The sequence below is a fragment of the Mytilus galloprovincialis genome, chromosome 10 (genome assembly GCF_965363235.1).
Source record: "Mytilus galloprovincialis chromosome 10, xbMytGall1.hap1.1, whole genome shotgun sequence".
In the NCBI taxonomy this organism is placed as follows: domain Eukaryota; kingdom Metazoa; phylum Mollusca; class Bivalvia; order Mytilida; family Mytilidae; genus Mytilus; species Mytilus galloprovincialis.
Window position 1 is genome coordinate 22,171,800 of NC_134847.1, and position 121,896 is coordinate 22,293,695.

Genomic DNA, 121,896 nt, shown 5'->3' on the forward strand with positions numbered 1-121,896 from the left:
GACAATATTCAGAAAATAAGTTTACTTTTTTTAATACAAACATGCATAAGTAAGATGGACGAGGAGGTGTATATGTATATTATAACCGATCAAACCATTCTGACAATGTGGTGAATCGGGACAAATTCAAACTCTTTATTCCATTCATAAAAAAAATAACAATCCAAGCATTTAAAAAAGGTGCGAAAACAGGTCTAATATATAAAAGATGAAGTTAAAGTCTATGATAACTATTCTTTCACTTGCGGTAAATTTGATTGCCAACTTGCATTTTTTTTGTGGCAGAAATATTCTTTAAATTTAGTCAGTTTTTTCCCTTATCAATTATTACATAGGCCCCTACCCTGTCATTGAAACTATTTTACTAATTCATACTCTTTATTTTTTTTTCAGATGCTGTAGGGAAAGCGTACAGAAGAAGAAAATTGAAAGTTGAGTATAGTTTACTTTACATAGGCCCCTACCCTGTCATTTAAACAATTTTACTAATTCATACTCTTTATTTTTCTTTCAGATGCTGTAGGGAAAGTGTACAGAAGAAGAAAATTGAAAGTTAAGTATAGTTTACTTTACATAGGCCCCTACCCTGTCATTTAAACAATTTTAGTAATTCATACTCTTTATTTTTCTTTCAGATGCTGTAGGGAAAGCGTACAGAAGAAGAAAATTGAAAGTTGAGTATAGTTTACTTTACATAGGCCCCTACCCTGTCATTTCAACAATTTTACTAATTCATACTCTTTATTTTTCTTTCAGATGCGGTAGGGAAAGTGTACAGAAGAAGAAAATTGAAAGTTGAGTATAGTTTACTTTACATAGGCCCCTACCCTGTCATTTAAACAATTTTACTAATTCATACTCTTTATTTTTCTTTCAGATGCTGTAGAGAAAGCGTACAGAAGAAGAAAATTGAAAGTTGAGTATAGTTTACTTTACATAGGCCCCTACCCTGTCATTTCAACAATTTTACTAATTCATACTCTTTATTTTTCTTTCAGATGCTGTAGGGAAAGCGTACAGAAGAAGAAAATTGAAAGTTGAGTATAGTTTACTTTACATAGGCCCCTACCCTGTCATTTAAACAATTTTACTAAATAGTTTACTTTACATAGGCCCCTACCCTGTCATTTAAACAATTTTACTAATTCATACTCTTTATTTTTCTTTCAGATGCTGTAGAGAAAGCGTACAGAAGAAGAAAATTGAAAGTTGAGTATAGTTTACTTTACATAGGCCCCTACCCTGTCATTTAAACAATTTTACTAATTCATACTCTTTATTTTTCTTTCAGATGCTGTAGAGAAAGCGTACAGAAGAAGAAAATTGAAAGTTGAGTATAGTTTACTTTACATAGGCCCCTACCCTGTCATTTAAACAATTTTACTAATTCATACTCTTTATTTTTTTTTCAGATGCTGTAGAGAAAGCGTACAGAAGAAGAAAATTGAAAGTTGAGTATAGTTTACTTTACATAGGCCCCTACCCTGTCATTTAAACAATTTTACTAATTCATACTCTTTATTTGTCTTTCAGATGCTGTAGGGAAAGCGTACAGAAGAAGAAAATTGAAAGTTGAGTATAGTTTACTTTACATAGGCCCCTACCCTGTCATTTAAACAATTTTACTAATTCATACTCTTTATTTTTCTTTCAGATGATGTAGGGAAAGCGTACAGAAGAAGAAAATTGAAAGTTGAGTATAGTTTACTTTACATAGGCCCCTACCCTGTCATTTAAACAATTTTACTAATTCATACTCTTTATTTTTCTTTCAGATGCTGTAGAGAAAGCGTACAGAAGAAGAAAATTGAAAGTTGAGTATAGTTTACTTTACATAGGCCCCTACCCTGTCATTTAAACAATTTTACTAATTCATACTCTTTATTTTTCTTTCAGATGCTGTAGAGAAAGCGTACAGAAGAAGAAAATTGAAAGTTGAGTATAGTTTACTTTACATAGGCCCCTACCCTGTCATTTAAACAATTTTACTAATTCATACTCTTTATTTTTTTTTCAGATGCTGTAGAGAAAGCGTACAGAAGAAGAAAATTGAAAGTTGAGTATAGTTTACTTTACATAGGCCCCTACCCTGTCATTTAAACAATTTTACTAATTCATACTCTTTATTTGTCTTTCAGATGCTGTAGGGAAAGCGTACAGAAGAAGAAAATTGAAAGTTGAGTATAGTTTACTTTACATAGGCCCCTACCCTGTCATTTAAACAATTTTACTAATTCATACTCTTTATTTTTCTTTCAGATGATGTAGGGAAAGCGTACAGAAGAAGAAAATTGAAAGTTGAGTATAGTTTACTTTACATAGGCCCCTACCCTGTCATTTCAACAATTTTACTAATTCATACTCTTTATTTTTTTTTCAGATGCTGTAGAGAAAGCGTACAGAAGAAGAAAATTGAAAGTTGAGTATAGTTTACTTTACATAGGCCCCTACCCTGTCATTTAAACAATTTTACTAATTCATACTCTTTATTTTTCTTTCAGATGCTGTAGAGAAAGCGTACAGAAGAAGAAAATTGAAAGTTGAGTATAGTTTACTTTACATAGGCCCCTACCCTGTCATTTAAACAATTTTACTAATTCATACTCTTTATTTTTCTTTCAGATGCTGTAGAGAAAGCGTACAGAAGAAGAAAATTGAAAGTTGAGTATAGTTTACTTTACATAGGCCCCCTACCCTGTCATTTAAACAATTTTACTAATTCATACTCTTTATTTTTCTTTCAGATGCTATGGGGAAAGCGTACAGAAGAAGAAAATTGAAAGTTGAGTATAGTTTACTTTACATAGCCCCCTACCCTGTCATTTAAACAATTTTACTAATTCATACTCTTTATTTTTCTTTCAGATGCTGTAGGGAAAGCGTACAGAAGAAGAAAATTGAAAGTTGAGTATAGTTTACTTTACATAGGCCCCTACCCTGTCATTTAAACAATTTTACTAATTCATACTCTTTATTTTTCTTTCAGACATTATTATATAATTTAGGGTCTGACATTCATGATTTAATTACTGTATTTTGTTAAATTTTGCTGAATCAATTATTAATAAAAGTAACTTAATTGGACAAAGAATTAATTTTACAATTTAGTTTGATATATAAAGAAGTTGTAGTTAAAGAAATGTCTCCCCATACTTATTTTTATTCATTCCCTAGGCTATATCTCTTTAACTTACCTGGTTCAATTACATGTACAGCAAAAAGGTGAACTTTTGCCATCATTTTGTATACATTATAGAAGTAAGATGTGTTACATTGTACATAATTGCCAGTGACTCAACTGTCCACCAGAGCTCACATGAATTGGAAGTAGACAATTATAGCTACACAACTATAAAACCTTCAACAATGAGAAAAACTTATATCCAACATGAAAAATACCAAACAATTCAAATAAAGACACCAAAGACATAATTAATAATAAAACAATTTATGAAGAAAATATGACAGATATAAACGAACAACCACTGAACTACAGGCTCTTTATTATCAGTATCTGTTCGTCATATTAATATCTGTAATATTATATCTGTTAACATTTCATTAAAATATCCTTTAACTCACACCCCTATTCAAATTGAAACCAAACTTCATAACAATATTTACTAAACTGTTAATTTATCATTGCATCATGTAATACCTTTTATATTAATTCTTGCAGGACATGCAACTTTTATTGGAAAGGAGACAGGAAGTGTGCTGTCATTTGATTTAAGAAGCAAGACATGTAAGATTTGTGAGTTCCATCAAAACAGAAAAGAGACAGTTCTGGAGCATCAGTGTCATTTGAATTGGCATGGGTCTAGTAAATCCATGGAGGCAGATATGACCGTGTCAATGGTCCACAGACTAAAAGATGATGAATGTGAAATTAATGGTATGTTTCATATTAAAAAAAAAGAATCTGAGTTCCTCAAAATGCATTGAAAATATCATATAAAGGGAAATAATTCTTATTTCAAATATACTCTCAAATTTGAAAGGTGATCATTTTGTGATTTTTACAGGAAACTTGGATTTTATTCTTACACTTTTATGACATATACCAATGTCATGTACAAGTCCAGTTTATATTTATTTAAGTTGCTTTATTTACATTAGCTACATGTAATTAAATAGGACAGAATATAACAGCTATCACTATTTTCCAAATAAAGAAATATGCTTGCCGTTGTATATCTTGACCGCTCTTGTGTTGTCTTTTTTGTAGGTTTATAATTATTATTCAATCTTCTTTTCAGTCATATTTATAGATTATCATTGATTATCTCAACGAGATTGATTTTCTCGCTTGAGCTGGTACAGTTGAGATGACCAATGATAATCTGTTTATCGCTATTTTACCTATGACGACATTGTCAATTTCAATGTCAATTTAGTTACCAACGCCACGTGACCTCCTTAGATTCTAGTGATAATTTTTCCATCTCAAGCAAGAAGCATGATATGAAAATTATCACAAAAAAAGATCAAAGTAAAAATGTACAAAATAGCGATAAATGCTGATAATGATGCAGCAACATCTGAGCCAGACTTGAAGTTGAGTATGGAAACCTTCAGAAAAAAGATGACCAGAACCATGTGAAGAAGGGGTTATCAAAAAGCCTGTATAATATTCCAAAGAGGTATTTTTACAAATTAATTTTAGTGTTACAAGTATGTCTATGACAAGGATTAATCCCATTCTTTACTAAATCAAATCATACTTATAGATCTTATTATATTGATCTGTGAAGATTACTAACTCTAAAAAAACATAACAATAAAATTTCAATTTGTGTTGTTCAAAGACATATAAGGGTCTTTGTGTTGATTGAATTCACAAACATTACATGTACATGGAAAATTGAAAGAACTATTAGTAGATATATAACCTTTGCTATTGTATGATTTAGTAGACTGTGATTTGTTGAGTGGTCAGTGTTATTTAATTTCTTACATATGTTCATGTATTTACATTTTTAAGGGTGAAATTTTAGTAGCCATTTGTCAATTTTCTTCTTTTGGTTTTGATTATTGTTCTTTATTATTTTTAAAACTAAATTTCGATCTTGCATGTATATTCTGCTTTATTAAAATTTTCAAATTTTGTACAGGTTAAAACCAATTTTAAGCAATATTTTGTACATGTTATAACATGTATGAGGTACTTTTGTACATGTTATAACATGTATGAGGTACTTTTGTACATGTTATAACTTATATTTTAGCAATGTACAGGTTATAACATGTACAATATTTTTGTACATGTTATAACCTGTACAAAATTGCAACTTGTACACGACATATATACATGTATGAGTAATCTTCATGGCTTAAATTATGGAACAACCAAATAGTTTTTAGTGATACTATATAAAGTTTAGAACAAAAAGGTATACATTGAAAAAATAGAAACTAGGACCCGTTTTTTTTTTAAATTGAAAGGCAGATATATTGAGGTGTTTTATGTATGGGATGTGACAATGAAGATGATACTAAGATTGGAATGCAAAGAATTGTACCACATATTTTTGGATCACATGAAAATTGTAAAGATGCTGACTGGTGTAGCTATCATCAAATTCTGGAAAAATTTATGAAGATCTTCTCTATTGGTATTGACAACATATTATTTTCTGTATTGTCTTATTTCTCAAAGAAATAACAGATATAAGAAGATGTGGTATGAGTGCCAATGACACTACTCTTCCATCCAAGTCACAATTTGTAAAAAGGACCCAATTATACATATATCAATTCTAAAATCCTAAAAATTAATTCTTTAATACAATGTATGCAGAATCTAACCATGTATTAAGTTTTTGGATTTATGGCAGGGTTTTTAAATTGGTCAATATTGAGATCCAACGGGTCAAAAATTAAACTTTAATTGATTTCAACAAAATAGAAATATCTGGGGTTCTTTTATATGCTGAATATAACCATGTATTTAGATTTTTGATTTTAGGTCAGACCTCTGTGGTCGTATCAAGCCGCACCCTCTTTTTTTTCTAAGAACTCCCCTTTTTTTTCTTAACACCTCCTGCCCCTTTTTTTTAAATTTCTTGATTGACCCATTTACATAATTATTGAGCATATATACTAACACTAAAGTTTCAGGCTAAGTATTTTGTGCAAATTAAAATTTGATATGTAAACTTTATTTTCATTTTATTCATTTCCATATTTCAGGTATAAAAGTTTACCAAATGGTAAACCTCTCAAGTCTGAAGGATTAAAGGTTGAATTGAATAATTTAGTGCAAAGAAATGATTGGTAGGAGTAAATCTTTAAATGATCTTGGATCTACACAGTCAAATGACAGCTTTAACCAGCTTGTATCTGTAAAAGCACCTAAATCAATGTAATTTGTATGTGGTATTTGCATGTCAGTCCATATTCTTAAGCAACAATTAATATAAGTATAAAAAAACATGTTGTAGGTTTACCTATAAGATAACTCTATACAAGAGACCAAATGACACAGAAATTAACAGCTATTGGTCACAGTAAGGTCTTTAACAATAAGCAATTCTCATATGACATAGTTAGCTAGTAAAGGCCCCAATTCACAAATTTAGGTAAAGATATAAGAAGATGTGGTAATAGTGCAAATGAGACTTTCGTCCAAGTCACAATTTGTAAAAAGAAACCAATTATACATATGTCAAAGTACAACATTCAACACAATTTAAACAAGAAATATAAAGGCAAAAGTAATGTAAAAAATAAATAAATGAAAAACAAATATATAACATTGTAATTACTGACAGCTAGTTCAAAGCCAATAACAAAACAAAACCAAAAAACGCATGCATGTTAAACTTAATTTCCTTGTCAGGCAGGTTGCAGTTTATTAGTTTTCAATGAAGGGAGTTAATACTACCATAGTTAAACTTTATATAAAAATATAATTTTTTTGCAAAGGGTCTTCATATTTGGTGAGTTGGTATATTACTGATACCTGCACCTTATTCAAATAAGGGAAGAGGGAAATATATTTTAATGTACTTTAATATTTCTTCATACTTTTTTTCAGACATTATAATGGTGGATCATGCTCACTTCAGAATAGGCTATCTACAGCTGTGCTTGAGAAAAATGAAGGATATGGCTACTTATCCAAGGTAACTATGAAAATGTTTACATCTTCTATTTGAACAAGGATGACATAGTGTTTGAATACAATTTCTTCATTTTATTTCCTTTTTTATTTTCTTCTTTTTATTACCCATATTTCTGAAACTTCCAAATTTGGCTGATATTAGCATGTAAAAGATTCCAAATCTTTGTAATGTATGGTTCAAATCCTTTGAAACTTTTATAAGATGTTTAGCTTGGCCTAGTTTATCAATGGGATAAAAAGAAGAAAAATAAAACAACAGTTTTTTTTTGTGCATAGTGTTGGGTACCCCCTTAAATAGAGCCATATACTTTCTTTTAAAGTATTTTACTAATTCATACTCTTTATTTTTCTTTTAGATGTAGGCGTCCACATGAAGATATAGGATACAGAAGCATGAAGATAGTTAAGTATAGATGTTTTTTCATTGACCTGTACACATGATCTACCAGTATATAATATTTGATAGTTAAGTATACATGTTTTTTCATTGACCTGTACACCATCTTCCAGTATATAATATATAATTAATTCATACTTTTAGTTCAGCGGAAACAGTAGCACATTTAAAGAAGGGAGTGACAGTAAATCAATTCTCTCATGAAAAAGATAGCTATGAAAGAGTACAGAAACTTACCTAATAGTAGTGTCCAATGGCTTATATGAGTAATAATAATTACATACATATTCAGGACAAGTACATGTATTAATAAACCTGCATGTTCTTGACTCTACTAAGTCTACTTGTAAACTAAACTGAAAGTCAATCTTCCAACGGGTTTATCATGTGCTCATGGTGCAGCTCTTTATTATAATATGCATCTTATTAGAAACCTTCTCATTAGCCTTTAATATTTCAGATTGTTTCTTTTACAGTTTCTACGGTACTATAAATTTTTTGCAAGTTTACATTTAGTCAATGGGAGATAACTCTGGTCACATGATTTTTATTCTTATTTTTGTGGGATAAACAGTAAATTGATTGATTCTTCCAGACTAAGAAGTAATCTTTATTTCAATTGAATTGATAAATTTGATATAGCTAGATATTCTAATATGACGTGCTCCTTTCGCTTTGTAAACAACACTGTGATAAAATTCTCTATATATCTATACTTAGCGCAGACTCCGAGATGTACATAATGATGGCTGTTACAATATAATTCCCACGTAAATCCACATGTATAGAAACCTATTTGCAAACCCTTTGTTGATTTTATTGTTTTAAAAATTGCAATTAAAAAAAGACAAAATTACTGTTATTCTTATTGGGATACATAATAAAAAGAAGTAATGCACAAGAGCTAAGAGAAACCAACAAAATAAAAATAAAATAAAATTCTGCAAAAGTCTATTAATGTTTTTGGGGTATTTAAAATATGGGAGGTATACATCATCTGCAAATATTTTAATTGCACCACAAAAACTCATTTACTTAAACTTTTTGGATTTTTCTTAATCATATATATATACTTTAATTATTATTCTGCTTGGTTCTTGAAATATATAATAGATATACTTGTAAACTGTAAGACTGGTGTTTGAAAATATTTTTGGAACACAATATTGCTATATGTATTTATCCTATATTTTTCTTTAAGATTTATATAAAATATATCAGCCATACAATAAAATTATGAAATAAGTTTAATTTTACAAGCTTTGATATATGGGAGATAACTCAATTTATGTGATAATTGTTGGTTGACCAAAGTTTTGAAATGTTGTGTTTTCATGTTAAATGATTTACTTATTTCTAGAATACATTAAAATCATATTAAAAAATTATAGCAATTTGCATCTTATATACCTGCATGGGATTCACGTGTGCATGTTTGCAGTTTCTGTACAGGTTAATTACTTGATCACTGAAGTAAGTTGCTTTTGCTTTAGTTAAATTTACACATTGGTATATTTCTTTCAGATTACAATTGAGGATGAAGATATCTTTTATAGAAGGCCATCTGATATAATCAAATTGCAGCTATCAAAAGATAAAATTGCCAAACAAATTTAAAGGTATATATATGTCTGTCAGTGTCATACCCTCAGGGTTTCCGCTGGCGGTCGCCATTTTCGCAATTTGCGAAAAAATAATAATTGTGGCGATAAAAAATCGTCATTTGCGAAAGAATTTGGCGAAAGAAATATATAGAACGATTTATTTTCCTCCATCTTGTTTATTTACTTTTTTCGAGTTTCTCGGACTTTACCTGATCAGACAATACTCGGAATTCACCTTGACCTCATTAAGGTTTGGACAGAAAATCAATAATCAGTTGATTGCATTTTATAGCTATCGACAACAAAGGACTATATTAACAAAGGTGTTGATTGAATTGTTTGACAAAATGATATGGTTAAATGGCTTCTGCTAAATGTCACATACAGAATTTATTTACCACTTTGAGACGCACGTGTTTGAAGCAAACTTTTGACGTCTCCTCCGCTTTTAAAGATAGTTTAGAAAAGAAAGCTGTTGTTGTGACGAAAAATGTCCAAAAGCAAGAAAATTCTCGGATTTAAAACTTTAATTATCCTTTGACTTAAATATCGGTAATTAAATAGGAAGAAGTTTTTAAAGTCGTTTGAGTGACACACGTGTTTCAAGCCTAGTTTTACGTGTCAACTTTTTCATTTACGATGGCTAAGAAAAGAAAACTGTCGTTATGAAGAAATCTATCCAAAAGGTTGGCTCGAATGAGAGTAGCCCTTCAATGTATTGACTTCACATGAAACGAGGGATCAATTTCATGTGATAAAAGCTTTTGTTTAGACAAAAATGTAAATTTTAAACGAAAAATACAGTTATGTTATTTGGCGAAAAAAATAATAAAGTGGCGAAAAATATATTGTTCTGGCGAAAGAGGTGGCGAAAAAAATAATTGACCCAGGGGAAACCCTGCATACCCTCCATATGTCTTGCAAGGACAACTCCTCTTGATCCAATGGGCTGATGAGTTTAATATTTACACAATGGAAGCACACAACCTGAGCACATGCATGAAGGAAAATAAAGATGGTCCAAAATATTTGAAGGGAGATAATTGAACTATTCTTCTAAGTTTACAGTGACCTTTAGTTGTTAATGTCTGTGTTTCGTCTTTTGTGGATAGTTGTCTCATTGGCAATCATACCACATCTTCTTTTTTTATATAATATTGCAATATGTGTCAACACTGGTCTTGTTAATGCAACTCCTCATAAATGGCATGATTGGTATTAATGAAACACTACTTATAATGTTGCAATAAGCAATTGAGAATGTGCATAATGGAAAATAATTGTGGTGTAAAATATTTCAAGGGAGATAATTAAACTAACTAAATCTACATCGCAATATGTTGCAACAGGTCTTAATGTAAGATCATGCAACTCTCTTAAATGGCTTGAATGAAATTGATTAAACTTTTTTTAGTTGCAGTACACATGCATGGAATATATTATTAACTGTTTAAGCCCCTTTATAACGTGCAAAAGCAATGCGTTTGTGTTCTCTGAGAAATTCTTTTAATTTTGTTTACCGTGTAGCAGTGATCTCCCCCCCTTCCCCCTCCCCCCATAATTTTTTAAAATAATCTCTTTTGCTTTATTATTTCTGATACAGGTATCCAAAAGAATTGAATTTCATATCATACCAGAACACAGGGATACAGTGGAGAAAAGACATGTCACCGTAGCTATTTATTAGAGTACAGTTATATACTAGTACTACACTATATGTTGTGTGTACTATATATTTACTACGTTCATTCATACATTCATTCATTCATTCATTCATTCATTCATTCATTGACGGACAGTTAGAAAAAGACTTTATTCTATATACTACTCTGCATGAAGTTATTATGCATGCAACCCCGCCACTTTTTCTAGCACTATATATACGGTGAACTCGTACTAATGCGAGTTTCACACACTTTAGCACGCACGCTACATAAGGGACACCTAACTTTTCCCCTACTTTCAGGTAAGCACATTTTCTTTTAGGCCTTATCATGCATGTACTTATATCCAATTCATAGTTCAATTTATAAGGAAACATCAAGTTAACATTTGAAATAAATGTTTATTATTATTATGTACTTTCAGTGTGAAATAAATGGTTTGCTACATGTTATTTAGTCACAATATTCAACGCCCTATTTAGAAAGACCAAGTGGCCATTTACCCTGTGACAGACATGAAGTCTCTTATGGACCAGAAGTCAAAAGAACAAAGATTATATGTTGGTGACTCTGTGCACAATGGAGTCAATGGTAAAAGTGGGAAAGTTAAGGAATTCTTTTTAAAACTTGGTTTCTTTTTTTTATACATTACTTTTATTCTCAAAAGTTTTATTTTGCATTTCCTCAGTAATGGCAAGAGTGTGGAGGGATTGAAAAAAAAACATAATACAAATATAAATAATGTGAAGCAAATAATATAAGATTCATGATATTGCTCATTATATTCCAGTATTAGTTCCTATATACATGAGTGTAAATTTCAAAATCTATAGAATATTTAGGTATTTTTGGCATCAAATAAAAGCTGAAGGACTGGTGATCATTGTAGATTACTTTTGGACTTATAATTTTGAATATTAAAAAATCTGCAGTAAATTTAATAAAGAGGGTACATTTTGTCTGTTTGTCAGATCTGAAGTACCTGTTTTGGTATATCTGAAGTTCTGGGAACCAGTTCTCTCTTATATAGCATTAAAGGTATGTTGATTTGTTCAGTAGAATTTAAGACACCATAAAGTGTTGCTTTGATATGCAATGATTGACACTTTATTTGAACTTACAATGAAAGAGGTGTGCCTGCTTGAAATGGAGGTATTTAACATAGAGAGCAAAGGGAACACAAATTATTGGTGCACTTCCTTCTAACCAAAACTTACCTTCAGAGATTTTGAGTTTTTATTCAAACATATTGTCTGATCTTTACAAAAACTGATACTAGTAATTTTTATGATTTGCGGGTTAATATGCATTTTGGTGAGCTCACCTTAAATTAACACAAAGGCTTTTAAATAATCTGGTTCTTTCTAAGAGTCTTTAGTTAATGTGTTTATTTATTTTCCAGGTATATGAAGGAAATGATCATGCTAGAATTAAAAATCTGATCCAATTATCAACTGAGAAACGTATGGATCTGTAGATGTCACAGTGAATGTATTTGTTGATGATACTAGTGCAAATAGGTACCATTTTATCAAAATTTGTTTTTAACTGAACAGCGACTTGAAAATCTGTTACATTGAAGGCTTTTTAAAAAATCTTCATAAGTTTTTTTGTTTTTTTTTTAATTGATGATTAATCAAGTGTATCATGTTATCTTAAGGGGGTAGTAATGCCTTTTAACGTCAGGCGTCAAACAGTCATTTACGGTACCGTTAGTGTCAAATTGGTTAAAATTTTACTGTGACTTGTCAAAATATTTTATCATGATTCGTCAGAGATCTCAGATAATTATTGTTACCATCATTTTGGAAAATAAATAACTTGATTATGCAAAAACAGACGATGTTTTTATCATCTATTGAAGAAAGTGTACATTTTATTGTCATACTCCAAAAGTTACAGTTAAAATCATTTGGCTATAATTTTTACAGTTAATTATCATGAAAGTACCCCCATTACTACCCTCTTTTAAGATGGATAAATGGATTGTTTATGAACATCCAGTGGCAAACTGTTGTCTGATTCATATTCAGGACCAGAATAATGAAGGTGAAATGTATCCATCTCAACAAACAATAAAAGATTTCTCTACAAATCCACATGTTTATACATTTCATTTGGCCTTTAATCTAATTCCTGAATCTGAGCATACTTATTCATTCGATTAGTCTTAATGTTTTATAAATACAAATGTATAGGCATGCTTGGATTTGATTTTTGGAACAAATTAGTTTAAATATGACAGTTTGCTACATCACTTTGAAAATAACGCAAATTCAGTTTTTCAACACTTTTTGTAACCAAGCTTAAAGATATTGATTTGATACCAGGTATATAGTTGGCAAATTACAGATCAAATTAAAATTTTGTTTTGGTACAAGAAATAGTCAACCACTGTAATTATATCCCACGCAACGAGTTGCGGAGGGTATAATGTTTTTGACCCGTCCGTCTGTCCGTCCGTCAGTCCTGTTTCTTGTCATCACAACTCCACTCAAACCACACAACAGAATTTCACGAAACCTTTTCAGATAATAAGGACATACTATGTAGTTGTGCATATCGACGGGAAATTGCGATTCAATTTTTTTTCTAGGAGTTACGCCCCTTTGAACTTATTTACTTTAATGTACTACTGCAACAGTTTGTCATCGCAACTCCTCTCAAACCACACAACAGAATTTCACGAAACCTTTTCAGATAATAAGGACATACTATGTAGTTGTGCATATCAATGGGAAATTGCGATTCAATTTTTTTTCTAGAAGTTACGCCCCTTTGAACTTATTTACTTTAATGTACTACTGCAACAGTTTGTCATCGCAACTCCTCTCAAACCACACAACAGAATTTCACGAAACCTTTTCAGATAATAAGGACATACTATGTAGTTGTGCATATCGACGGGAAATTGTGATTCAATTTTTTTTCTAGGAGTTACGCCCCTTTGAACTTATTTACTTTAATGTACTACTGCAACAGTTTGTCATCGCAACTCCTCTCAAACCACACAACAGAATTTCATGAAATTTTGTAGATAATAAGGACATACTATTTAGATGTGCATATTGGCAGGAAATTAATTTTTCTTATACAATTTTTTTTCTTACACTTATTTAATTTCTCCAATGACAATGTGGGGACGTGGGGTATGTGAGCGTGCTCACTAAGGTTCTTTAATTAAGGGACTATATTTGCTTTGCAATACTTCAGAATTCTGGGTCCTATCCAGAGTATCCACACTGGTATCTGTCTACTCTTGTTCAGACTGTACTTTAACTTTACGTGACAAAATCTGTACCATTAAAGGTTTTCTCCTATCAAGTTTGGACTTCTTTTTTTCAGATCAACTAAATGAAATCCAATAAATGTGTATGTGGACCTTGCAAATAGATGGTATTCCTGCTTAATAAAAAATGGCAAAAGATTCTCATCATTTTCTTGGTGTTACGTCAGAAGATGCTAAATCTCTAGCAACAACAGTTGTAGAAGACTTGAACACACTTTAACAGTAAGTTATCTAATTATGTTTTTAAACATTTATATAAATGGACAGATTCTCCAACTCAGTACATCTATTATTTACAGATCTCCACATAATGTGTCCCATCTCTGATAACAGTTAAGTTTTCTGGTCATGCTGGTCTCCATCCATCTGTTAGTATATTTGTTTATTCCTACATCTGTCCTGTACATGTACCAGGTTAAAGTTTTTGTGTATGGGAATTTATGATGAAGTTGTAACATACACTTTAAACTTATCTCATGTTCGTGAGGATGTGATCATTCTAAATTATCTGTCAGTTGTTATTATATTATGAATTTTTAAAATGTGGGAGTAAAACATCTTTTTATGCTACATGTATAGCTTTAAATAAAAATGTGAGAAAAAAATTCAAGCTATTCTATAAAATTCCACATAGTATAAACAATTTTTAATAAAGTTCAGAGTTCAGATTTTTATGCCCCACCTACAATAGTAGAGGGGCATTATGTTTTCTGGTCTGTGTGTCCGTTCATCCGTCTGTCTGTTTGTTCGTTCGTTCGTCCATCTGTTTGTTCGTCCGTCTGTCCCGCTTCAGGATAAAGTTTTTGGTCCAGGTAGTTTTTGATGAAGTTGAAGTCCAATCATCTTGAAACTTAGTACACATGTTCCTTATGATATGATATTTTTAATTTTACGGCAAAATTAGACTTTTGACCTCATTTTCACGGTCCACTGAACATAGAAAATGAAAGTGTGAGTTTCAGGTTAAATTTTTTGGTCAAGGTAGTTTTTGATGATGTTGAAGTCCAATCAACTTGAAACTTAGAACACATGTTCCCTATGGTATGATCTTTCTAAATTTAATGGCAAATTAGATTTTTACCAAATTTCAAGGTCCATTGAACATGGAAAATTATGGTGCGAGTGGGGCATCCGTGTTCTTTGGACACATTCTTGTTTCTTTATATTTTAATAGTGAAGGGAAAGTGAAATATGATTCCTATTTGAAAACAGATGTTATTGTGACTTCACAGCTGGATATAGGGTTGATGGACAATACAATGGCAGCAGAGTTTTGTCACAGTATGTGTGCTGCAGCTAAGGAGTTTGTTGATTAGTGCTTGAGTTATCTCCCATGAAAATGACGTCACAGACGTAAGTAAACAAAATGGTAGCTTTCACATTACACTGGAAGCCCACTGAGAGACAAGAAAATAAGGCATTGGACATGAAGAGAGTGCCAGCAGCTGATGATATCTCTTATAAAGTAACGGTCCTTTTCAGGGCCATCAATATTTTACAAAAAGATTCTACCTTTGTTGTACATTAAAGAAATTCTAGAACACAAATGTATTTTCAAAAGTCAGCTTGTCTTTGTTATTTAAAAAGTTTAAAGAATATAGAGAGTGTTCAAAAGGCCTCTCCACTGTTAGTTTGGTATAATTACACAATTGTGGCCCCTTAGAATCGATGAATATCCAAAATTGTCAACCCTTAAAGTTATTTCACTTCGGGCTGCACCCTCATTGAAATAACTTTCTCGTGTTGACAATTTTGGATATTCACCATAATTGTATAGTGTTGTTCATCTGTTCGTTCATAGTTACATGTACATCCCAAAGATGGTTTTCATTCTCTAAATTTAGATTTCCTCGACCAAATGTAACTTATACACTATATATATGCTTATATAACCTAAAAAAAATCAGACCAAGTTTGAATTTTATTGGTGTCACTTTAACTGTTCTAGAACTACAACTTGCATTTTAAAAATAATAAAAATTGTTGAATTTCTTATTTATATTTTGTAACTTTAGTTTGCCTCAACCTAAATTAAGGTATTAAAAAAATTTATAAATTGATCTGTTAAAATTATATTGTGTTTCATATCAAACATTTTATAGAGGTGAGACTCTTACAAATAATTTGTTGTTGTTGTTGTTGTTGTTTGTCATTTCTAAATTAATTGTTTCAAATTTGAGTATAGAGGTAATTTTTTTTTAGCAAAGAAGAAACAATAGCTGATGAGCTAAATAAAGCAGAGTTGTGGGATCCTCATAGGTAATTAAACATGTACAGGGTAAATCTGAAAATAACGTATGAAAGAATTGTTACTAAACAGTACAAAATATATATTTCAGTGGTGAAATGTCTATAGCAGAGCAAGTATACAAGTACCCATTAAATCATTAGTTTATTCAGCAAAGCAAGCATTGATGAAATTAATTTAATGCTAGAAATTCTTCAAATACAATATTGTTACCTCCATTCTAATGAATCTTAAAGAAAACAATGTAAAATCATATCTTTAAAATCTGTAATATGTGTTTGTGCTTGCATGCTAATTTTTGACCATTTATTACAGGGGCAAATCCAGCCATTTTAAAAAGGGGGTAGTGGTTCCAATTACATGTCCTTATTTAAATGCATTGATTGTCCAAAAAAAGGGGGTTCCAACCCTCCCTCTGGATCCGCACCTGGATTGTGAACATATGGCATGAAAATTTGTGACATTATCCAATCAAAATAAATGCCAACAATAATTGTGCATTATAATAATTATTATATTGTATATGTATTATACAGAAGTGTATTAATTTTGAACCAAAATAACAATGAAAAATAAAATATAAAACATTTATTTGGAATAAAATGCCATAACTTTGTGAAATAATTAATTATTTCTGAATTTGTTTTTATTTGAAAGTGATCTACCACCAGATTTACTGCACTGCCGATATTTGGGTGATATTTGGATATTACTTTCCTCCATGCTCAGTTGCTCCACAGATTTACAGAAGGTATTAAACATACTTGTAATAATTTATTATTTGATTTAAATACTGTAAATTCAGAAATTATTGCGTGCATTTATTATTGCGATTTTGTCATTTTACACTTGAATGCAATTTTAATTTTTACGATTTTGAGAAAAGTCATGCTTAATTCAGTTAAAATATTACAAAATGCGAGTTTTAATTATTGCGTTTACAACTCAGTCGCATTATTCGCAATAATAAAAACCTCGCAATAATTTCTGAATTTACAGTACTTGACTTTTTATGTCCCAACAATTGTAGCTTTTGATTCTGATTTTGATTTTAAGTTGGGGGTGGGGGTGGAGCTAGGTTTTGAGGAAATTTAAAAAAAAGCAGAACAAGAGATTTAAGTTTTAAAAGAGAAAGATTTCAACTAAAAAGAAAGCAGGTCAAAATATAATAGTTCACCCCCTATAAATCAAATGATAGCTTTTTATAGTAAAAGACAGTCTGTCTACCAGGATATGAGACTTTAATGAATTTTAGACATATTTTAGATTTATATTTATAGTATTTTGTAAAAGACATGTGTATTAAAGAAAATTGAAGCCCTTAATAAATATGTTTTATTGTCTTGTTTCTCTTATTTAGACTAAGTAACATCAACTAAGTTCATAATGCCGAATTTCATTTTTCATGTACCATTTTTGACTTAAAAGAAACAGTAATATGTTCTTGATTATGATTTTTTTATTTGGAAAAAAAATCTCCCTACTTTTATAATGATAAATAGTGTTAAAAGTCATAGAAAGTCTTTTAGTGTTAATTACACCTGATGTAAAAATCTTGGATTTTGATTGGTTGATAGCCAGTGTATTTTTCACCAATTTACTGTTATCAAATGAATATTGTTCTTTTTTTTTAATGCCGCCGGGGTATTTGACAAAAGGATATGCTTTTTTAACCTCTCTCCCATGGTATTTGCCCAAAAATACTCTATCCCACTGGACGCTTGTAACTTCACGATCATCAATGTGTTTTAGTACATTAACATTCGGTGTAATTTAACAGATATATCATGTTCTTGAGGGGTATTTGTGAAAAATACCAGTCTTGAGAGTGAATTTCTCTTGCCTTACGGCTGGCGAAAATACCACTCTCTGGACTGGTATTTTTCACAAATACCCCTCCTTAACATGATATATCTGTTCAACATTTATTTAGAATTTCATAGAATATTTCTACATTATCTTGTTTTAATAATTTGCATGTCATAACAGGAAAACATACAACTAGCCCTCAACAGTGCTGAGTGGAATGGTTTTCATCACAAATGTAGAAGTTCTTTTATCCGCTACCATAGATCTAGTCAAGGGAAGGATTTTAAAGCTTTTGTAAGTAAATCTTTTTTTTAAAATCAGAAATTATTTATAATCAAAATACTTTATTGATTGATTGATTGTCTGTGTTTTACACCCCTTTTAAGGGCCACTTTTAGACTATATTTTGGTGGATAGCTTTTGTCTGTGTTTTACACCCCTTTTAACGGCCACTTTTGGACTATATTCTGGTGGATAGCTTTGTTTGAGGAAGCCAGAGTGCCTGAAAAAAAACGCCAACCTCTGAGATGTGACAATTCTAGTCAATTCAAATTAGAATCAAGTGCACCAGCACATAAAGGTTTTCAACTCATGTGTTGAGTGGCTTGTGATTACAGTAGTAGAACAACTTATACCACTTGGCCACCAAGGTCCCTCAAATAGTGTTGTCAAAATTACATTAATGTTTATTAAAGGTGGTAACTAACACAACAGGGAGATAACTCTGTAAAATCATCTTAACATTTTAATCAGCTTGTATTATTAAAGAAATATTACGCATCTCAATGGTCAAAATTAGTGTTTGTCAAACTGCTACATATCCTATGAAAACATTTTTCGAGAAAGGGATTGAAAAAAGTTTTGAGATTTAAATATTTTTATCGATAGGTCAAAGTAAATATTTTGTCTAAATTTTATGAGAATTGAGCGAGCCAAATTAATTTTAGTCAAGATCTTCAGTACCACCTTAAAACAAGTGTTTCTTGACTGTATGGAACTTTACAATTTAAAGTTTTCTAATTTACTATTTTGAAGTATTAAGTTTTACAATTTTTTCAAATAACTTTTTATATTAACAACAAAAAGCCTTCTAAGTTCTTATTATAGAACACAAATATTGTTTTAAAATCATTTACAAAAGTGATACAGCCCGTAACAGAGAAGTGATCGAATTCACGTTTCTTTACCGTCAGAATAAGTTACGTTATCGACAAACTTATATCAGAAGTGACATAATTTAATTTTCTTCATCAACAAAATATTTCCAACGTGTAAATTTTCATTGTTTAAGTCGAATATTTGAAATTTAAACCTTTATAAGATGTGATGTACGGCATTTCATTTTATCATTTGCAATGATCCATATTTGACAGAGAAGAAATATTCATAATTCTCAGAAAGTTTTCGTAAATATTGTTAGATACCACTAATCTTCCAACAATCAGGACAACAGAGACAAACAGGGAAACAAATATGAAAATGAAAAGATATGACTTAAGTGTTAACATGTTCAGGGAGACGGCACTCAACTTACAAAAAAAATAATTGATGTTTTAAGGAACTGTAGAGGTCTCCACAGGTTTTCAACAAGGGTAGAATTCAAAACCTTGAATATGAAAGCCTCGAAATCCATGATACTTTTTCTGTGCGGTAATTTTATCTACAAAATCCAATCATGTTCACGACATATAATACATGTATGAAATACATAATACATGTATGAAATACATGTATATTCATACATGTATAAAATTGAGAATGGAAATGGGGAATGTGTCAAAGAGACAACAACCCGACCAAATAAAAAAACAACAGCAGAAGGTCACCAACAGGTCTTCAATGTAGCGAGAAATTCCCGCACCCGGAGGCGTCCTTCAGCTGGCCCCTAAACAAATATATACTAGTTCAGTGATAATGAACGCCATACTAATCTCCAAATTGTACACAAGAAACTAAAATTAAAATAATACAAGACTAACAAAGGCCAGAGGCTCCTGACTTGGGACAGGCGCAAAAATGCGGCGGGGTTAAACATGTTTGTGAGATCTACTAGACTACTAGCAGTTAACTGACATGCCAGCTCCAGACTTCAATTAAACTGATATTCATATTTGGGAATTTATTTTTGTTTTCGAACAGAATTATAAGGTTATGTATAAGTGCCTCCGTTTACTGCACAATTGTAAATTGTCTTCCTCAAGACCAGCAAAAATAAATGGCACATGTTTACTCTGATACAAACATTTTAAGAACCAGCTTTGTGTAACCTAAAGACAAATTTGACTGTATATAAAGAAGTTACTATGTTTACCCTGATTTGAAATTATTTTTTTGGACTTTTTTCAGTAATTGAGAACCTATGTTGTTTATGGGTAATAGGTGAAATGTTGCATGATCCCTCAAAATGACAGCAAGCGGAGTTTTCCGGACGATTTTCATGTGTACACTGCTAAAAACTGTCAGGTCCTAGCCATGGTATATTTTGGAGAAATGTTTTTTTACTGACTTTTACTAAAAAAAGTATTCTCTGTGTGGGCCATTGAAAGAAATAGTTTTGCTTGTTATTTTGTCATATTAAAAAAAAATCTCAACAAAATTTTCCCGTTTAAACTACTAGAAAAAAGTTTGGCATGTGAAACGGACGAAGACATATTCTAACAGAAGTACAAATACCAGGCCTCCCTTTTATGTATACATATGAGAAAACATTTCAAAGTTATTGATTGAATTCAAATCCATCACACATACGGTACACATTGAAGTCCGAAAAAATAAAGGACTTCATTCCTATCAAATACCTTTTTAATTGTTTACCAGTATATATCTTTTTGTTTTGGGTAAAATTGTAAAGGAAATAATACTTTTAAGACGTCCTTCCATAAATCTTTTTTTTTCTGTTCTAACTTTGAAGAAATGACTACTTTTTCGCCCAATCGAAAGGGTGCATGGACATATTTTGGTTCATATTATTAGAATAATTTTCAATGTTACCGGTATTAAACTTGACTAACGACACATGAAAGTTTGTCAGCATTGTCAATCTTTTTAACGTTAAAGTACCAATAGTTCGGTCACTACTCTATTAAGTTTGTCGATAACGTAGCTTATTTTGACGGTAAAGAAACATCAATTCGATCACTTCTCTGTTACGGGCTGTATGTAGCCTGTTCTTATGATGAGTTACTCTAATTTCACTTAACATAAACAATTAAAAAATGTGATAGATAAATTAAAGCAGTACAATCTCAGGTTTAAGTTTAAGGTCAAGGACTTTGAATGGTAGTGGGTCATCAGTGTACTGTGGACATATTTTCTTGTTTTTTTTTTGCAATTTATAATCATGATATGCTTTGTTTGTCAGATTCAGCTTGCTCCATTTTTAGTGATAAGGGGCTGGAAATGAGCCGGAAGTAGTTCAACTTTTGTGTATGCTAGCAGACGGCCCAGAGGTAATAAAAATACTTTTTTCCAAAAAAAAATATCATTTAAAATCATTTTGTAACAGACTTATAAATTTTTTTGATAAAAGCTGTTTACATATCATTATACACCTTTTATCAAGTTTTTTTTTTACATATCATTATACTCTTCCTGAATATGCATGCACTGGACTTTAAGCAAACAACAATCAATCATAGCATTATACAGAACCTATAACTTAACTTAATTGGTAATTATGGCCCACCTACGATAGTAGAGGGGCATTATGTTTTCTGGTCTGTGCGTCCTTCCGTCTGTGCGTCTTTCCGTCTGTGCCCTTCATTCTGTTCGTCCGTCCGTCCCATTTCAGGTAAAAGTTTTTGGTCAAGGTAGTTTATGAAGAAGCTAAAGTCTAATCAACTTGAAACTTAGTACACATGTTCCTTATGATATGATCTTTCTTATTTTAAAACAAAATTAATCTTTTGACCCCATTTTCATGGTCCACTGAACATAGAAATTAAAAGTGTAAGTTTCAGGTTAAAGTTTTTGGTCAAGGTAGTTTTCAATGAAGTTAAAGTCCAATCAACTTGAAACTTAGTACACATGTTCCCTTTTGGTTGATCTTTTTACTTTTAAGGCCAAATTAGATTTTTATGCCCCATTTATGGGCATTATGTTTTCTGGTCTGTGCGTCCGTTCGTTCGTTCGTCCGTCCGTCTGTTCGTTCGTCAGTCTGTCCCGCTTCAGGTTAAAGTTTTTGGTCGAGGTAGTTTTTGATGAAGTTGAAGTCTAATCAACTTGAAACTTAGTACATATGTTCTGTATGATATGATCTTTCTAATTTTAATTCCAAATTAGAGATTTAACCCCATTTTCACGGTCCACTGAACATAGAAAATGATAGTGCGGATGGGGCATCCGTGTACTGGGGACACATTCTTGTTTTTCCCAATTTCACGGTCCATTGAACATGGAAAATGATAATGCGAGTGGGGCATCTGTGTACTTTGGTCACATTCTTGTTTTGTGATATGATTTAAGGTAGATTAATGGTTTACCGCCATCTTAGATTGTACACAATTGGGGTAGATCTTTGCAAAAATTGCAAATTTGAAAACATATTGGGATTTCTTAAAGCATATCATAAAATCAATCTTCATATATTCTATTTCAAAATGATATCTTATAAATTTCTGTTATGCACAAAAATGTGTTTTTTCATGAACAATCTAAGCAAATCTGGGCAATTTTGTACGACTGGTTGCTTGAAAAATAGCACTTTGATCCATTCTTTTTATTATATTTTTGGATAAAAACATAAAAAAATCTTTATTTTGGCAAAGTATTATAAAAAATTATCTCAGGAAATATATATACCTCTGATCTACCTTAATTGATACCTAGAATTGACACTGTTCTCTTAGATTAAAAATGTAAGAAAAGTAACTTCTAAATATTGCTTGACAGATCTAGAGTTAAGTGCATTCAATAATCTTGACCAATCATTTGTTACTTAAGGATGCATATATATATATATACTTAGGTGGGGTTTTGGAATAAGTGTCAAATGTTTGGACTCCTTGGTGTTTTTCCATATGATACAAGGTAAAATATTTTGCCCCATAACACCTATTTATCTTTTAACATAAGACTTAATAGCTCATTAAAGGTCATTTGACAAAATTTAAGCAGATTCTTGATTTTCTTTCTTTTGATATGAGACCCAAATAATACCAATCCAAATATAAGGTAAAAGTCTGAGTCAGCCTTTTCCCGCCATATTTTATAAATCAAATATCTTGAAAAGGAGCTCCATGACCTATCAATATCTTTAGCTTATTTTGATCCTTAACTAATAATCTTCCAGCTTAAAGTATCAATATGAATTTCTTGATTTATTTAATTTTACCTTAGATCACCTAAGTACAATCTTTAAATAAGCATTTATATGATGTCATTTTTCTGACAAAATTATTCTGATATTTAATTTCAGGCTCCAATTATATGTAAGAGGAAGGAGTTATATATTGTGAAAAATCCTGGAATGTTCAACTTTATTTGGAAACTATTGGATGAGAACGGACATAATTTACACTAGAAGCCAGTATCATCTTGTCTTGCAATTGGAAACTATATGTTAACTGCTGGAACTTGAGAACAACATTAAAAGCCAAAATCAACAATACTTGGAACTACATCATCATGTATAATTAAACTACATGTACTGCCAGAATCTATGTGAGAACCAATCTACACATGGTGTCTACATGTATATCCAATGTGTTGTCAGAATCCATAAAGCCAAAGATCAATTATAATTTGGAACTGTATGCTTTAGTGCTGTCAAAATCCATAAAAAAAACTCAAGATCACAAAAGGACCTACTTGACCTACCTGTCCCAATGATGAATACAGATTATTGATTCTTGTAAAAAAAAAGTGAAGAAGAATATTGATATAAAAATAAGGAAAAATAAGGATTGCACATGAACATGATGTATACATGTCTACAATTACTAGTTGACCCTAACCTTGAAGTAATTGCAACAGAAGATTTTGAAGTTTTAATCTTTAGCATTATATCCCAAATATTCACAGAAAAAAAGTCCCATAAAATCTTACTTCGGGAAGACTTAAAAAATCGCCATTTAAAATTCCTAGCCTCACCGGACACAATTACGAACGATTTTTGAACTGTGATTAATATTTTTTTTATGTAGACTACTTTTCTTGAATTTTTTATACCATAGAATTTAAGATGTATGAAGGCTTTGCATTTTGCATCATATCCCACATAAATTTTTATGCATGTTGGGATACTTTAGTAAGATTTGCGTGACCTCGTTTTACGGGTCAAGAGAGCCACATATGGACGCAATTCAGAACAGCATTATATTGATATATCTTGCAGAAGAAATCAATGACAACAGTCTATATTGATAAAGCATACATTAATCTTTATCTCAAACACATTTTCATAGGAAAATAAAAAGCACAAGTTTGTTTTTTACTTCAATTACTTCAGCAGTGGTTGCAGACGAAATGTCGGTCTGTGTGAAGGAAAGATTTCTGATTTTTTTTTGTTTTTGTGTAAGTTCCTCCTTTAAAGGAGCACTAAATTCAAGTTTATCCATTTCGGTGGTGTACTTATCATTCATCTATGATTTTTTTTTATATTGGTCAACATTTCTTTCGGAGTTCTCTGGACTTTTCAATAAAATTAACATATTTTCTTTTGGCCATAAATAGGTTCACAAGAGTCTAAAAAACGTCAATTGAGGGGTTATTTGGGCATGATAAAAGGCATCACGCATATGAACAGAATCAGGAGATATTTTTCTTTCTATATATTAACAAAAGAAGGCAATATGCACTTACCTTTATGTATTTTTTTTATATAACTTCCAGGTCAGATTGCCGTTCTTATAATATTTTCAGAATGATTTTGTCATCGTCATCAACATTCACCAAGTGCACATAAATTGCATTATCATGAAAACGGGATTTTTAATAGGGTTTTTATTTATAAAAACATTTATTGATAAATATAAACAAATATGATCTTAGAGGGCAAACATTGGAAATCGTTCGTAATTGTGTCCAGTCGTAATTGCGTCCTGTGGGGCTATGGAGATTTGCATTGAAAAGGGAGATAACTCTGCAAAAATGGCAGAAATATCAATAAAAACTGATACAAAATAATAACTTTACCTCTGAATGTATTGATTCTTGATATCTAAGCCGTCTTTAGAGTATAATAAACAACTCTAAAGGTGTTTTCATATGTTTATTCAAGCTAAAATTTAGATTTCGTAATTCATTCGTTGACCATTTATTGGATTTTTCAAGATATCAAGGTAATAAAAGAAAGAATCTCAAATTTAATAAAAAAAAAATGAATAAGCATGTATTCTTCTTTTTGTGGTTTAAGATTTCTTTAAAAAAGTAAGAAGCTGAAAAATATAATATACAGATTCAAACATTACCAAATTTTCAAATTATTTTTTCAAAATGGTTACATAGCTACAAATTTGCAATTTTTTTAATGAAAAATGCACAAAAAAATAAAAATACCCATAACACTTCTGTTTTGTACATTTCATGAGCAGAAGATTATATAATTTAGTAAACTACAAACTAACCCCATCAAAGTATCATAATTTACATAAATTTTAAGAAAATCAACCAAAAAAAGATTATCTCCCCTCCCAATGTTAATTTCCATAGGAAATTAAAAATTCCGAATTTGAGTTTTTCTCAAGTTAGATTTCATGGGACTTTTTTCTGTGTATATTAAGGGCTTAATGCTATAGATAAGAACTAAAACATTGTCTGTTGCAATTAGTTTAGGGTTAAATCTTAGTTTGACTGGACTAATATTGAAATTAACTACATAATGTATACATGTCAACAATTAATAGTGTATTGAAATTAACAATATTAATAAATGTCTTATAAATGTGATCTTATAGACATATGAGGAATAAAAATAAGAAATGTTTCAAAAAACGAATTTTAATTGAGATGTTTTAGTTTAATTGTTTTGCTGCCTGTAGTGAAGTTTTCTGCAGATATGATTCATGATATGCAAACTGCAATATATGCAGTTGTCTTTAATACAGAAGGTAGATAATGAGATTTGTACATTTTGGAAATCACAATACCAAATGACAGTTCTGGTATATGCACATGCCTTTGTATCATCTTTTACCTCTGACATAAATGACCATTATTTACATCATTTGGCATTTGTTATCCATCTATATGCTATTCAGTTTCTATTTCAAAAGTTATATTTTCTGGATATAAGGAGAAATACAATATAGTTTTGTTCAATGAGACAGCAACCAAACAAAACAAACAAAAGAATTATATAAGATAAGATAAGATAATTTTATGTACATGTATTGTCTGGAAAAACTTGTCTTACTAACGAATAACCTTTTACCTATGGTAAATTCTTAAATTATTGAGTACATTTATTATTGCAATTTTCATGAATCAACTAAATTTTTAGTTTAATTATTGGGATAATAAAAAAATTCTGCATTAAGATGTTTATTAATTCAGTTATCAAAATGTGAGTTCTTATAATTGCACCCTGTTGCATTATTTACATTTATTAAAACATCATAATAATTTCTAAATTTACAGTATCATAATCATGATTATGATCCAGAGATTACTTATCATGAAATCAGATAAATATTGTTTTGTAAAATTAGATATGCACTGAAATTGCTACAGATTGCAACAAAGATCTCAACCTTTTTTTCAAATTTATAGATAAGTGATCAAGGTTAAAGTTACCTGATTATGGTTGTTTAACTTTAATTAGCAATAGGTCATTTGTCAATGTCAAGTTTTAAAAGATTTTTAAATACTAGAAGTACATGTACATGTAGTAGATAAACTATATGTATGCAATGATTTACAAATTTAAAGAGTTCAAGTCTGTCTGGCAGTTGTCATTGACCTCATTTGCATGGTCCATTGTTCAATAGTAAGTCCTCTTTTTATATGCTACAATGTGTATTCAACATGTCGAACTATATTTGGTGTATGGAATGATTATTAAATGTATAAATTGAAATATTAAATAAGAAAATGTGACATGATTGGGACCAAATTACACAGAAATAACTTTAGGTCACCATACGACCTTCAACAATGATTAAAACCTATTCTGCATAGTTGGATATAAAAGGCCTTGAAATGACAAATGAACAATTTAAAACAATTCAAGTAAAAAAACTAATGCCATGATTTATGTACAAAATAATGAATGAAAAACAAATATGCCTGTCTTGTAGGGTTTATCTGAACTTAACCTCATTTTCATGGTTCTATCTTTTTCTTGAATACTAAATATGTTTAAAAATATTTGGTTGATGGGATGATTATAACAGAGTCGGATTTAGGGTGAGGGCTCATTGGTTGGTTATACATGTATATGGAATAGCTTGAGCCGGCCTCTCTTTGGCAGTCCGTGACAACCCTCCTTTAAGAATATTTCTGTTTCCGCCAGTGTACTTTAGGCTGGCTCCGATTGATTTATCTGACTTTGGCCTCATTTTCATGATCATTTATAATAATGTTTTTTTTCTGATATTTAATGGTTTTTGTCGAGCCTGCAACTTTTGTTGCAGAAAGCTTGACATAGGGATAGTGATCCGGCTGCGGCAGCGTTAGCTAACTTCTTAAAAGCTTTATATTTTAGAAGGTAAAAGACTTGGATGCTTCATACTTTGTATATATATGCCTCATGTTACGAACTTTCTATCAGTCACATGTCCAATGTCCTTGACCTCATTTTCATGGTTCAGTGAATACTTGACAAAAAAGTTAAGATTTTTTGTAATGTTAAATTCTCTCTTATTATAAGTAATTGGATAACTATATTTGGTATGTGCATACCTTGCAAGGTCTTCATGCCCGTCAGAGAGTTTTCACTTGACCTCAACCTCATTTCCTGGATCAGTGAACAAGGTTAAGTTTTGGTGGTCAAGTCCATATCTCAGATACAATAAGCAATAGGTCTAGTATATTCGGTGTATGGAAGGACGGTAAGGTGTACATGTCCAACTGGCAGGTGTCATCTGATCTTGACCTCATTTTCATGGTTCAGTGGTTATAGTTAAGTTTTTGTGTTTTGGTCTATCTGTTTTTCTTATACTATATGCAATAGGTCTACTATATTTGGTGTATGGAATGATTGTGAGGTGTACATGTCTAGCTGACAGGTGTCATCTGACCTTGACCTCATTTTCATGTTTCAGTGGTCAAAGTTAAATTTTTGAGTTTTGGTCTATTTTTCTAATACTTTATGCATTGGTCAACTATATTTGGTGTATGGAAATATTTTATTATCTATGGCCGTATTCACACCAAACGCCGTGTAGAGTAAACATGTTTACAATTAGTTTAGTGTAGTGTACACTGGTTTCACATTACATTTGTTCACATCTATACACCTTGTTTAGCTACCTGTACATAAGATTTGTTCCCACTTGTAAACTATATGTCATTTAAGGAGATAGACCTAGGTTAAGGGAAATAACTCTTAAAATCATCAGTACGTTTGTGTCAACCATTTTCAAAAATATATTCTAAGCTTCTAGGTTACATAGATTATTTTCAATCTGTTTCAGGTAAATGCTTAAAATACATTGATGAACTTGGCTTTTACAAACGCTTAAATGATTTAAAGAGTTATCTCCCTGAACCAAGGCCTACCCCCTTAAGGGCATACGATACAGTTACAGGGAAGGTAATGACGTTGCTAACATAAAATGTTATTTTCGCGACGTCAAACTATGACATATCAGGAAAAGATGCATTTTTCGACTGATTTTTATCATTCAAACTGATTTAATTTGAAAACGAGTGCATGGACCCCTATTTTTTAAAACAGCAATTTGTTTCATTTTGCAAGGAGATTATGTGACCCAAATTTTATAAAACTGTAAATAGCGCAATTTTTTAAATTTTGATAAACATGCTGCAAAAAATGACGTTTTTTCCTCTATTCATGAACATTTGATAAATATAGAGTTATTTCGGAATAAAAATTACATAATTTTCAATGATACTTATAAAATGCAGAAATTACCGATTATTTAACAAAAAACAATTTGTGTTTATCTTTTAAAGCAAAAAAGTTACGTCGTTCTTTCGAAAAAGAAAATACGGACACAAATCTGAATTTTGAGCAAATATACAAAATTTCGACCTCATTTTACTCAAAAAGTAGCACATAAAGGTATATTTTTTATGACATATTTGATTTAATCAGGTAAAAAATAGCCTATATGCAAATTTTCATCAACTTGTAAATACAGGTTCAAAACTGTATCGTATGCCCTTAAATGTTCATTACGTAGAACTGAATTCAAAATTTTTGGATAACTTTTCTAGCGGTAAGGGAATAACCATTTGACTTCAAAAGGAAGGTGGAGGTGGGAATATTCAGATCTCTAATTTGATAAAAAAAAAAATTGGTCATACAGATGATTAAAAAAATATTCTGAATCAAGAGTTTCCCCCATACATTATATTGTTAAATATTGAAAAAAAAGTATTTGATCACCAGCATCGAAAAAAAAGGAATAAAAACGTACACGCGAAAAAAAAATCTGACTCAGATAAAAAAAAAAATAACCCTCCCCCTTTTTTTAAGTTAAGTGGTTGCTACTTTATGAAAGCCATTTTTATAATTTGCAGTAGTTTGAATATACTAGAGATGTCTCGATTACGCATTAGAAAACGTTAGCTACAGCAGCGTGCTTACAGCCGAAAAAAAGGATTGAGATATTAGGGATAACTACATTTTTATCTTTTCTGTTTGTTTCAAATGGTATTTCTTCTCCAATGAGTATTTGGTAAAGGAATAGGGTAACGTTTTTTTTAATTTATTTTAAGTGTTATTTAACGGATCTGAGATACTAGACAAACCTATCATTTACCTCACACTTTTTTTAGTCATGATTCTGGAAGACCTTTTCAAATGAATTAGGCAGCAACTATTTACTATATTTTTTGGGGCGGGGGGGGGGGGGGGGGTAGGGGGCGTCGGCTATTGATTTTTTTCAGGACAAATTTTGGTGACAAGTCGAAATCAATTTTAGCATTATATATAGTGGCAGCTGAGGGTGAAACAAACAAATTTTTTTCAGGGCCAAAAACTGGAAACATATTTTGTTTCCAAAACAAAATCCATAGCTCACCACCTCCACCCCCTTGCCTTTATTTTTTATACTCAACTATAATAGGAACGCAATTGTGTTTAGTTTACGTGTGAGTTACACTAACACAACACCGAATTTAGGTCAATGTGAACACGGCCTATATGTCTGTTACACAGGTTTGATTTGACCTTGACCTCATTTTCACGGTCCATTGCTAAGCGTTAAGTGTTTGTGTTTTGGTCTGTTTTTCTTAATTTGTAAGCAATAAGTCAACTATATTTGTTGTATTGAAGACTTGTTAGCTGTACATGTCTGCCTGGCATGGTTCATCTGACCTTGACCTCATTTTCATGGTTCATTGATCAATGTTTCTTTTCTTTGGTTAATGTTGTCAATGAGTTTATGTGACAGTTGTAATAAAGCTTTATATTTAGGTCTATCAACATAATATCAATGATTAGTAAAGAATGCAAGACATTTCAGCGTGTGCACTCTTGTTTTCTGGTCTTTGTAGTAAAACTTAAACCTTTAGGAATATCAACATTTAATCAATCATGAATGGTGAAGCAGGCGAGATATTTCAGCTTGTGCACTCTTGTTAACACAAAATATGTGGTGAAAGCTGTGACTGCCATACATGCAGATGTATCTAGGAATATGTTGTAACAACTTTATAAAAGTGGGATCTAGACTATCCTGATACTGGAACAAGTCCTGATAGTTGACACTGTTTGCTTGTATTAGCATTATATTTTTTTAAGAAAACTTATTTCAATATTTTTTTTCACTGCTATCGCTGTTGATAAATTACAACTGTGTTCATGTCCCTCAAACGAAACTTTACACCATGAAATTAATATTTTCAATTTGTCTTTGGCAAACTCTATCAAAGTAAATTTCCTCTACAAAGTTTAGAAAGATGTAATGACTATAGAAAAATAGGAAGATCGTTCATAGTATCATTCTTTATGAGGCAACTCTCACTCCAGAGACCAATTTACCTAGAAGATAACAACTATTATAATAGGTCACTGTACGGACTTCAACAATGACCAAAAAAACCATACCGCGTAGTCAGCTATGATAAAGGGACCAGCAATTGCGTTCTTTTGTATATATTGCACATATTAAAAAACTAATTTGTACACTCTGAAGGTTCACTGGCAAATATTTCAAGCATAATACGGATGAAAATGCAAGTACACGTCCACTTCAATGTTTGCCCATTTGATGAGTTCAGACTTTTTCAATTGCAACTGTTTTTTGTAGTTCGTTCTTATGTTGTACTGTTATACATCTGTCCCAGTTTTAGGGGGGGGGGTCTCGTTATCCTATCCTTGTTTACGACATTCCTGCATGTAGTTTATAATAGAAAACCAAAGAATGTGAGATATCCATTCATTACACGACATCAGTACATGCATAGCAAACACACAAACAGAAAAGGAACATAACTTTTTTTGCTGTTCTACATCTCAAAGTATTAGTGAGTCCTTCCATATGGAATAAAAATCACACAAGTTTTGCTTGCCATGATAGGTAACTATAGTGGATTAGGAAATGGTTATCCGTCTGAAGCACCAAAGTTTAACCCAGGTTATTGTTCTGGTATTTGTTTCCCAATCCTGTGTAGTGTTTGTGAACTGTACTTGTCATTTTTCTTCCGGTATAAATGGTACCTTTCATCGACATGGTTTATGATTGACAGTTTTAGCTCACCAGGTCCAATGGACCAACTTGTCTTTTTCTGTCATTAACTTTAAAAAAAATCATCTCCTCTGAAACTATCGGACCAACTTTAACTAAAAGAGGGGCGAGAGATACCAAATGTTTCTACTTAGAAATGGAAAGTCAGTCACAATTGGAAAGCTGAAACTCATCTCTTTTGTCGTTAAGTTTTGTTTCCACCGACCCTCATTGTCAATTTATAGATGTAAGTCAAGATATAAGGCCGACTTCACTGTATCTGTTGTATCCTTTATCTCTAGTTCGCGATCGATGGGATAGATGCGTTCAAAATAGTCACCAAATTTGAATCTTTTAGTGAGTGAACATCATCTATTTATCGAAAAGTAAAGTTAAAGGATATTGCTAACTTCATATCTTTCTTCCTAAGAAGTTCCTGTATGAAGTCAGTTTCATGATAATTAAAAACAAGTCGGCAAGAAGAGGGGCACAATTGGTTCCCATGGATATGCCGACTGTCTGTTGAAAAACACGTCCTCCAAACGTATCAGGTTTGTTGTCAATCAAGAAATCAATATCAGTAAACTTGGCTGCATTCATAATTAGGGTATCTAGATTAAAAGTGAGTCCGACGACCTGGCCTGTCAACAAACATTGCAGCCATGGTGAAAAATAGAACATTTCTATTATTTTGAAAACCGTTATGAATAAAGAAAATCTGACATGAGCATAAATCAATATTGGGCTCATCCAATTGTCTATACATACGTCAAAATTGTCAGACGACTTCTAATAGGAGTTACTATCCTTTATTAAATGAACAAAACATATTTTTTTCTCTCCATTTTTGTCTATTAAATTGACAACTATGATATATAGATACATAGATGCAGAGAAACATTGAATTGAAAATATGATCAGCAAACAAGATCTCTTCTGACAAGTCACAGTTTGCTGATAAAGGTAATAGGCTGTCACTCTTTATATGAGAGATTACCTAGCCCCTGAAATGAGGATTGTTTACCGTCTTTTGTGGCTTGAGCAAAAACTAAAGAACTTCAAGATAGAATGAAACTGAACTGACTAAATAATAAGTAATACAAGATAAACAAAACAGAGATTTTTGTTGACGAATTATGTTCTTGTTTACAATGCTAGAACGTGTCCTTTGTTGAATATGCACATAGACCAAGGTGATCAACACATGCTCTTCATATCCCCTACTTAATATTCTTGTAAGTAAACTATCAAACATGAAAATGAAAAATAATCGTTTTTACTTGTACTTAAAATTGAGAATGGAAATTGGGAATGTATTAATTACTTCTCGGAAAACTCCAGACCCACAAATGATAAAAGCATTTAGATATAACATAATACATGTGACTGAATCATTCAATGCCAATTTGACATTGTAAGCATTTAGCTGTAAATAAAAATATATTTTTGTATAACATAGATGAGACAACAATCTAACAATGAAGGAATGAAAAATTATTGATGTAGAATATGTCAGTATTTAACGCGTTAAAGTTGCATTTAACGCGTTAAGTTGCATTTAACGCGATAAAGTTGCATTCAACGCGTTAAAGTTGCATTCAACGCGTTAAAGTTGCATTCAGCACGTAAAAGTTGTTTTTTACGCGTTAAAGTTGCTTTTAACGCGTTTAAGTTGCTTTTAACGCGTAAAAGTTGCATTTAACGCGTTAAAGTTGCATTCAACGCGTTAAAGTTGCATTCAACGCGTTAAAGTTGCATTCAACGCGTTAAAGTTGCATTCAGCGCGTAAAAGTTGTTTTTTACGCGTTAAAGTTGCTTTTAACGCGTTAAAGTTGCTTTTAACGCGTTTAAGTTGCTTTTAACGCGTAAAAGTTGCATTTAACGCGTAAAAGTTGCATTTAACGCGTTAAAGTTGCATTCAACGCGTTAAAGTTGCTTTCAACGCGTTAAAGTTGCATTCAACGCGTTAAAGTTGCATTCAGCGCGTTAAAGTTGTTTTTTACGCGTTAAAGTTGCTTTTAACGCGTAAAAGTTGCATTTAACGCGTTAAAGTTGCATTCAACGCGTTAAAGTTGCTTTCAACGCGTTAAAGTTGCTTTTAATGCGTTAAAGTTGCTTTTAACGCGTTAAAGAAGCTTTTACGTAATGTTCTGCTAATCTCAACATTATCGCGTTAATTGACGAAGATATGACACATCCGGCCATTTCATTTATTAGGTTTCGAGTAAAACCTGACGTCTTAAAACTTAGTTAAGGCGAAAGTAGAAAGTTTTTCTGTCATTTTTTGTAGTGAATTGCCTAACGTGTTTAATTATCAATTAACGCGTTAAAAATAATTTTAACGCGTTTAAACTACATTTATCGCGTTAAATGTGATTTTATCGCGTTAAATGTTAACGCGTTACTTTATCGGGTTTTTTGACATGAACGGCCTTTCATACTAGTACCTCTGGAAAAGATCCACATTTTGTACGTCTTTTAGAAAGCGGAAAGGGCACTTGCAATGTGAAAATTTCAAACTTTTAAGCATATGCTCACATGTATTGGCGGCCTCTGAATGTGGAAGAAAGCTGCAAAAACTTATAAAATATCTTCGAAAAACTCAGTCTGCACCTAATCTTCAAGAGTTATCAAAGGTCAATATGCCAAAACACCCACAAAGAAAACCGAATCAAAAACCCAGGTCAAATAAAAGAAAACCTACTAGAGACTTTGGTTCAAAGCATATCACAGTGACACATGCATCCATGAAAGACTTGGGTAATGATTACGATGGATATTACTTAAAATACTTGATTGGTACACAAATTTGTTCATGTTATGGTTGTGGGCAGCCAATTGGATTGCCGCCGAATATTCCACCGCCACCGTATGACATTGTCAGTGGCGGATCCAGAGGGGGGGTTCCGGGGGTCCGCACCCCCCCTTTATTTTGGCCGATCAATGCATTTGAATCGGGACATATGTTTGCACCCCCCTGCACCCCCCCTTTGCCCTGGGCTAGCACCCCCCCTTTCGAAAATTCCTGCATCCGCCACTGATTGTTATTTGCCAAAAGGAGTACAGAACCTTTAACATAGACGGACAGCTAAAACTCACACTGCAGCCACAAAATGTACATTACCACTGCATAATCCAGTGTATATATAAAAAAAAACCATGATGTCTTCATCAAAAAAGTGCGATCTCCAAAGTCAGTCACACCAAACCTTACAGCGTTACATCGTTCGTATCTCGACGCAAACTTCATCATGGATTACAGCTTTTTAGTTCGTTATTCTATGACTTCAGGAATGTTATGTTTTTTTTTTGTTCAGTAAAGCATCGGAGTCTTTAATACGTTATTATTTTGTATTGTATTCCCGTCTTGCCTGATATCATATATGGTGATCCAGGCATAGAGCACTGCTCTTCCGGCATTAATAACACCAAAGTAAATATGTATTGTAATTCGGTGATAAATGCATTTTATATACAGTTTCTATGTCTAGTTACCATGTTTCATATTATCTGTGGGTATCCATACTTGATTGTCTCGTCGGGTTTATTTTACGTTTTCTTTTCATTATACAAGAACAGTTAACAGGAAAAATCGCCAATGTAGAGAAAAAACACAGATATACCACTGAGCAAACAAACACATATATCAGTATATTATCGAGACAGACTGACTTGGTACAGACACCAAATGTGGTGCACATAAAGTCATGTACGGTGACCTGTAGTGGCTAATTTCTGATCCATTTGATTCTTATTTGGTCTATTTTAATCTGGAGAGTTGTCTCATTGACAATCATACCAATTTACAATACCATTGAATTAATTCTTCAAACACAAAAATGAACATGACAGACATATGAGACTATATCCTACCACCAATTGAAAGCTAGTTAAAAGCTGTACAAAAACATTTAAACAAACAGAAATAACCCGATCAACAAATATAATACTTAAGAACACGGCAGTAGATATTTGTGTGTTGTTAGGTTGCTGTCTATTTGAAGTTTATCCCACATCATTTTAATCATTTAATTGTTGCTTAGAAAATCCGAAAAATCAAACGGGCTTTAAAACATAGACTTAATATCTCCTTTATTTATTTATTTCATTCATTTATTATTTCATTTTAAGCTAACCTAGCCAAGGGCCAAGTGAGCTTTTCTCATCACTTGGCGTCCGTCGTCCGTCGTCTTTAACTTTTACAAAAATCTTCTCCTCTGAAACTACTGGGCCAAATTTAACCTAACTTGGCCACGATAATCAATAGGGTATCTAGTTTTAAAAATGTGTCCAATAACCCGGCCACCCAACCAACAATTTTCATAAATTGTGTAAATTTTTACAAAATATTTTAGCTACTGGGCCAAGTTCATTATAGATAGAGATAATTGTAAGCAGCAAGAATGTTCAGTAAAGTAAGATGTACAAACACATCACAATCACCAAAACACAATTTGGTCATGAATCCATATGTGTCCTTCGTTTATGATATGCACATAGACCAAGGTGAACAATACAGGCTCTTTTAGAGCCTCTATTATTTTCTCAAACTTGTTCCTTGTCCAAAAAACATTTCTTTCCGTTTCCGTTTCCGTTCCGTATTCCGTTTCCGCCGTTTAGCAACACCCATTTGATGTCATACATTTCACCTTTTGAGTACTATGAATTGTTATATAATAAAGTCAAACTGTAGTCTGGATATATAAAATTGATAGAGTCTGAAGCGAGATGATGTATCAAATACTCTTGCTTTATACGTTTTCAAGACAAAATATTCAACTCAAACACACCCTAACATAAAAAGGTGCACTCGATTTTCTCTTTGTCACATAATGGAAGGGCAGACATGAAAATTACTTCATTCAACTAATAATAACCATGGAATTTTGTTTGTCTGAGGCAAAGTGGCACGTACAGACATTTTTATCTGTAGATATTCCTGGAATTTTATGTTCAGAGTGAATAATAAATGGACTGATCCTGCTCAAAATCTTATTTCCACCTCCAATTGTTGGTGAGCACATGACTTAGACCAGCGGAAGGGGTACTTGAACTTGTAAATAATTGAATAAATTTATAAACAAATAAGAATTATTACCTGTGTTAACCTGTTAAAAATAAATGCGCGCAAATTTAATCAAAAGCTGCGCGCAAACGTAATGCATCGACATAGATTATCCGCTAAATTTTGATATTCATATTGGTAAGATATGCAGGAAGGCATCTCAGCAGGTAAATATTTTGAAACGTTTGTGAGCTTATCTGAACAAACTCAGTAAGCTTACTATTTTCCATACATTTATTTTGTCAAATTTCAATTTCTGCCCTTTGGCATGGCATTTTTGTAAATTTAAAAAAAATAAGGTTTGTGTACGAAGACCATTCAAGCTCATATCATCCGTTGCTTGAAAGGCTAAGATGCCTTCACTGCACATTAAAAGACAAAGATCAACGTCAATTGAAACTTCAAATATATTGCATAAATAAGCACCGTCTGTTTACATGATTTATTAAAAGTAAAACATGGTAAATATTTTTTCAGATATAGAAATACACTGCGGGATATACCACATGTAAAAACTACACAGTTGGGTAAGAAAGTTTTAAATTTGCAGCTGCTAATCTATGGAACTGCCTACCTGACCATTTCATGACGGAAAACAGTTGTTTTCTCAATTTTAGAGCCTTATAGTCTTGGAATGGTTCAAAATGTTGTTGTTCTGCATGTAGATAAGCTTTTTCATATTTTAGAATTTGCTCTAACATGTTATTATACCTTAAAATTTTGCATGTGTGCTATATTTTATTTGTGCTTAAATTTTAGTTGTGCTTCAGCTTTGGCTTGTTTAGATATGTATTGTAGCAGTTCTTTGCATGTATTTCAATAAGCCTGTGCTGTTATATCTTGTCTGCATGTTGTGTGTTTTAATGTTGTGTTTATGTATTTTATATTCGGTAAAAGCTCCTAAGAGATTATGTTTGTATTGATATATGTGAACCGAATCAAAATAAAACTTTCGTATTAGTATTCTACCGGAGATAGAGAAGATTATTTAATTTTGAACCATTGAAATACAAGTTTACTCGTCGTACTAGCCTGTTATCAGAGAAATTGGTGTGGTGAAACATATTAGAAATATTTCCTGGGTGATAATGAACTCCAACGAAAACTGTTTGGCATTTCAAAGCATGAGGGTATTATTATGGAGTATACACCTACATGAAGTAAGTTGGCAGGTCAAAAGAATGCATGAAAATGTCAGCATGTTGAATATTCGGACGATCAGACAAAACAACACAAAAAAAGCAATTACCGACGGGTAAAAATATAGACGGACTGATGGACATGTACAGAAGGCACAGTATGGTAGAAATATAGACCGGCTGGTAGGGAAGACATGTAGACAGATTGATGGACACATACACAGATAGGTGGACATGTTGTCAGACTGTTGCAAATGAACATCTAGATAGACTGTTGAACACGGAGAAGAACTGATTGACATGTAGACAGAATAGTAGACACAAAGACGGACTGGTGAATATGCAGCCAGCCTATTGAACATGAAGAAAGACTCAGTCTAATGGATACATAGGCCGTTGAAAATGTAGACGAACAAGTGGACATAGACAGACTGGTAACCATGTAGACAGACTTGTGGACACATAGCCAGACTGTGGAGAATATAGACAAATTAGGATGAAATTAGAAAGACTGTTGAAAATAAAGACAAACAAGTGGACATATAGACATACTGTAGAACAATTGTGTAATTCAAATGTAAATTAACAATAAATATTTGTCAGCATAAAAATCTAATTCTTACTCTGTTGGATTTAATTTCCATACTTATATGAATATAATGAAATCTAGCATATGGGGGAAAGATTGGCATGAGGGAAAAGTGAGTATATAAATTATTATTGCCAAGTTTCTGCGGGAGAACTGTATTGACCCAAAATTTCCCCCGGGGAAAAACTGACATTGGGGAAGAATGGCTATATAACACCGGCGTCAATGAGACAGCCAGCTAGTGACAGAAATAACCAAAAAGACATGCCCTTTGTTTGACTGTAACCAGATATACATGTGAGATTCACTCACGGGTGAAAGGAAGAGTGACCCTTCACAATCTGTCTTACATTTTTTTCTCTCTTTTAAAATAAAACTGTAAAAAAACAACAAAAAAACTTTCGAATGTAGAATTCATAAGATAAAAATATTCCCTGTGGAACACCCCCCCCCTTTTTTTGTGCTCTCCAATTTCAACTCTCAAATAAGGATTTCGAATCTAATTAAGATTAAAACCTTGCTTTCTAACCGATCTATTCATGTACCGGACCGGGACCTTACTTTATTTAAGAAAAAAAATCTACAGTGCTGTTATACACATGCATGTTGTTTGCTTTGAGTTCCCGCCCTAAAAGAAAGATGTAGCCCAGCTAACTCCAAGATACTATATTCCTGCATCATGTGATTTTTGCCATTTGATTTTTACATTAGAATGAATTCCGAATTTTGGTAAGTGTAACTATATATATATATATATACAATTCAAAACACCGAAACTACAACACAAAGTCCGAAGGCACATAAAAGGAAAAAAGGTTGTTTTTTTTTGTTTTTTTTTTTGGCAAATGGTGCCAGGGTAATCTTCCCTGTGTTCGTAACATACACGAAGAAGATGTGATATGAGTGTCATTAATACAACTCATCTATCTAAGTCACAATTTGTAGAAGTAAACCAGTATACGGTAGGTCAAAATACATTCTTCAACACGGAGCATAGATGAAATATTTGCCACTGCCCCTTGACCGTCTGTTCTATAAATTCTAGCTCTGAGTTTTCTATCTGTTACATGCAAATTAATCCTCGCTAAAACTTCCGGTGGACCTCCTACTAGTCACGATATTTTAGTGTCTTTTTTTTGTGTAAATTGCTTGAAGATTTTGTGGTAGGTTTGTTTGTTATTCTGTATAATTTAGTTTTCTGAATGCTATATACATGATATATAAAAACAATATTATTAGAATGTATTTTATTACATAATATTGTGTAGATAAAGTTGATAGATAAGTTGCAGATCTTTATTTGTTTGTGACAAATGAAAGAGAAATATTTTGAACTATTTATAATATTTGATTATAATTGAAAATAGATATACAGTGGGTAACATAATATTTAATTATTTTAAGTGGCTAAATCATATAATATATGCTTAATACTGTTTGGGCTTCCAGATTTGCAAATCCTTTAGATAATATTCTTTTTTTTATTGCTGATTCTAGCAATGTACTTAGATTATCGGACCATAATAGGTAAATGTCAAACTTCAAATTTTTCAGTTCTTTGACCACATGTGCCACAAACCTATGCTGCATCAAATTTTTGTATGTGTATTCAATCACAATCCAAATTCAGAGGTGTTTTAATCTTAAATGATGTGTCCGTATTTTCTCAGCTGTTCAGGGTTCGACCTCTGCAGGGAAATCTGGTTTGTTGTCTCTCGGACAGCCTTTGTTTGTACATAGATTAGACCGGTGGTTTACATGTTAATTGTTTTACACTAATTACTTTTGGGCCATTCATTGCTTACTGTTCGGTGTGCGGCTAAGCTCCTTGTTGAAGAATGTACTTTGACCTATAATACTGCGGTTTATTTTCAAAGTACAAATTGTGACTTGGTTAGATGAGTTGTCTAATTGGCACTCATATCACATCTTCTTATATCTATTCTGAAAATGCTTTGAGAATATCTGAAGAAAAGATAGGGTCATTTTTCGGCCAGGCTAGAATATAGAATAGCAAAATTTCATGTAGATCCCCTCAATAAATGCATTAATTCAGAGTTAATACCCCTTAAACTGCCAATGTAAAAACATTAAAAATCAAGCAAAAGTAAATGCCGCATTGAGTTATCTGTATTCCTCGTTATTTTTTGCTATTTTGATCGACTTTACTTTACAATCCAAGATGACGAAAGACATTGTTGCAATCTTATTGAAATCTCGTTCTTGAATTATTCCTAAAACACGCGACACGAATTTCTTAGACAAATAGTTTTTCAATCAACCAAAGCAAAGAAGTTGAATATATATGCTTTTTTATTTATCTAAACAGACAGAAAAATTCCAAATTTACAAATTTGGCAGCTTTGGAAAATTGACACGAAAAAGTAACAAAGTTTTTATGTTTGTTAAATCTATTGAACACTGTGTCTAAACCACACCGGCAAAATTTGCTCGGACTCGATGGTATCTAACATCCGGCACAATGACGGAACACCAATAGACAAAGGAAAGGTAGGTTTCTCCTTATTTTTTTATGTTTTTTATGATATCGAAGAATATATATACATATACAACTATTTTCTATTGTGAGATGCAATATTTTCTACAACCGTTCTATATTAACGGAGAAATAAGTCAAAATGCATGTCAAAATGACGAATTGAGTGAACCTTGCCTCGAAATTGTTTAATTTCTCGTTAAATTGTTCACATTGTACGGAAAGAAAGGTACGGGAAGATAGATATTGACACGGAGATTGCAAATTTAGTTATTATGAGCATCTCCATAATTGTATTTCTGTGTATGGAACGAAAGAAAAGGGTCATGTCAAATTAAAATAAACCGGTTTCGTCAATGTTGTTACTACACAATCACCCGGTTTCGTCTATATATATCACCCGTTTTTTTTTGGTTTTTTTTAACAAACAATTTATGAAAAGAAACTTTGGCACAGATCTGAACATTGTCTTTCGAGAATTTAAATATATATTTATTGTAAAGTAAACTTGGCGTGTTAAAATCTATTTTAAACGGGCACTTTTGGACATAGTTAATTATGATAATACACATTTTCCTAATGAAAGGCGTATCCCTTATTTCACTTAACTTCAAACTAATTTTAAATGGAATATAAATACTGAATAGCAAACACTGGTATCTAATTATTTTGTAACATTATTATATTTTCTTTGTTTATAATAGTAGTATGTAAAGATGAAAAATAAAAGGATGTGTTTTGATTGTGCCATAATTTTAATTTTCTATACTATATTGTATACACTTAGTTTACAATATTTACTATCAATTATTAATACATTTATGCATTCAATCATTGACGAACAGTCCCAAACCGACTATAGTCTATACTGTTCTGCACAAATTAATCATGCATGCAGTCCTGCCAGATTTTCTGGTATATACTATATATACTGTGTTACTTGCGCATTTAAACGAGTTTTCACACTTAAGCATCCATAACATACAAATGTAGCAGTGAGATTTGTAACTTTCTCCCCGTTTCTGGTAGGCACATTTATTTTCATAGGCATGTTTTTTCACATTATTTTTACAGTTCAAATTCAATTGAAACTTCAAGATAACTTTCGAAAACAATATCTGACAGTTTTGTATTTTCAATGTGAATAAAAGTTGGTTTGCAAAACATGACCGTCATTTATATCTAGGTCTTATTAAGAAAAAGTGACGGTAACCACTTATCCCATAAACATTGACAATGAGACAACATTCTTTTAGACACAAAAATTATGTTGAATTAATCAAGTTTAGGTCAGCGTATGCCTTAAACAATGAGAAAAACACACAAACTGCATGAAAGCAAGCTATAACAGGGCCCTAAATTATAAATGTAAAACAATTCAAACAAGAAAACTACCTGCCTATTTTATGTTCAAAACGCATATGGTATAAAGCAACCAAAGACAACCATGGAATTACAAGCGTGTGATTCGGGAATGGAGTGAGTCAAAGTGTTGTCGCTGACACAAACAGTACAACAAAAGTACAAATAATAAAAAATGATGAAAAAACCTTAACTCGTCCGATGACCAACGTCAGTGTACGATCATCATAACACACCGGCGACAGTACAGACTCGTTTTTTTTTTAGTAATGTTAACAAAATAATTATTATTGAGTTTTGTCGATGACCTGAGACTATTTTACTAATTTGTACATAGCAGTATAGTTACAATAAGGGATAAAAATGCATGGTAGTTGTAATCCTACATTCATTTTCTATGTCGATTATGCATGCATATATACAGTTGTCTTATTATCAACGTTTATCCTTAAGAAGATTTATTTTTAACGATTGTAGAAAAGATTACATACATAGAATGATTAGATTACTTATAAAGGTGTCCATCCTTTTGTGCGAGAAAATCACATATCAATTGTGTGTTTCGATTTTTAAGACCGTAAACTTTAATTTCAAGTTTAAACATGTTCAACATATTTTCCCATATGTCATATAGAAAACGCATATTTAGAGAGCTATAATCTCAATATGCTGTTAAAAAAATTCGGAATGCAAAGTAAATTAAAATATTTGTGTTCTATAAGAGTAGGAATTCAAGTGTTTGCTTATGATTTATTTGAATCTGAGACTCATATAAATAATAAGCCGTTGTCCGGTGAACGAACTTGTTTTTCAACGACCCACAAAACTCCTTTTGAACGCTGAAGTTAAATAATCAATTATAATGTAATGCGATTATGATTTTTTTTATTTGACCAAACCGGGTTATGCATTTTGAAATCTATGACGAAACCGGGTTGTATACATTGACGAAACCGGCCAGTTCCATTTTGACATGACCCATTTCTTTCGTTCCATACACAGAGATACAATTATGGAGATGCTCATAATAACTAAATTTGCAATCTCCGTGTCAATATCTATCTTCCCGTAACTTTCTTTCCGTACAATGTGAACAATTTAACGAGAAATTAAACAATTTCGAGGCAAGGTTCACTCAATTCGTCATTTTGACATGCATTTTGACTTATTTCTCCGTTAATATAGAACGGTTGTAGAAAATATTGCATCTCACAATAGAAAATAGTTGTATATGTATATATATTCTTCGATATCATAAAAAAAATAAAAAAATAAGGAGAAACCTACCTTTCTTTTGTCTATTGGTGTTCCGTCATTGTGCCGGATGTTAGATACCATCGAGTCCGAGCAAATTTTGCCGGTGTGGTTTAGACACAGTGTTGAAACGGTCTACTTCATCTTATCTGAGTATGAAAAAATGGATCAATTGTAGAACTGTGATTTATTTCGTGATGAAAGCCTAGCTAATCATTGGTAAAAATTGATGAAAAATAGGCTAAAATTTAATGATTATCAAAATTGGGTACTTTTAAATGGCCGCAGCAAAAAATAAGAAAGAAGTGCACCACCATGTATTTTTTCTATACCGATTATTATTTTTTAAGTTGTGGGGATAAACCCAAAAATAAAGATTTGTAAAAGGGCTATACAAATCCTTGCCCCCCCCCTCTTCTTCCTCCCCCCAAAAAGAAAGTTTAATTCTAAAATAATTGGCTCTTCAATTTCAAACTGTCAAAATAGAAGCAATTTGGGTACCCTCACGTTACGTCTCGTTTCATATATTGTTTTTTTTTCCTGAGGAACCTCCACTCCTAAAAGATGCAATACCAATTTCATTTTTTGATTTTCAGTGTCGGGTCGGTTTTGGTGTACATTATTATAGCACTAGCAATATAAAAGGGGAAGTAATATTGTTGTCTATTCGTAAATATGGCAGACTGGGAAGAGGTTAAACGTCTTGCAGCCGATTTTCAGAGGGCCCAGTTAAGTGTAGCGAAACAAAGGTACAAGCTTTACTATAAATTCAATCAAACGTTCAATAAAAATTCAAATTATGACTGTGTCATGAAAAAAAATCACCAAAACAAACGAAAAAAACACCGACGTATGTTGCTTGCCACGTACAGCCTACGGTAGCACACCACAGTTAGAAAATAAAATTAAAAATGAGACAAAATGTTTTATCATATCTTATTCCTGGATTTCTAATACATAAACCTAACTGTTTGTGTTGTACATGTGCATATGCTTGTAATCAGTATCTTCCATAGAGACATTGATTTTCAAAAGTTAAAAGGGTGAAAAATAATTCCTTTTATGTGTATCCATGGCAACATTCTGCATTTATTTACCATAAAATATTGCAAAAAGGGGGGTGAACATGTCACATATCCCCCCAAAATTTGGATCAAACTAGAATTTCAATGCCTTTGAGTGATACCTTTTTAGAAACTGTTGTCATACATCTTCCTAATGATCAAATAAAAAATGAGTGTTCGCCTCATTTTTTCGTAAAATCTAATCACAAAGTTTGTGCGATAAAAAGTTGGAAAAAAACATTACAATATATGCCGGACCAATGTATGGTACGGACATGCAAATACGGACTGTCATACAGAAAACAGCCTATATTACATACATTACATAATCTTGATGTTCATATAAACCCCATATGAAGGCTATTTTGACACTCAACTATCCAAAAATGAATTTTATTGCACACTAGGTCTCATATTTGAAAAATCCACAGGGGCCAAAATGTGAAACTGCACACCTAACTGTGGAGTGCTACCTACTACGACGTCAGTACAATCAGATGATTTATTTACCATAAATTTATTGTTTCAATAGTAAATTTACTTTCTTGTCCCTATCTCTTCTTCTTGTCACTAATATTTCAAACCATAATGATGTTTACCAATTTTTGTATGCAAAAACTATCATGACTATAAGTTATACCAATTTACAATGTATATCTACATAATGATCTGAAAAAGATGTTAACATAAATCATTTTTAGTATGACAATATTTACCAATAGTTCAGCAAAGCTGGAATTGTAAGTATTGCCATTGAATAATGAATTTTACACATTTATCATTTTTTGGATTTTTAATAGGCAAAAACTTAACTAAACTTGTAGAAAGAAACTGAAGAAGAAAAATAAACTGATTAAGCTAAAGGTATTCAGACATTTACATGTGTTTAAATGTAGATTTGATATGCATATCAAATGTGTATTAATAAATAAAATCTTTTTGTTTAGACTTTCAGAAAGGAATGTAATTGAACTGGTCTCAAAACTTGTGAATTTAAAGCTGATAGATGTTATCTACACATTAGATGGGAAAGAATATTTAACTCATCAGGAGTTGTATAAAGAAATAACAGATGAGTTACTTGTAAACGGGGGTAAGTTTTTCCAGTGTCCAGTTTTGATTCATCTGGCTCTTGTATAAACATGTTAATTCTGCATACTCCATAGTATTAGTTGATAAATGGTAAGAAACATGGCCTATTAATAGGAGAGAATTAGATACAGCAGACCTGTTATGTTATCTCTGTTACATGATGTTGATAAATGGTAAGGAAACATGACTTAGACAGGAGAGAATTAGTTACAATACACCTGTGATGTTATCCAGCTACATGTTGATAAATGGTAAGGAAACCTGACTTAGACAGGAGAGAATTAGTTACAATACACCTGTGATGTTATCTCTGTTACATGTTGATAAATGGTAAGGAAACCTGACTTAGACAGGAGAGAATTAGTTACAATACACCTGTGATGTTATCTCTGTTACATGTTGATAAATGGTAAGGAAACATGACTTAGACAGGAGAGAATTAGTTACAATACACCTGTGATGTTATCCAGCTACATGTTGATAAATGGTAAGGAAACCTGACTTAGACAGGAGAGAATTAGTTACAATACACCTGTGATGTTATCCAGCTACATGTTGATAAATTGTAAGGAAACATGACTTAGACAGGAGAGAATTAGTTACAATACACCTGTGGTGTTATCCAGCTACATGTTGATAAATGGTAAGGAAACCTGACTTAGACAGGAGAGAATTAGTTACAATACACCTGTGATGTTATCCAGCTACATGTTGATAAATGGTAAGGAAACATGACTTAGACAGGAGAGAATTAGTTACAATACACCTGTGATGTTATCCAGCTACATGTTGATAAATGGTAAGGAAACATGACTTAGACAGGAGAGAATTAGTTACAATACACCTGTGATGTTATCTCTGTTACATGTTGATAAATGGTAAGGAAACCTGACTTAGACAGGAGAGAATTAGTTACAATACACCTGTGATGTTATCCAGCTACATGTTGATAAATGGTAAGGAAACCTGACTTAGACAGGAGAGAATTAGTTACAATACACCTGTGATGTTATCCAGCTACATGTTGATAAATGGTAAGGAAACATGACTTATACAGGAGAGAATTAGTTACAGTACACCTGTGATGTTATCCAGCTACATGTTGATAAATGGTAAGGAAACATGACTTAGACAGGAGAGAATTAGTTACAGTACACCTGTGATGTTATCCAGCTACATGTTGATAAATGGTAAGGAAACATGACTTATACAGGAGAGAATTAGTTACAATACACCTGTGATGTTATCCAGCTACATGTTGATAAATGGTAAGGAAACCTGACTTAGACAGGAGAGAATTAGTTACAATACACCTGTGATGTTATCCAGCTACATGTTGATAAATGGTAAGGAAACATGACTTAGACAGGAGAGAATTAGTTACAATACACCTGTGATGTTATCTCTGTTACATGTTGATAAATGGTAAGGAAACCTGACTTAGACAGGAGAGAATTAGTTACAATACACCTGTGATGTTATCCAGCTACATGTTGATAAATGGTAAGGAAACATGACTTAGACAGGAGAGAATTAGTTACAATACACCTGTGATGTTATCTCTGTTACATGTTGATAAATGGTAAGGAAACCTGACTTAGACAGGAGAGAATTAGTTACAATACACCTGTGATGTTATCCAGCTACATGTTGATAAATGGTAAGGAAACCTGACTTAGACAGGAGAGAATTAGTTACAATACACCTGTGATGTTATCCAGCTACATGTTGATAAATGGTAAGGAAACATGACTTAGACAGGAGAGAATTAGTTACAATACACCTGTGATGTTATCTCTGTTACATGTTGATAAATGGTAAGGAAACATGACTTAGACAGGAGAGAATTAGTTACAATACACCTGTGATGTTATCTCTGTTACATGTTGATAAATGGTAAGGAAACCTGACTTAGACAGGAGAGAATTAGTTACAATACACCTGTGATGTTATCTCTGTTACATGTTGATAAATGGTAAGGAAACATGACTTAGACAGGAGAGAATTAGTTACAATACACCTGTGATGTTATCTCTGTTACATAATCATATTTAATTAAACTGTATCAGTGTTATCTAGTCCTGACTCATGTTAACTCATTCAACAATTATGTTAACAACAAATATGTAAACAACAAATATTGCCATTAAAAAAGAAAGTTGTATTAGATATTGTGCATAAATCATGTATAATAACATTTTTGTTGAGCCTTCAACTTTTGTTAAAAAAGCGAGACATAGTGATCCTTCATTCTGGAGGCGACAGTGGGGGAGACAAATATTCACTCTGTGGTTAAAGTTAAAAGTTAAAATCTTAAACTGTCCTGGATTTCTTCCAAACTTGGACAGAAGCTTGTGTATGATCTTAAGATAGTATCCAGAAATAAATTTGAATAATCAAAATTCTGTATTTTATTTATAAACAGACTTAGTTATTCTACCAGGAAACATAACATTCACTCTGTGGTTTAAAATTTAAAAATTTGAATAACTTTCTTAAACTATTCAGGATTTCTACCAATCTTGGACAGAAGCTTGTTTATAATCCTACGCTAGAAGAAAATTTTATTAGAATTTTGTAGCTGTCTATCAGTATTTTACTTATAAATGGACTTTTCTTCCAGTTAACATTACATACAGTCTGCAGTTAAATTTTTTAAACATTTATTAAATTCATAAACTATCCTGAATTTTTACCAAACTTGGACAGAAGCTTCTTACAATCAAAAGATAGTATTGAGAGGAATATTTTTATTATTTATTTCCTCATTTTTGTCGAGCCTATGATTAACAGCAAAAGTAGATGAGACACTGATTTCCGTGGAACCCTCACAAATTTTAATGACATACATCCACCTTTGAGATTTTAAAACTGAGGAGATTTCTTATACAGACATAATAATAATACCTCTTAAAAATGAGGGATGGATACACATTTTTTTATGCACATCTGTCTGAAAAATTTTGCATCTTTTTGTATTTGTTTTTAGGTAGGATAAACCTGGTGGATTTACAGCAGCTATTAAATGTTGATTTCAGTCATATAGAAAGTAAAGCATCAGAGATAATAAAACATGAAAAGAACAGAAGTTTAGTGCTTGGACAGTTAATTGATATGTACGTATATATATATTACTCCATTACATTAGTCAAGCTGAAAGTAAATATATAAAATAAGAAGATGTAGTATGATAGCCTATGAGACAACTCTCGACAAGAGACCAAAATGACACAGAAATGAACAACTATAGGTCACCGTACAACCTTCAACAATGAGCAAAGCCCTTACCGAATAGTCAGCTATTTAAGGCCCCAAAATGACACTGTTAAACAATTCAAACAAGAAATCTAACAGCCTTATTTATGTAGTCTGTTAATGTTGTCTTGCTTGCAACAAATGTTGCAGAATGTTAGACGTAGAGATGCTTATCTGTAACCAACAGCAATAGCACAGTGCAATACCAGTAAAGCTTCATATTTCAGAAGGTAGAAGGTAATCCTTAACTTCACAGGTTTTCATCTGACAATTGTCTTTTAGATTTGGTACAAGTAGAACCATTATAGGAATTTATCTGACCTTGACATCTGTCTCAGTCAATTTTTATCAAAGTTTATTTTATTTATGGATGTCTTGGTCATTGATAATGAGGGAAAGATCCATATAATTATAATGTAAACAAACAAGATCATAATTTGGAGAAGCAAAAATGTACAATGTCTAACTGAAATCAACGCTATAATTAATCTCCAACCAATTCAGTACTGTTGATTCATTTATTTCTGTGGGTACCAATTTTCGTTCATTGAGGTTAATTTGCATTTTCGAGTATAATTAATCTGTGATTTTGGCAAAGTCTGTATATGTCTTTCATCATCTTGGATTGTAAAAATTGAATTCTGTAATAAAAGCTTACTGTAAGCAACCATGTAGAATGCATAACTATATATAAAAATAAGAAGGGGTGGTATAAATGCCAATGAAACAGCTCTCCATTAGAGTCCAAATGACATTAACAACTGTAAGTCACCGGACAGCTTCAACAATGAGCAAAACCCATACATCATAGACTGCTATTAAAGGCCCCAAAATGACAAATGTAAGACAATTCTTACAAGAAAACTAAAGGCCTAATATATGTAAAAAATGATCCTGCCTGTTCAACAAAACTTCATAATCCCCTCTGAAACGTGAGGACTACCTTGTGTGACAATATATGGTTTATGTACATAACATATTTGAAGTCACAAATCTGAGATATGCAATTTCATTAAAAGGTGAGCAGCGTGATATTGACCATGTTGGCAGTGGGACAGCCAATAATACTTTTTTTTTTCCTTTGGCATATATACATTGTTAAAATAGAAAAAAACACTTAAAACTGATGTTATATTATCTTTCAATTAGGTTCTTTTTTTTTTTTAGATCCTATCTTGACAAAATAGCTGAAGAAGTAAATGACAAACTTCAAGACCAAGGTCATGTGACCATACCAGAACTTACCAAGCTATACGATCTTCCTGCTGACTTTCTGTCTGAGGTATGACAAGAATGTTAGGATACCTTTGATTTAAGGCCTTCAAAACTAAATTTGTTAAGGGTTGCATGGTCATTTATAAGATACCTTTCTTTGATCTAAGGTGGTACCCAACACCCTGACAATATTGAATTGCCTAGTTTAATTTTCAAAAAATTTTGACAAAATGTTTACTTTGACCATTTGACAAAAATGTAAAAATAAATTTCAAAAAATTTGAACCTACCACTTTATCAGAAAAATTTCATTGGTTATATAGCAGTTTGACAAACACTAATTTTGATCATTGAGAAACTTAATATTTCCATAACAATACAATGTGATTAAAACGTTTAGCTGATTTTTACAGAGTTATCTCCCTGTAGTGTTAGGTATCACCTAAAGGCCCTCAAAACTGTAAATCTGTTAAGAGTTGCATGGTCATTTAGCAATAGATTTGTTAATCTTTTATTCCTCTTCTTTCCTATGTCATCAACTCCCCAACCTGGATGTGGCCAAATTAGCTATACAACATTAATACATGTACTACTAAATGTACTTCCCAGTACTTCTCATGTCTATATATACTGTAAATTTAGAAATTATTGTTTGCATTTAGTATTGCTATTTATGAAGAATGGACAATAAAGTCGGATTTATTATTGCGATTTAAGAAAATTCTACACACAGATGCAAATATTTGAATTAAGAATGCAAGTTCTTATAACTGCGATAATGTCAATCAATCTTTTTTGCAATAGGTCAAACAATTTTTACTGTACAAGTTGTTAAGTCAGGTTGGTAAAATACATTCACACAAATGGACTCATGCATCCAACCTTCTTCTTTTCTAACATTGATGCCTCCCAGCCAAATATAGGGGACAAGGGCATTAAGTTTAACCCTTGACTGACCAGCCTTCAATCTTTCTGTCTTCATGTCCTTTAGTCTTTTCTTCTTCCTGTCCTACTGTCTTTTCATCTTTCTATCCTTCCGTCATTCATTCTTTTCATCTCCATCCTTCAGTTTTTCAGTCTTTTCATCTTTCTGTCCTTCCGTCATTCATTCTTTTCATCTCTGTCCTTCAGTTCTTTAATCTTTTCATCTTTCTGTGCTTCTGTCATTCATTCTTTTCATCTCCATCCTTCAGTTCTTCAGTCTTCAGCTTTCTATCTTTCCCATTTTTGTTGCAAAGCTTTCTTTAAGTTAAAAGGATTTACTCAATTAAATAATTCAAATTGTAAAAATTGCTAATTTATTTTTAGCATATACACCATCGTGTTGGGAAGATTATTCATGGACATGTAGATGCCTATGACAGGGATGTTATATTTACTGAATCATTCATTACACGCATGAAGGCACAAATCAGAGGAACATTCAGTGCCATAACCAGGTAAATACTATTCAGAAATTATCGCAATATTTTTATTAATGCAAAAAATGTGTCAGTGTTATAATCGCAATAATTTAAACTGGCATTTTGAAAGTTTTTATATGAATCACACAGGGTTTTGCTTAGTATCGTAAATATTTAAATCACATTTTGGTCTTAAATGACAAAATTGTAATAATGAATGCATGCAATAATTTCTGCATTTACAGTAGTGCAGGATTTTAATAAAATAGCTTAAAAAAAATGAATTGAAAAAAAGGTCTATGGGATTAACAAATAGTTGTGTTTCTATTATAATCTAAATTAATCAATTATTATAAGATTTCCATCAAATAATTACTGTGGAGTTTATTTTTTGTTCTTAGATACCAATTTTCATGGATATTTGATTTTGTGTTTTTTTCATGATCTGTATACAATCCTATAGAAAATGTGTACCTGTTGAGTATTTGAATTAGTGGTTCAACATTACAATGAATTCCATGAAAATTGGTATTCTATCAATAACAAAAAGGGATGTCCAGTATTGATCAGAAGTACAGAGTATTGAATTCCAAAACAAACATCACTTATGGGTTTCCTGTATATTGCTGTCTTCTTTATATTAAATGTCTCTTCTGAAGAACCTTTTTTGGGAAAATTAAAAAAAAAGCCATTGTGATATTCTCTATATGATATCATTGCTGGTGAGGAAACAGTGCTTTATAACAAATAGATTGTTTTACTTTCAGACCAACAGTTATACAAAGTATAATGTCCAGACATAGTTTTCAGGAAAGATTATTTTATTGTAAGTATGATATCTATATAACACAGTGTGTTTGATTAGAACTGACCGAAACCATTTTAGTTGCCCCAATGAGGTGACAGATTCAAGGGATTTGAAAACAAAATACCACATACAACAAAATCTTGCAACAATAACTATATACAATTGGGAATTTTAGAGCTAAAAATTGAGAGAAAAAAATGTACATTTCTCTTTTGGACAGAGGCCAAAATTCAGACCCAAATATGAGGGTTGGAAATCCCTGGTATTTGAATTAAGTTACATGAATTCATTTGGTCATGGTGACAGAGACTTACGATTTAAGCTATTGAATAATTCCAGTGCAAATATTTCTGGTAATTTCATTAAACTATTTCTTTTACTTTGTGAACAGTAACACAAGGAACAGATTTAGGGAAGGGAGTAGAAGTGATCCAACAAAACAGCTCTTGCATCAAAATGTGCTTCTATTTAATTGATGTTTGTTTTCACAAGCTTTAGTATGCCTGGTTAAATGCAAAGTGACAGTGGTCATACATTAAAAAGTGTTGGTTATATCCGAGTTAAAACTATAGATGCTAGAACTATGACTATATTGCAGGTAGTTGACATTCTATACTTCAATTCCTATCATATTATTATGTACTATTATTATGTACCAGATGTACTTAAACTTTGAACAACTGTCTTTTTATAAACTTGCATATACATTTTGGTCATTAAGATTAATGCCTGGAAATATTTTCATTTCATTAAGCTTATATCCTAGGATTTAAGAATATTGTCTAATATCATTATTGCTAAAATTTAAGCTTAAAGCCTGCTCTTGTTATAATTGTTATATACATGTATGTATGTTAAAAACAATCTGAATTGATGATTTGTCAGCCTTTATTTCTCACCTACTTTGATCAATTCCTTTCTTTAGCATGTTTTGAGAATAACGTGGCAAATCTTCAGATTGTTCATTGTACATATTTAGGTCATAATTCAGTATGTATATTTTATAGCATTATTAGAAGATCTAGTAAATAAAGGTCGACTTGCAGGATCAATCTCTGGAGGGAGACAAGAGAAAGCTTTGTATATACCAAATATCTACACTAAATCTCAAAACGAGTGGGTAGATTCCTTCTATAAACAGAATGGATATTTAGGTAAGTATCAAACATGACTAAGGTACAGATCGACTACAGTGTTATTAATTCATGATAGTATGCTTGACCTCATATGAACATGATGAAATAAAACAAGACTTGAGATAAACTTTAATAGAATAACACTCCAATCAAACAAGATAACCAAAAATAGACACTTAAAGGTCATCATACATGTACAGTTCAAATGGATGAGCAAATATCAACATGGTATGTCTAGCTTTGAATCAGCCTAAAGTTAGAGAAATTCTAATAACAATGAAAGTTGCCACATGTCAATGATAACTAATTAGCTTACTCTTACTTTTTTCTCCTTATCAGAACATTTGGTACGTTAGAAATCTGCCTAAACTAAGAATGTTGTTCTGGAATTTATTGAAAACCAGATCTGATGAAAATAGTCTGACCATCTGACATAGCTATCAAGTCACCCTTTGTCAGATTGGATCTTATAAGCCTGATAAAATTGGCTTTTATACGCCCTTTTACGGGACTTATTATGGTATACCGGTGTCCGTCTGTCAGTCTGCCATCTGTCCGTCCATTCCCGATATGTCAGACATTAACTCAAAAACACTTTAACAAATTTGAATAAAACTTTGGTGAATTGTTTATATCTATTGACATGAGCTTCCTTTTGAATTTTATAAATTTTAGATTTTATGTTTCCTAGTTGGGGTTTTATTCATTAAAAAAGGTGGATTTTCCAGTTTTTGGATAATTACTCAAAACCCCTTTAACCAATTTGCAAGAAACTTTGATGAAATGTTAATATCTATTGACATGAGCTCCCTTATGATTTTTAACATTAAAAAGGGGGTGATCTTTCAGTCCACTGGTCCAGCCGGCCAGTACACAAAAAAGCTTAAATTCGAACCCTAGTTTATGGAATAACTAAAAGGTGAACATGTCTGTTTCCAGGTATCATTTTACTTTGACCTCATTGTCATGGTTCATTGGTCAATGTTAAATTTTTGCGTTTTGGTTTGTTTTTCAATTACCATAAGCACCGTGTAGAACGCCACATGCGGGGTGTCGGCTATGTTTGACATGGGGTGGCAATTTTGAAGCGACGAAAAAGTAACAAGGTAAGTTCAAGCATCAAAATTTCTTATTTTTAGAAATTTCAGTACCATATAATGTATTGCACGGAAGGAACCGCAACATAATCTATTTCCTGAAAGCAGAAGTCGTCGTCTTCAGTGCTCAGTTTTCTCAAACACCTCGCCCTAGTTTTCGGTGTTGCAGATTTTGAGCCTTTATATGCAAATTTCGGTATAAAAAACTACTTTACACAGCTACCCTCCGTATCATTTATATAGAATGGTATTCCTCTCATTGACCTATACCAAATACCAGTTTCTTAGTTAAAATTAATTGGTTTTTAAACTGTTATTCATCAAAATATAAAGTATCGCTCGGGGTGTCAGATTTTGCGTCGCAAGGGGTAGAGGATTGTCATAAAAAAAAATACATATTTGCATGTAAATTAGTCTTCATTTGATACATTTGATTTCAAACACATCTACTTTACCATGAAAAAACAAGGATTTTTCATTTTTGCCTGTTTTTGGTCTTATAAAATATATGCTTTTGATTTCATTCACATCTACTTTACCAAGACAAATAAGGGTTTTTTTCATTTTGCCTGTTTTTGGTCTTATAAAACATGTGCTTTTGATTTCATTCATAGTAAAAACTGGCTCAAAATATTTAGTTTTCAAACTGGTAAACGATTTCTTTTCCTTTTCAGTCACTTTATATATATCATGGTAAAAAAAAAGTTAAGGCTATGGCTCAATAAACTAAAACATGGTGGAAAATCACAAAATGCATTTATGCATTTACATAATGTCTTAACAATAATTAATCTATTTGGGCGTCGATCAGTTTGTGAAAATAAGCTGATACAGTTACTAAATAAAAATTATATAAAATCATTTACGATCTCGAATATACATTTGCATTTACGAAATTGAAAACAATATCATGGAAAGATTAAAGATTTATATGTTCATAGCATTTAATTAAGTGTATTCCTATTCAACTCAATTTAAATCATTAATGATTTGATAATTAATCGGGTACACCCTTCTTCATTCATACGTGTAATTTTCATATTCTTACGTCCATTTGTCAATATTTTTGTATTTCAAAGGTATAATATAAAACAAACAACATTACACTTCTATTCATATCCAATTATTTTTCTACTTTGAGGCTTTTTTTGCTATGTTTATGATGATTTATAATCAATAAAAATGCACATTACTTAAAAGACTAAAATATGGACCAAATGACATACCTTAAGTTTGTAATTTGTCATCATAACAGTGTAGGTGTGTTTGAATTAAAAAATATCAGATAGAGATCGATTTATAAGAAAATTTATTCTTTTTTATGACAAGCCTCTACCCCTTGCGACACAAAATCTGACACCCCGAGCGCCACTTTATATTTTGATGAATAACAGTTTTAAAACCAATTGATTTTAACTAAGAAACTGGTATTTGGTATAAGTCAATGAGAGGAATACAATTCTATATAAATGATACGGAGGGTAGCAGTGTAAAGTGGTTTTTTATATCGAAATTTGCATATAAAGGCTCAAAATCTGCAACACGGAAAACTAGGGCGAGGTGTTTGAGAAAACTGAGCACTGAAGACGACGACTTCTACTTTCAGGAAATAGATTATGTTGCGGTTCCTTCCGTGCAATACATTATATGGTACTGAGAGATCTAAAAATAAGAAATTTTGATGCTTGAACTTACCTTGTTACTTTTTCGTCGCTTCAAAATTGCCACCCCATGTCAAACATAGCCGACACCCCGCATGTGGCGTTCTACACGGTGATAAGCAACAGGCCTAGGTCAACTATATTTCGTGTATTAAATAATTGTAAGATGTTTATGTCTGGCTGACAGGAGTTATCCAACCTTGACCTCATTGTTATGAATCTTTAGAAATGTTAAGATTATCTAATACTTATAATGAAACCTTTAACTTTTTGACTTGCCATATAAAATCAATAGTTTATTATTCAGGTTTATTTAAATTGCTAAGACAAAACTCTGTGTCAACAGTTTTTTTTTATGTGAAAAATAAACTGTAAATGTTAAATTGCAATCAGCCAGGAATTTTAAGAATATAAAATTAATTATTCTTTCAGAATATGACTCCTTGATCCGACTTGGAATAGCAGATCCAAAGTCTTATATAAAAAGAAGATTCAAAGATGAAGCAATGACATATCTTGGAACATGTTGTATTGGAGCTGCTATTAAAGATCAGGTTGAGGCTAGTGTAGAGGAAGCTGATACTAATGATACATGGATTGATATAATGGTTTGTATTTATAATTGGATATAGGAAGATGTGGTATGAGTACCAATGAGACAACTCTCCATCCAAGTCACAATTTATAAAAGTAAACCATTATAGGTCAAGGTACAGTTTTCAACACGGAGCCTAGGCTCACACCAAAAAGCAAGCTATAAAGGGCCCCAAAAATTACTAGTGTAAAATCATTCAAACAGGAAAACCAATGGTCTAATCTATATAAAAACGAGAAACAAGAAACACACTTATGAATCACATCAACAAACAAATGTTAATGTCTATAAGTGTAGTTAGAAATGTAGAAATCAATACATACACAAGATACCATTCCCCTCCCCGTCATACATGTACAAGTGTTCTGATGCCATTCCCCTCCTCGTCATACAACAAAATAGTGTTTACAATTATTAAACTCTCTCTAAGCTATCTCTGAATAAATGTGTAGTCTGAATTTCATAGTACATGTATTAACTTTAGATGACAACCTACATAAGGGGAAATAATAGGAGTTAAAATACCGGCTCAGATTCCTTTATAAATCTGATTATTTATGTATATATATTTCCAACTGAAAAGTTCAATTGTTTACTGCTGTATGTTTTATGTCCAGTATTTTATCAAGGATTTTAAGATATTCTCATTTAAAAATAATCTACGATATGTCAGTTTTTTAAATCACAAAGTTATGGTATACTTGTAAGTTCTTTACCAATTTGTTTCCATTTGTAATGAACTGTACAAGAACTACAATTTTTGACAGTTATTGTTAGAATTTCAAATTTTATGTATGTATTGACTTACTGTGGATTCATTTATTTTCATGGATATCAATTTTCATGGTTGAAGGAAAGCTTGCATGTTCATGGATATTTAATTTTGTGCTTTTTGCTGAAGTCTTCATACAATATAAAAAAAGAAGATGTGGTATGATTGCCAATGAGATAACTCTTCACAAGAGACCAAGACAACACAGAATTAGCAACTCTAGGTCACCATACAGCCTTCAATAATGAGCAAAGCCCACACTGCATAGTCAGCTATAAAAGGCCCCAAAATGACAATGTAAAACAATTCAAATGAGAAAACTAACAGCCTATTTTATGTAAAAATTGAACCAAAAAAAACCCAAATATGCCACAAATAAACAAACGACAACCACTAAATTACAGCTCCTGACTTGGGACAGACACATACATACAGAATGTGACGGGTTAAGCCTTTAGAAAATTTGTCATTCATTGAACATTTAATTTCGTGGCTCACCTATACCCACGAAATCCATGAAAATTGGTATCCAACGAAAATAATGAATCCACAGTATACATTTTGTATTTTTCAAATTTGTAATCTCAGAATTTTTAATGATAGACTTTTTTGATTGTAACCTTAACTGCCTTCCATATTTAGTATGTTTAATGATAGACTTTTTTGATTGTAGCCTGTACTGCCTTCCATATTTAGTATGGAAGATGTTAAACAGATTTTAACTGAATGTTCAAAGAAGTATCCACACACTGCAGTATGCTGTGATACAATAGTAACCAGTGATAAATTTATACAGAAGTGGAATGAACCATTTAAAGATTTGGTTATCAAAAAGGCTGAAATGGTAAGAATTGAAAATGAACTAACGTCTTTTGGTTTTATAAAAAACACTCATGGATAGTAAGCAACCTCTTTTTTTCCCTTGAAATTTGAGAAAAACGTTTCCTCTTGCGCGTAACATGTAAGGTCTTTCTTGAACAATCCCAGCTTGAAACTTGGTAAAATGAGAAATCTTTTTCAGACACAATTTGAACTCCAGTCCTGATTTAAAACAGGATAACGAAAATATTGTTTGAGAATAAATAATTTAGCATTAACAATGTTTGATTGTTTATTGTTTCCATGGATATGGTTGATATAAAAAAACAGGAAGTGTTAATTGGAGAAGTTGTTTAAATACAAATCTTAGTCTATCAATCTTGTATGGAATACATCACGCACCTACACAATAAATACACTAATTGTATTATCATGATAAATTGGTGCTGAAATAAATATTAATCTCTGCTAATGTAATTTGTTGTTTGATGGCATCATTTAATCTTGTGCAAATGCGGCGTAAAGCAACCAACATTCAATCAATCATTTAATCTTTATTGAATATCAACTAGTTGTTGTCTTAACAAATCAATTGACAGATTAATTTTGTTCCCTAATCAAATTGGTACAGTTTACACACTAGCATTGACATATCTGCAATTATAAGTTGCATGATTTTTTTAAAAATGTTTCAAAGTAAAAAGGTGCTAAAAATCATCACTTTATTTGACTTTACAACATTAAAAGTCACATGACATGCCTAATACTACTAAAGTTAAAAAAAAAAAAGACAATTGCTATCAGCTAACAGGCATGTCTTAATAAATTTTTATACATTTACCTTCTGTATTCCTCGTTATAGCACATATACATTTAGTAAGTAATAAACTGTGAAACTCCTTACACAACAGTAGAATCAGAAATTATCACGATGTTTTTGTTATTGCAAAAAATGCTACAGAGTTAAAATCACAATAATTTGTACTCACATTTTGGTCTTAAATGACAAAATCGCAATAAGAAATGCACACAAAAATTTCTGAATTTACAGTATATTAGCCAATGACAACCATTCATCTCTTATTTGGACATGATTGTTTATCAATTTACTGTGAAAGTACTTTTATTCGTGGGGTACCTATTTTCGTGGTTTTCTTGGAATTGCTTTATCCACGAATTTAAGTGTTCAACGAAATAAAACAACCGTTGTCCAAATAAAGACATGAAAAGATCCCATTGTAGGTTGGACTTCTGATATGTTCTACAGTATATATTAAATAATCGCCAAATCTGAGAATTACATTATAGTATTAACAGGGCACAGGAACTACGAACTACAACATCAGGCTGGACTATACCCATTTAATCTTGAAGAACCTAAAGTGTGCAACTTTTGATCTTTTAATTATCTTAAAAAAATATTTTTGAACGATGAAAGTCAGATTTCCAGTATTGAAATGCTATGATAAAGTGTTAATTTTATAATCTAATAATTCTCGTATGTTTGGGAAATAATAATTTTATTCTAGGCTTGCTTTTGATAAGAATTATTTTACAATTTAAAATATGTTTATAGCACTTGTTTATGTAACTGTTTTCTTTAGGTGACATGTTTATGGCCTAATTAACACCTTTGGTCACTCTATATAGATGGGAGAGATCCATTTGCGCCAAAAATGCGTCCTTTTGCGCCACAACTTTTTTCTCAAATGCGTCCTTTTGCGCCACAACTTTTTTCTCAAATGCTACGTTTGCACCACATGTTTTAAAAATCCATGGTATTATTTGCGCCAAAAATAAAACATTTGATTGTGCCATTTAGAAGAAAAATTACTTCCCTACTCCTTTTTTTGGACTTGGAACCAGCAGTTTACACGGCAAATGTTTCCTTTTCTGAAACATATCTTCTTCTTACTGCTGCTGCATGAGTACTTCCCAATTTAATGCATGTAGTAGCTTGTAACTTCACTTTATTGTCCAAAAACACAAACATTGAAGGATGAAATGCATAAAACAGTTCATAATAATTCCTAATAATAATAAAGCCCATACACATGGTGGGAACAAAGCACTGTGTCATCAACTTTTGTGGCTAAAACATAATCAGCAAAAGTTCTATTTTCCTCTCTTTCGGCATATCTTGTATAAAATATCCAGCAAAGCAATAAGTTTTATTCTCTCTCTGTACATTTACTGTCTAATGAATTTTAAGTCATTTCTCTACAGATGCTCATCTTCATGGTGAAATATCTCCTAACATATGATACTTTTTAAGCCAAAAAAACGTATATTTCAATCATTAATATTTATGATAGATATGTGTACAGGTAAATTGACACATATGAGTTCCGAATACTGGCGCAATTGATACATTTGGAAAACAAAATTTGGCACAAACAATACCCCTGAAAAACAGTAATTGGCGCAAAAGGACTGCTGCCATATAGATATAGAAAGATGTGGTATGAGTGCCAATGAGACAACTCTCCATCCAAATCTCTGGTTAATTAGTGCCATCACTACAATTTACACGGGTCAATGTTTACTATGCAATTTCCTTCAATTCAGACAATTTGTAACCTTTGTTTGTTTCTAATGGCTTAAACATTTCATTTTTTTTCTTTGAAACTCAAATCCACGAATTTAAAAACACACGAACATGGAAATGTTGCTCAAACCAAGAAAATTGATGCCCATGAATTAAAGTTCTTTCACAGTATAGTGTTTTTGCCTATATTCATGAGAATTGTAATAAAAAGATAGACTTTTTCAATAGCAAAACTGATAAGCAAGATAAGATCTACAACTATGTCAAGATTGTTTTTTGACTTGTTATTAAAGTTTTTGCTCTTTAAAGTCATATGAAACATGTTTCATATACTTGGATAGTTAAGTTTTACTCTAAAAGAAGTGTCCATGAACTTTTTTTATCAAACAAAATCTTTATATTATCAAAATCTTCATAAATGTACCAAAATTAAATTATTGACATCCCAGACACTAATTCCCTGATATTTTCCCATATGCTGAGACCTTAACAACAATACAGCACGTTATAACTTAGATAAATAGAAGGAACAGATTCTTAAAGAACAAATTTAAAACAACAAATCATTTTAACAACTGTCAAGGGATATTTGAATTAACAATGGTAACACATGGAAAATATAAGAAAAAAAGAAAGCAATGTCATGGCTCTTTCAATTCACTTAAGTGTCATGGCTCTTTCAATTCATTTTAGTGTCATGCTTTCCATTTGCTTTTGTTATTTATCAATGTGACAATCAGATAGGCTTAGGTAACAAACTCAAAAGTGAATTAGCTTGCTGTCAACATTTGTAGATCTTACATTATAGACATGTAATAAACATATAAAAAATTTTGATGTTTTTGGCTAATATATTAAAAACTATAAATTATTGATAAAAAAACCTTCCACATAACAAAAAATGATAAGCACAACAAATAATTAAATATTTGCGATAATAATAAAAAGACTCTTATAGAAGGGATTGCCATTAAATAGCAATTTTTATGCGCCTGCCATTGCAGAGTTGGCGTTAAGTTTTCCCTTGTCCGATGGTATGTTATTGTTCGTACGTCCAATTGCTGGTTTCAGTTTCCTAACTTTAGTTTGCCTCAGCCAAATGTGAAGAATTTAAACGAAAAAAAAATTATTAGCAATAAAAGATCAACAAAAAAGAGATTTTTGTCATGAATTGTTTTCTTTACAGTATTGGGGAGTGTCAATCTTTGAAGATGTTCCTAGTTTTAGATTGAAGAATATGTTTCTCTTTTTAGGATGTAAGAAACAATCCTTCCTTATTCTCCAATGAAGCATCAAAAGGAAGTGGGAAATTCTCAAAGATAGACGAGGGTGGTAAAGAGGATAGAAAGGATCAGAGAAGAAAAAAGGCTGCAGGTACACGTCCATTATACCTCAACTAGTATACATTTTTGTTTAGGGGCCAGCTGAAGTAGGCCTCTGGTTGCAGGAATTTCTCGCTGTATTGAAGACCCATGGATGGCCTTTGGCTGTTGTTTGCTCTTTGGTCAGGTTGTTGTTTCTTTGACACATTCCCCATTTCCATTCACAATTTTATTAATGTTTCAATTATTTTGTTAGTCTCAAAGGGGAATATGAAAGCTTCATACATTTTAGCTTTGGGACTTCATCTATGTTATCATCCAACAACAACAAAAATATGTGTTTTTGCAGTTGCCATGTGAATAGGCTATTGATTTTTATAGTAATTTTTATACGTATTATGGTATACAAATGTCCAGTGTCCGTCCGTCTGTCCGTCCGTCTGTCTGTCTGTCTGTCCGTCCGTCTGTCCGTCTGTCTGTCGGGCGTAAACATGTCGCACCGTAACTTGAGAACGACTTATCTAAATTTCATGAAACTTAATATAGTTGTTTTTTATGATGGTCAAATGATCTGTATACTTTTTGGTGAAAATAAGATTTAAACTTTTTGAGTTACGGCACTTTGTAACTAAAACAGGGGTGTGTTTTTTTCACATGTCGCACTGTATCTCAAAAACAATTTAAACTTTACACACTTCTTAGTTATATTAATCTTAATATCTGTATGCTTTTTGGTGAAGATTCAAAATTTCATTTTTGAGTTATTGAGTATTTTGTAAAAAAAGAGGGAGGGTTTTTTACATGTCACGCCGTATCTCAAAAACGATTTATGATTATTGCTCAAAACTTTACACACTTCTTTGTTATATTAATCTAAAGATCTGTATACTTTTTGGTGATGATTCAAAATTTCATTTTTGAGTTATTGAGTATTTTGTAAAAAAGGGGAGGGGGTTTTTACATGTCGTGCTGTATCTCAAAAACGATTTATGATTATTGCTTAAACCTTTACACACTTCTTTGTTATATTAATCTAAAGATCTGTATACTTTTTGGTGATGACTCAAAATTTTATTTTTGAGTTATTGAGTATTTTGTAAAAAAGGGGAGGTTTTTTTTTTTACATGTCGCGCCGTATCTCAAAAACAATTTATGATTATTGCTTGAAACTGTACACACTTCTTTGTTATATTAATCTAAAGATCTGTATACTTTTTAGTTTGATTCAAAATTTTATTTTAGTGATATTTGTAAAAAAAAACAGGGTGGGGGGTTTCACATGTCCCGCCATGTCTCAAAAGCAATAAATGGTAATTGCTTAAAACTTTCTCAGAAACTATTTATGATTATTGCATAAAACTTCCACACAAGACGTCAGGAGTATCATGCGGTCATGGCGCAGCTGTTTATTGTGATATATCGATTTAAGATTAGATTCAATTCAGAAATCAAGAATCTGAAAATTACTTTGTGGTGTGGCTGTATGAAGTAAAAAAATCCTTATATTCATACAAAAATATCTCTTAAAATTCAGTTTTTGCAAACATTTAAGAAGTCCATAGTCTTAATAACATCCATAGGCGGATCCAGGGGGGGCAGGCCCCCCCTTTCGTGGGAAATATTTGGTTAACAATATAGGGAATCACTGAAGCATGACTGGAGAGGGCCCCCCTTAGGTCAGTCAGCGCCCCCCCCCCCCCCCCCCCCTTATGAAAAGTTCTGGATCCGCCACTGACATCTTTTTTTCTATGGTCCTCTTATTTGATCAATCAATTGTTACAATAGCAACATGTCCAATATCACTGCATAGACCTATCAACAGCCACAAACAATTTTTTTGTGGCTGTATAATGTTAAGACGATGTTGTCATCACCTTTGTCAATACACCCTGTATTCAGATTTTTGATTTTAGGTCCCGTTTTCAAATTGGTCCACATTGAGGTCTAAAGGGTCCAAGATTAAACATTTTAGATTTCATTAAAAATTGAATGAATGGGATTCTTTAATTTGCTGAAGTTAACTTGTGTTTAGATTTTGGCTTTGGGCCCTGTGATCAAATTGGTCCACATTGAAGTCCAAAGGGTCCTTAATTAAACTTTGTCTGATTTCATCAAAAATTGAATTGTTGTGGTTCTTTGATGTGCTGAATCTTACCATGTATGTATTGGGATTTGGTATATTGGACCACAATATTTCAGAAATCTATGCTTTGTCAAATGTCAAATATTTAATAACAATCCAAATTCAGAGCAGTATCAATCTTGAATGTTGTGTCCATACTTGCTTCAACTTCAACCTTTATGGTTTTATTAAACTGCTCTGCAGAGTATTTTGTTATATGATTTTGCTTATCAACTTAAAACTATGACAAAGTTTATTGTGTTTATTCTATTGACTAAATGAATAAAGTGAGTTTATTGTGTTTATTTTATCATGTTTATTGACCAAATGAATAAAGTGAGTTTATTGATTCATTTTAAGGTGTTTCTAAAAGTGGTGGTGGAACTCAGGGTAGGGAAGTTAAAACCAGGTCAACCAAAAAGAAGTTCAAAGCTCAAGAGAGAGATGATTCAGATGATGATGTTGCAACGAATTCGATGAAAGAAAAACAACAAGCATGCCAGTTTATGTCTCTGGAAGAATTAGAAAATCATCTTAAAGAACAGACAGAATTGGAAGATTGCCCTGACAGCTTTATAGCTGAAATAGCTCTACAACTTCATAGGTACTATTGTGAAGCTAAACCTACAGAACTCGGTTTTCTGCTCTGATTAGGGGCATTATATTTTTTTCTGTCTCTGCGATGTTCGTCCATCTGTCCATCCCTCTTTCTGTCCTTCTGTCAATCTTCATATTAAAGTGTTTGGTCAAGGTAGTTTTAGATGAAGATGCAGTCCTATCAGTATCAACTTGAAACTTAGTACTATTATTCCTTATGATAAGATCTTTCCTATTTAAATGCCAAATTACAGTTTTGACTCCAATTTCACAGTCCACAAAACATAGAAAATGATTATGCAAGTAGGCCATCCATGTACTATGGACACATTCTTGTTATATATAAATGCTGTCAGTAGCCTTGGTGCTAGAGTGGTCTAAGTAGTCCAATAACTGTATCATTAGCTTATCAACCAGTGGCCTTGGTGCTAGAGTGGTCAAAGTAGTCCAATTACTGTATCATTAGTTTATCAACCAGTGGCCTTGGTGCTAGAGTGGTCAAAGTAGTCCAATTACTGTATCATTAGTTTATCAACCAGTGGCCTTGGTGCTAGAGTGGTCTAAGTAGTCCAATAACTGTATCATTAGTTTATCAACCAGTGGCCTTGGTGCTAGAGTGGTCAAAGTAGTTCAATTACTGTATCATTAGTTTATCAACCAGTGGCCTTGGTGCTAGAGTGGTCTAAGTAGTCCAATAACTGTATCATTAACTTATCCACCAGTGGCCTTGGTGCTAGAGTGGTCTAAGTAGTCCAATAACTGTATCATTAGTTTATCCACCAGTGGCCTTGGTGCTAGAGTGGTCTAAGTAGTCCAATAACTGTATCATTAGTTTATCAACCAGTGGCCTTGGTGCTAGAGTGGTCTAAGTAGTCCAATAACTGTATCATTAGTTTATCAACCAGTGGCCTTGGTGCTAGAGTGGTCTAAGTAGTCCAATAACTGTATCATTAACTTATCCACCAGTGGCCTTGGTGCTAGAGTGGTCTAAGTAGTCCAATTACTGTATCATTAGCTTATCAACCAGTGGCCTTGGTGCTAGAGTGGTCTAAGTAGTCCAATAACTGTATAATTAGCTTATCCACCAGTGGCCTTGGTGCTAGAGTGGTCTAAGTAGTCCAATAACTGTATCATTAACTTATCCACCAGTGGCCTTGGTGCTAGAGTGGTCTAAGTAGTCCAATAACTGTATCATTAGTTTATCCACCAGTGGCCTTGGTGCTAGAGTGGTCAAAGTAGTCCAATAACTGTATCATTAGTTTATCCACCAGTGGCCTTGGTGTGAGAGTGGTCTACGTAGTCCAATAACTGTATCATTAGTTTATCAACCAGTGGCCTTGGTGCTAGAGTGGTCTAAGTAGTCCAATTACTGTATCATTAGCTTATCAACCAGTGGCCTTGGTGCTAGAGTGGTCTAAGTAGTCCAATTACTGTATCATTAGCTTATCCACCAGTGGCCTTGGTGCTAGAGTGGTCTAAGTAGTCCAATAACTGTATCATTAGCTTATCCACCAGTGGCCTTGGTGCTAGAGTGGTCTAAGTAGTCCAATAACTGTATCATTAGTTTATCAACCAGTGGCCTTGGTGCTAGAGTGGTCTAAGTAGTCCAATAACTGTATCATTAGCTTATCAACCAGTGTCCTTGGTGTGAGAGTGGTCTACGTAGTCCAATAACTGTATCATTAGTTTATCAACCAGTGGCCTTGGTGCTAGAGTGGTCAAAGTAGTCCAATAACTGTATCATTAGTTTATCAACCAGTGGCTTTGGTGTGAGAGTGGTCTACGTAGTCCAATAACTGTATCATTAGCTTATCAACCAGTGGCCTTGGTGCTAGAGTGGTCTAAGTAGTCCAATAACTGTATCATTAGTTTATCAACCAGTGGCCTTGGTGCTAGAGTGGTCTAAGTAGTCCAATAACTGTATCATTAGTTTATCAACCAGTGGCCTTGGTGCTAGAGTGGTCTAAGTAGTCCAATAACTGTATCATTAGCTTATCAACCAGTGGCCTTGGTGCTAGAGTGGTCTAAGTAGTCCAATAACTGTATCATTAGTTTATCAACCAGTGGCCTTGGTGCTAGAGTGGTCAAAGTAGTTCAATTACTGTATCATTAGTTTATCAACCAGTGGCCTTGGTGCTAGAGTGGTCTAAGTAGTCCAATAACTGTATCATTAGCTTATCAACCAGTGGCCTTGGTGCTAGAGTGGTCTAAGTAGTCCAATAACTGTATCATTAGTTTATCAACCAGTGGCCTTGGTGCTAGAGTGGTCTAAGTAGTCCAATAACTGTATCATTAGTTTATCAACCAGTGGCCTTGGTGCTAGAGTGGTCTAAGTAGTCCAATAACTGTATCATTAGTTTATCAACCAGTGGCCTTGGTGCTAGAGTGGTCAAAGTAGTCCAATAACTGTATCATTAGTTTATCAACCAGTGGCCTTGGTGCTAGAGTGGTCTACGTAGTCCAATAACTGTATCATTAGTTTATCAACCAGTGGCCTTGGTGCTAGAGTGGTCTAAGTAGTCCAATAACTGTATCATTAGCTTATCAACCAGTGGCCTTGGTGCTAGAGTGGTCTAAGTAGTCCAATAACTGTATCATTAGCTTATCAACATTGAGGTTGTTGGTTTGAATCCTGTGGCAGGTGTAATTAACTTCAATCTGAATTGACTAGAATTATTACTTTTCCTACCAAACATTCTTTATGGTCACTCTTTTTAGTCCCCTTACCTCGAAGCTTTGCACTCCTTCAGTCTGTCTGAATGTCCATTTGTCAGGCTTTAAGATATTGACTTGATATTTGGTTTATTGTTTTATCATGACAAATTACAAACCAGATTTGTCTTGGTCTGATGATTTTGTGCAGGGTTCTGACCTTTAGACTTAGAAAATTCACTTAAATAATCTGTTTTCCTCATTTTTTTTCATCATGCTTGAAGACATTGATTTGAAAATTGATATATAGTTATATCATAACAAGTTACAGATCAAGTTCAAATATGTGCAAAGTGATGGTACTTGGTCTTAAAATTTAACTTAATATTCAGTTTTAAATTCTTTTTTTGTCATGATTGCAGATATTGACTTGATATTTGTTAAATAGTTTACACCATGACAATTTATACATCAAGTTAGAATTTGGTCCAAAACAATGATTATTTAACTGGTATCTTCTAGGGGACTATGTATTGCCATGTAATACTCACATAATGCTTGTTCATATTACTTTTCATAATTCAAATTATAAGCTGAGATAGCTTGACACCTTAATGAAAGACATACTTATTATTGGAGAACTCAATCTGTATGACTCAAAATATATTACGTCACTGGGCTTCCAAAATGTTGTAAATTACAAATTTTTCAACAAAAACATATCTCACAAACAAGCTTTGAAAATTTGGGCAAAATGTTGTATGTGAACTTGAACATTTTTGTAATTAGCAGTGAAATAAAAACTTTTACATTTCTGGATTATCGGAGAACTTAATTTATTTTCACAGAAATAAAGAAATGTACAATTACCGCTAGTTTATTCCCAAAACCATTATACAACGATTTTCAAGTTTACATACAACATTTTGGAAGCAAAATTTACCAGCAACTGACATTGGCAATTTTGTAATATGTCTTATTTCAAATGCTCAGGTGGGTCTAAATGTATGCTATTTTGGAATATCAAAGAATTCCTCCCGCAAAGACTATTTGTTTCAAAAAGTATTTTTAGCCAAAAAAAATCATATACAACATATTGGAATCCCTGCGACAATAACTTGATCCTTGGTTATATGCATGGCTCCTCCTTTTTGTGTGTCAACTGATCAACGAATAACTGACCACCGTTTAGAAATAACCTATCATAATAGCAATTAATGTTTGTGTGTACATGTAATAAATCATAAACATGCCAATAAAATCATCAATATGTCAGTAAAGTCTTACTTGATAGAGAAGTTTCATCTGTTCCCATAGTTAGTGATTTGTCAAATTACTTGAACAAAACAATTTTTCGGAAGGGGGGGGGGGGGGAGCTCTTGATTAACAATCTCAGGTTAGTTTGTGGCTTTTTAGTTATTGGTCAATGAATTTGTGTTGATCTGTGTACAAACACTGATTCAAATGTCTCTAATGATAGATACTGTGGATTCATTAATATTCATTTCGTGGAGTTCATGGGTACAGTTTAACCATGAAATTAAATGTTTAATGAATCACCAGTTTCCTGTAGTCTTACATGCAGACTTCAGCAGAAACCACGAACTTAAATTTCCACGAACATGTAAGTTTTCCCTAAATCACGAAAATTGGTACCCACGAAATAAGTGAATCCACAGTACTCTATTCTCGTAGTAATAAGTTTTAGGAATGAAATTTCAAATGGAACAGAAGCGAGGGGAAATGTTTTAAGATTTATAAAAGGAAAATAAGTATCTAAGTACGAAAATTGTACTAAAGTATACCATCCCTAAATTTTACGAAAAATATGTATTTGAGGTCCAATTAATGATGATAGTGTTTTTGCTTTCAGACCATTGACAAGGCAATACCAGGAAGCTGCTAAGTCTGTGTTCCTCACTCAATCTGGTACTGGTACTGCAAGGAAGAAGACTCATGGGGAACTACAAGAAAAAATATCAGGTCTTTGGACTAGCTGCTGTTTGTTTGAAAAAGGAATGAAGCAATTTAATGGTTAGAACATCTTTAAATTTTTTAAATTATTTGTACTAGCTTATTTTCATGTTACCAATCCAAACAATGCATCAATCAGTGAGAGAATATAACCATTTTTCCATATATGTAGTGAACTCAGCGTGACCTTTGTCATAAAAATCCAATGATCACAGTTTGCATGGATCTTTCATTGAAATAAACTAATATCTTACTGTACATGTTATACACATGCTCAATATCTATGCTTCTTTGTTGATTGTTTACTAAGATGACAATTTGTAAACTACGGCTTCAAAACACGCCAATTAATTAGCTGCCATATTTTCCCATCATAACAAACTGAGAGAATTTTTTTGGACGATTACAGGATATGGATGTGTAAAAAATTAAAAGATGTGTTCAGAAGACTAAGTTTATGATATATACATGCATTGGTTCAAGAATTGGATAAACACTTATTTTTCACCAGTCACTTGTTTCTAATGACTTTAAGGCCTTAATTGGCTCATATCTAACTATTTATAATGACAAGATATTGAAATGTTTTTTGGGGGGCATTTTTGGCAGTCTTATTTTCAGTAAAAGTTTGATTGCAAAATGTATAAATTTTAATTATTAAAACAGCTGGGGGAAATGTATGCGAAAAGATACAATATCTGAGATATACAACAGGTTAAAAATTGAACAATTATGTAACAAAAGATGCTAGACCTTAATCTTACTATGAAGCAATGTTATTTCCACTTTGTAGAGGAAACATCTGCACAGCTTGTCAAGCATTTATTGAAGACTGTTTGTTCTGATATTACCAACATAGTTGTCAGTGCAGTAGCAACAGAACACATGATGTCAGTCCAAGAAGATATGCAGTTAACACCAGAAGTAAGCTTTATCATCTTCAAATACAATCAAACCTTATGATAGCTTGCACAATGAGAAGTACTACATATGCTACAAAAAATTTGTCATTTTTATTGTCAATTGATACTGAGTGATAAGATGTTTTGTCTAGATAGTGTTAATATTGTCCATCATTGCTGTTTTTATAAAGAAAGAACAAACAAAATTTGACTCTTATCCATTTGAGTTCATACTTTTTTTTTATTATTGTGAAAATTCTAACATTTTACAAATAAAATTTTCTTTTTAGCTCACCTGGCCCTAAGTGTGCTTTTCTCATCTCTTGGCATCTGTTGTCAGTCGTCGTCGTTAACTTTTACAAAAATCTTCTCCTCTGAAACTACTGGGCCAAATTTTACCAAACTTGGCCAAAATGGGATATCTAGTTTAAAAATGTGTCTGGTGACCTACCCAACCAACCAAGATGGCCACCATGGCTAAAAATAGAACATAGGGGTAAAATGTAGATTTTGGCTTATATCTCTGAAACCATAGCATTTAGATCAAATCTGACATGGGATAAAATTGTTTATCAGGTGAAGATCTATCTGCCCTGAAATTTTCAAATGAATCGGAAAACTGGTTGTTGGGTTGCTGCCCCTGAATTGGTAATTTTAAGGAAATTTTGCTGTTTTTGGTTATTATCTTGAATAGTATTATAGATAGAGAAAAACTGTAAACAGCAATAATGTACTGCAAAGAAAGACCTACAAATAAGTCAACATGATCAAAATGGTCAGATCCCTTAAGGAGTTATTGCCCTTTATAGTCAATTTTTAACAATTTTCATAAATTTTGTAAATTTTTACAATATATTTGAACTACTGGGCCAAGTTTATTATAGATAGAGATAATTAGATAATTGTAAGCAGCAAGAATGTTCAGTAAAGTAAGATCTACAAACACATCACCATCACCAAACCATAATTTTGTTCTTAAGGTTAATGGTGAACATTAGTCAATTCAAAATGATTTTTTGAAATTTATTTCTATCAAATGAAAGCAATGGCCGCAACTGAAGAAAAATTAGTAGTAAATCTGCAGTATTTGGTTTATATCTCTTAAAGACACAAATGAGCAGTTGATATTGTATCTTGTCTAGATGCAAAATGAGGGAAAATCAGTTTATCATCATATTTCTGGTCTTTTCTTAACATTTTTACACTTGAAAAAGTAAGCTTGATAACATCTCCTCACATATTGTAATGTAGACAATAACTTCTACTTGACTATTTTGACACTGCTTATAAGTTCTCCTCTCATATTGTAATGTAGACAATAACTTCTCCCTTTTAAAGTTTAAGGAAGGCAACAGTTTAAAGTTGAAAGGACTCCAAATGGTAAATTTCTCAGACTTGGCGAAGTAAAAACCAAAAACCAAAAGTTTTTGCAAAAGTACGAATAATTTTGGATTCATTTGCGGGATTCGTTCTGTTTATCAAATTGACTGGAAATCACCTGCTTTTATATTTTATTACCTTTAAAAGTGTTTGAATATAACAGATAATAGTTGCATTGGTTTAATTACGCATGAAATCAAAGACTCTTGAGATAAGTATACTGCATAGTTAACTAGACATTGTGTTACTCTGTAACAACCATGTTATTTTGATAACAGATACTTTTGATAAACTTCTTGACATTTACCAACAAGATTTGATATATTTATTTGTAGCGAATTAAGACTTATTGTATGTCTTATTTCTTTAATAGGGAAGAGCTACAATAATTGTTAAACTTCCAGATAACATGCAGCAAATTTTGAGTAAACTTCACACATCTCTCAACGGAAAGGTTTGTTACTCTTATGTGTAATATTATATTAAAGTATTACAAAAACGTACATGGACTTTATTTAAACAAGCATTTTTAGATTGATCACTTGTATATGATATATATTTGCACCATTGTCACGACAACATAAAATTAAGAAAGGAAATGGGGTATGTGTCAAAGAGACAGCAATCCGACCATAGAGCAGACAACAGCAGAAGGTCACCTATAGGTCTATTCATTTGACTAAGGCTTTTTCTAGAATCAACACTTCCTGATTCTGTTGCTGAAATGAGCTCAACAAATTATATTCAAGTGTTTCCTTTGTGTGTCTAATAACATTAAGTTTCAAATAGTTAATTTACTGATTTCTGTTCACTAATAGAATAAATTTTAAAACTTACTAGTAAACAGAAATCAGTAATTTTTTATACGACCACAAAAATTTTAATTTTTCGTCGTATATTGCTATCACGTTGGCGTCGTCGGCGGCGTCCAAATTCTTTTAGTTTTCGCACTCTAACTTTAGTAAAAGTGAATAGAAATCTATGAAATTTTAACACAAGGTTTATGACCACAAAAGGAAGGTTGGGATTGATTTTGGGAGTTTTGGTCCCAACATTTTAGGAATTAGGGGCCAAAAAGGGCCCAAATAAGCATTTTCTTGGTTTTCGCACTATAACTTTAGTTTAAGTTAATAGAAATCTGTGAAATTTTTACACAAGGTTTATGACCACAAAAGGAAGGTTAGGGTTGATTTTGGGAGTTTTAGTTCAAACAGTTAAGGAATTAGGGGCCAAAAAAGGGCCCAAATAAGCATTATTCTTGGTTTTCGCACAATAACTTTAGTATAAGTTAATAGAAATCAATGAAATTTAAACACAAGGTTTATGACCACAAAAAGGAAGGTTGGGATTGATTTGGGGAGTTGAGGTCTGAACAGTTTAGGAATTAGGGGCCAAAAAGGGGCCCAAGTAAGCATTATTCTTTGTTTTCGCACCATAACTTTAGTATAAGTAAATAGAAATCTATGAAATTTAAACACAAGGTTTATGACCACTTAAGGAAGCTTGGGTTTGATTTTGGGAGTTTTGGTCCCAACAGTTTAGGAATAAGGGGCCCAAAGGGTCCAAAATTGAACTTTGTTTGATTTCATCAAAAATTAAATAATTGGGGTTCTTTGATATGCCGAATCTAACTGTGTATGTAGATTCTTAATTTTTGGTCCCGTTTTCAAATTGGTCTATATATTAAGGTCCAAAGGGTCCAAAATTAAACTTAGTTTGATTTTAACAAAAATTGAATCCTTGGGGTTCCTTGATATGCTGAATCTAAAAATGTACTTAGATTTTTTATTATTGGCCCAGTTTTCAAGTTGGTCCAAATCGGGGTCCAAAATTAAACTTTGTTTGATTTCATCAAAATTTGAATAATTGGGGTTCTTTGATATGCCAAATCTAACTGTGTATGTAGATTCTTAATTTTTAGTCCCGTTTTCAAATTGGTCTACATTAAAGTCCAAAGGGTCCAAAATTAAACTAAGTTTGATTTTAACAAAAAATGAATTCTTGGGGTTTTTTGATATGCTGAATCTAAACATGAACTTAGATTTTTGATTATGGGCCCAGTTTTGAAGTTGGTTCAAATCAGGATCCAAAATTATTATATTAAGTATTGTGCAATATCAAGAAATTTTCAATTGCACAGTATTCAGCAATAGCAAGAAATCTTCAATTGCACAGTATTGTGCAATAGCAAGAAATTTTCAATTGCACAGTATTGCGCAATAGCAAGAAATCTTCAATTGCACATTATTGTGCAATAGTAAATATTTTCAATTGCACAGTATTGCGCAATAGCAAGAAATATCTAATTGCACAATATTGTGCAATAACAAGAAATTTTCAATTGATTGGAGTTATTTTTCTTTGTCCAGAATAGTAGTTGAATCAACTTAAATCATTGTTTTATACAATATACAATGTATATTCACTTTTACTACCAACTGATAAATTAAAACAACCTTTACCATTCAGTGATAACAAGCACCTTTTGTTACATTTTAATATTTTATGATGTATTTAAATGAGTAGTTATTGTTGCAAACTCCATTAGAAATTTGAATTGAGATCAGTTTTGGAAAAAGAAAGGGGGATGTGAAAAAAAAGGGGGGGGGTAAATTTTTCTCATTTCAGATTTCATAAATAAAAGAAAATTTCTTCAAACATTTTTGAGAGGATTAATATTCAACAGCAAAGTGAATTGCTCAAAAGCAAAATAAATATTTTAAGTTCATTAGACCCATTCATTCTGTGTCCGAAACCTATGCTGTGTCAACTATTTAATCACAATCCAAATTTAGAGCTGAATCAAGCTTGAATGTTGTGTCCATACTTGCCCCAACCGTTCAGGGTTCAACCTCTGCGGTCGTATAAAGCTGCGCCCTGCGGAGCATCTGGTTGTAATTTTTATTTACCTTCACTTGGATTCGAATCCCTGCTTGAAATCTGTTATGTACAACTTGCATGCAATTTTTTTTTCATTTTGAAAATATTTGAATATTTTAAGAATTTAGTCGTAGAATATACTTATAAAAATATCCAGAAATACTTACTGTAAATTCAGAAATTATTGCGTTCATTTATTATTGCGATTTTGTCATTTTAAACTTAAATGCGATTTTAATTTTTACAATTTTGAGAAAAATCCTGCTTAATTCTGATAAAATGTTACAAAATATGAGTTTTTATTATTGCGTTTACACATAATTTTTCGTAATAATAAAAACCTCGCAATAATCTCTGAATTTACAGCATTTATTATTGTCATAATTGGATAATTTTGGGAAGATACATTAAAAAACTTCTTCATTTATTTCAAGCTATTTAAAACTGTCACTTTGCAAGATTATAGTTTCTAGAGTAATTATTATCCTACTTAGATATAGGAAGATGTGACATGAGTGCCAATGAGACAACTCTCCATCCAAGTCACAATTGCAGGGGAATTAGTACAGTTATGCATAAAACCCAGGGAACATTTACATGTTATATTATGTAGTTAACATTTACTTTATATTTCAACAAAAAAAAGTCAGCCACCAAATTGTAAACAAGTATAATATGTTCATACTGTATATGTTTATAAGTATTGAAATTATAGTCACCAACTTCAAACCTAAAAGTCTTAAACATACTCTCATATTGTAGTGGTTTAAATGGTGGGGAAAATTGTATGTTTTGCAGATTTTATATACTTTCTTTTGTTTTCTTATTAGTCTCTAGAAGAGTTTAACAACCAGTTAAATATAATCTGTAGTCCAGAACATCTTGGAGTAATGCTGAAAAAACCAGACAAGAAAAAAGAAAGGTAATATATGCAAATGTAGAAAAAATTAGAATAAATTGTACATTTGTAGGTGCACAAAGTTTTAATCAAAGTTTATTACACTAAGCAACTTACAGTAAATTTAAATTGTTTAAAAAGTCAAAGCTGACAGGGTCGTCATTGTCTTTGTCGTCAAAAGACATTCGGTTTCCGGACAATAACTTTAGTTTAGGTGAATGGATCTCTCTGAAATTTTACAGAAAGGTTCACTACCACAAAAGGCAGGTTGAGATTGAATTTAGAGTTATGGTACCAACAGTTTAGGAATAAGGGGCCAACCTCCAGCATTTTTGTAGTTTCAGGACAATAACTTGTGTGTAAGTGTATAGATTTCTCTGAAATTGTACCACAAGGTTCCATTTCACAAAGGGAAGGCTAGAATTGAGTCTTGGGGGTAATTGCCCCAAACATGCAGGAATAAGGGGTAAAAAAGGGGCCAAAAACAAGCATTTTTATAGTTTCTAGACAATAACTTGTGTTTAAGTATGGATCTCTATAAAATTGTACTACAAGGTTTCATACTACAAAGAGAAGGCTTGAGTTTTGGGGTAATCGTTTCATAGTCAAAATTCAGACAGTATCAAGCTTCAATATTGTGCCAAAATTTGCCCCAACTGTTCAGGGTTCACCCTCTCTGGTCATATCAGGCTGCATTCAGCTAAGCATTTTATTCAATTTAGATAAGAAAAAAATTTGAAAGAGCCAAGTATCTATCTTGTTTATCAAGAAATCATTTTCTTATTAGATGTTAAAAGTGGTGTGGACTTTGCTAATTGTTGAATCCTTACGGTGAACAATAGTTGTTTTAATTTATGTGTTATTAAGTCTATTGTGGATACTGTATATAGAGGGTAATTTCGCGAGTTGTAAATTCTCGCTTTTTTTTTTGTGGATAGAACAAAATCGCCAAATAAATTCCGCCACTTTTAAAGTGCACATGCAAAGGTATTGATAAAAATGTATATTCAGCCAAAATAATAACCGCCAAAATACTTCATATATACTTATTCAATGGAAATTGCAAAATTTTTCACCTTTGAAAATTACCTGCTATACAGTATTTGTTTCATTGTCACTCTAACCACAACTTCCTTTTATATATAAAGTCGAGCAGTACAGTACTAATCAGTACAAACACAAAATTTTAAACACAAATTTTAATTATTAAAAAATAGCGCTATGAATTTGGTGTATCCAAAGGCTTTTCAGGATTTATATAACCTCCTACTAAAAGCTTTAAACTAAAATTTTGAAACACTTGAGAAGATTTATGACTTATAACTGAACATATCAAAAACCATCTCAAGTCTACTTTGCCAAAAAAAAATTAGGATTATAATGTTTTTGACCTGATTTAGGACTGAAGAGGGGGATAGGACCTTTATAGGGACTCCAGGATCGAGTGTTTTTAAGCTCGGGATTTCGGGATCGGGGAATTCTTTTTTTCGAATTTCGGGATGTCAGGATTTATATTTATTTTAATTCGATACCTGGGGATTTCGTGTTTTTAAGCCTGGGATTTCTGGATCAGGACCCCTCTTACCCCTCCTCACTGAAGGACTGACAAGTCAATAATGTTATAATTCTCAAAATGTCTATCAAAACTTTGTTATCAGGTGTTTCATGGATTCTATTCAAATTTTGATGGAGTCTTCCACTCACCAAACCTCAGATGATTTTGGTCATTAAATTGGAGATAATTTCTTTGGGAGTGGACTAGTAAAAATATTATTTAGTGTTTATTTTTTCTGTGACAAGGCCTTCCTGTTTAGCTCACATAAAGTGAGTTTTTCTCATCTCTTCCAATCTATTGTTGTAAAAAAAAAATTCTGCTTTGAAACAACTTTGAAAATTGGCAAGCTTGGTCACAATCAACTTTTGGGTATCCTATGATATTGCTTCTAAGGGAATCTAACCAGCCATGGCCCACATGGCTATAACATGTCTTTTATCTGTTAAATGGCTTTAGATCAAGAAGATCTGACAGGGAAGAAATGTTTGAAATGTCGCTATCTGTTAACTGTCTATTTACTTCAAAACTGTCATACCCTCTTCTTACAAGAGTTATTGCCCTTAGATATCAATATTTACTTCGTCGTCCATTATTGTTGTTAACTTTTTTCTCACTACTTGGCAATCATCGCCCCATCATCATTAACTTTTATACTTTTGAATTTCTTCTAGAGAACAACTGAATGGAATGAAAGTTTCTTATAGGGGGCACACTTGCAGGTGACTAGGACAACAAAGTCCCTTTCCACTCTGTCACTTCGCTTTGCCTGACTATCAAAATCGAAATCTAGTTACCTTGTTGTTCACCATACTCACCTTCTATCGCTTTGGTCATCAGACTTTTTCAATTTTTAACAAGTTGGAAGAAACATCAATTTTTTATTGACATTTAAAGAAATTCAGACATAAATTATTTATTTTCTTAAGAAAAGAGTTTAAAGCATTGACTTTACAGTGTGTAGCATGTTACAACTTTTTATCACTTCATGCACTTCCAGTACTTTACTCAAGTTACTTGAGATTGTATATCAATCTAACTTTCAGTGGCAAAATAAGTGTTTTACTTCATAAGAACATGATAACTGAAAATGGTATCTGGCAAATGACAATATTGTTTACGTTCATATAATGGTTTAAGTTGTGTTGTGTCTGGTTGAGACAGCTAATCTTTCTGGTGCAATGTAAAGTATGATAATATGAGGAATCAAAAATGTTAATGATAAACAAAATAATTACAAACTCATATGTTTTAAAGAATTGTTTTCTTTTCCAGGCAGTTGGTGTTTAACCAGAGACAAGTTTTACTGGAACAATTAAAGTCTGAGACTGATCCTGCAGTGGCATTACATTTGTCATCAGTTATTTTAATCCATACATATACACAGAATATTGTCCATATTCCTGGAAAATGTGTTCCTCTACTCATAGAGTTTCTTAAATCACACATGGAGGCTGATAAATACGATTTACTACATAACCAGCAGGGTATCTATAATTCATTTTATTTTGTGGCATGTTACTGTGGATACATTTATTTTCATGGATACCAATTTTCGTGGATTAAGGAAAACTTGTATGTTAGTGGATATTTAATTTCATGGTTTTTACGAGGTTTGCACACAAGCCTATAGTAAATTTGTCATTCGTTGAACATTTAATTCCATCATTTAACTATACCCACTAAGTCCACAAAAATTGGTATGCAAAGGATCAAAATGACTCCCCAGTATAATGGCTGTTTTTAGTTGGGAATCATTGTGTGGCTTGACAACTTCCATCTGGGGCTGCATAGCCACACAACTCCTCAGAAACTTTATGACAGAGTTCAACAAATTGCATAACTGAATTCGTCTACAGGACACAAAGATTTGTACATGATATTTTGGTATGAGTAAATTTTTGGGGTTTCAATACCAAAACACAGACTTGGTTGTTTCTGGCAAGAGTATATTACACTTGGTTAATCCCAAATACTTAAAATTGGTTGACATGATTCAAACTTTGCTGTGTGTGATTTTTTTATTGTTCTGTTTTAAATCTTATGAAGACAAAGCTGACAGCATTGAGCCTGTAACATTTATTTTGCAGAAGGTTAACAGCAATCGTACATTCTGTTGTTGTAGGCAGCGTCAGAGGTCAATCCTACATTCTGATGTCGTAGGAAGCGTCAGAGGTCAATCCTACATTCTGTTGTTGTAGGCAGCATCAGAGGTCAATCTTACATTCTGTTGTTGTAGGCAGCATCAGAGGTCAATCCTACATTCTGTTGTCGTAGGCAGCGTCAGAGGTGTAAACCTTAAGGTGTGAATCCTGTGGTTAATGTTTTTAGACAGTAAGAACTTTTTCCAACCTTGCTTTAATTTTATGAAATGTGAATTGAAGCTATTTCAATTTTGGCCATGGTTATTCCCAATAGTTAGAATAAGATATTTTATTGCAATATGAAATATTATTTAAATCTCCATGACCTAAAAGAGCAATGAAATGACATTAAATTCAGATTACATACATGTGTGTTCAGTTTATACAAAATATTTCAATCTTGATGCATTTTTGGACTCAGTTTTGAAAATGGTGAGTCCAAACAGATTTTCATAAGTCCAGTTCTCATTGACTTGTCTTATTGATAACCCTGTAATTTAGAGAACATTGAGGACCTTACATTTCATAAGGTTTTGCCAAATACAGCTAAGTTAATCTATTCCTTTGGACGAAAATCCTTGATATTTTGAACAATTCAAATTTTGTATACAGCAACTGTGACTTGATTGAATTTAGTGTTGCTCTCCACTTTTTTTCAGTTTATTTAAATTTTTCTTCCCATTGCAACTTGTTTTATCTTATATACATCCTTATTGCGAACCCTATCTTAGTTTTCCATAGATTCACCTGCAAGTTACCTGTCCATTTAAACTTTTGTAAGTCCTATTGTCCCATCTAACAAATACAACAGGTATTGTTCTCTGTGTAGTTTATTCACTGGGACCTTTAAATTTCTTCTAGGAGAAATATATCACTCATTGATTAATTTACCTGACCAAAAAATTATCTTCTTTTTTATTGAAATACTTCTAATAACTCACATAAACTGTATGCAATATTGTATTTATTCAATATTATCATTAATATATATTCAATCTGTTCAATATAAAATCTGATTTAATACTAAAAAGTTTATTTCAGACACATTTTTTAGTATTTTCCAATGAATTTACATGTTTTTGTTGTTGTTCATTTATAGACTTATGTTTATGAAGACCTTAATTTAAAAATAATAATATTCAATTTTTTATTTATCAAACACACAAAAATATTGAATATTTGATCAGAAATCAACTTTTAATTTTTGAATCAGTATTACAAATGTAATATTGAACACATTAAAAACGAGTTACTCCAGGTATGAATAAATACAACACCACATGCAGTTTTGTGAGTCCTTACTTAGTATTGGTATAAGTATTTTTTCTTCATTGACAGTTCAATTTTTTACTCAGGTAGATTAATCAATGAGTGATATATTTCTCCTAGAAGAAATTTAAAGGTCTGAGTGAATAAACTACACAGAGAACAATACCTGTTGTATTTGTTAGATGGGACAATAGAACTGCCAAAAGTTTAAATGGACAGGTAACTTGCAGGTGAATCTATGGAAAACTACCATAGGGTTCGCAATAATTTTTATAAAAATGTCCAAACTAACCTTTCATACTATTTTCTTTTGAAAAAACTTCTATTTTCATAATAACCAGTCATAAATTTAAATTAAAAAATGTTAATATGTTTTTATATGAAATTACAATATGTTTCCATGGGAGATAATTTTAAAATAGATCTTTTGATTATTTAGATCTTAATTTAAAAAAAGTTTTGAATTATGCATAGAACACCATTTTTTTTGTAGGAAAAATGGTTATAAATTTGGGGATGTACAATAACTTTAGTTAATGGATCTCTATAAATTTTACAGAAAGTTTCAATACCAGGCAGTGGCGGATCCAGAGGGGGGGTTTAGAGGGCGTCACCCCCCTTTGCTCGGGCTTTTTATTTTTTTTGTAAAAATGATTAATCAGACTAGACTTCATGAATTTTGCCATTTCTGTGTACTCTAGTATTTAATTTTTATGCGACAATAATTTACTCATAAAGGAGTCATAAAGATATTTTTCGCTGTAATTTACTGATTGTCAAAGTCATGTGATTTGCTATTTTGGAGTTGACCAGTGCGTCGAAAAAACATCAATCAGTCATTTTGAAATCCAAATTACAGTAACACATTGCTTAGGCTGAGGATGACAATCATGACACCTCCAAAGCAACATGGGATTGAGCAAGAACGTATTGACTTCTATTTCACTATTCCACCAAACAGAAAGTAATACTCTATAGACTATTACACTCTCATAAAAAAGTTACACGGAAATATTAATTACTTACTAAAACATGTTTAACCCCAAGCGCCCCAGCCTATTTTAAAACAACATAGGTGAATAATGATCCCCAGTCAGTATAAGCTCTAGATATATTTAAAGTCTAAGGTACGAACCATTTGATTTGAGGAGACAATCTGAGATATTTGAGAGAGAATAAAATGACTCTGATTTTTGCCTTATATAAAAAAATTGACGGTACTGGATTGAAAGCAATAATCTTGTCCACTGTTTTTGCTATTAGAAATGAAAATTTCCAACAGAATTATTTATCATTAAATGAACATGATGAATAAAAATGGGCATATTTTTTTTGTGGCAGGGGTTTGCATGTCTAACAGGAATGTCGCCGAACTGATATATCAAACACTTTTTCTCAAGACCATACTGCAACCTGCCTGCTGGGTGTGGCCTTTATGTCTCCATTTTTTGACTGTCGTTCATAAATTTGTTGTCATTTCAGATTCATTCGTAGCTTTTGGTTGATTTGGAAACCCTGCCTTCCCTTAATTTTGTTAGTTGAAACATATCTGTAGGACTCTAAAGTGCGATGGGGACGCTAAAGTACGATGGTCACGCTAAAGTGCGATGGTCTACGCTAAAGTACGATGGTTCTATACGCTAAAGTGCGACGGTCCGCGAAATTATAGACGTAATAAACGTACTATGGATTATGACGTGAACAGTCGTTTATAAAAAAAAAATGAACATGCATGCCGAAAAATAAATGTAGAATATTTAATTAACAACTTTAAACAAAACGTCCATGCCTTACTTAATTCAAACCTAACCGTGCTTTGTCGGTCCCCGTTAAAATATTGTCGATTTTATTAAAAATTAAAGTCGGTAAAATAAAGGTACATGTTTTCATGTGTAAATCATAAATTGTCCGCTAAAACATTATTTTGTACATTGTAGGAAAATACAACCTGTATTTGTACTAGCTGCGAAAAAGGAGAAAGCTCGGAGAACATTGCATTTTTCTCTCATTTAAATTACGATTTAAACAAATAAATGTTACACAATGAACGAAATTTGTATTTGTAAATTACGATGACGACTTTAAGGAAGATGTTCACATAAGGGATAGACTACATGTAAACTGTAAGCTGCGCTAATTATCAAAATATATAGGATATATAGATTTTTGTCACCCCTAAATTAAATTACCATTTTAATAATTATCACGTGGTCAGTCTATTAAATTCAAAAACAATCACTTAAGCTTACCGGATCATTATCATTGAAAGCCTACATGTAGGTATGTTATAAATAAAACCTTAGCATACTAGCTTTTGCAAAAAGACAATTTATTAATATCCGTGATATTTAACATTTTAAGCGCTTTAACATTACGCTTTGATCCATCGCACTATAAATAGCGTGAGACTCTATCGTACTTTAGCAAACAAACAACCATCGCACTTTAGCGTGATACACAATCGTACTTTAGCGTAGACCATCGCACTTTAGCGTCACCATCGCACTTTAGAGTACCATCGCACTTTAGAGTCCTACATATCAACCAAACATTTGGATAAAAATTGCTTCTTTGTCTTTTTTAACTGGTGTCCGTCGTATTTTAAATTTCATTGAATAGCTAGTCGTATATCTTATTTACAACAAGAAATCTGTGAGGTTATGATAACTTAACTTACAACAAAATGGGGAGAATTTTCCATGTCTAATTTTTTACTGACAAGTCCCACATCAAATTTATCAGTACATAGCTTTGGATCTATACTATTATTTTATGATAGGCAATTAATAAAGAGAATACAGCATCAAAAATGTTCAACCCTTACACTTTACAGCAACTACAAAATGTACATGCCCCACGCCAGGAACCGTTAAAAAGTGCATATTATACATATTTTTATATTTTTAACCCCAAAAAGGTCCCCAAAATATTTCGCCTCCATCCACTCGGCAATCTTTAAAAACTTCGCTCCCCCTTTCCAAAATCCTGGATCCGCCCCTGCCAGGTATTGCGTAATAGCAAGAAATCCTGTTTAACAAGTATCCCAAAGCTTTAAACAACTATCATGATACTGATCGAACATACTAATCACAGATCATTACAGCTGCACTTTAATATCAACCTATATGTAATCTATACCCTTTTACAAATTGTCAGCCCTGCTACTCTTACATATTTTTTTTAGATTTGATAATGAAGATGATGAAAGTCCAGGGAAATGAAGAAAAGAAAGATGAGTTTTCAGCCTTGGAGTCAGAAGCTAATTTACAAATGGATGAAATAAAAAAAGTTGTGGTTATGGGAAAGAAATCTACAGTGGCAGAGACCTAAAATATATACAAAAAGACATCCAATACACTCAGTTTTGAATTATTTGTATAATTGAAAATGATATAAAACAGATTTAAATTTATGTTCAATATAAATATCTTTTGTACATATTTGGTGAACAGGCTTTTTAAAAGTTACCATGGTTATTAACAATAGAATTTTAGTGATTTGAATGCCATGTCTACTCTGCATAAATAAAATTGTAAATATAAAATATCCTGTAAGAAGTTACTTTTAAGGTGAAATACCATCATTGATTTTCCCCTATAAGTCTTTGTTAAATTTGGACTTCTCAAAAAATTGTGCAGAATTTATCTTTGTGTCAAATAAAGAAATACTTGGCATGAGTAAAGTTTAATTCTGTCCAGTACTATAGACAAAGTTTCACAAAACATTTCATTGCTTATGAGAAAAAAAAATCACCAGAACTTCTGGAAGTTAACCAATCAATTGTTCACCCCTTTTAACCTGGGTACAACCTTAAGTAACCATGCAACCTAAATATTATATAGAAACACAAAATAAATAAATAATGGTGCTTTGAAACACCCAATATATATATATATATGTGTTTATGACCCTAAATTTTTTTACTGCAATGAATTGCAGGATTAATTTCCTACAACTTGCAAATTTAATAAATACCACTAAAGGACTTTTTAGGCCAATAAATAAAAATGATAGGGTAACTTTCATTCATCAATGAAAGAAATGTGATAATAAATGAGTAATTAAAGAATTCAAGCTCAATGAACTTTTCTCATTGTTGAAGGTTGAAGGTTGGCCTAAAATTGTTAATTTCTGTGTCATTTGGTCTCGTGTGGAGAGTTGTCTCATTGGCAATCATACCACATCTTCTTTATTATATTTCAATATAAAAGTTATCTTGACTCCATGGAGGTTTCTATAAGTTTTTACGTAAAACACAAATTTACTCCACATTCCAGATAGGGACATAAAAAGCTTCCCTTTCAGTAATAATTTGTTGTTACTACTCAGAAAAAGCTCTCTAAAACACTGAGTATGGATTGCTATGTCTGCTAATAACCATATTAGGCCAAACCAATTTAATTTCTTGATCATCCGCACATAATTTTTACTAAACAGGAAAAAAATTAAATTTTATATTCCCGCTTCCCCTATCCAAAAAAAAAAATCATTTGTATTTCCTGCACTGTTATTTTTTATGTGAACATTGAAAAGATGTCAACAGTGTTTTCCTTCACCCTTACTTACATTCCCTAGCAAAATCTTGCCGATTTTTGTTGTAATTGAATGCTTGTCATTTCGTAACCTGGTCGATTATGTAACTATGTTTTGTACCTGATGCAGCTATAAAAATGGCACACACCCTAAAAAATGCATAATTATTTTCAATTTTTTAACATTTTACATGCGATCGTCAGACTAAAATATGGCGTTCATTATCACTGGACTAGTATATATTTGTTTAGGGGCCAGCTGAAGGATGCCTCCGGGTGCGGGAATTTCTCGCTACATTGAAGACCTGTTGGTGACCCTCTGCTGTTGTTTTTTATTTGGTCGGGTTGTTGTCTCTTTGACACATTCCCCATTTCCATTCTCAATTTTAAAAACAAGAAACATGAAAGAAACAACTTACAAATAAGATATTTTAAAGAAAATTCCTGTAGATTATTTGGATTGATTAAAGTCATTGGAGATGGTTTATAATATTAAAATTATTGTCAGTAAATAAGAGATACAATAAAGCTGATGTAATACTAAATCTCTTAAATAATACAGAAAACGATACATTCTATAATTTGCTTAACAAAACTAAGCTTCATATGAAATTGAATTTTTTCGTCTAACTTTAGTATAAGTAAATAGAAATGTATGAAAATTTAACATAAGGTTTATGACCACAAAAGGAAGGTTGGGATTGATTTTGGAAGTTTTGGTCCCAACAGTTTAGGAATTAGGGGCCAAAAAAAGGTCCTAAATAATCATTTTCTTGGTTTTTGCACAATAACTTTAGTATAAGTAAATAGAAATCTATGAAATTTTAACACAAGGTTAATGACCACAAAAGGAAGATTGATATTGATTTTGGGAGTTTTAGTTCCAACAGTTTAGGAATTAGGGGCCAAAAGGATCCAAAATTAAACTTTGTTTGATTTCATCAAAAATTGAACTATGGGGGTTCTTTGATATGCCTAATCTAACTGTGTATTTATATTCTTAATTTTGGTTCCGTTTTCAGATTGGTTTACATTAAGGTCCAAAGGGTCCAAAATTAAACTAAGTTTGATTTTAACAAAAATTGAATTCTTGGGGTTCTTTGATATGCTGAATCTAAACATGTACTTAGTTTTTATACGACCGCAAAAATTGAAAATTTTTTGGTTGTATATTGGTATCACGCTGGCATCAGCGTCGTCGTCCGAATACTTTTGGTTTTCCCACTATAACTTTAGTTTAAGTAAAAAGAAATCTATGAAATTTAAACACAAGGTTTATGACTACAAAAGGAAGGTTGTGATTGATTTTGGAAATTTTGGTCCCAACAGTTTAGGAATAAGGGGCCCAAAGGGTCCAAAATTAAACTTTGTTTGATTTCATCAAAAATTGAATAATTGAGGTTCTTTGATATGCCAAATCTAAATGTGTATGTAGATTCTTAATTTTTGGTCCCGTTTTCAAATTGGTCTACATTAAGGTCCAAAATTAAACTTAGTTTGATTTTAACAAAAAATGAATCCTTGGGGTTCTTTGATATGCTGAATCTAAAAAAGTACTTAGATTTTTTATTATTGGCCCAGTTTTCTTCAAGTTGGTTCAAATCGGGGTCCAAAATTATTATATTAAGTATTGTGCAATAGCAAGAAATTTTCAATTGCACAGTATTCAGCATTAGCAACAAATCTTCAATTGCACAGTATTGTGCAATAGCAAGAAATTTTCAATTGCACAGTATATTTTGTATATTTTCTTTGGTTACATCTTCTGACATCAGACTCGGACTACTCTTGAACAGATTTTAATGTGCGTATTGTTATGCGTTTACTTTTCTGCATTGGCTAGAGGTATTAGGGGAGGGTTGAGATCTCACAAACATGTTTATCTCCGCCACATTTTTCCGCTGTCCCAAGTCAGGAGCCTCTGGTCTTTGTTAGTCTTGTATTATTTTAACTTTTAGTTTCTTGTGTACAATTTGGAGTTTAGTATGGAGTTCATTATCACTGAACCAGTAAATATTTGTTTAGGGGCCAGCTGAAGGACGACTCCGGGTGCGACAATTTCTTGTTGCATTGAAGACCTGTTGGTGACCTTCTGCTGTTGTCTGCTCTATGGTAGGGTTGTTGTCTCTTTGGCACATTCCCCATTTCCATTCTCAATTTTATTTTGAGAGGATTAATATTCAACAGCATAGTGAATTGCTCAAAGGCAAAAAACAAATTTTAAGTTTATTAGACCACATTCATTCTGTGTCAGAAACCTATGCTGTGTCAACTATTTAATCACAATCCAACTTTAGAGATGAATCCAGCTTGAATGTTGTGTCCATACTTGCCCCAACTGTTCAGGGTTCAACATCTGCGGTCGTATAAAGCTGCGCCCTGCAGAGCATCTTGTTTGATTATGGGCCCAGTTTTCAAGTTGGTCAAAATTGGGGTCCCCCAAATTAAACTATATTTGATTTCAACAAAAATTGAATAGGAAATAGGGGCCAAAAGGGGCCAAAATTAAACTTTGTTTGATTTCATCAAAAATTGAATTCTTGGGGTTCTATGATATGCTGAATCTAACCATGTATTTAGATTTTGGATATTGGATCATAATAGGTAAATGTCCAATTTAAAATTTTTAAGTTTAAGTTCTTATACGACATTCATTCTGTGTCAGAAACCTATGTTGTGTCAACGATGTAATCACAATCCAAATTCAGAGCTGTATCAAGCTTTAATGTTGTGCCCATACTAGCCCCAACTGTTCAGGGTTCGACCTCTGCGGTCGTATAAAGCTGCACCCTGTGGAGCATCTGGTTGTGTTTTGGTCTGTTTTTTGTTGACCCTGCAACTTTTGTGGCGGCGTTAGCTAACTTCTTAAAAACTTTATATTTTAGAAGGTGGAAGTCCTAGATGCGTAATGTTACAAAGTTTCTATCAGTCACATGTCCAATGTCCTTGACCTCATTTTCATGGTTCAGTGACTACTTGAAAAAAAAGTTAAAATTTTTTGTAATGCTAAATTCTCTCTTATTATAAGTAATAGGATAACTATATTTGGTATGTGCGTACCTTGCAAGGTCCTGTTGCCCGTCAGACAGTTTTCACTTGACCATGACCTCGTTTCATGGATCAGTGAACAAGGTTAAGTTTTGGTGGTCAAGTCCATATCTCAGATACTATAAGTTATAGGTCTTGTATATTTGGTGTATGGAAGGACTGTAAGGTGTACATGTCTAACCGGCAGGTGTCATCTGACCTTGACCTCATTGTTATGGTTCAGTGGTTATAGATAAGTTTTTGTGTTTTGGTCTGTTTTTCTTATACTATATGCAATAGGTCTTCTATATTTGGTGTATGGAAGGATTGTAAGGTGTACATGTCTAGTTGGCAGGTGTCATCTGACCTTGACCTCATTTTCATGGTTCAGTGGTCAAAGTTAAATTTTTGAGTTTTGGTCTTTTTTTTTAATACTATATGCAATATGTTAACTATATTTGGTGTATGGAAATATTTTATGATCTATATATTAGTCGTGCAGGTTTATTTGACCTTGACCTCATTTTCATGGTTCATTGTTCAGTGTTAAGTTTTAATGTTTTGGTCTGTTTATCTTTAACTATAAGCGGTAGGTCAACTATATTTGTTGTATGAAAGAATTGTTAGCTGTACATGTCTTTCTGAAATGGTTCATCTGACCTTGACCTTAATTTCATGGTTCATTGGTCAATGTTTAGCTTTCTTGGTTAATGTGAAGTTTAAGTGACAGTTGTAGTAAAGCTTTATATTTAGGACTATCAACATACTATCAATGATTAGTAAAGAAGGCGAGACATTTCAGTGTGTGCACTCTGTCTTATACTATAAACAATAAGTCAACTATATTTGTTGTGTAGCAGAATTGTTAACTGTACATGTCTGCCTGGCATGGTACATCTGACCTTTTTCATTGTTTATTGATCTATATTTATTTTCTTGGTTAATGTTTTAAGTTTATGTGACAGTAGTAATAAAGCTTTATATTTAGGACTATCAACATAATATCAATGATTAGTAAAGAAGTCGAGACATTTCTGCGTGTGCACTCTTGTTACACCTTTACTACTTTAAAGTATTTTAAATTGTATCCTAGTTAGGAGTTACATCAAGTTGTAAATGAAATGTGTTATAAAAACTTACTTGACATACATGTAGTTATGTCATTAAAACTCAACCCCCACTTAACTTAATTTGAAAAAAAAAATAACAGGTACAGTATATAAAAGATAAAATTGGCAAACCAAAATACCAAAAATCAATAGCCATATACTTAACTATGTGAATTACATATTTGCTTTATCCTACATATTTGTGATGTTATCCCTAAAAACTAAGGCCTTACACTGAATCTATACATTTTGCTTGAGACTAAAATATTGTAAAAAAATTATTAAAGCAGAACTTTTCCTATTAAGGGTCTGGGAAACGCCCAGAAAGCATGAGTTAGTAAGGTGAAAAATATAGTTCAATGGTTCAATCAGGAACATACATAGGCTTATAGATATTCTGTTCCAAGGTGCAATGCAGCAAGATTAAAAGTTTTAACTTCTATGTTATTACTGCACATCTAGCCTTTTTACTGTCATTTTACTTTGAACCGGAGATGAAGTGATTCCTATAACCAAACAAATTTGCTTTGGGTGAACAATTAAAAATTGGGATGCAATTATATTAAAAGACAACATAAAACAACCTCCCATGTTTTAAACTAAATAGTTAATGAAAATACATGTATAAACATCATGAGAGTAAAAAATATTTTTCATCTGAAGCATGGCATTAATTCGTTCATTGTGTGTTTATTTGCATTTTTTTATAGTCAAGCCTTCCAATTGATATTTTATAGTGTGTTTTTCTTTGTAGTGATGTTAAACTATTGTTTCAGAAAATGTAGAAAGTTTGGTACCATTAAAACGTTTGATCCTGCTGCAAATGTTTGCACCTGTCCTAAGTCAGGAATCTGACGTACAGTAGTTGTCGTCTGTCTAAGTTCATATGTATGGTGTTTCTCGTTTCTATTTTTTATATAGATTTGCCTGTTGGTTTTCCTGTTTGAATGGTTTTCACACAGTAACTGTTGGGGCCCTTTATAGCTTGCTGTTCAGTGTGAGCCAAGGCTCCGTGTTGAAGGCCGTACTTTGACCTATAATGGTTTACTTTTATAAATTGTGACTTGGATGTAAAGTTGTCTCATTGGCACTCATACCACATCTTCCTATATTTACAACCATTGAAAGATCTATAACTTCAAAATTGGATACTGCAGAGTGGAATTGTAAAGCCTGCAAAACTGATGTGCACATTGCTGCATCACTTGTTGCTCCATCACTTGTTGCTGCATGGCTGCCTAGTGGTTTCACCAAAAATGTGTGGACAGAAACATGGTCCCTAAACAACATATTTGATGTGTAGAAACTGCCATTGTAAATGAATATTTAAACAAATATATGTAACAATGTAAAGTTCAAACAAAAGTGTTCAAGTTTTAAATCAAAAATACATATTACTAGTCCCAGCATACATGTTCATTAAAGTGCAATGTTGTAACAATAATGCTGTCTTTACTATTTTTTGTGGATATAATTCACTTTTTATATTCAACATATCGATTGGAAAACACTTATTTTCATTTCTAGTGATCAAACACTAAAAATCTATGATCATAATATTTGTTGGAGTCAGAACAATTTGCCCAGGCAGGTTGATGTGGTTTCCTGTGGACTTAACAATGTGAAATGGCAAATTGATATTGCAGCTCAGTGTGTCGTCCTAGCACTAAACAGACATACATTAACTCGTCTTGATATGCCTTTAATACGTGCCACTGGAAGACTTGGTTTTCATGGCGTAAATCAAACAATTTCTATTTTCCTCATATTTTCCCTTGTAAAAGGCCTTGTTCTATATTTTATATATTAATTTCCAAGTTATTTGAACCGACCACTCATATTATTAAATAGGAAAAGTTAACCCAAACTTACTAGTGGTTCACCATAAACTAGACCTTATCACAAACTAATACATGAAAACTAAGCAAAAGTTTCAGTCAACAGACCATGACTGAGAGGGTGGGCCAAATAATCTTCATGGAAATGATATAGGCCAATGCTTATACAACTGCATACCAATTATCAATAACTTACTACTAGTGGTTCCCCATAAACTGACCTATTCACAAACTAATACATGGAAACTTAGCAAAAGTAGTTTCTAAGTCAATAGACCATAACTGAGTGGGCGGGCCCAAATAATCTCCATGGTAATGTGATGTGCCAATATTAATACAACTGCAAACCAAATATCATTGACTTACCACTAGTGGTCCTTCATAAACAAGACCTAATCACAAACTAATACATTGTTGACGCCGCTGTCGCCGACACCGGAAACAGCATATCTATGTCTTGCATTTGACTCGTCAAGCAAGACAAAAGTGCATTTAGAAATGCTGTCCAGATCCATATTTTCAGTACATGTATATCTGTTTTCAAAATAAAAAGTTTCTACCCTGCTAGCTGTACAAAATGTAACATTGACAAACCAAATACCTATATATATGTGGGTGTGTGGACAGACAGGCTGACCACAGTACACTAAAGTAATGCAGCAAAGACAATTTTGCTTTGAATAAACTTTCAAGAATAGTTACCAGTACTTCTTAGTAAATATAGTTTGTCTTACCTAAAACTCTAGTCTTGATTGATTAATTGAAAAATAATGTAAGATAATTTAAATTTTTACTTCATTAAATATATATACTTAAATAATTAAGAGCAAATGACTTAGTTCTGCATGTTATACATCAAACATAAACAGGTGCATTTGATTCATTAGTCTTGGTTTGTTCTTGTTGATTGTCCGATTCTTTGACTGGGTAAGGATGTCCTCCATCATCAAAGAACCTGCGGAATGTGAACTCAAAGAATGCATGTTCTGGGTGCTTGCCATTGACTGGGTGATCAGGTTTTTTAATCTCATCTTCTGAGTCACTACCTCTTATTTTGTCAGGGTCTATATCATCAAAGTTAGATGTGTCCGTTGCATATTTGATCTGAGGTTTATAAGGTGGAGTTTTGTGACGAAGTCCTTCAAAACATATTGAATTAAAAAATGGATGCTGCTTGATTTCATCAACAAATGCACGTTCTGATGCTCCACAACAAAGTCTCAATATAAGATTAGATGCTGCCTGTGATAAGTTAGCTTCTCTTGGAATTTTCAGAGTTTCATACCAATGAATAACCTGTGGAAAAACAAGATATTATGTGATACTCATTTACAGCAAAGACTTGATGTACAACAAAGTGAACTGTGAGATATTGCTCATTAATGATAACACTGCTATAAGCTGGTTGTAAACAAAAAGTTGATGATGGATGTTAAAATGTGTAACACTGTATAACATGCTTTCATGAAAGATGATTCAAATTTCTGAAAGCCTGCATTTAAATTTAAGTGAAAAATGATACAAACTTTTAAACATGGCCATTATATGTTAGAATATATAAGTATGGTGATTGTAAAATAGCTACCACATTTATAAAGAGTTGGTGCATAATATGCTATACGTTGTCATATCGGGCCTTTAATAGCTGACTATGCGGTATGGGTTTTGCTCATTGTTGAAGAATGTACGGTCACCTATAGTTAATTTCTGTGTCATTTTGGTCTCTTGTGGATAGTTGTCTCATTGCCAATCATACCACATCTTCTTTTTTATATATTAAAGTCATATGAAACAAGTGACTGGTGAAAAATAATGTTTATCCAATTCTTATCCAAGGCATGTATATGTCAAACTTCTGTGCATGATTTTATCATTTCTAATGCAAAAATATCGTATAATTGTCATTTTTTTTTTCTCTTTGTCTGTTATGAAGTGAAAATATGGCAGCTCATTAGTTTTTGTGTTTTGAAGCCATACTTTACAGATTGCCACCTTATTATAAACAATCAACAAAGATGCATGGATATTAAGCATGTGTATAACATGTACAATTAGATAATAGTTTATTTCAGTGACAGATCCATGCGTATTGCAATCACCAGATTTTTAAATGGAGGGTCATGCTAAGGTCACTTTGAATACTTCTCTTAAATTTTTCCCAATCTCATGTGTGTTTAATGTTTGTACAAGTCCCAAAATTATTATTAATAAGAGCTTTATAAACAGACAAAAAATCTTGGCTTGTTGTACTTTTTCCTTTTTTTGATGTTAGTAGAAATATATTGAAAGTATTGAATAGTTTCATTTCAAACGTTCTGAAGAAATAATCGATCTTTTGTGCAAGATGTAATTTGTATGGCATATTTATATTTCATTTTCAGATCTATTCTATAAATGAAAGAATTTTTCTGATAGATATAAATATGAATTTAAACATACAGTGCTCAACTAAACAAACAAGTGCTGCTTGCACTAAATTGAGAAATCACTTCCCCCAAAATAAATTTTGTACAGGGAAGTCATCTATAATGATAATGTAAAAATCCTGATTTGTATAAATAATTGCATCTAACATTTACCTTATACTGTGTTTCTGCTGGTGTTGGGGCATAAAATGGTGGCTGTCCAACAATCATTTCATACAATATCACACCAACACTCCACCAATCACAGGATTCTGAGTAACCTTTAAAAAAACGCAATAACATAATGACATTTAAAAAAAAAAACTTCAGTCCCTATAGCTAACGCAGCCATTGCTGTCGATGTTGCCCCGCCAGATCTCGAGCTTTCTGCTCACAAGTGGCATGCTCAACAAAAATTAGAATATGATTTTGTTTGTCACGAGCTTAATTTTGAATTCATGCTGAATCATTTTAAAGTTTCAGAAAGTGTCAATTAACATGCGCAACATTTTTAGAACACTGGACTTCTCATTGCTAATACTTGGGTTTAAACATACTGCATATATATATATATAGTCAAAGTGGTATCCACACTCAATGAGTTCTATATATGGTATAGTAAATTTGTATGACATAACTTTCCCAATATTGTTGACTTTACATATATTGTTCAGACATTGTTTTCATTGCTGTCTTCTTTAAAAATTGTTTGGTGAGGAAGAGGATTCCTACATCCTGCATACCATCCACATGATCAAATTTATGTACCCTTGAAAGGAAAAAAGTTCTTAAAGAATCTCTTTCATTTCTTTTAAAAAGTGAAAAAAAATGGATTATTTTATGCCTTTAATTCAGAGTTTTTCCCCAATCTAAAAAATCTGGAGTATGTCAATAAACTCAGATATAATGAATGGCGGACTAAATAATAGAGATGTGTTCATAAGATATACTTAGGAATTTAGGTTTTGTTTTGTTTTAACAAACATTTTTAATTTTCAAATACATGTACATGCTATCATGGTTATGTATGACTATAATAAACAAGAACAAACATCCGTCAATTTTGATGGGTTTTATTTTGCTGAACCTTTAGTTAACTGTGAATTGTGTTAAAATTTGTGGACTGCTATTGTTTGTTGTTTGTTTCTTGCCATTGTATTGTCTGTTTTTCTTTGCGTATGTTTTTTCTTAAGAAATACCTGATCGAAGAAGGACTTCCGGTGCAATATAGTTTGGTGTACCAACTAAAGAGTGTGCTAGACATCTATGTCGTTCTCTATTTTTTCTACGTTGTAACGGTTTCTGAATTTCTCCACAATTACATTTAACATCAAGGGTACAATTCACGTCCATTGAATCCTGTCTGCTATGTAATTCATCTGCTAAAAAATATTATGAATCAGTAAAGGCATGACAGGTTGTTAATGACAAATGTTAATTAAAATTGAAATATTTTATATAATTAGGTATCTATTAAATCATCAACAAACAGTGTTAAATAATGTTTAAAGCAGTCAAAAAAAAGTTCAAATGATATGAAATCAAAAACTGATATGGAACCTGTGCATAATATTGATAGATATATATCATAGAGTTTAGAGGTACAAATGTACCACTGTCATGACTGTCAATGACTGTAAAACTAGATTTTCGTAAGAATCTGTATTTCTCACATGACTCTAGCTATATATAGGTGCATTTTCAGCAATGGCCACATTCCAACATAATATGTTTTTTATAGACTAAATAATACATGTAATAATTCTTGATTTATATTCTTTTGCTGATAATTTTTGTTGTTTCTCTCTACTAAATATTATATAGATTCTCCATGTTCTATGGCGTAATGTAAAAATAGGTAAAACATAATCATCATTTACATGATTTAGGTGACTAAATCACTTCAGCTAACATGGCTAAGTGACTTATCTGTAGATCTCCACAAGTGGCCAAATGACACAGAAATTAAAAACTAAAGGCAATGTGTGGCCTTCAACAATAAGCAAAGCTCCAAAAATGACAAATGTAAAACTATTGAAACCATAACCTACTATATTTAATGTATAAACAGACATGTACACCTTACAATCAATATATATCAGCAAAGACCCATCGAAACAACATCTGATACACAAATTTAATAATACTTTTAGATATTTGGATGATATTTTAGCTCTCAATAATGACGACTTCAGTATGTATACTAAAGAAATTTATCCTGTTGAACTTACTTTAAATAAAGCTAATACTAACAATGACCACCACGGCCCTTTCCTCGATCTTGATATATATATCAGTGGCGGATCCAGCCATTTGAAAAAGGGGGGGTTCCAACTATATGTCCCCATTCAAATGCATTAATCGTCCATAAAAAAGGGGGGGTTCCAACCCCCGGAACCCTCCCCCTGGATCCGCCACTGTTAATATCATTAACGGAAAGCTTAATACTAAAATTTATGATAAAAGAGATGATTTCTCATTTTCTATCGTTAATTATCCATTTTTAGATGGTGACATTCCCTTGTCACCATCTTACGGAGTTCATATATCTCAACTTGTACGATTCACTCGTGTATGTAACAATGTTTTAGATTTTAACGAGAGAAATTTATGTATTACTGAAAAATTATTACACCAGGGTTTTCGATATCACAAACTAGTCAAAACATTTACTAAATTTTATCATCGGTATAAGGACATCATTCGTAAATATAGCTCAACAATCAGACTTCTTATACATGTATACGTTCAGGTATTTCACATCCAATATTTTATGGAAAAATTCTTTATAAAGCACAAAAATGTCAGTATTCACCTCAGAAGCTAACAAAACCTTTAAATAGACTTATTAAGAAGGGATATAGTTACGATACTGTTGTCAGGTCATTAAAGATTGCATATTTTGGCGTTAATATTGATTCACTTATAGGGTCTATAACACATTTATTCTTGATAAACCAGTTGTTGGCATGACACAGGTTATGTTCTTCTCATATATGTTATGATGGTATGATACTAAACCCCTCACGGGGAGGATTGTGCCTGATATTCATATGATGAAGACATAATTTTTCAATGAGTTTAATTGAGGTCCGGAGCTGGCATGTCAGTTAACTGCTAGTAGTCTGATGTTATTTATGTATTACTGTCATTTTGTTTATTTTCTTTGGTAACATCTTCTGACATCAGACTCGGACTTCTCTTGAACTGAATTTTAATGTACGTATTGTTGTGCGTTTACTTTTCTGCATTGGCTAGAGGTATAGGGGGAGGGTTGAGATTTCACAAACATGTTTAACCCCGCCGCATTTTTGCGCCTGTCCCAAGTCAGGAGCCTCTGGCCTTTGTTAGTCTTGTATCATTTTAACTTTTAGTTTCTTGTGTACAATTTGGAGTTTAGTATGGTGTTCATTATCACTGAACCAGTATATATTTGTTTAGGGGCCAGCTGAAGGACGCCTCCGGGTGCGAGAATTTCTCGTTGCATTGAAGACCTGTTGGTGACCTTCTGCTGTTGTCTGCTCTATGGTCGGGTTGTTGTCTCTTTGGCACATTCCCAATTTCCATTCTCAATTTTATGTATCAAAAATAGTTGACATAAATTAAATTACTTATATAGTACACATACATTGTATCTACATGAATGTGCAATCTTAACCAATAACACTTAACATTGACCAATGAACCATGAAAATGAGGTCAAGGTCAAATGATAGCTGCCAGTCAGATATATATATACACCTTACAATCATCCATATATACTAAATACAGTTGACTTACTGCTTATAGTTTAGGAAAAAGCAGAACAAAACTTAATACAATGCTTTGTCAAGCTGTGTGATCAGCCTGATACGACCACAGAGGTTGGGGCAAGTTTCAACACAATATCCAAGCTTGATACGTACTATCTGAATTTGGATTATTATCGAATTTTTGACATAATATAGGTTTCTAACACAAAATAAATGAGGTCAAAGATCTAAAAATCTATTGCGTAAAATTGTGCAATTGAAGATTTCTTCATGAAACTTTTTAAAATTGTGAAGATTTTTTTTTTTAAGAACCCCCAATAAATGAAAAAAAAAACCCTCCTTTTGGAGTAAATGCCCCCAAACTCAATCTCAGCCTTTCCTTTGAGGTATGGAAACTTGTAATATTAGAGTAGTACAATATTACAGACATCCATACACTTTAACAAAAGTTATTAAATATAAGAAGATGACGTGGTATGATTGTGCCAATGAAACAACTCTCCATCCAAGTCACAATTTATAAAAGTATTAAAATCATAATAGGTCAAAGTAGGGTCTACAACACAGAGCCTTGGCTAACACCAAACAGCAAGCTATAAAGAGTCACAAAAATAATTTGTGAAATACTTTCAAAGCGGAAAACCAACGAACTAATCTATATAAAACAAGAGGCTCTCAAGAGCCTGAATCGCTCACCTTAATTCTTTTGGTTAAATCTCTCATCAATGATTATTTTGGCTTTTCAATTTATTTAAATGTTTTTTGGATCGTCCTTTTTTCTTCAAAAGCCAAAAAAAAATTAATCATTTTCTCCTATGTTCTATTTTAGCCATAGGAGCTATGTTTCTTGACATACAAGGAAATAAAATATAAAATTTATACTAGATACTCTGAAACTCATTTAGCCTAAGTTTGGCTGAAATTGATACAGCAGTTTCAAAGGAGAAGATTTTTTAAAGTAAGTCAACATGATGAACAAATTGTGAAAAAAGTCTTTAAAGGGCAATAACTCCTTAAGGGGTCAATTGACAATTTTGGTCAAATTGACTTAATTGAAGATCTTACTTTGCTGAACATTATTGCTGTTTACAGTTTATTTCTATCTATAATTATATTCAAGATAATAAACAAAAACAGCAAAATTTCCTTAAAATTATCAATTCAGGGGCAGCAACCCAACAACAGGTTGTCTGATTCATCTGAAAATTTCAGGGCAGATAGATCTTGACCTGATAAACAATATTACCCACGTCAGATTTGCTCTAAATGCTTTGGTTTTTGAGTTATAAGCCAAAAACTGCATTTGACCCCTATGTTCTATTTTTAGCAATGGCGACCATGTTTGTTGATAGATCATAACTTCGGATACAATTTACAAACTATATACCCTAAGGAACATTCAGTTAAAGTTTGGAAGTATTTGGCCCAGTAGTTTCAGAGGAGAAGATTTTTGTAAAAGATTACTAAGATTTACGAAAAATGGTTAAAAATTGACTATAAAGGGCAATAACTCCTAAAGGGGTCAACTGACCATTTCCGTCATGTTGACTTATTTGTAAATCTTACTTTGCTGAACATTATTCCTGTTTACAGTTTATCTCTATCTATAATAATATTCAAGATAATAACCAAAAACAGCAAAATTTCTTTAAAATTACCAATTCAGGGGCAGCAACCCAACAACGGGTTGTCTGATTCATCTGAAAATTTCAGGGCAGATAGATCTTGACCTGATAAACAATATTACCCCATGTCAGATTTGCTCTAAATGCTTTGGTTTTTGAGTTATAAGCCAAAAACTGCATTTGACCCCTATGTTCTATTTTTAGCAATGGCGACCATGTTTGTTGATAGATCACAACTTTGGATACAATTTATAAACTAGATACCCTAAGGAACATTCAGTTAAAGTTTGGAAGTATTTGGCCTAGTAGTTTCAGAGGAGAAGATTTTTGTAAAAGATTACTAAGATTTACGAAAAATGGTTAAAAACTGACTATAAAGGGCAATAACTCCTAAAGGGGTCAACTGACCATTTCCGTCATGTTGACTTATTTGTAAATCTTACTTTGCTGAACATTATTCCTGTTTACAGTTTATCTCTATCTATAATAATATTCAAGATAATAACCAAAAACAGCAAAATTTCCTTAAAATTACCAATTCAGGGGCAGCAACCCAACAACAGGTTGTCTGATTCATCTGAAAATTTCAGGGCAGATAGATCTTGACCTGATAAACAATATTACCCCATGTCAGATTTGCTCTAAATGCTTTGGATTTTGAGTTATAAGCCAAAAACTGCATTTGACCCCTATGTTCTATTTTTAGCAATGGCGACCATGTTTGTTGATAGATCATAACTTCGGATACAATTTACAAACTAGATACCCTAAGGAACATTCAATTAAAGTTTGGAAGTATTTGGACCAGTAGTTTCATAGGAGAAGATTTTTGTAAAAGATTACTAAGATTTACAAAAAATGGTTAAAAATTGACTATAAAGGGCAATAACTCCTAAAGGGGTCAACTGACCATTTCCGTCATGTTGACTTATTTGTAAATCTTACTTTGCTGAACATTATTCCTGTTTACAGTTTATCTCTATCTATAATAATATTCAAGATAATAACCAAAAACAGCAAAATTTCCTTAAAATTACCAATTCAGGGGCAGCAACCCAACAACGGGTTGTCTGATTCATCTGAAAATTTCAGAGCAGATAGATCTTGACCTGATAAACAATATTACCCCATGTCAGATTTGCTCTAAATGCTTTGGTTTTTGAGTTATAAGCCAAAAACTGCATTTGACCCCTATGTTCTATTTTTAGCAATGGCGACCATGTTTGTTGATAGATCAAAACTTCGGATACAATTTATAAATTAGATACCCTAAGGAACATTCAGTTAAAGTTTGAAAGTATTTGGCCCAGTAGTTTCAGAGGAGAAGATTCTTGAAATAGTTTACGACGACAGACGACGACAGACGACGGACGACGACGGACGCCAAGTGATGGCATAAGCTCACTTGTCCCTTCGGGACAGGTGAGCTAAAAACAAGAATTGAGAAACACTAACTAACATGATTAATGAACCACATCAACAAATGACAACTTCTGAACATGAGATTCCTGACTAAAGGTTAAGTGCAAACAATTGCAGCACGTTTTAACTTTTAATGGTACCAAACCTTCACCCTTATTTGAAACAATAGTGTAAAATCAGAACATAGAAAGACACACTAAAAAAGAAGAATGAAAGATACCAAAGGGACATTCAAACTCATAAATGGAAAAAAAACTGACAACGCCATGGCTAAAAATGAGTGTATATACATGTAGTATGCAAAAATAAGACAAAAACACAACCAGGTGCTCCACAGGGCGCAGCTTTATACGACCGCAGAAGTTACACTCTGAACAGTATGGACACAACATTCAAGCTTGATATATATATACAGCTCTGAATTTGGATTGTGATCAAATTTTTAACATAATATGAGTTTCTGACACAAAAAAAATGTCAAGATCTTACAAATCTATTGTGCAATTAAAGATTTCTTTTCAACTTTTCAAAAATTTGGAAATTGAGAAACTTGAAAACTACTACCACCCCCTTTTTTGCAATTAGTCCAAAACCTGACATTTCTTTATACATAATATGCAAGTAGTGTAAGGGAGATAAATCCAAACATATCTAACATTGCATGTTAAAATGTTTTAGAATTACCTCCCTTACCATGCTCACACAGCTTTTAAATTGTCTTAATTTAATGTCCGTTAACCATAAATACCTAGTTTTTCCCCTTTTTTGCTCTGAATTCCGAAACATTTTGAGCCATAACTCCCCAATGTCAATCCAAACCATCCCTTCATGGTATGGAAACTTGTGGTTTAATTTCAGAAAGATTCATAAGTCACAAGTTATTGTTTGAAAATTACAAAAATGATTATTTTGGGCCACCTTTTTGGCACCTAATTCCTAAACTATTGGGACCATAGCCCCCAACATCAATCCCAACCTTCCTCTAGTGGTATTGAACCTTCTGGTAACCAGATGCTCTGCAGGGTGCAGCTTTATACGACCGCAGAGGTTGAACTCTGAACAGTTGGGCAAGTATGGACACAACATTCAAGCTGGATTCAGCTCTAAATTTGGATTGTGATTAAATAGTTGACACAGCATAGGTTTCTGACACAGAATGAATGTGGTCTAATGAACTTAAAATTTTTTGCCTTTGAGCAATTCACTATGCTGTTGAATATTAATCCTCTCAAAAAAAAGTTTGAAGAAATTATATTTTTATTTATGAAATCTGAAATGAGAAAAATTGAACCCCCCCCCCCCCCCCAATATTTTTTCTTTCACCTCCTCCTTTCCCTTATTCCAAAACTGATCTCAATTCAAATTTCGAAGGAGTTTGCAACAATAACTACTTCCTTTTATGGTCATAAACCTTGTGTTTAAATTTCATAGATTTCTATTTACTTACAAAAAAATGTACATGTATACTAAAGTTATGGTGCTAAAAACAAGAAAAATGCTTATTTGGGCCCCTTTTTGGCCCCTAATTCCTAAACTGTTGGGATCTCGACTCCAAAAATCAATCCCAACCTTCCTTTTGTGTTGATAAATCTTGTGTTTAAATTTCAATGATTTCTATTAACTTATACTAAAGTTATTGTGCAAAAACCAAGAATAATGCTTATTTGGCCCCTTTTTGGCCCCTAATTCCTAAACAGTTGGAACCAAAACACCCAAAATCAATCCCTACCTTCCTTTTGTGGTTATAAACTTTGTGTTAAAATATTATTGATTTCTACATACTTAAACTAAAGTTATAGTGCGAAAACCTAAAAAATGATTATTTGGGACCTTTTTGGCCCCTAATTCCTAAACTGTTGGGACCAAAACTTCCAAAATCAATCCCAACCTTCCTTTTATGGTCATAAACCTTTTGTTTAAATTTCATACATTTCTATTTACTTAAACTAAAGTTATAGTGCGAAAACCAAAAGTATTCGGACGACGACGACGCTGACACCAACGTGATACCAATATACGACCAAAAAATTTTCCATTCACTAAAACTAAAGTTATATTATCCAGAAACTAATGTGTCCTTGCATTGGACGACGACATGATAGCATAATACAATGCAAAAAATTTGTTTGCGGTTGTATAAAAACTTAACTTTAACCACTGAACAATGAATGAGGTCAAGTTCAGATGACACCTGCTAGTTGGGCATATACACCTGATGATCCATCCACACAAAAATATAGTAGACCTTTTGCTTTAAGTATTTGAGATATGGACTTGACCATGAAAATGATACCTTGATCACTGATCCTTGAAATGAGGTTAAGGTCAATTGAAAACTGTTTGACCATGCTAATTGGGACGAGGACTTTGCAAGGTACACATATTGTACTTACTAAATACATGAATATAGTTATCCTGAAGAGTCCCAACGGAAGGATAATCATGAAATAGATTGATCTGTTAACTTGTGTACACCTATATATATTTATATATATATATAACAAGTCAAAAAGGGTACAACATCACCATTAAATAACTATAAAATGAACAAATATTAGATATTTCAGATAACAGATATCCTTCTTCAATAATAGCACGATGTCAAATGAATCATGTCAAAATATTCAAACTGAGAAACTTTTTCTAAATCTCGAAATTTATACAATTTAAGCGAACAACACAGACGCTGATACAATTTTAAAATTTCCAAACACGGCGCAAAGATTACAAAGATATGCAAAATGAAAATAGTTATTTTCGATGTGAACTGGCACAACTCTAAATTTCCAAAGGTTTTGACAGTTTAAATGTTATAACTGCATTGAGGGCAGTCCTCAAACAAAAAAATCAAAAATGTCCTAAACCGTTAGGACATTTTTGATTTTTGTTCAATATGCCTTGTATGTATTTTTCCTGTCTCATTTGGAAATTTCTATTCAGGGTCTAGAATCTAGATACAGACTACCATATTATGCATACTTGTATATATATACTGTCATGACTGTATTAAAATCTAAGTCTTCATTTGCCATGATCCAGATAAAAATATAGATTTTCAATGTAATATAGAAATCCCCATATTTTCCTGGACTAAATACAAAATGTAACAGGAAGTTGTAATCAAATGTATATCCATATATTTTTAACATGTGCTCAAGAATAATATTATGTCTGTCACATTTACTTGGAGTTAATATAATATAGATATTCAGCATATTAAGTTTAAAAGTATCGCATTCTGCACCAAAAAATTTTCAGACTTCTAGTCCGAAGACCAATATTCCAACATTTTTATTGTGTATCTAAACAAAACTTACTAGTCTGAAAAAAAATTTTCAAGTCTGAGGCATCACACTATTGGCTAATAGTGCAGACTGTACAAACAGTCATGTTTTTTTTTCAGAGAATAGGTTGCAATTAAATAAACCTGAATTTTCATCTTTATAAATTGGGTCGTGTGATATTTAGCTACATGTACAGTTGTCGTTCCATGAAAGTCGCTGTACATTTTATCATCATTCACCGAAAATTACCATTAATGTCATTTGATAAGAATTTTTTACTGATATATTTGTCCTTTACAACCCTCATGATTGTGGTCAAGTTTGGGTCCAGTTAACCTTGGCTTGGTAATATCAGATAAACAGAGGAAGGCAAGAAATTAGAAAAGCTGAGCACATGGTCAATATAAAATAACTGATCAATATGTTTTAGTGATTGTAGAATTTTTCCTAATACATCATCATGATTATGGAAATTAACTTAAAATGTATGTTCTAACATTTCTATATTGGTATAAACAAATAATGACGGAATTCTTACCTTTTTGGTAGTATTTCGAGTTATGAGTCCATCGAAATCCTGTACATAGTCCGAAATCTGTGAGTTTAATATGTCCATCACGATCTATAAGAATATTATCTGGTTTGATATCACGATGAATAAATCCCATTTTATGCACACTTTCAATAGCTAGCACTAATTCTCCAATGTAATGAATTGCTAATGGTTCTTCAAAGATTCCTTTTTTAATAAGCAACCCCATAAGGTCTCCACCAGGCACATAATCCATCACAAAATATAAATTATCTCGATCTTGAAATGAATAATATAATTTTACAACCCATTCATTGTCAGCTTCTGCCAGTATATCTCTTTCTGCTTTAACATGAGCAACTTGATTTCTTTTTAGAACATCACTTTTCCTTAAAGTTTTCATTGCATAAAGATGACCAACATCTTTTTTGCGCACCAGTGTTACCTCACCAAAAGCACCAACACCCAAAGTTTGAATTTTATGAAATAAAGATTTTTCCATTTTTGCTCTTTTTAATCTTATATAATTTGATTCCTTTTGATGTAACATTCTTCTCATTTGCAACTGAGCATCTTCTGACAATCCTACTTTTGCCATTTCTCGCTCTAATTGCAACCGCCGTTTTTCCCTGTCCCGGTGAGATTTTATTAAGTTTTCAACATGCTGTTCCATGAAAAATTTGAAAGCTTGTGGAGAATAATTTCTAACAAGTGTGTCTTTCCGTAATCTATCCTTTTCTCTTGATTCTGGCTTTCTTTCGGGCATTGGTGAGGTACACCTAGTTTTTTCATGTACACTACTTTCGGACACAGTTGACAATGTTTCTGTATCCGTATCCTCCTCCTGTTTCTGTTGTTGTTTAGATACAGGAGGTGGAGGAATAGGTGGAGGTCTTGAAGGATCAGCCTCGGTCAGAGGTCTGGGAGCTCTTGGAGGCAGTGGTGGTTGATCATTTTGTTGCTGAGCAGACGATGTTACGTTTCTTATAATGTTTTGCATACCTGCAGTTGTCTGATGCTGAGGAATAGGAGTGACAATCTGAACAGGTCCGTGAGCTAAATGTCGACCAGGATATGGAGGTGGTGGTTTATCTGGAACATCAGAATTGGTTGAAGGTGAGGATGCTGTAGACAGCATTGACATTGGAGATTGATTTGTTGTTCGAGATACAGGAGATCCAGATCTCGGTGTAGAGTTATCAGATCTGAAATGATCATACATACCATAGGCAGGCGGTGCAACTTGTGCTTTAGCACGATTTTGAAGGTGGATTTGAATTTGTGGACGTCCATTTCCATGAAAGAATGTACCATCAGATGTCACATTGTATCCCTCCTGTTGATTTTGGTGTCGCATAATTTTTATATGAACATCCCTCATTGCTGGATTTGAGTTTGTTACCGCTAAACTTTGACTATGTGAAGGATTTATTTGAGCTTGGAATGAAGATACAAAATTTGGCTGTGAAGTGACAGTCAAATTTGGAACAGGAGCCGTTGCTGTTTGTAACTTTGGTTTCTGAACCACCTGACTTTTTACAGGTGTCATTATTATGGATGATGTTTTTGCTGACCAAGCATCCATTGGGGATGACCCACTACTACCTCTCATTTGTAAATTTTGAACATTTAATGGCACATTACTTGTGTCTGAAGAAGAAATATATTCCACAGGGTACCCAGGGTAATAATTTATTTGTTCATTTTGATTTGGATGAATTTGTATCACTGTTCCAGTACTGTTAGAATGAGTTTGTGTATAAGGTGGAGGTGGTTGCTGTTTATATCGAATTGTAATATTACCACCTGCATTTGTGGGAACACGCACAGGTTGACTTGAGACCTGATGAATCACTGGCCTCTGAACATTTACTGGACTCATACCCCTGTTAGGGGTTACGGGCAAACTTCCTTGTGGGGAAGGTTGAGGAGACTGTGCTGCTTGCTTCACAGGGACACTAGAAGCAATATATTGTCTATGTGAGGTTGATAATGGCTTAACAACAGATGACGAAATCTTTTTTCCTTGTACTGAGGAATTGTCAAAAGAATTCTGTACATTTACTGGAGGTGATTGACTCCTTTGAGCTATTGGAGCTCTTGGAGGTACGGGTGGAGGAGTTTGATCTCCATTAACAAGTGAAGACGACGTTACATCAGATTCCGATGATCTGTTGTGTGAAACAGAGTTTACACTGGGACTTTCTGACCTCTCAGTAAGTTTCCTAGGAATTGGTTTAAAATCTGAAATATATACAACAGGTGAATTAATAAATCATTCAAATGTAAATGGGTGTCCAAGGATTTCTAAATATGAATTTGTAAAAAAGTATTGAAACAATTTTATTAATTGTAGAGAGTCTTAAAACTACAACACTTTCGGGACTGCTGCAGAAATTTTATTGATCGACATGTTTCGGTGCTATCATCAGGATAAAAACAATACATAAAATAATGCTGAAGTACAAAAGTGGGTTGTTAAAATTTAAACGTCACAATGTTACTATGGTTAGAAATGTTATAAATAGCAACTGAAAGTGAAAGCTCATTGTAAGTATGTAAGTAAACTATAAAAAGAAATTAAAATAAAATGTTTTTGTTGTGAAAATATTTGTTAAAATTATTCTGCCAAGACGTGTTTGTCTTCTTGCACAGTGGAACGAATTATACAATAAGTTGTCATGCTGTGTAAAGGTTGTGTGTTCATTTAGCTTTCTTCCCAAAAACAGATGTTATTTTATTAGCAATTCTGTACCAAATTGACTGGCTTCCCTTGGCCAGAGGTACTTCTTCCAATCGTGTCAGGAATGTTGTATAATGTTTTTTGGCTGCCAACTTACACACAACCTATACACAGCCTGACAACTTATTGTACCAGTATAAATCGTTCCAAGCTTAAGCGGGAGAGTTGAGTAATCACAAACATGTTTAACCCAGCCACATACTTAATGTGCCTATCCCAGGTCAGGAGCCTATAGCTGACTGGTATACAGTATAGGTTTTTTCATTGTTGAAGGTTGTATGATCACCTTTAATAGCTTTAATCTTCAATATTTTAACTCTTCTGGATATTTGTCTCTTTGGCAACCATACCACATCTCCTTATTTTTAATTTTAAATTGACAAAATTATGGATATCTATAAACTGAATTTTATTTATGTCATCGGGGAATGTAGAAATGTAATATATTAATTTCTGTGACAAAAACAATGTTTGGAGAAAATACCTTTCCTTAATTAGCAATATTCAGCAATAACAATTATTACCTGTATGTTGTTTGATGTCTTACCTGTATGTTGCTTGATGTCTTACCTGTACAAATGTATGTTGTTTGATGTCTTACCTGTATGTTGCTTGATGTCTTACATGTACAAATGTATGTTGTTTGATGTCTTACCTGTATGTTGTTTGATGTCTTACCTGTATGTTGCTTGATGTCTTACATGTACAAATGTATGTTGTTTGATGTCTTACCTGTATGTTGTTTGATGTCTTACCTGTATGTTGCTTGATGTCTTACATGTACAAATGTATGTTGTTTGATGTCTTACCTGTATGTTGCTTGATGTCTTACATGTACAAATGTATGTTGTTTGATGTCTTACCTGTATGTTGCTTGATGTCTTACCTGTACAAATGTATGTTGTTTGATGTCTTACATGTACAAATGTATGTTGTTTGATGTCTTACCTGTATGTTGTTTGATGTCTTACCTGTATGTTGCTTGATGTCTTACATGTACAAATGTATGTTGTTTAATTTCTTACCTGTATGTTGTTTGATGATGCCGTTTCTGGGTTCTTGGACAGCTCTTGCTCTTTCTATGTCCTGTTTACTAAGGCTAGAAATCTGTCGGATGATGTCCTGAAACAGAGGGAAAATCCTTTAAAACATTGTGTGGTAATGATATACATCTGATTTCAATGTTTTCTAAAGGAATTTTGTTATCATGAGTATAAAATACAACCCTACTAGTAAAATTTCATACAGTTCCATTCACTGAAACATGCATATTAAACTAAAGTAATTGTTTGGAAACCAAATTTTCTTTTTTAAACGACACCAACACCAAGGACATCATAGCATGATTGTGTATGTATAGATTATAACATGCCCTTTTCCATATTGGCCCTGGTATCATCCCGAGACTCCCATATCGGTCTTGAGGCTTTAGCCGAGGGCCGATATGGGTCGAGGGATGATACCCGGGCCAATATGGAAAAGACATGTTATAATCTTTTTATCACATATTTAAGTTTTGCAGAAAAGAGAAAAAAAAGGTAAATTATAACAATTTAATGAAACATAAAAGGTAAAATCTTACACATTTTAATCACAAACGTGTCGTAAAGGACGCGATGACGTGACATCATTTGGAATCAGGGCACAATATCAATATACTCTTTTTTGCCCCGGGCAATTTTGAGGTTACATGTATGTGATAAGTATATATATACAAATTTACCATTTGCCAATGAACCATGTATAAGGTAAAAGATTAAAATCTACATGTATCATATACTAGTATATGTATTCAATATTAATTTTATTAAAGAAATGCATATCTAATATTCATGTACATTGTATTTACAAATATATTAATTACACATGACACATGAAGACAGAGACCAGCTAAAGACATTGACCTTTATAGATCAAACATCAATAATGAGGTCAAGTTATTGTGTACAGTATTGAGTGGTCTGTCATGTTATATATGGACTCAGTACATGTAGTTATCAAATTTGGTCAATTATGAGATAAGAGAGGATGGGTCTACAATATATATAAAAAAAAGAAAGGTCTTTATGAAAAGGGACTTAAAGCAAGCTTTAAATCATACATTTGTCATATCGAAATCTAAAATCACCATTGATTAGTTAGTAGTCTTCTTCATATATTTATAACACATATGTTTATGTACTGGTTTAGACTAGAACACTCACCAAGTGATTTATTAAAAAAATGCATGTCATGAATATAAAAACAGGAATCATAAATATAAGGACTAGAACTCATTATTTTTAACTCATCATTGCTGATATAAACCTAGTACTAAAGGTATGAAATGTATGATATACTGTAAATTCAGAAATTATTGCGGGGTTTTTATTATTGCGAAAAATGCGATAATTTAAACTCGCATTTTGAAATATTTTATATGAATTAAACAGGCTTTTTCTCAAAATCCTACAAATTAAAATCGCATTTAAGTCTTAAATGACAAAATACATGTAGCAATAATAAATGCACGCAATAATTTCTGAAATTACAGTAATCAGTTTCATTAAATTTTGGCAAGAATTGTACACATGAGAGCACTAATGATGTAATTTATAATGCAATAAAAGTTTCCAAGGGCCATAACTTTTTCAAAAACCAGATGCCCTGCAAGGCACAGCTTTATACGACAGCAGAAGTCGAACCCTGAACGGTTGGGGCAAGTATAAACACAACATTCAAACTGGATACAGCTCTGAATTTGGATTGTGATTAAATAGTTGACACAGCATAGGTTTCTGACACAGAATGAATATGGTCTAATGAACTTAAAATGTTTTTTTTTGCTTTTGACCAATTCAGTATGCTGTTGAATATTAATTCTTTGATATTTGAACAAATTTTCTTTTTCATTTCTGAGATCTGAAATAAGAAAAAAAATTTAACCTCCCCCTTTCCCTTATTCCAAAAATGATCTCAATTCAAATTTCTTATGGAGTTTTCAACAATAAGTACTCATTTAAATACATCATAAAATATAAAATGTCATACAGTCATGATTTAAGTTGATTTAACTACTATTCTGGACAAAGAAAGATAACTGCAATGCAACATTTTATATTGGCAAATTTCCAATGAAGTTCATTTAACTAAAGTTTTTGGCACTTTTCCAATGGAATTTATTAATAATAAAGTTTTTGGCAAATTTCCAATATACATAATTTAAGAGCAGTTTTTGGTGAGCTATTCAAATGAGTTTCAATTATCAACATTACACTGCTTTTAAATTATGTTTTGTACTAAGTAATTGTCCATTAACCTGGAAACCCTTTTCCCCCCTTTTTTGCACCTTATTCCTTAACAGTTTGAGCCATAACTTCCAAAGACATTTCTTACCATCCCTTTGTGGTATTCCAATATCCAAACTCTAAATACATGGTTAGATTCATCATATCAAAGAACCCCAAGAATTCAATTTTTGATGAAATCAAATAAAGTTCAATTTTGGACCCTTTAGACCTCAATGTGAATTAATTTGATAACCGGTCCTAAATATTAAAAATCTAAATACATGGTTAGATTTAGCATATTGAAGAACCCCATATACATGTATTGAATTTTTGTTGAAATCAAACAAAGTTTAATTTTGGACCCCGAATTGGACCAACTTGAAAACTGGGCCCATAATCAAAAAACTAAGTACATGTACATGTTTAGATTCAGCTTATCAAAGAACCCAAAGAATTCAATGTTTGTTAAAATCAAACTAAGTTAATTTTGGACCCTTTGGACCTTAATGTAGATCAATTTGAAAACAGGACCAAAAATTAATTGTGGTTATAAACCTTGTGTCAAAATTTCATAGATTTCTACAATGTATTTACTTACACTAAAGTTATAGTACGAAAACCAAGAAAATGCTTATTTGGGCCCTTTTTGGCCCCTAATTCCTAAACTGTTGGGACCAAAACTCCCAACAGCAATCACAACCTTTCTTTTGTGGTCATAAACCTTGTGTTTAAATTTCATAGATTTCTATTGACTTATACTAAACTAAAGAAAAATATGAATGAGAGCTCTGACATAAATAAGTCGATTTTTGTTTTTGACTTAAAGAAGTCAAAACATGTATTTATCAAAAAATGTGTTTTCAATTTTAGACTTATCTAAGTCAGAAAATGACAGACTTGTTTAGGTCTATTTATGTTGATGAAAAAACTTAATTTCACTTGGTGGCCAAACTACACCACCTATGACAGCAAAAACCTGTCTGAGAGTTCACAAGGACTTGAGCTATCTATATTTTATTGTCTAATTGAATATCCTTACTAAACACAGATGTTTTACCTCATTAAGTGTGGTTCCAGGTGGTTGCATTGTAAGGTTAATTAACATTATCTCCGATTTTTTAGGCTCTCATTCATATTTTTCTTTAGAAGACAAAGCATTGTCTTTCAATGTTGTCATTATTTGATTTAGATGCGTGACCTCCTTATAAATATGCGTGGGTCTTGAAGTTCACCAATTTTGATCACTTATCGACTTGTAGGAGTCGATATTTGCAACATTTTGATTCTGGTCAATTATTTCTTGCTTAACAATATTTGACTTATTAAAGTCGTATTTTGTCTTGCATTAAAGGGAGACAAATCCTAAAACTTACAAATTTAGACCTCTATGGGTCAAAAGCAGATTCAGACTTATTTATGTCTGAGCTCTGACTGGTTATAGTGCAAAAACCAAAAGTCTTTGGACGACAACGACGACAGACGACGACGCCAACGTGATACCAATATATGACCAAAAAATTTTCAATTTTTGCGGTCGTATAATAATTGATTGGCACTGCTGATATAAACTTGTGATATAAGATTCATAAAAATCTGGCATAAATTGTACACTTTACAGAGCGCTAAGATGACTGAATAGACAGCATTAACAGACTGAAACTCAAATATTCTATGTCCCACCATGGAAGTAATATTTTATTCCTTTTAAATATTACTTCCATGGTCCCACGCAACATATTGCATGTGGGAGAATAATGATCCGAAATTATTAATTCCAATTTTGTAGCTACACATGTACATGATGTATATATACATTTGTATATGTAACAAAAACTCACATCATTTTTTTCACTTTCATCACTTCCTTGAGTAGATGTTGCACTACTATGGCCATTTTTTTCATCTTTACCATGCTGGAATGGTCTCAAACTGTTGTGAATAGCTTCCATGGCTTGCTTGTTGTAGGCTTTCCGGCTTTTTCCTGGTGCTGATATAGGCTTAATAATGTTTGGTGACATTTCTCCTTCAGGTTTACTTGTTTTAAGATGGTGACTTAAGGCATTTTTAATGTCATTGAGCATTTGCCGACCCTGATTATCAATGACAAGCGGTCGACGTCCACCACGTTCTGGATCATCATTATCATTTCCACTGGTAGAATTACGTATCATATCTCATCTCTTGTTCACAATATAATTAGCTTTCAATAGCTTATCAAATTTGTTTTTTGAAGGACTCAAGTTTTGTAGCATGTTACTTAGTTAAGTTTGTCCAATTTTCCATATTTATAAATCCATTATATTTCTATCACTTCTCATTATATTGCTTTGAATTAAAAGTGTTCACATAATTTGCACTGTGTTACTAAGTATTATCCAACAAAACCATAGACATGTTGAAAGATCCACATATACTCCAATTATTATATTTTCAACATTTAAAGAACCTGAAAGTAAAAATCAAATGAAAATTATTGAAAAAATCAAGAGGCTCCCAAGAGCCCAAATTGCTCACATTTCAAACATTGATATAACAGGTAGATACTTGAAATAAATACCTTCTTGTACATTGTTGTACTCAATATATTTTTCGAGATACTATGGATTCAGAAGTATTTGGTGGTCCGTGGATACCAATATTCTTGGAAAATTTAGTAAGTAAGATAAACCATGAATATAAATGTCGACAAGTAGAAACTTTCTATATAGGCTTGTATGCAGACTTTAGCAAACCTATAAAATCAAAAAAAATTCTTGATCTTTTTCATAAAATATAGCAAAACACATTTTGTTTTATTTACTGTAATAACATTATTTAAGGTATTGATATATATACAAAAATATGCATTACTTGTATACAATTTATGTCATTTAAATGGGAAATATTGACAAAAACAATTTTATAATTGCTCTAAACATAAGACAGATTTTTTATTTTTACTGGTGCTAAAAAAAAATCAAACTACAAGAAAGGGTGTGCAAATTGTGCAGTACTGCTAGCATGATATATTAGAGAAAATGTCAATAGTGGTTTTGTTTCTGATTCCTTCATGGTTTAAATAAAGGGCAGTCCTGATTTCTTATTTAGTAATCAATTTAATATGTTACTGCTTCCCTTAATGAGAATGCAACACTGATTAAGTTACTGCTTTAATTTTATACTTATTTTTATATTTTGATTTTGGCTGCCAGGTCTTGATATATGTTTTGTACCATTAAAATTTCAGAACTACTGAATGATACTGTGCAAGTTCAAATATTTATTTATATTGCTCAGAAAACACAGATCTGCTCTAAGCAGTAATCGTGGTCACCCAAATAGTCATCCTAAGTCCTGGTTTTATTTATTCTAGCTGTGCCTTATTATGACCCCTGCTATATTTTATTCATCGATTTTGTTATCATGATCATTGTCCTGTTTGTTCATCATGACCTAATGTTACGGTTATTACAAATACTTTTGGTAGAGTACTTGACAAATCTGCCTGGAATAAACTGGGGCATAATAGGAAGATAATGATCCTTGAAGTTTAATTTACAGTCAGAAAAGTCCTGGGCCAAGTACTAGTTAACCAAGAGTTGTCTGTCCACAGGAGAAAACAACAAGGATTTTTATATTCTGATGATTAAAACATGACTTTTAGAAGAATTGAAATGTAATCTCCCACATGCTTAGTTTTCTATAAAATCTGGTCATCTAGACACTAAAGAGGTCGTCTCTTCGAGTCGGTGACCAGCCCTTTCAGGTACTGCTAAGTGAGATAGTCATTTCTTTAAGGTCCATTTTCTCATTGGCATTCATACAACATCTCTTTATTCTCATATGGTATTTATGAATGATGGCATAATAAAGCCTGCATTCAGCAACGATGTGGTAGTGAGCCACTTTCATATACAAATATGTACATGCTCTTGTTATTCTTATGTGTCGAATAGACTTTAAAAACATAATATGAGGTAAATATTTTCTGGTACATGTATATGATTGTTATACTGATCATGACCTGATGTTCAGTGGTTGTCATTTGTTGATGTGGCTCATAAGTGTTTCTCATTTAGACCGTATGTTTACCAATTTGAAAGGTTTAACATGTACAACATGTACACTATTGTACACTAGTCATTTTGGGGAATTTATAGCTTACTGTTCGGTGTGAGCCAAGGTTTTGTGTTGAAGACTGTACTTTGACCATTAACGATTTACTTCTACAAAATGTGACTTGGATGGAAAGTTGTCTCATTTGCACTCATACCACATCTTCTTAATATTCAACTAAAAACTGAATATTCATCAATAAGTAAGAAAGACCAATATATCTCTTGCATGTTTAAGACATGTACACCCTTGTTACTTATAGACAGAGCTCCAGATAAGCTGCGTATTTGCGTGATCACACAATACAAATAATAAAAAACCCAATGCAATTGCCCATTGCAGGGTTCAATAACCCAATTAATTCAAAGGAAAACCCAATTATATTCCAAAACCATGAGTTCTCAACCCTTTTATTGGCTACCATTTGCGTTATTTACCCTTATCTGTTTACAGTCGTCGCGTAAACTATTTTTATAATATTTATAATTGGAAATTTCTTTCGTTCTAAAAATAGATCCCTGCATCATGTAGCTTAAATGGGTCCCTGTTAGAGTTTTCCGTTGCTCAATAGGTACACGTGTTTTTGAAAACATTTCGATCTTCTCGGCGTTTATCCAATTAGCGTGTGTCATGAAGTCATATTTTTTTCGCATTGCTCGGGATTTATCAAAACATACATTGAATTAAAACGAAAGTGAGGCCGTTTTTATTAAATAAGTTGGTTTACGGATCCGCCGACCCGAATTTTCGCTAATTCAAATAAAAATAAACGCACATTTGCCCTTAAAAATTATTTCCGCCGACCTCATATTTATCGATTTACTAAGAAAATTTTAAACGGTATTTTTGTGTTTACGTTTCGTAATTCTGGTTCCTATTACTGCATTAAAAAATCGTGAACCAGTGCACCGGAAACGTGACTGGTTAGCTGTTCACGTGTTTGCGCATCCTTAAACCCTGACTTCCGTTTAGGAACCAGACGATATCAGGGCATGGTTTGTTTACTATGAATGAACCAGTGTACATCCATCTGGATGTTTGCCAATGAGATGATTTTTCATAAAGAGACCAAATGACACAGAAATTAATAACTATAGATCACTGTACAGCCTTCTTCAATGAGCAAAGCCCATACCGCATAAGCTATAAAAGGCCCCAAAATGACAAATGTAAAACAATTTACGTGAGAAAACAAACAGCCTAATTAAATGTAAAAAAATGTACTAAAAAAAATTAACAAATATGTAACACACCAACAAACAATATTAAACCACTGAATTACAGGCTCCTGACAGTAAATTTCTGTTTATACTTTTAAATACTGTCTGATATGCTCTGTCCTTATAGGTGTTGACATGCAATCTGCTCTTAGATTTGCCTTTGTCTTTTAATATTGACTTGTTCTATGTGATGTGTTTTTGTTGTCGCATTTATTAATTCCACAAAACCTACAAAAGATGCTGAATAAAAGGTATTATCAAAAGGCTTTTCAAGTTTTACAGAACTATAAATAAGTCTTTTCAATCAAGTTTAAATTATTTTTTTTTCCCTCCTACCCTATTTTTTTGTGGCTGATATCCGTAAACCAAGTAAAAAAACAAAAACTGGAAAGATCTAGTTTAAATTTATTTTTTTCCCCTCCTCCTACCCGAAGTTTTTTGGGCTGATGTCCGTAAACCAACTTATTAAATAAAAACGGCCTGAATGTCCGGTAAAATATTGAATAGAAGCATGTTTTCTGCTTCTTTTGAAAAGCTGACGGAAAGTTATGATGATAACAAGACTCAGCCAGTGTTTTTAGGAAGCGTCCATCGAACACACAGGAGTGTGTGCGTACCTTAACGAGAACATTGCTAATAAAAACAGGGTTTCCTCAAAAACGAAATCAGTTGAAAAGTGAAAGGCCAAATCAATTATGACATGATAAAGCATCAGAAACCAAAAGTTCTAATAAAAGACAACTAAACCCAGATTTATGAAAATTGGAATAAAACAAAAACATTCAAGTATAATTAGAGTTTAAATACTATTTTTTTTTCATTTTACGGTTAATTCATGAATACACACACAGGCACTGGTCTCAGAATTTATTATATAAAGCATTGTAAAGGTATAAGACGAGTGCCTGTGAATACACTTATCCGTTTTTTTACAGTTTATATGAGAAAATACAAAACTGGCAGAAGGTTTGAAACGGAACACAAATTAAACCTACAATTGCTCCTCAGTGAATAAACCAAATAAAACAGCTAGCAAATAACCCTAACCATAGATGCCAACCCCTTTTGAGACAATCAGTAACAAACTATCAAATTTTCCGTATTTTTGAAAAGTTTTCAGTAATCATTCAAAAACTTGCATTTACCAATAAAAATTACTGACGAGTGGTTGCAAAATGGTGTGCACTAAAATTTGTCGTTCAACATGTTGTCTGTAGTATGAATTCCATTCATTAATTGTTCAGATGTTCTGGACTCGTACATTTTCGTTTTGTCAAGGAGAAGTAGAGAAATGGGGAAAGCTACTTCATAAAATGCAAGTTTTCCTCTTCGGAAGTCAGTTAGTTCCCATCAATAGGTTGATAACTCCCGAGAAACCGGAAACATTACATTGTCGTTTTCTAAATACCGGACCAGGACGGAAAAGTAGTAATGATAAAAATCCGCGATTTACAAAATTGAACAGCGATGATTGGGAATCCGTAACTATTCGACTTTGACCGTAATAGCGTAGTTTGTATTGCAAAATCGGAAAAACTACGGAAAAATCGTAATGATTGGCATCTATGCCTAACCCTTAACCAAATAAAACAGCTAAACAAAGAAAGAAACATATTTAAGATGGAAAAAATCTGGGGTTGATATTGCCTAAATATTCAATATTGTGTTGATGAAAAAACCCAATACATTAAGGAGCTTGGTGGTGAAAAACCCAATTTGATATTAACATGAGGGGTGAATTGGAATTGATAATGCAATTAAAAAACTTTATCACCCAATTGTATAAGAAAATGGTGGGTAAAAAAACCCGATTTGTGAATTCTTATCTGGAGCTCTGTACAGATCTGAAAAAAGAGCAGGCTAATGCCATTACAAAGCAACACTTGCACCAGCAAAATGAGCAAAGTGAAAAGGGATTAATAAATTAAAATAACAAGATACCCAAATCCACTATATATAAATATATTAATACTCATCTATAGATTTGATTTGATTTTTGGTGTTATAACACCACTATTAAGCACCACATTTAGGCTATTTCATGGCAGCCAGATTTTATTGGTGGAAGAAGCCGGAGTGTCTGGTGAAAACCACTGACCTTCGATAGGAAAACTGACAATCCTAGTCAATTAAGATTGGAGTAGAGTACACCCGCACAAGCGGGGTCGAACTCACAACCTTCGTGTTGACTGGCTAGTGATTGCAGTAGTACGACTACGACTTTGACTTTGGCCAACTAGGCCCCCTCATCAATAGAAAATAATTGCATAAAATACATGTACCAGCTGATGTAAATTGGCAACTTAACCTGCTTGAAAATAACCAAATGTTTGTGAACACTGCATGATAAAAATAACAAAATATGTAATGTGCCTGTTTGTGAACACTGCATGATAAAAATAACAAAATATGTAATGTGCCTGTTTGTTACTGCATGGTACATTGTACTTAAACAGTATATATATGATACTTAAATTAATAGGTATTTATACAATGTCAATAAAAATGTAAATATTTGAAGAATATTAAGCAGTCTTTCTGGACAACTTTCTCAAAATACAATCAGTCGCTTTGCTGTGGTGTAATCAACTGTTCCTCATATATTCTTGTTTTTGATATTTTATTATCTGATAAAAAATAGGTAAACGACAATATATTTTAACCTGTTGGTTTTTAACACCTTTTTGGTATCCGCCATGTTGTTCGGATGCATCTAGTCCCATATCAAAATTTGTAACTTCTAGTAAATAAAGTTCGTTACTTTTTTTAAAATGTGTAGTTTCATTTTTATTTTACTTGTTTCTGGTGACACAAGCAGCAAAACAAATAACACTCACCCAAGAATCTCTGTCGAAATCTGGCACTGAATACGGCCACTATCCAAAATGGACGAGTCTAAGAAACACAAATTCCGTAGCAGGTTGTTTGACCTACATCTTTATTCTTAAAATTAACTATGGACGTGTAAATTTATATTTTAGCAGAACATATGATATTTTGAACTGTAAGAAATATAAGTAATAAATTATTTATCTTAGGAGCAAGTAATCTCCAATTGATAAAATTCATGCCGCTCTACCTTCTGATATTTCATTTATGGACTTTTCCATCAAGCTATTTGATTGACAGAGGTACGCCCTTTTTACAGCATTGTTGACATTCCATTATTTTCACGTGACTTTCGTACAAAAATTAACCACGTGTGTTATGTGTGTAAATAGTGTTGCGAATAGCATTTCCACGGGGGCACTGTGCATTTCTCTCTCTTTTCGGCATCCCGTTCATTGAAAGGGAGTTAATATATATTTTTATCTGGTTGTAAAATGTGCCCGCCGGGATCTTCTTAGGTATAAATTACTCCCAGGCGGCCGGTATAACTGATATGGGCACGATATGGGTATCTTTCGACAACTTGGATTGGAAAAAGAACAAAAATCTAAGGTCCAGATTTTCAAGCAAATTAGCAAAATTTAATGCAAGAATGCTGATAACTTATGTGAATTTGCATTTGAAAGAACACATTTATAAGATTATAAATATTAATAATTTTGAAAGTGTAGATTATTTTTTGCTAGATTTTTAATGATTTTAAATAGGCTTTTTAAAGGGGAGATAACTCTACAATGGTGCATTTTCTGAGGAAATCTTTACTGTGGAATTTAGTTATTTTGTAATTTAGCTTAAAAATACACACGGTGACCCTATCTTTTCTTTTGATATTCTCGATGCATTTTCTTAAAAATATCTCGTATTTTATTTACAATTCTTAGTTTAGCTTCTAATCACATAATCGGGTGTTTTTTCCTGTATAATCCATACAAAATTTGTCATTTGTCACATCCTGTAGCTTGAGAAAATGTACGGTGACTTTAAGATGCTATTTGCCGGTGCCGTCGAAATAGCGATTTATATAGAGTTTTTCTATTTTTTTAAAAATAAGATGAAGTATGATAGCCAATGAGACAACTGGTCACAAGAGACCAAAATGATACAGACATTAACAACTATAGGTCACCGTACGGCCTTCAACAATGAGCAAAGTCCATGCCGCATAGTCAGCTATAAAAGGCCCCGATATGACAATGTAAAACAGTTCAAACGAGAAAACTAACGGCCTTATTTATATAAAAATGAACGAAAAACAAATATGCAACACATAAACAAAAGACAACCACTGAATTACCGGTCTTATTTCAGATTTTTAATCATGGCAAGACTATATGAAATATATTTTTAAGGGAAACTATTCATGTATAAAAAAAAAATATATGTGGCTAAATGTAAATTAATAAACCTTTTGTTCCTAGTCATAATCAATTTTGGTGAACTGCACTCATTTAATTACATGTACTGTGTTTTTGTGAGATGTATGTTATTTTTATAGACGCCTGATTAAGCGGCTTTTGTCATTGTTGAAGGCCATACGTGACGTATAGTAGTTAATTTCTGTGTCATTTGGTCTCTTGTGGTGAGTTGTCTGATTGGAAATCCTACCAAATTTTCCGTTTTTTTTTTTTATACATACGTTAATTTCTGTTGAACATTGAACGTTCGAAAATGGAAAATTTGTTATCAAACAAACTTGATTTTCAATTGATATGAAAAGTTTAAGCCGGTTTTAGAGTACTTTGAAACGTGAAACAAGGACTATAAAATTCATGAAAACCAGACAAAACTTTAATAATAATGTATTGTCTATGGTGCAATAAAGTATTATATATAAAATAAACACACAAATATAGTACACACGATGCATAGAAATCTAGCTATTCAAACAGCATTTATTCTATGAATTTTGAATACTGAAATGTATAACCGAGCAAATTTTGCATAAGTGATGCTGACGCAAAAAAATCGTTGAAGTGTTATGTTAACTTCATGTCTGAAGTGGCAGCACCTTTATGGTGCCAGACTTAGAAAAAAAACACCAAGAAGCAAGACACTGGTTTTGTAACTCTCGTAAAGCAGTTTGAGTTGTTGGGTGTTCCTTTTTGTATCAAAACTAAAAGGATATTTTTATAAGTTTGTATCAGAATGTTGATTTTTCTACATGGGTTCGTATGCTTTGCTTATGTATATATTCTATATTTCTTTGGTATTGTATATTTTTTTTAAGATTTTATTTTAAAATAGCTTCTATTGAAGAAAAAAGTACTTGTGTCAATTTTAATGCGTTTACTTTTAAAATGTTTTAAAAAGACTGTACAGAATATCAAATTTAATATGCACGATTTGTATTTATATAAAGAAGACTGACATAGTTGTATGGAAATTTCTTATTGAAGTGTATGTTTCTCTTTATTTCTATACATGTACTTCTATTTTACTCTTTATTAAGACCGGCAAAATAGCAAAGTTCTTTATAAATGGTCATTTTGCCAGAGCCGGCAAAATAGCCACCGCCTTTTTATTATATTTTTGAACATGTCGATAAATGCTATGTTTTAGCATAAACAAATTCAATTATTTTTAATTTAGACTCCCATACCACCTTAAAGTGTGAGGCTTGCCGAGCTTTTTAACGGATAATTAAGATTTAACTGTTGATATGGATAAATATCATAATACACGAGGTTTGTGGTGAATCAGTTTCTTTAATTTTGCGCTATATTCACATGTAACAAAATTGCTGCATTCATATTACACATTACATACTTTTACTTTGAAATGTAATTCATTACCTTGCATTACAATTACAAATTTGCATTACCTCATGACTGAATCATCATAGTAACAAATGAAAGATTTAACCGCCCTTGACTGGCTATACAGCCCTTGCACGGTTGGTACTAGTAATACTAATCATCTACTTGAGGATGTTCACTACTCTGTTTCAAAATAACAACTTTTTTTTAAGCTATCGAAAATTTGGCGAGAAATGATTCTCTCTAGATTGTTCCTACATATGATATTGGCACCATTAAAAATAACAAAAATTCAAAAGTTTGGAAAATATGTCTTTTTTAGATATATGCCCTAAAATTGCGAAAAAAAGATGTGGGTAATTGAGCATAACTTTTAATGGCGTCTTATGAATGAAACTAGAG

General features: G+C 32.4%; 2 protein-coding genes across 4 annotated transcripts; one reads left to right on the plus strand and one right to left on the minus strand.

The window, feature by feature from the left end:
• The first annotated feature begins 44,455 nt into the window (after positions 1–44,455).
• On the plus strand, positions 44,456–84,678 carry LOC143047172 (E3 UFM1-protein ligase 1-like). Its single transcript, XM_076220151.1, has 17 exons — positions 44,456–44,588; positions 45,851–45,996; positions 48,985–49,111; positions 50,418–50,532; positions 51,774–51,904; positions 52,636–52,694; positions 53,684–53,830; positions 57,003–57,178; positions 58,611–58,781; positions 62,558–62,678; positions 65,109–65,352; positions 69,871–70,031; positions 70,765–70,895; positions 72,627–72,707; positions 75,964–76,055; positions 78,859–79,070; positions 84,181–84,678. Exons 1-17 carry the CDS (start codon positions 44,515–44,517, stop codon positions 84,324–84,326), a joined length of 2,334 nt encoding a protein of 777 aa, XP_076076266.1. The 5' UTR covers positions 44,456–44,514; the 3' UTR covers positions 84,327–84,678.
• A 7,597-nt stretch (positions 84,679–92,275) lies between these two features.
• LOC143047171 (uncharacterized) lies at positions 92,276–118,825 on the minus strand. Of its 3 annotated transcripts, none has more exons than XM_076220149.1 (7): positions 118,687–118,825; positions 112,373–112,980; positions 108,291–108,387; positions 104,529–106,766; positions 95,107–95,286; positions 94,082–94,188; positions 92,276–92,798 (listed from the first exon to the last, which is right to left on the minus strand). In XM_076220149.1, exons 2-7 carry the CDS (start codon positions 112,703–112,705, stop codon positions 92,358–92,360), a joined length of 3,396 nt encoding a protein of 1,131 aa, XP_076076264.1. In that variant the 5' UTR covers positions 112,706–112,980; positions 118,687–118,825; the 3' UTR covers positions 92,276–92,357. The 3 variants fall into 3 exon arrangements, with proteins under 3 accessions (XP_076076264.1, XP_076076262.1, XP_076076263.1); XM_076220147.1 differs by having other exon boundaries at positions 95,107–95,289; XM_076220148.1 differs by lacking the exon at positions 118,687–118,825 and adding an exon at positions 113,092–113,115 and having other exon boundaries at positions 95,107–95,289.
• Positions 118,826–121,896: the final 3,071 nt, after the last annotated feature.

Coding starts and splice junctions, on each gene's coding strand:
- LOC143047172 (XM_076220151.1), top strand. CDS start 44,515: ATGGCAGACTGGGAAGAGGTTAAACGTCTTGCAGCCGATTTTCAGAGG. Junction 45,997..48,984: donor TGAGTTACTTGTAAACGGGG/GTAAGTTTTTCC, acceptor ATTTGTTTTTAG/GTAGGATAAACCTGGTGGAT. Junction 65,353..69,870: donor ATAGCTCTACAACTTCATAG/GTACTATTGTGA, acceptor TTTTGCTTTCAG/ACCATTGACAAGGCAATACC.
- LOC143047171 (XM_076220147.1), bottom strand. CDS start 112,705: ATGATACGTAATTCTACCAGTGGAAATGATAATGATGATCCAGAACGT. Junction 95,290..104,528: donor CTCGAAATACTACCAAAAAG/GTAAGAATTCCG, acceptor AATATTTTTTAG/CAGATGAATTACATAGCAGA. Junction 92,799..94,081: donor CAGCAGAAACACAGTATAAG/GTAAATGTTAGA, acceptor GTTTTTCCACAG/GTTATTCATTGGTATGAAAC.